Genomic DNA, 144179 nt, shown 5'->3' on the forward strand with positions numbered 1-144179 from the left:
ACACCTCCAGGAATCTATATATACAAACTAAGAAGACAGGTTGGCATTAGCAGGAGGTGCTCAAACCCACATGCAGTTGTGCATATATATAGGGGAGCAAATCCTGCACTTGTGGCCCGTTGCGAATGACGATCCCCAGCAAAAATGCATACAGTGGAGGATGCCGGCAGCGAACCACAAGTACCACAATAGACATCCTACACAAGATAGCAATTATGTGGATGTGGTAATCAATATAGCAATATAACAAAATAATAGCAAAGACAGGTGCACTCTGCGGTCTTACTAAACCCTCAAATTGATGTTAAAATTGAGAGATTAGCCAACATATCCTACGGTGTAGGAAATGTCTGAGCCCGAGCACCGCGCCAAGGTTTCTCAAGTAGCTCAGGGACCTAACACTCGCCTACCTGCGCCGTATGGGCACTACCAGGAGCCAGTGGGCAAATTACAGGAGCATGAGGCCGGAAACCTTGGCGCGGTGCTCGGGCTCAGACATGTCCTACACCGTAGGATATGTTGGCTAATCTCTCAATTTTAACATCAGTTTGAGGGTTTAGTAAGACCGCAGAGTGCACCTGTCTTTGCTATTATTTGGTCTGTGTGGCACCTGGACGGGCACTTCCTTTCCTCTATTCGCCAATATCAACATCCGTTGACATTGGAGGGACACACGTGACCTGTGATTGGCTGCAGCGGTGATCTGCTCCCATTGTGTTACGTGTGATGTCACATAAGGGGAGCAGAAGTGCCGGGGAGGGAGCCACACAGACCAGGTGAGTATCATCACTACCGTGGGTCGACTTCTTCAGAAGGTCTGATTTGGTTTCGGATAACACCTAGGAAAGTTCATGGATGATAGTGCTAAAGCAACCGATAGATTATTATAAGTGGATCCCAGCAACAGGCTGATGTGTGTAGGGGCATCACAACTCTTCTGATGCATCCAACGGGTAGGATTGGCAGGGGCAGATTAACCATAGACCAGGCAGGGACATTTACTGGTGGGCCGATGCCCCCAGGCGGCTGCTGAAGCCCTCTGATCTGGTGCTGGCTGGGTACATAATGAGCTCTAAACAGTAATTAACGCTGTGAGAATCAGATACTCATGGATCTGGCCAGCGAACGCACATTCCCTCCTGCATTCAACTGCTGTGGCCCGCACCTCACCTCCTAACACCACTGCTCCATATCTTAATCAAAGGCAACTGGAGGACAGAAGGTGGTAGCTATTGATGGCCACCACAGAGGGGTAGCTTTTGGGGCAGTATATTGTGGTGTTTGGTTCTGCTGGGATGGTATTTTGCACTATAGTATTGTTGCCCCACCGTCTGTTAATTTGGACCTGCCTACAACATGTGGCCACTTTAGTTTTTATTTTTTCTTTCCTGGGCCACTTTAAGTTCCCAGACAGCCCTTGAGGATTGGGATTAGACATATTGGATTTTTATATCCTGTTTTGTTCTGCTGGGAGATAAAGCCGCTGTCAGCAACTTCATTTCCTCACACCTACTGAATAGGCTGGGCCAAGCATGCATGTCTATGGGGAGGGTGGACGAGATAGTTGAAGCTAAGTACTACCAGTAGACACCAATAAGCAACTATCAATATTAATAATGGGTTCTAGAGCAGGATGTATAATAGTGTGACTGTATATCTCTCTTAAACAAAGTATGGAAAATAATGGGGGTCATTTCCATCATTAACGCTGGTCTTTGATTCCCCTCTGCTCTGCTGTAGGATTCGGCTAATTGATGAAGAGGCGGGGATCCCAGTCATAAATTAGGCGCACCTCTGGAAGTCTTTGCGCCAGCTGTAACCACTACTCCAGCCCCTGCCTGGAGTAGTATTCCTCCAACACTTACATAAATGTTAGTAAATTTGCTAGGGCAGATGTTCTGGCCCCCACCGCTCCCAAGTGTTAAATGAAGCATAAAAGTAACTATGCAACAAAATTTTGCGGCACAGATTTGAAAAAAAAGTTTTAAAACAGGCCTTGTGACTATTTTTACACCAAAAACTAGGGTAATGATAAAAAATGATAGTAAATCACCCCCAAAGAGTTTTTGCCTTCACACAGAGGTGGAGAACCAAAGAATGCAGTTACAGAATAACAGTTTTAATTATGTATTAGTGTGTGCTTCACTCTGCAGCCGAACACTTAACATTTCCCATAAGTTCTCATATCCCGTGTTCAAATTCTTCATTTCAACTGTACATAGCCTCCTTTCCGGCCCACATCAACATTGCGGCCATGCACAATGCCCACCTCACCGGTTTGGTACTGTCCCTTATTTTCCAGTGTCATGTATGACCCTCCTATTTTAAAGGGGTATTCCTGAGAGGCCGGTCGGGCATGCCTGTGGCCGCTCTATTCATTTCTATCGGTATTCCTGAGATGGCCACAGCGCTCGTCTATCTCTGTAACTCCCATAGAAATGAATGGCGTGGCCACACGTATGTGCGGCCGGCTGCTCCGTTTGTTGCAGGGGGTAGAGTGCCCCTGTTCTCCCAGCGGTAGGATCCCCACTCATTTAATGGTTGTGTGCTCCCATTTTTTGGCACTGAATGTATAAACTAAGGGGTTGAAAATACTTCCATGGCACCGTATCCTGGGCAGAGTGACTGTTCCACAAAAAGTTTAATATCTCACTATGATGATTGGGTAGTCACAGTGTGGCTCCTGATTCAGCAGCCCCATGCCAAACAAGTGACCGGGATTCCCTGCATGGTTTCTGAATGGCTTTCATATGCCTGCCAGGGGATTTCTCCAGTGTTGAGACTGGCATCTCTGTGAGCTTGTGCTATGTACCGCTCAGCAGGACAGGTGCAGTGATGTCACTATATGGTGCCCGTCTGCTGGGAGAGTGCAGGTCGGTGAATGGTAGAGCAGGGCGCTGCCTGCTTCACCATTGTAGTCAACTGTGTATACATCCTCAGGGCACAGATACAGTTACAATCAGGACATACCGTACCTCAGCCGCCAAAACCTGGGATGTTTGGGAGGTGTGTGTTCGCTCCTGATGTAAGCAATGAAGACCCACAGTCCAATATAATTCACATAGTACAGTGTACAGGATGAAACAGCTGCGTATGCAGGGATGCTCAACCTGCGGCACTCCAGCTGTTGTAAAACTACAACTTCCATCATGTCCGGGTGTAGGTTGATAGGTGTAGGCTGTCAATTAAAGGAGTTGTGCAGCGTCATAATATTGATGGCGTATCCTGAGGATAGATTATCAATATCAGATTAGTGGGGTCTAACTCCCAGCACCCCCCACGATCAGCTGGTTGAAGGGAGTTGTAGCGCTTGGTCAATCCCTGCGACCCCCTTCAAATAGCAAATTGAGTCAGAATCCCACCGATCTGATATTGGTGGCCTACAAAAAACTGGCTATACTCACTATAACTACAATCAGTAAAAGTCTATATCCCTGATGTGTCCCTATTAGGATTTTTACAATCCTAATAGGGACATATAGAGGATATAGATATTGGTGACTTATTCTCAGGATACAGTCACAGAGCACCTTCACCAGTGTAAAACGTAACCGTTACTGATAATATTTAAAACTAACCCATCATATATATAGTATAGTATCATATACGGTCCCGTGCTCTGTGACTAATATATATATTAAATTAAATTAAATTACACTAGTGACTGACTTGGATTTCTGATGTCCTTATCGATCAGAACTGTGATCTGATCACGGGATACAGTATTATGCCATTGCACAACCCCTATCATCTCCCTGACGCCTACATCTGATTGGCCACAGTCTGCTTTAGGTCTGAAGCCTACAATACGCTGGGTCCCAGCAGAGCGTGCACTGTCCCACTGCAGGTGGTGTGATGAGACCACACAGCACTGCCTGCACCAAGATTCTAACTGGGGGATCCTGGTACGGTGAGTATAACTTGTAATACACTGCTCAAAGAAATAAAGGGAACACAAAAATAACACATCCTAGATCTGAATTAATTAAATATTCTTCTGAAATACTTTGTTCTTTACATAGTTGAATGTGCTGACAACAAAATCACACACAAAAAAAAATAATGGAAATCAAATTTTTTAACCCATGGAGGTCTGGATTTGGAGTCACCCTCAAAATTAAAGTGGAAAAACACACTACAGTCTGATCCAACTTTGATGTAATGTCCTTAAAACAAGTCAAAATGAGGCTCAGTAGTGTGTGTGGCCTCCACGTGCCTGTATGACCTCCCTACAATGCCTGTGCATGCTCCTGATGAGGTGGCAGATGGTCTCCTGAGGGATCTCCTCCCAGACCTGGACTAAAGCATCTGCCAACTCCTGGACAGTCTGTGGTGCAACGTGACGTTGGTGGATAGAGCGAGACATGATGTCCCAGATGTGCTCAATTGGATTCAGGTCTGGGGAACGGGCGGGCCAGTCCATAGCATCAATGCCTTCGTCTTGCAGGAACTGCTGACACACTCCAGCCACATGAGGTCTAGCATTGTCTTGCATTAGGAGGAACCCAGGGCCAACCGCACCAGCATATGGTCTCACAAGGGGTCTGAGGATCTCATCTCGGTACCTAATGGCAGTCAGGCTACCTCTGGCGAGCACATGGAGGGCTGTGCGGCCCTCCAAAGAAATGCCACCCCACACCATTACTAACCCAATGCCAAACCGGTCATGCTGGAGGATGTTGCAGGCAGCAGAACGTTCTCCACGGCGTCTCCAGACTCTGTCACGTCTGTCACATGTGCTCAGTGTGAACCTGCTTTCATCAAATTTGCCAATCTTGGTGTTTTCTGGCAAATGCCAAACGTCCTGCACGGTGTTGGGCTGTAAGCACAACCCCCACCTGTGGACGTCGGACCCTCATATCACCCTCACGGAGTCTGTTTCTGACCGTTTGAGCAGACACATGCACATTTGTGGCCTGCTGGAGGTCATTTTGCAGGGCTCTGGCAGTGCTCCTCCTGTTCCTCCTTGCACAAAGGCGGAGGTAGCGGTCCGGCTGCTGGGCTGTTGCCCTCCTACGGCCTCCTCCACGTCTCCTGATGTACTGGCCTGTCTCCTGGTAGCGCCTCCATGCTCTGGACACTACGCTGACAGACACAGCAAACCTTCTTGCCACAGCTCGCATTGATGTGCCATCCTGGATAAGCTGCACTACCTGAGCCACTTGTGTGGGTTGTAGACTCCGTCTCATGCTACCACTAGAGTGAAAGCACCAGTAGCATTCAAAAGTGACCAAAACATCAGCCAGGAAGCATAGGAACTGAGAAGCGGTCTGTGGTTACCACCTGCAGAACCACTCCTTTATTGGGGGTGTCTTGCTAATTGCCTATAATTTCCACCTGTTGTCTATCCCATTTGCACAGCAGCATGTGAAATTGATTGTCACTCAGTGTTGCTTCCTAAGTGGACAGTTTGATTTCACAGAAGTGTGATTGACTTGGAGTTACATTGTTTTGTTTAAGTGTTCCCTTTATTTTTTTGAGCAGTGTATTTTAGCCATCTGTGGCTAGTACAGTCCTGATCAAAAGTTTAAGACCACTTGAAAAATGGCAAAAAATCATATTTAGCATGGCTGGATCTTAACAAGGTTCCAAGTAGAGCTTCAACATGCAACAAGAAGAAATGGGAGTGAGACAAAACATTTTTTGAGCATTAAATTTAATGAAAACAACAAATAAACTGAAACAGGCTGTTTTTCAGCTGATCAAAAGTTTAGGACCACACCTTCAAAAAAATGTAAAAATAAAGCCCCCCCAAAACAGAAATCCAACTTCCAACATGAACTCAGTAATGAGTAGCTCCGCCGTTATTGTTTATCACTTCCAAAATTCGTTTCGGCATGCTTGATGCAAGCATTTCCATGAGGTGAGTGGGAACATTTCTCCAAGTGGTGAAGACGGCCGCACGAAGGCCATCTACTGTCTGGAACTGTTGTCCATTTTTGTAAACTTCCCTTGCCATCCATCTCCAAAGGTTCTCATTTGGATTTAGATCAGGGGAACACGCAGGATGGGCCAAAAGCGTGATGTTATTCTCCTGGAAGAAGTCCCTTGTCCTGCGGGCATTGTGTACTGTAGCCTTGTCCTGTTAAAAAACCCAGTCGTTACCACACAGACCAGGGCCCTCATCATGAGGAATGCTCTCTGCAACATCTGGACATAGCCAGCGGCCGTTTGACGCCCCTGCACTTCCTGAAGCTCCATTGTTCTACTGAAGGAAAAAGCACCCCAGACCATTATGGCGCCCCCTCCACTGTGGCGCGTAGAAAACATCTCAGGTGAGATCTGCTTGTTATGCCAGTAACGTTGGAAACCATCAGGACCATCAAGGTTACATTTTTTCTCATCAGAGAATAAAACTTTCTTCCACCTTTGAATGTCCCATGTTTGGTGCTCTCTTGCAAAGTCCAAACGAGCAGTTCTGTGGCGTTCAAGGAGACGAGGTCTTTGAAGACGTTTTTTGTTTTTGAAGCCCTTCAGTCTCAGATGCCGTCTGATGGTTATGGGGCTGCAGTCAGCACCAGTAAGGGCCTTAATTTGGGTCGAGGATCGTCCAGTGTCTTGACGGACAGCCAATTGGATCCTCCGGCTCAGTGCTGGTCTTTTTGGGGTCTTCAACTTGAATGCTCAAAAAATGTTTTGTCTCACTCTCATTTCTTCTTGTTGCATGTTGAAGCTCTACTTGGAACCTTGTTAAGATCCAACAATGTAAAATATGATTTTTTGCCATTTTTCAAGTGGTCTTAAATTTTTGATCAGGACTGTATATGGGATACCTGTAGTTATGATTAGTGGCGTCGCTACAGCGGGCAATTGCCCCCCCCTCCATGTTATTCTTTGCCCCCCCAGGTGTCCCCCCACTGATTCTCCCCAAAGCAGGCCGGTGAATACTAATGAGCGCTCATTAGTACCGAAGGACCAGGAAGCGGTAAACGCTCTGTACTTACCACTTCCTGGTCCTCGGCTGTCGGCTGTGCAGGGCTGCGCACAGCGTGAGGGCGCTCTGTGACCTCACGCTGTGCGTGCCAGTTCAGAGCACAGTCGACTCAGGAGAAAGAAAATTGCAGGCAGTGTCCAGGAGCAGGAGAGGTAAGTGTTTTTTTATTTTATAAAAAATGTGGCTGCTGGGGGCATAATAAGGGCTAATCATGAGGCATAATGGGGGCTAATCATGAGGCATATGGGGGCTAATTGGAGCAATAATGTGGGCTAATGAGGCATAATGGCTTATAATGGGGGCTAATGAGGCATAAGGGCTGATATGGGGGCTAATGAGGCATAAGGGCTGATATGGGGGCTATTGAGAGGCATGGGGGCTGATATGGGGGTGATAAGAGGCATAATGGGGGCTAATAAGAGGAATAATGGGGGCTAATGAGGCATAATGGCTTATAATGGGGGCTAATGAGGCATAAGGGCTTATAATGGGGGCTAATGAGGCATAAGAGCTGATATGGGGGCTAATGAGAGTCATGGGGGCTGATATGGGAGTGATGAGAGGCATAATGAGGGCTAATGAGAGGCATAATAAGTGTCATCCACAGATGCCCCCATAACAGTGTGTCTTCCACAGATCCACCATAACACTGCGCCTGCGCACTGACGAGAGACAGAAAGAAGGGGAAAGAATCCGCGGAAACAAGCAGAGGACGGCACAGCAGACGACTGAATAGCTTCTTTTGTAAGTAAATTGTTTTATTATAAATGTATCCCTGCATACCGCAATTCTCTCGTATTTTGTAATCTTATCTATAGATACTTATTTTGTTTTTGCCCCCCTATTTTTGACTGTGGTATCTTTGTGCCCCCCCTATATATTGTTCCTAGAGTCGCCACTGGTTATGATGATGTTTATGATGTACAGTATTTGGTGGCATTGTGCCAGACAGTAAGTACAGTGATAGATGGGGCAGCAACAGGCACAGAAATGTGGGTAATAGTAGGAGGGTAGAACACGCCAACTGTAATCACTTATACAGCCTGCAGAACATCTGTGTACAGCTGCTATTTACTGCTATGGTTACTGTATGGAGGTAATACTGGTCATTGTATAGTGCTCTGCGCAGTAACAGTATGGTAATATTGTGTTTTGGCATTCCCTGGGTTGGGTGCCTGCTCAGCTCTCAGATGTTTGGGGTTAATTCAACAAAGCATGTATCTCCAGCATCTTCCTTTAATTGCTCTTTTACTGCTGCATGTTCTTAGATGCACATTGCCTTGTGCTTTGAACATTCGGAATAAGCTGTAACTTTACATCCACTCCACTAGGGGGCCCCCATTTTATTCACTTACAAAAAGACAAACTTTTCAGTAGTATGTTCCTTTAAGAGTACAAGATTGAGTGATTGCTTTAATATCCAATAAGAAGCGAAAGAGCGAACTGTCATAGCCAATCAGCATCGTAGTCTCGTATTTCTAGCTTGCTGGTTGGTGGACACCGTGTAATATAAAAGCGGTGGGCCCGGCTAACCCTTCCTTTTACCTCCCGGAGCCCTCGTGTGAGGTATGTGTGGCCTACCAGCACCGCGGCTGTAGGGTGTTCTGTGGCCCCCGTTTACGTCTCTGTACACGGCTCGTTGTAAAGGGAAGGCACGTGTCTAATGTCTTGGCGCTGTGTCCTGCCGCAGGCTTCTATTAATGTGTTCCATGTGAATGGCGGCCTACAGTTATCAGCGCTCGGTCTATGGGACTTCCTCTGAATTACCATGTGTTCTGTGGGCATTGCCTCGTAGCTGCTTCCATGTAACAGTCTAGGTGCAGGGTCATATGATAGAAAGTACAACAACCTTCAGAAGTCTGTTACCGTGTCCTTGTGTGTAGGCCACTGCCTCATCTGGACCTGGCTTCCTAATGCTTTGATCCCACTGGTGATGTAAATTATAAAGGAATCCTTTATCCCTTCATGTGTACATGGATAGGATCTGCCTTACAGGTATGGGGCGCCACTGAATGTTGGGGGATTTCAAAAATGTCCCCTTTATGATAAATTGAGTGATCACTTAGTGAATTAGTGTTCACTTTATTAGGATTGTCTATAGCAGAGAACCCCTTAAGGCTACTTTTACACTAGCGTCTTAGTTTTCCGGTATTGAGATCCGTCATAGGGGCTCAATACCAGGAAAAAAGGCTTCAGTTTTGTCCCCATTCACTGTTAATAGGGACAAAACTGAACGGAATGGAACGCTCCAAAATGCATTCCGTTTCGTTTAGTTGCGTTCCCATACCAGAGCTCAAACTGCAACATGTTCTAGTTTGCTTTCTGTCCTGGGATGCGGAGCAAGACGGATCCGGCATGACCCCTAATGCAAGTCAATGGGGACGGATCCGTTTTCTCTGACTCAATAGAAAACGGATCCGTCCCCCATTGACTTTCAGTGGAGTTCATGACAGATCCGTCTTGGCAATGTCAAAGATAATACAACCGGATCCGTTCATAACGGATGCAGATGGTTGCATTATCTGTAACAGAAGTGTTTTTGCTGAACCCTGCCGGATCAAAAACGCTAGTGTGAAAGGAGCCTTAAAAGCCAAATTACACAGATCCTTTAATTCCGCTGGTCATTAAAGGGAACCTGTCACTGGGATTTTCTGTATATAGCTGAGGACATGGGCTGCTAGATAGCTGCTAGCACATCCGCAATACCTAGTCCCCATAGCTCTGTGTGCTTTTATTGTGTAAAAAACAGATTTGATACATATGCAAATTAACCTTAGAGGAGTCCTGTCCCTGACTTGCTCTGTATAGCGCAGTACTGGTTTACAGTGGGTTCTAGTAGTCCGTGCAGATAACTGGTATGTAATGTGCTTCTTCTCCAGCTGATGTAAGTATCTTTTTCACAGGATCATCAGGTCTTTAAACCCTTTTTGTGGCAATCCTTGGAAGCACTGACAAGATGCCCAGGGAAGACAGGTCTACGTGGAAGTCCAACTATTTTCTGAAAATCATTGTAAGTATTTTTTTTTTTTGTTGCTTCACTTGATTCTGTAAATGTGTAACTCTTATAGATATGTTAAAGGGGTTGTTTTAGGAGCTGACCTGCTTCCTGAAGAGGGTTGTCTGCCATGAGACAACCCCTTTAAGTGATGTTCTTGACCATTCTGGTACACATTTACAGATGGGCTACTAAGCCTGTAGTTTTACAGAATTTATACAAACGTTCTTGGTTTTTCTTTCAGCAACTGCTGGATGACTATCCAAAATGCTTTATCGTGGGGGCGGACAACGTTGGCTCAAAGCAGATGCAACAGATCCGTATGTCCCTGCGAGGGAAAGCCGTGGTGCTGATGGGAAAGAACACCATGATGCGCAAGGCTATCCGTGGCCACTTGGAAAATAACTCTGCCCTGGAAAAGTGAGTCTTGACTTTGCTTTTCATGAGCGATGTATTTTCGTCTTCTTCAAGCAATTAATTTCACATTTTTTTTTTTTTTTTTTTTTTTTTTTTTTTGCAGGCTTCTGCCTCACATCAAGGGAAATGTGGGATTTGTTTTCACCAAGGAAGATCTTACAGAAGTGCGAGATATGCTACTTGCCAACAAGGTAATCACACCTCCATAAGGTAGTATGTAACCTGTAGCTATTGGCAAGGGACCTATTGGCCTCTTGGCTGTAGGAAATAGACTAAGGATCTCAGGGATGGACTGGGAGCTTAACCACCTCAGCCCCCAGTGCTTAAACACCCTGAAAGACCAGGCCACTTTTTACACTTCTGACCTACACTACTTTCACCATTTATTGCTCGGTCATGCAACTTACCACCCAAATGAATTTTACCTCCTTTTCTTCTCACTAATGGAGCTTTCATTTGGTGGTATTTCATTGCTGCTGACATTTTTACTTTTTTTGTTATTAATCAAAATTTAACGATTTTTTTGCAAAAAAAGACATTTTTCACTTTCAGTTGTAAAATTTTGCAAAAAAAACGTGTTTTGGGGTGTCATTTTATATATACCCATGCTGGGTGAGATAAATATCTTGGTCAAATGCCAACTTTGTATAAACTTTGTATAAAAAAATGGGAAAAGTTGTCTTTTGCCAAGATATTTCTCTCACCCAGCATGGGTATATGTAAAATGACACCCCAAAACACATTCCCCAACTTCTCCTGAGTACGGAGATACCAGATGTGTGACACTTTTTTGCAGCCTAGGTGGGCAAAGGGGCCCATATTCCAAAGAGCACCTTTCGGATTTCACAGGTCATTTTTTACAGAATTTGATTTCAAACTCCTTACCACACATTTGGGCCCCTAGAATGCCAGGGCAGTATAACTACCCCACAAGTGACCCCATTTTGGAAAGAAGAGACCCCAAGGTATTCGCTGATGGGCATAGTGAGTTCATGGAAGTTTTTATTTTTTGTCACAAGTTAGTGGAATATGACACTTTGTATGAAAAAGAAAAAAAAAAATCAGCATTTTCCACTAACTTGTGACAAAAAATAAAAAATTCTAGGAACTCGCCATGCCCCTCACGGAATACCTTGGGGTGTCTTCTTTCCAAAATGGGGTCACTTGTGGGGTAGTTATACTGCCCTGGCATTTTCCAGGGGCCCTAATGTGTGGTAAGTAGGTAAATGACCTGTGAAATCCGAAAGGTGCTCTTTGGAATATGGGCCCCTTTGCCCACCTAGGCTGCAAAAAAGTGTCACACATGTGGTATCGCCGTATTCAGGAGAAGTTGGGGAATGTGTTTTGGGGTGTCATTTTACATATACCCTTGCTGGGTGAGAGAAATATCTTGACAAAAGACAACTTTTCCCTTTTTTTTTATACAAAGTTGGCATTTGACCAAGATATTTCTCTCACCCAGCATGGGTATATGTAAAATGACACCCCAAAACACATTCCCCAACTTCTCCTGAGTACGGCGATACCAGATGTGACACTTTTTTGCAGCCTAGATACGCAAAGGTGCCCAAATTCCTTTTAGGAGGGCATTTTTAGACATTTGGATACCAGACTTCTTCTCACGCTTTGGGGCCCCTAGAATGCCAGGGCAGTATAAATACCCCACATGTGACCCCATTTTGGAAAGAAGACACCCCAAGGTATTCAATGAGGGGCATGGCGAGTTCATCGAATTTTTTTTTTTTCTGGCACAAGTTAGCGGAAATTGATATTTTTAATTTTTTTCTCACAAAGTCTCCCGTTCCGCTAACTTGGGACAAAAATTTCAATCTTTCATGGACTCAATATGCCCCTCACGGAATACCTGGGGGTGTCTTCTTTCCGAAATGGGGTCACATGTGGGGTATTTATACTGCCCTGGCATTCTAGGGGCCCTAAAGCGTGAGAAGAAGTCTGGAATATAAATGTCTAAAAATTTTTACGCATTTGGATTCCGTGAGGGGTATGGGGAGTTCATGTGAGATTTTATTTTTTGACACAAGTTAGTGGAATATGAGACTTTGTAAGAAAAAAAAATAATTCTGCTAACTTGGGCCAAAAAAATGTCTGAATGGAGCATGACAGGGGGGTGATCAATGACAGGGGGGTGATCAATGACAGGGGGGTGATCAATGACAGGGGGGTGATCAATGACAGGGGGGTGATCAATGACAGGGGGGTGATCAATGACAGGGGGGTGATCAATGACAGGGGGGTGATCAATGACAGGGGGGTGATCAATGACAGGGGGGTGATCAATGACAGGGGGGTGATCAATGACAGGGGGGTGATCAATGACAGGGGGGTGATCAATGACAGGGGGGTGATCAGGGAGTCTATATGGGGTGATCACCACAGTCATTGATCACGCCCCTGTAAGGCTTCATTCAGACGTCCGGATGCGTTTTGCGGATCCGATCCATCTATCAGTGGATCCGTAAAAATCATGCGGACGTCTGAATGGAGCTTTACAGGGGGGTGATCAATGACAGGGGGGTGATCAGGGAGTCTATATGGGGTGATCAGGGGCTAATAAGGGGTTAATAAGTGACGGGGGGGGGGGGTGTAGTGTAGTGGTGCTTGGTGCTACTTTACTGAGCTACCTGTGTCCTCTGGTGGTCGATCCAAACAAAGGGGACCACCAGAGGACCAGGTAGCAGGTATATTAGACGCTGTTATCAAAACAGCGTCTAATATACCTGTTAGGGGTTAAAAAAAACACATCTCCAGTCTGCCAGCGAACGATCGCCGCTGGCAGGCTGGAGATCAACTCTCTTACCTTCCGTTCCTGTGTGCGCGCGTTCACAGGAAATCTCGCGTCTCGCGAGATGACGCGTATATGCGTCCAGGTGGAATGAATCAACCACCTCCAGGACGCGTCTGTGCGTACAGCGGTCCGGAGGTGGTTAAAGTGGCCCTGCAAAAAACCTATAAGTGGCCCCATGTTGTAGGCGGATCCCAATGGAAAGAAGTTGGGGCAACAGAAGTAGGTGGGGCTAGCAGTACCGTAGTGCAGCACACAATACTGACACCCCCGTTACAGTACTCAACTGTATTACCATTCTAAAAACAGCAGTACAGTTGAATTCAGGAGAGCGCCACCGGCCAGGAACAGAAGTACCTGATGGGCATACGATCATTTTGTACCTTGCCAGTGAGCATGGGGAGCGCTTAGGTGGCCCTCTGGGAAACTTCCTTGTAGAGTTTATGGCCAGTCAGCCCCTGAAGGTTCTACATAGTGGTTAATGTCAGGCTAAAATGATATCCTGCTGTAAAGTACATTTGGCTACCTTCACACGTATAACATGGTGTGTTGTTTGCCTTTGGAATTGGTTAGACTGCATGGTAATTGCACATGGCTCATTTTTACTTCCAAGTAGCAGTTCTCACCATTGGCGATAAAAACTGAGGGATAAAGAACATTGTCCACACTGCAAAGACTGTACGTACATACCTGAAGTCTGATGCGGTCACCTTTACTACGCCGAATTAGGAAAGATGTGTATTAGCCGTATAGAAGGAATGCCAAAGTTAGTTTATGTTCATCAAAACTTTACACAGTGCCCTAATTTTTTTTAAAAACTGTCTTGTTAGGTGCCAGCTTCTGCTCGTGCTGGAGCCATTGCACCTTGTCATGTCACAGTGCCTGCCCAGAATACTGGTTTGGGTCCTGAGAAGACATCCTTCTTCCAGGCTTTGGGAATCACTACTAAAATCTCCAGAGGAACTATTGAAATTCTGGTAAGCAAACTTAAAATGCATTTCTTTATAAATAAAAGTTTCAAATGAATTTGGTTGCGTAGTCTGAGTTTCTCTAGTTCATATGGGAGTAGGTGCAGCCTAATGGCAAAAACTTCTTCTGCAGAGTGATGTACAGCTGATTAAGACTGGAGACAAAGTAGGTGCCAGCGAAGCCACCTTGCTGAACATGTTGAACATTTCTCCATTCTCCTTTGGTTTGATCATCCAACAAGTCTATGACAATGGAAGCATCTACAGCCCAGAGGTCTTGGATATCACAGAGGATGCCCTGAGAACTCGCTTTTTGGAGGTATGTTACCTATGCAAATTATGAGGTTCAAATATAGTTGCTAGCTCGTGTGACCTTGAATCTACAATTGTTTTTTTATTTTTTATATAGGGTGTGCGCAATGTGGCCAGTGTTTGCCTGCAGATTGGTTATCCCACTGTCGCCTCTATACCTCATTCCATCATCAATGGATACAAGCGGGTTCTTGCTGTTGCAGTGGAGACAGACTACAGCTTCCCATTGGCAGACAAGGTAAGGCTACTTTAGTTTTTTACGGATCTGTCATGGATCTGCAAAAAACACTTCAATTACAATAAAACAACTGCATGCATCCGTCATGAACACCATTGAAAGTCAATGGGGGACGGATCCGTTTTCTGTTGTCAGAGAAAACAGATCGGTCCCCGTTGACTTACATTGTGTGTCGGGACGGATCCGTCTTGCTCCGCACCACATCGTGGACAGAAACGCTGCTTGCAGCATTATTCTGTCCGCGATGTGAGTGCAACCAAACGGAATGCATTTTAATGCGTTTCGTTCAGTTTTGTCCCCGTTGACGATGAATAGGGACAAAACTGAATAGTTTTCTTCCGCTATTGAGATCCTATGATGGATCTCAATAGCGGAATTGAAAACCCGAATGTGAAAGCAGCCTAAAACGAATGTTGTATTTAGGCAGGTTTCAGCAGGGAGCAATAGGATGTGCATGAAGAGGATTCTAGATAGGATTTCTTTGGATGCAGACCTATCACTGCTTTAACTTTAAAACTTGCTTTGGAAGAATAGTCAGTCTGACTGATGCCTAAATAAACTGCTCCAACATAGTCTCCTGCTGCCACCCCGCTCCAATGCACTGGTAGTATTAAAGGGGTTGTGCCGGGTTTTAAACTTCTCCCTGCCCCATTCCTCTCAATGTGACTGCTATAGAGAAGCAGGCTGCAGCACTCGGTTATCTTCAGCAGTCCGATAGAGATGGAGAGACTGCAAAATGTGGTCTGCGCATAGGCCCTAACCTTCACTTTTTATTGGTGAAAGTGAATAAAAACTTTAATTTTTTTTGTACAAAATTAGATTTCCGTGAAATAGTCAACTTTTCTATGCTAGAAAAGGCATAGAAGTCTTCTGAAGTTTCCCCTTACATGTTTAAGGCTTTTACCACTTGGGTTTTTGGACCTTATTGATCAGCTGGTTGTGTGGATGGGGACAACACGTTTAAAAGGGTTGTCTTGGAATAATACATTTATAGCAAGGGCCTGCAACCTGCCTCTAGACAGAGGATTCATACTTTTCTGCCCCCCGCTGCTGATTCTTCACACTGTGTCCATGTTCTGGTCCTGCAGTGTTGACATCCGGCACAGCATGGTAACATGCTCCGTTGCAGCCAATGACTGGTTTCCACAGTAACATAGCCACAGGCGGCACCTCACTGCTGCTTGTCGTTTACTGCAGTGTAGCATGTGTCCGTGCTGCATCGGGTGTCACCACGGTGGGGACTGGAACATGGACATAGTAGAAGTTATTGTGGAGGGCCAGAGCTGCAGAGAGCAGGTGAGTATGCATCTTCAGTTTAGAGAGGCAGGCTGGGGGCACTTGCTTAAAACATTATTCCCAGAGAACCTCTTTAAAGGGGTTATCCAATACTATAAACTGCCCCCCCCCCTACCCATATGCTGGGCCCCTCACAGGGAATATACTTAACCCGCTCCCGGTCCCCGCACCAACGCTGCTGCTTCTCACCGTGTGGGGATGAAAACATCCAGTGTCGGGGGGGGAGGGGTGTCAGCCAATGGCAGGCGGGGACGAGGCTCATCCCCGCATGCCATTGGCTGCTCCCACCGACACCGGATGTTTTCATTGGCGCACGGTGAGAAGCGGCGGTGCGGGGACCGGGAGAGGTGTAAGTATATTACCAGTGAGGGGCCTGGCATATGGAGAGGGGGGGGGGGGGCAGTTTATAGTATTGAATAACCCCTTTAAGGGATAATTGACTTTGTGAATATAGTAACTTAGATGCGATGTGGTAAGAGATCTTCTCTCTGTCAAATGGAAATAGGTGCTCATTTACAAGCTAGAAGTAATCCGGCTCATTGTCCTGAGCATGATAGATTCTTGGAGTCTGTATTTGCCTGTTGTGCTTTAGTTCGCATAGTCTGTCTTGGTCTGCTTTATATGATTGTGTTGGTATTTACTGGGCCTTCTGTTTTGCAGGTCAAGGCTTTCCTGGCAGATCCATCTGCGTTTGCTGTTGCTGCTCCTGTTGTAGAGGCTGCTTCTGCTCCCGCTGCTGCACCTGCTCAGGAGGAGAAGAAAGAAGAGTCTGAGGAGTCTGATGACGATATGGGATTTGGACTCTTTGATTAAGATGTTTCATCGGTCAAACTACATCAATAAAATTTCATACAACTAACGCCTGGTGCTTTGTGATTAATATGAAGGTGACACACTGAGCTATTAGTTACTGACTGAACACAGTAGATCAGATGGAGCCCTACCAACTCCACAGCAGGGTAGGTGTGAAAATGAGCTCTTACCAAGCTCTGCCTCGAATGCCACCAGATATAAGGCAGATACCTTTATAAGTAAATATTTGACCTTTTTAAAGGCAGACAGGTCTTCGATAATCAAGCCAGCATCTCATCTGCAGACAGCTGTAAAAGGTGGAACACTGACACTTATAGGATACCTGCCTTACCTCTAGTGGCATTAGAGGCAGAGCTTAACCACCTCCCGACCGCCTAACTCAGGGATGCGTCCTGCGGGCGGCCGGGTTATTCCTCCTGGACGCATCTACGCGTGATCTCGCGAGATTTCCTGTGAACGCGCGTTCAAAGGATCGCGAGGTAAACAAGTTGATCTACAGCCTGCCAGCTGCGATCATTCGCTGGCAGGCTGTAGATGCGTTTTTTTTTTTGTTTGTTTTTTATCAGAAAGGTATATTAGACGCGGTTTTGTTAACAGTGTCTGATATACCTGCTATCTGGTGGTCCCTTTTGCTTGGATTGACCACCAGAGGACACAGGCAGCTCTGTAAGTAGCACTACCCCCCCCCCCCCCGTCACTTATTAACCCCTGATCACCCCATATAAACTCCATCATTGATCACCCCCCCTGTAAGGATCCATTCAGACGTCCGTATGTGTTTTGCGGATCCGCAAAACACTGATACCGGCAATGTGCTTTCCGCATTTTGCGGATCCGCACATTGCCAGAACTATATAGAAAATTCCTTTTCTTAGGACATGTTCTATATTTTTGCGGACCCGGAAGTGCAGATCTGCAATTCCGGATCCGAGCGGGACAAAGTCTGTCCCCATAGAAATGAATGGGTCTGCAATTCCGTTCCGCAAAATGCGGAACAGAATTGCGGACATGTGAATGGGGCCTAAGGGTCCCTTATCACTGCCAGTTAGCCACTTGTTAGGTAGTTAGCGCCCACCGCAGTCACTGATTAGCGTCATTGCTAATCAGCACTAGTACTATATAGTATCTGTAAGTGATCAAGACTGATTGCAATCAGATCTATATCAGTACATTAGGGTCACCTTAGGCTCTCTTCAAAAAACGCAGTGTTCGCCCGATCTTGTGCGCACACTTGCGTTCAGTCCGCCACACCGTAGTGACAAATGTTTTTTTTCTGATCACTGCAAAAACACCGTAAAATCGCTGCGCGCTATGAAGATCACTTTTGAGCGTTTTGGATCTTTATTAGCGATCGCAGCTTTTTTTTTTTTGCACATTTTTTGGCAGAGATTTTTTCATCCACATTGATCGATGCGAATGAAGAAATCTGTGCCGTTCATTTTCTTTCAGCCCAGAGGCTGAACGGAAAAAAAAAAATCATTACCCGTATGCTCAATATAAGGCCTCATGCACACGACCGTGCCGTTTTTGGCGCGTTCATGTAAAATTTAATTTTTTGTGACAAGTTAGTGAATGAGACTTTGTAAGGGAAAAAAAATCCTTTTCCGCTAACTTGTGCCAAAAAAATATATTCTAGGAACTCTCCATTCCCCTCATGGAATACCTTGGGGTGTCTTCTTTCCAAAATGGGGTCACTTGTGGGGTATTTATACTGCCCTGGTATTTTAGGGGCCCTAAAGCGTGAGAAGTAGTTTGGAATCCAAATGCGTAAAAAATGCCCTGTGAAATCCTAAAGGTACTCATTGGAATTTGGGCCCCTTTGTGCACCTAGGCTGCAAAAAAGTGTCACACGTGGTATCGCCGTACTCAGGAGAAGTAGGGCAATGTGTTTTGGGGTGTATTTTTACATATACCCATACTGGGTGTGAGAAAAATCTCTGTAAATGACAACTTTTTAATTTTTTTTTTATACAAAGTTGTCAATTTACAGAGATATTTCTCTCACCCAGCATGGGTATATGTAAAAATACACCCCAAAACACATTTCCCTACTTCTCCTGAGTATGGCAATACCACATGTGTGACACTTTTTTGCAGCCTAGGTGCGTAAAGGGGCCGAAAGTCCAACGAGTACCTTTAGGCTTTACAGGATTGCTAACAATTTAGCCCCGCCCAAAATGCCAGAACAGTAAACACACCCCACAAATGACCCCATTTCGGAAAGTAGACACCCCAAAGTATTCACTGAGGGGCATAGTGAGTCCGTGGGAGATTTATTTATTTTTTTGCCAGAAGTTAGCCGAAATGGAAACTTTATTTTTTTTTCTCAGTGTCATTTTCCACTAACTTCTGAAAAAAAATTAAATCATACATGAACTCACCATGCCCCTCTGCGAATACTTTGGGGTGTCTTCTTTCTAAAATGGGGTCATTTGGGGGGTATTTATACTATCCTGGCATTCTAGCACCTCAAGAAACATGACCGGTGCTCAGAAAGTCAGAGCTGCTTCAAAATGCGGAAATTCACATTTTTGTACCATAGTTTGTAAATGCTATAACTTTTGTGCAAACCAATAAATATACACTTATTGGATTTTTTATTTTTCAAAGACATGTAGCACAATAAATTCTGACACGAGCTTGTATAGAAATGTAATTATAGTTGAACAATTTAACCAGAGAAAGTTAAAAATACACTTTTTTTGAGAAAATTGCGGCCTATTTTGATATCGGAAAAATGAAAAATCTTAGCAGCAATCAAATACCACCAAAAGAAAGCTGTATTTGTGAGAAGAAAAGGAGGTAAAGATCATTTGGGTGGTAAGTTGTATGACCGAGCAATAAACGGTGAAAGTAGTGTAGTGCAGAATTGTAGAAAGTGGTCTGGTCATTAAGGGGGTTTAAGCTAGGGGGGCTGAGGTGGTTAAGAGCTAATTTGCATCCCTTTCTTTCCAGAATTCGAGAGGAGCATGTATGGCCTAGAAGTGTCCTCATGCGGTACATTCACACGACCGTATAATTTTATCCGCATCTGTTCTGCATTTTGCAGAATAGATGCAGATCCATTCATTTCTATGGGTGAATAAAACGTGCGGACAACGTTCAGTATGTTGTCCGCACAGATTGGTCCGCAGCCCCATTCAAGTCAATGGATCTGCAAATTGCGGATGACATACGGAATCGTTTCTGTATGTCATCTGTTTTTTGCAGATCCGTTTCCGTATTTTTGAAGGCCTTAATTTTTTTTTCTTTTTCCTTCCGTTTTTTGCAGACTGTAAAAAAACTGAAGACAGACGAAACACAAATGGAAGTAATTTGTCCCCAAAATGCGGGGACACAGTTCCGTTATTTGAGGACTGCAAAACAGAAAGGATTACACACGGTCGTGTTAATGTACCCTAAGGGTGGTAGAGGCAGATGAAACTACCCTGTCCATGTGAGCTTAGAATCTGATGTACAGGGAATAGATACTAGAGGTCAGGGAGGGGAGTACATTAGATGGTAAGATGCCTGACCGGATCATTGATGAACCCTATCGGACATTACAGGCGAAACTCGAAAAATGAGAATATCGTGCAAAGTTCATTTATTTCAGTAATGCAACTTAAAAGGTGAAACTAACATATGAGATAGAAACATAGAATGTGTCGGCAGATAAGAACCATTTGGCCCATCTAGTCTGCCCAATATACTGAGTACTATGGATAGCCCCTGGCCCTATCTTATATGAAGGATGGCCGTATGCCTATCCCATGCATGCTTAAACTCCTTCACTGTATTTGCAGCTACCACTTCTGCAGGAAGGCTATTCCATGCATCCACTACTCTCTCAGTAAAGTAATACTTCCTGATATTACTTTTAAACCTTTGCCCCTCTAATTTAAACCTATGTCCTCTTGTAGCAGTTTTTCTTCTTTTAAATATTCTCTCCTTTTACCTTGTTGATTCCCTTTATGTATATAAAAAGTTCTATCATATCCCCTCTGTCTCGTCTTTCTTCTAAGCTATACATGTTAAGGTCCTTTAATCTTTCCTGGTAAGTTTTATCCTGCAATCCATGTACCAGTTTAGTAGCTCTTCTCTGAACTCTCTCCAAAGTATCAATATCCTTCTGGAGATATGGTCTCCAGTACTGCGCACAATACTCCAAATGAGGTCTCACTAGTGCTCTGTAGAGCGGCATGAGCACCTCCCTCTTTCTACTGGTAATGCCTCTCCCTATACACCCAAGCATTCTGCTAGCATTTCCTGCTGCTCTATGACATTGTCTGCCTACCTTTAAGTCTTCTGAAATAATGACCCCTAAATCCCTTTCCTCAGATACTGAGGTTAGGACTGTATCACTGATTTTATATTCTGCTCTTGGGTTTTTATGCCCCAGGTGCATTATTTTGCACTTATCCACATTAAATTTTAGTTGCCAGATTTTTGACCATTCCTCTAGTTTTCCTAAATCCTTTTCCATTTGGTGGATCCCTCCAGGAACATCAACCCTGTTACAAATCTTTGTGTCATCAGCAAAAAGACACACCTTACCATCGAGGCCTTCTGCAATTTCGCTGATAAAGATATTAAACAATATGGGTCCCAGAACAGATCCCTGAGGTACCCCACTGGTAACAAGACCATGGGCTGAATATACTCCATTGACTACAACCCTCTGTTGTCTGTACCTCAGCCACTGCCTAATCCATTAAACAATATGGGAGTCCAAGCACAAAGACTGCAATTTATTGATCAGCCTTCTGTGTGGGACAGTATCGAAAGCCTTACTGAAGTCTAGATAAGTGATGTCTACTGCACCTCTGCCATCTATTGTTTTAGTCACCCAATCAAAAAAATCAATAAGATTAGTTTGTCATGATCTCCCCGAAGTAAACCCATGCTGTTTTTCATCTTTCAATCCATGGGATTTTAGATGTTCCACAATCCTCTCCTTAAGTATGGTTTCCATTAATTTCCCCACTATTGATGCCAGGCTTACTGGCCTATAGTTGCCCGATTCTTCCCTACTACCTTTCTTGTGAATCGGCACAACATTTGCTAATTTCCAATCTTCTGGGACGACTCCTGTTGCCAGTGATTGGTTAAATAAATCTGTTAATGGTTTTGCTAGTTCACCGCTGAGCTCTTTTAATAGCTTTGGGTGTATCCCATCAGGCCCCTGTGACTTATTTGTATTAATTTTAGACAGCTGACTTAGAACCTCTTCCTCTGTAAAGACACATGCATCAAAAGATTCATTAGTCTTCTTTCCTAACTGAGGTCCTTTTCCTTCATTTTCCTTTGTAAAAACTGAACAGAAGTATTCATTGAGGCAGTCAGCTAGTTCTTTATCTTCTTCCATATACCTTCCTTCTTTTGTTTTTAATTTTGTAATTCCTTGTTTTAGTTTCCTTTTTTCATTTATGTATCTGAAGAATGAAGGGGCCCCCCCCAGAGCGTATAGCTTGGGGGACACATGGTGGCAGAGGCACTGGTTTTATTTGAGTCAATTTTATGGTTTTGGTTATGGTTCTGGTTTTGTATGTTTTCTCTCCTCCTCCCCCCATTTTTTCCCTTTTAATCCAATATAGGTTTTCCTGACAGGAATCCAGCTGTCTGGTTCCCCTAGTGATCTGCCTGGTAACGGGACGCTTTGAACAGCTGTCAGGATTGGCCAGCTGTTTTCAGAAGCGGGAAATGCTGGACAGCTGATTGGCAGCTGTCATTTTGAGCGGGAACCCATGTAAATAAAGGTGACAGCTCACAGGTGCCCAGCTGTCAGTTCCAGTGGAGCACCCTTCAAGGAGCAGCGCCCCGCCCTCCCTCCCTATTTTAATGCCGTGTTGCATATTTTGGGGGTGATCGGTCACCCAGCTCTTGCTGGGTGGACTTAATGGTCCATAAGTTAATGAGATTTAAGTATTTATTCAATTATTTATATTTTATGGTTGGATTATTTTATTGATATTTATTAAGTATTTGGTTAAATTGGTATGTTATCTTGGTAAACCCCAAATAAAGCAATACGGCCTATTTATTCCACACTGAATTGTCTCGTGTTTTAATTATTTATTAGGTAAGGTTATACGGTTTTTTAGGAAATGTGTCCTCTGCCACCCATGCCTTATCGCCTTTTTTCCCTGACTGAGCTAATTTCTCTTCTGCCTGTGCTTTAGAAGCTCTTATAACTTGTTTGGCCTCTCTCTGCCTAATCTTGTAAATTAGTCTGTCATCCTCGTTTTTTTTTTTTATAATTCCTAAATGCTATCTTTTTGTTTTTAATGATTTTGGCCACTTCTGCTGAGTACCACAGTGGTCTTTTCCTTTTTTTGCTTTTACTGACAAGCCCAATGCAATTTTCTGTTGAATTCAATAGTGCCTCTTTTAAGTAGTCCCATTTCTCCTGGACTCCAATGAAACTGTTCCAATCTGATAAGGACTCGTAAACCCCTAATCTAATTTTAGAAAAGTCTGTTTTTCTAAAATCTAAGACTTTTGTTTTTGTGTGGTGTGACTCAGTCACTGTACTTATAGTAAACCACACTGACTGGTGATCACTAGATCCCAAGCTTTCCCCTACAGTAATATCATATACCAAATTCCCATTTGTGATTACTAAATCTAAAATGGCCTCCTTCCGGGTTGGCTCCTCAACTACTTGCTGTAGAGATAATCCCAGTAGAGAATTTAGAATATCTGTACTCCTGGCAGAACTAGCTATTTTGGTTTTCCAGTTTACATCAGGAAGATTGAAGTCTCCCATAATGATAACTTCCCCCTTCAATGTCATTTTAGCTATTTCCTCAACTAGTAGATCATCTAATTCTTTGACTTGGCTAGGTGGTCTATATATCACACCTACACGAGTTACCTTATGATTATCAAGCTGCAAGGTAACCCAAACTGACTCTAAATTGTTCTCGCTAACTTATATCAAATTAGATTTTATGCTGTCTTTCATATACAGGGCCACCCCTCCCCCTTCTTGCCTTCTCTGTCTTTCCTGTATAGAGAGAACCCTGGTATTGATATATCCCAGTCATTACTCCCCTTGAACCATGTCTCAGTAACAGCCACTACATCTATATTCTCAGATGCCATTATAGCCTCACACTTTAAAAGAAATAGACTCATTACATGCAAAGCGAGATATTTCAAGCCTTTATTTGGTATTATTTGGATGATTATGGTTTACAGCTTATGAAACCCCAAAGTCACAATTTTGAGGCACCCTTTGCTCAGGGGGTATGGATTAATTAGCTGACTAGAGTGTGACACTTTGAGCCTAGAATATTGAACCTTTTCACAAAATTCCAAATTTTAAGCTGCATTAATGCAATTCCTTTTAATTTGCATCACTGAAATAAATGGACTTTTGCACGATATTCTAATTTTTCCAGTTTCACCTGTATTAGATATCTGGTCTGAACCTTTCTAGATTTATACAGAATGCAGTATATTTAATCTCAATATTCCATCATGCTGGATCTTATGGTTGCAGCCTTGTTTGCCTAATCTGCATTTACTGCAGTGAAAGTGATGGTAAGGGTACACAGTAGGGCAGGAGTCCACAACTCCCAGCAGGTGCACTTGCTCAACTGTACTCAAAATCCACATAACTGAACAGGGTATACTGGGAGTTGTAGTTTCAAAAACGTGTCAGATTGCTGACCCCGGGAGCACAGGATCTGTAGTGACATTCATGATAAGTGGCAGGTTCTGCCAATATTGGTGCGAATTATCATCTAATGTCTACGGCGGTGGCAGACACTGGACAACATAATGTCGGGGGCAGGGCCAGAGTGGGTTTTGCCCCTCATGGTGTCATTGAAAACAGTGTGTTTTTGTGGTATTCCCCCCCCCAATCGTCTCTTAAATTTCTCCTCAGGTTTTCAGTAAGCTGGTGACAAGTCAGACAGCTTCTGGATTGGTCAATTTGGTTGCTGGGAAAGCTTGCCCAGCGTTGCTATTGGTTAAATCGGTTGCTGCCTGGTTGCTGGGCATATTTTCTATTTTTAAATAGAACATTGATTGGTTATGGGCCCTTTGTGGCGGGAATTTCAGCTATTTATGGAGCACCACTTACATTGAGGATTCAGTCAGCGTGTCAAGATTCAAGCTGGAAGTTCGTCCCGCCCGAAGATTTGCCGCAGTCTTTGAATTTTTTTTTTTGGGGGGGGGGGGGGGGGGGGGGGGGGGGGGGTTAGTTGGGTGTACAAATGATAAGTGGTAACTATGTGTTTGTGGATAGCTCACCCCCTTTCTCAGTATGGTCAAGGTGCTCTAGTCAAAGACTGATCGCCCAATCAGTCAGAGTAAAGGAAAAATTTGGATAGTAGGGACTGGCACTCAATGTGTGGGTCACAACATCAGCTTTTAATATATAAAATATTTAAAAAATGTGACATATGTCTAAAAGTGAATACATGGTACATAATAAATACTGCAGTAAAAAAAGTAGTAAATGAGGCGCACAGGAACACACAAAGACCAAGCAGAGGTGCACTCAGTAAAGTGGACTCACCCAGTCCACTAAAAATAACGTGCAACTTGTGATAAATGAACTGGGCACTCTCAGGATACAGGGATCACACAGATATTATTATATATAAGGCAAAAAACGACAATAAAAGAGAGAATATGGCCCTCCTGTAGGAAAGCTATGTATAAAACAACACTTGCTCACTATAACCGGCACTCTGACTCTAGATGGATATTATAAACTACACATGGCATATTCTAACATTAAAACGACAATAAAAAGGTACATCATAGATTATTCACACAATAAAAGAATCGCACAATTAAAACGCATCGCAAATGCTGAATTTTTACTGGGAAAACTACAATTGCGAGTTGTTCCCCGACTCACTGGCGAAGTTCTGAAGCTCCAAGGTAACAGTTAGAGGCACCGTGACGTGATAGTCCCACAACAAAACAGGTATAGCGGCGTCCCGCTCTATATTCAACCAGTAGCGTCCCACTGGGCTAATAGCATTTGAGTCTTGTTAGATCTCTTGTCAGCAAATATTTGATGAAAAAGATAGTCTTACCGAAAGGTTCTCCTCACCACTTCGCTGCACACCGTCGCTCTGCTGGGTCGTGTTTTTAATTACCTCCAGGCTTTTTTGAGCGGTCAGGTTGTTAAAATCCCATGTAGGTAAAAGTTTGGCATGTGCAGCCCGGTCTCTGCTGTAGGCTGTCACGGATTCTTTATACTTGAACCTTATCGTGGTGTTTAGCAGTATGGTGCGAGGTTCCGGCACTATCTATTGGTCCTCACTCCTTAAAAATTCGGGGTCCTGTTAGAGCTAGACGCGTTTCGGGGCTTAAGATTGCCCCTTCCTCAGTAGCTACCAGTCCCCCTGAAAATGCTTCCTTTTATAGTCCTAGACTACTTCTTCAAAACCCGGCATGGATCCTGACCGGAATCTGGACCCACAGTTTACTGGAGCTGATGTTTGCTCCTAGAACACATGGAGCTTTGTTTCTTTTATGCTTCCAGCATATTGAGTTTATAAATAATAGTGTTCAATAACCTACATCATGTTTATACAAAAACTATTAAAAACACATCAAAGCAATATCAGTTTAAAAAATATTCATACCAGTAACTTATCTCTCTCTGCTGGTTGTATTGCACCAAAAAACGCATCTACACCCATGCGGTTCTGGTGCGTTTTTCATGCGTTTTTTTTTTTTTTTTTTCTCTTTCCCTTTTATAAAATAAAATATAACAAAACATCTGTTCATGCTCCCTACTGTCTGTTGGGTAGTGGACAATACATAACAATTAAGTCTATAACTTCAAAGTGATAAAAAACAGTCGCTTAAGAACATACTTCTAAAAAATACAAAAATTCATCAATCAATACCCCTAATAAGACGTTTCAATATAACTATTTTGGTCTTGTCATTCGATACTTCCAATATTTTCAATATTCCGTAAAGTTGTAGGAGTGGGGGGGATATGTGAGGAAGGGAGTGGGGGATATGTGAGGAAGGGACTGCTCCCACTCCCTTCCTCACATATCCCCCCACTCCTACAACTTTACGGAATATTGAAAATATTGAAGTATCGAATGACAAGACCAAAATAGTTATATTGAAACGTCTTATTAGGGTATTGATGATGAATTTTGTATTTTTTAGAAGTATGTTCTTAAGCGACTGTTTTTTATCACTTTGAAGTTATAGACTTAATTGTTATGTATTTCCACTACCCAACAGACAGTAGGGAGCATGAACAGATGTTTTGTTATATTTTATTTTATAAAAGGGAAAGAGAAAAAAAAAAAAAAAAAACGCATGAAAAACGCACCAGAACCGCATGGGTGTAGATGCGTTTTTTGGTGCAACAACCAGCAGAGAGAGATAAGTTACTTGTATGAATATTTTTTAAAACTGATATTGCTTTGATGTGTTTTTAATAGTTTTTGTATAAACATGATGTAGGTTATTGAACACTATTATTTATAAACTCAATATGCTGGAAGCATAAAAGAAACAAAGCTCCATGTGTTCTAGGAGCAAACATCAGCTCCAGTAAACTGTGGGTCCAGATTCCGGTCAGGATCCATGCCGGGTTTTGAAGAAGTAGTCTAGGACTATAAAAGGAAGCATTTTCAGGGGGACTGGTAGCTACTGAGGAAGGGGCAATCTTAAGCCCCGAAACGCGTCTAGCTCTAACAGGACCCCGAATTTTTAAGGAGTGAGGACCAATAGATAGTGCCGGAACCTCGCACCATACTGCTAAACACCACGATAAGGTTCAAGTATAAAGAATCCGTGACAGCCTACAGCAGAGACCGGGCTGCACATGCCAAACTTTTACCTACGTGGGATTTTAACAACCTGACCGCTCAAAAAAGCCTGGAGGTAATTAAAAACACGACCCAGCAGAGCGACGGTGTGCAGCGAAGTGGTGAGGAGAACCTTTCCGGTAAGACTATCTTTTTCATCAAATATTTGCTGACAAGAGATCTAACAAGACTCAAATGCTATTAGCCCAGTGGGACGCTACTGGTTGAATATAGAGCGGGACGCCGCTATACCTGTTTTGTTGTGGGACTATCACGTCACGGTGCCTCTAACTGTTACCTTGGAGCTTCAGAACTTCGCCAGTGAGTCGGGGAACAACTCGCAATTGTAGTTTTCCCAGTAAAAATTCAGCATTTGCGATGCGTTTTAATTGTGCGATTCTTTTATTGTGTGAATAATCTATGATGTACCTTTTTATTGTCGTTTTAATGTTAGAATATGCCATGTGTAGTTTATAATATCCATCTAGAGTCAGAGTGCCGGTTATAGTGAGCAAGTGTTGTTTTATACATAGCTTTCCTACAGGAGGGCCATATTCTCTCTTTTATTGTCGTTTTTTGCCTTATATATTAATAAATATCTGTGTGATCCCTGTATCCTGAGAGTGCCCAGTTCATTTATCACAAGTTGCACGTTATTTTTAGTGGACTGGGTGAGTCCACTTTACTGAGTGCACCTCTGCTTGGTCTTTGTGTGTTCCTGTGCGCCTCATTTACTACTTTTTTTACTGCACAATTTAATCACCTGTGTGGCTGCACGGAACCACCATGACCATGGATATATGGGACCACATAGAGTCTAAAAGACAGAAAGTGGAAAATTTTCATTTTAAGGAGGATGATAATGATTTGATTAATGATGAGTATTATATGGGACATACTTTCAGAGAACTAGAAACACTCCTAATCCGCCAATTACGACAGAGATGGGAAGTGAAAACTCTGAAAAGATGTATTGAAATTAAACAGATACCAAAGGGTTTAACACTAAATAAAACTGCAGCTCAGGATCTCTACAATACGGAGTTTGAAAAAGAATGGAATGGATTGTTATATGAACAATCAATTGCATTAACCCAGTTAGTGATTAAAAGACGCTTGGAGATCCTGGAGGAGATTACAAAGAAAATAGCAGACATGAAAATAGTGGTGGATAGATTCCCCAATAATGAGGAATTGAAGGTTTACCACTCCCAACTATGTAACAACTTGGACAAAGCAGAGAGGGAAATAATTGAAAAAAAGGTGAAGAAACTCAAATTTAATAGAAGGAGGGATCACATTATAGAAGAAGGGATTATAGAGGGAAGAGGGGTAAATACGCAGAATCAGGTCACCATTAGTTTAAGGGATCACCACATTGAGGAGGCTGACACATCTAGTTATCACAGTATAAGTGTACCAACTCACAATAGATTTGAAATTCTGGAGGAGAGGGAACATTTTTTAGATCACACCCCACCTCACCACAGGACACGAACGAGATACAGGTCACCAGGGAGAAGATTACCACCCACACAGTTGAACACACCCATAGATCACCCCTACAACTTAAGGAACAAAGCACAAACGACCAGGCAGGAACACAGGACACAACCACGACATCACAACCAATATCACAATCAATACACTCAGAGGTATTCACCCAGGGGAAGGCATCACAAGGAAGAAAGGGGAAAACAAGGAGGGGAAGAAAGAAAAGACAGACACTACTAGAGGAGATAGATTTACAGGTCACCAATGACTCCATCATAAATTTGAGTTCCGTCACTTTATCTGAAACCGAAAATAGGCTTCTGAACAAGGGCCTGAAATTTTCCCCAATGGTAAAACTCAACAAATTCGAGACATTTATTGGTGTGGAAAAATTCATGCGACGCTTATGTTTAAAAAAATATTTTCTAAAAAACCCTATATGTAGAGAAAATAATCCTACGGTAGTACAAGAACAATACATCCATACAGATTTAAAAAATCCATCAAAAAAATACCCAAGAAATGAAATGAGCGAAGAAATGACCACTTTTAAAAAATGCGTAGAAACAGATTTGCGCAAAATAAAAGATAAAACGAGGTATTCACGTCAAAACCTAACGAGAGAGGAGATAATAGCATTGAAAAATTTACAAAAAAATAACAACGTGGTGATCCGCCCAGCTGATAAGGGTGGATCAATTATAATACAAGATACAGATAAATATAACAAAGAATGTCTGAGACAATTGTCCGACGCAGGGACTTATAGAAAATTATCAGGAGACCCAACTCAACAGTTCTATCAAGAACTTGTGAGCTTTGGGGAAGAAGGGATGGCCAAGGGGATCCTAAAACAAGAAGAATTCAATTTTATACTCAATAGATTTCCGAGAGTACCGGTATTTTATACAATACCTAAGATACATAAGGATGCGATCAATCCACCAGGGCGCCCTATTGTCTCAGGGATTGATTCTCTGACATGCAACTTGTCCCACTACATTGATGTACTGCTACAACCCAGAGTGAAAAAAATGCCCTCCTATACGAAAGATACCACTCAAATGATCAAGACCATTGAAAATATGGCTTTTGAGGAACACTGGTTGATGGGTACATTAGACGTACAATCTTTGTACACAGTCATCAACCATAGACAGGGCATAGAAGCAGGTTTCAACTGGAACTAGAAGACAGATTGGTCCATGACCAAATAGAATTTTTAACCGATGGCATTGATTTTATACTGTCCCATAATTATTTTAATTTTAATGGGGACTTTTATTTACAAACACAGGGCACTGCAATGGGCACCAGGTTCGCCCCCAGTTATGCCAATTTGTTTATGGCCAATTGGGAGGAGCACACCATCGCCCCCCGACTGGGGACGGACCTGGTGCTCTGGCAAAGGTACATCGATGATGTATTTTTTATATGGAAGTCTGGAAGGGAGAAGTTGGACATTTTTTTAGCAGCAATTAATTTTAATGAATATAATCTTAAATTTTCTGGAACCATTAGTACTGAAAAAGTGGAATTTTTAGATCTAAGCATTTATGTGGAAGAAAGTAGGGTGAAATGTTGTACCTATACGAAACCTTCCTCCAGGAACAGCTATATTTTATATAGCAGTTGCCACCTCCCGAGTTGGCTAACAAATATACCTCAGGGCCAATTCCGGAGGTTAAAGCGCAACTGCACTGTAAAGGAGCGTTTCGAAACCGAAGCAAAAGAAATGAAGGATGCATTCCTGGAGAAAAATTACCCTGTGGGTCTCGTGGAAGGAGCCCTTAACAAGGTTAGGGATATGGAGAGGGAAGATTTTTTTAAGGAAAGAGAAGATAGAGAAAAAGATAAAAAACGGAAGGAAGGAGAAATACGGATGGTTTTACCTTTTAGTAGTGATTATAAAAGGGTACAAAAAATAATACGGAGACACTGGCACCTAATACAAAAGGATAAAACCGTAGGCCCTGCCATTCCTGTGAATCCCTTAATTACATTTACGAAAGCCCCCAGCTTAAGTAATAAAGTAGCCCCAACGATCAAATGGCAAAGCAAGCAGGGGTGCTCAGTCCAAGGGTGGGCAAACATTAATGGTTTTTTTAAATGTGGGCAGTGCAGTAACTGCAAAAATACAGATTTTCCACGGAAAACCAGTGAAATTATCTCCACTACCAACAAGTATAAACACCCAATTAAAGAATTTCTATCATGTAATTCCACTGATGTAATTTACATCATAGAATGTCCTTGTAGAAAACAATATGTGGGGAGGACGAAAAGGACATTGAAAAAACGAATTTCTGAACATATGGCCAACATCAGAAAAGGATTGGAGACACATTCCTTATCCAATCATTTTAAAATAGTACATAATAAAAATCCAAAGGGTCTGAAATTTGCGGCCATAGATAAGGTGAATAGAGATTGGAGGGGGGGTAACCATATCAACAAAATGTCAAGGTTGGAGACACAGCGTATTTTCGAACTCAACACTCTACTCCCAGGAGGGCTAAATGCAGAATTTGAGTTGTTTGGTTTTCTCTAAAGTAGGGGTGGGTGCCCCCTGCTGAAGGCCAACCCAACCTTCTTTGTCTATTAGGTGGGATGGTCCTTGGCAGTGGGCTCCCACTCCCTTCCTCACATATCCCCCCACTCCTACAACTTTACGGAATATTGAAAATATTGGAAGTATCGAATGACAAGACCAAAATAGTTATATTGAAACGTCTTATTAGGGGTATTGATTGATGAATTTTTGTATTTTTTAGAAGTATGTTCTTAAGCGACTGTTTTTTATCACTTTGAAGTTATAGACTTAATTGTTATGTATTGTCCACTACCCAACAGACAGTAGGGAGCATGAACAGATGTTTTGTTATATTTTATTTTATAAAAGGGAAAGAAAAAAAAAAAAAAAAAAAACGCATGAAAAACGCACCAGAACCGCATGGGTGTAGATGCGTTTTTTGGTGCAATACAACCAGCAGAGAGAGATAAGTTACTGGTATGAATATTTTTTAAAACTGATATTGCTTTGATGTGTTTTTAATAGTTTTTGTATAAACATGATGTAGGTTATTGAACACTATTATTTATAAACTCAATATGCTGGAAGCATAAAAGAAACAAAGCTCCATGTGTTCTAGGAGCAAACATCAGCTCCAGTAAACTGTGGGTCCAGATTCCGGTCAGGATCCATGCCGGGTTTTGAAGAAGTAGTCTAGGACTATAAAAGGAAGCATTTTCAGGGGGACTGGTAGCTACTGAGGAAGGGGCAATCTTAAGCCCCGAAACGCGTCTAGCTCTAACAGGACCCCGAATTTTTAAGGAGTGAGGACCAATAGATAGTGCCGGAACCTCGCACCATACTGCTAAACACCACGATAAGGTTCAAGTATAAAGAATCCGTGACAGCCTACAGCAGAGACCGGGCTGCACATGCCAAACTTTTACCTACGTGGGATTTTAACAACCTGACCGCTCAAAAAAGCCTGGAGGTAATTAAAAACACGACCCAGCAGAGCGACGGTGTGCAGCGAAGTGGTGAGGAGAACCTTTCCGGTAAGACTATCTTTTTCATCAAATATTTGCTGACAAGAGATCTAACAAGACTCAAATGCTATTAGCCCAGTGGGACGCTACTGGTTGAATATAGAGCGGGACGCCGCTATACCTGTTTTGTTGTGGGACTATCACGTCACGGTGCCTCTAACTGTTACCTTGGAGCTTCAGAACTTCGCCAGTGAGTCGGGGAACAACTCGCAATTGTAGTTTTCCCAGTAAAAATTCAGCATTTGCGATGCGTTTTAATTGTGCGATTCTTTTATTGTGTGAATAATCTATGATGTACCTTTTTATTGTCGTTTTAATGTTAGAATATGCCATGTGTAGTTTATAATATCCATCTAGAGTCAGAGTGCCGGTTATAGTGAGCAAGTGTTGTTTTATACATAGCTTTCCTACAGGAGGGCCATATTCTCTCTTTTATTGTCGTTTTTTGCCTTATATATTAATAAATATCTGTGTGATCCCTGTATCCTGAGAGTGCCCAGTTCATTTATCACAAGTTGCACATAATAAATACTGCATAAAATATCCCCCTAAAAACTCAATACAACTTTGGCGTGGAAATTTGGCGTGGAAATCCCTGCTGCAAGTGTTAATCCGGACATGAGAAAGATCATTTGATTGACTTTTCAAATTTGGAGCGCTCCATTTTTTCCCATCTTGCTATGAGCATTAGCACATCAGATACCGGAATAGAGTAACGAAGTCCCGCGATATCTCTGCAGGAACACGTGACCTAGAACAGAGTGCGAGGACGCCGGAAGTAAGTACAGCAGCGCGGTGTGGGAAGCAGGTGAACGGGAGGGCCGGCTATCTGCAGACACCGGTAAGCAACATCTCTCCACAGCCTGTGACCACCGCACACAACCCACTATGGTGAGGAAAGACTGAACGCCACAATTGGCGGATTGTATGTTATCGAGATCTGAAAAACAGACTCGAAAGAAGTCAGTACTGTCCGGACGTTGATTGCTGGTATTTAAAGGAACATTGTCCCAGATTGAAATTTTGTATCATGGACTTTCCAATTTGAACTAGTTGCACATGTCATCCATCTAGGACCGTTAGACAAGTGGCAATTGTATTGAGTTTTTAGGGGGATATTTTATGCAGTATTTATTATGTACCATGTATTCACTTTTAGACATATGTCACATTTTTTAAATATTTTATATATTAAAAGCTGATGTTGTGACCCACACATTGAGTGCCAGTCCCTACTATCCAAATAAGTGGTAACTGACTTTATTATTATGGGTATTTTAAATTCATAATGGTTTATGCTACCCCCAAAATTTAATAAAGACGGCGGCCATTTCATCCACAATGAATTTTGTCATTATTTTTAGGTTATTAATGATATGGTTTGTTTATTGTTGAATATGACACCATGGGGAGCTCATGGATGCTGCTGGAGGTTCCTGGCAATCGGTGGCTTTCTCCCCAAATCAGCTGAGCATGCATGTATGTCTTTTGATCTGAGGATGCATGTGTTTGAGGGAGAATTACGAAAAAAGGCCTGAAACCTTAGAAGGAAACTACAGCTGTGTGTTATTGCTGTGCTGAGACGTCATGCTGGGCCTCTGACCTGCTTCAAGCCAAGAAGTTAGTGGAAACTACAGCTTGGGCCAGCCTTATCCACAAGCAGCCGTTATCTCCCTGATATTTTCCACCATGTATCAGGAAGAGAGTGCATGGCCTGACCGTACAGAATGTACTGAACAGACGTGTACAGATCACTGAAAACTGACAGAACCGCCGCGGCGGAGAGAAACCCGGCCAGCTGTACCGGAAGTGACGTCCCGGGCAGGCGACTCATCCTGGAACTACATGGCGGAAGCGCACTGGTAGTGCTTCCTGGGTCAGCAGGGCCGGTAAGATGGCGGCGGACACGCAGGTTGGTGTGGCATGGATGGGATGATTGATGTGTGATTTGATGTGCCTCTCTGGTAGATGCCCGCTGTGTGATCGCTCCTGTAATGGCTGTAGTGTGCAGGTCTCTGAAGACGTGCATGAGAATGACGCCCCGTGTGAGCTCTGCCCTACCATACGGGTCGCGCCTGCGGTTTTTCTAGAGCTGCCAGTGATGGGCGCAGTTCTGAAGCTGCTGACGAATCAGGAGCCCCCCCCCCCCCCATTCTGTTATTGATCACCTATCCTGTGGTATTGCGTTTGTTAAAAGTTACTGCCTCTGCATAGGACCCCCACTGGTCAGAGAACTGGTACCCCATACCTTTCTGCAGAGCTCTTCTTTCCAAAGAATTGACATGTTACAGCAGCGTGTGCAGCCTTACACAATCTGGTGGCTTTCTAAGGCCATCCACACACATTAAAGGGGTTCTCCCATTATAAGAACCTGTCCACAGGAGAGGGGGTAGAAGTGATCAGCAGGGGCCCCTGCAGATCATGAGAGGGGGTTTTGTCTCCCCCGCCTGAAAATGGGGACACTTGTGTTTGCCGCTCCATTGAACTCTATGGGACTGCTGGGGTTCCTGTGGATCAGGGAATAAGTTCTTATAATGGGAAAGCCCCTTTAAATGAATGTGGGCCCAATCTGCTGACTATCTAATGTTCATATAGGTGCGTATTGGATTCCAGATGAATACTGTGCCGCACACCGAGAATAGGAGCAGGTTTTTCCATTATACGGTATCTCTGTGTAACCTACACTCCTGGTTTTGGACCACACTGATTGAAATCACTGACGTGTGAATAAAGGACCCTTTAGGCTAAATGCACACGATCAGGATTGCATGCGGATTTTGTGTGCGGAAAATCCGCACCGTAGGTCATGTACGTTGTATTCTAAGCGACTTAGAAATTCTCAATGCACACGATGCAGTTTTTTTCCGCGCAGATTTTGAACTGCGGTGCAGATTTTAAAATCCGCAGCATGTCAATTTATTAGATTTATTCCTGACCAGATTTTCATCATTCACTTAGTAAAATCCGCACTAATTGATGCGGATTGACCGCACAGATTTGCCTGCGAACACCTGTGGATTTCAGTCCGGATTCTCCGCACATGAATCCTGAACGTGTGCATGTACCCTAAGGCTACATTCACACGACCATATTATGTTTTCGCGTCCATTCAGTTTTTTATTTGCGGATAGGATGCAGACCCATACATTTCAATGAGTCCGCAAAAAATGTGTTATCCGCATCCGTATATCCGTAGCCCCCCAAAAAATAGAACATGTCCTATTCTTGTCTGTTTTGCGGACAAGGGTAGGCATTGTTACCGCAAAACACAGTCATGTGAATGTAGCCTTACACCGATATACACTGCTCAAAAAAATAAAGGGAACACTTAAACAACACAATGTAACTCCAAGTCAATCACACTTCTGTGAAATCAAACTGTCCACTTAGGAAGCAACACTGAGTGACAATCAATTTCACACGCTGTTGTGCAAATGGGATAGACAACAGGTGGAAATTAAAGCCAATTAGCAAGACACCCCCAATAAAGGAGTGGTTCTGCAGGTGGTGACCACAGACCACTTCTCAGTTGCTATGCTTCCTGGCTGATGTTTTGGTCACTTTTGAATGCTGGCGGTGCTTTCACTCTAGTGGTAGCATGAGACTGAGTCTACAACCCACACAAGTGGCTCAGGTAGTGCAGCTTATCCAGAATGGCACATCAATGCGAGCTGTGGCAAGAAGGTTTGCTGTGTCTGTCAGCGTAGTGTCCAGAGCATGGAGGCGCTACCAGGAGACAGGCCAGTACATCAGGAGACGTGGAGGAGGCCGTAGGAGGGCAACAACCCAGCAGGACCGCTACCTCCGCCTTTGTGCAAGGAGGAACAGGAGGAGCACTGCCAGAGCCCTGCAAAATGACCTCCAGCAGGCCACAAATGTGCATGTGTCTGCTCAAACGGTCAAAAAACAGACTCCATGAGGGTGATATGAGGGCCCGACGTCCCCAGGTGGGGGTTGTGCTTACAGCCCAACACCGTGCAGGACGTTTGGCATTTTCCAGAGAACACCAATATTGGCAAATTCGCCAATGGCGCCCTGTGCTCTTCACAGATGAAAGCAGGTTCACACTGAGCACATGTGACAGAGTCTGGAGACGCCGTGGAGAACGTTCTGCTGCCTGCAACATCCTCCAGCATGACCGGTTTGGCATTGGGCCAGTAATGGTGTAGGGTGGCATTTCTTTGGAGGGCCGCACAGCCCTCCATGTGCTCGCCAGAGGTAGCCTGACTGCCATTAGGTACCGAGATGAGATCCTCAGACCCCTTGTGAGACCATATGCTGGTGTGGTTGGCCCTGGGTTCCTCCTAATGCAAGACAATGCTAGACCTCATCTGGCTGGAGTGTGTCAGCAGTTCCTGCAAGACGAAGGCATTGATGCTATGGACTGGCCGGCCCGTTCCCCAGACCTGAATCCAATTGAGCTTATCTGGGACATCATGTCTCGCTCTATCCACCAACGTCACGTTGCACCACAGACTGTCCAGGAGTTGGCAGATGCTTTAGTCCAGGTCTGGGAGGAGATCCCTCAGGAGACCGTCCGCCACCTCATCAGGAGCATGCACAGGCGTTGTAGGGAGGTCATACAGGCACGTGGAGGCCACACACACTACTGAGCCTCATTTTGACTTGTTTTAAGGACATTACATCAAAGTTGGATCAGCCTGTAGTGTGTTTTTCCACTTTAATTTTGAGTGTGACTTCAAATCCAGACCTCCATGGGTTAAAAAATTTGATTTCCATTTTTTTAATTTTTGTGTGATTTTGTTGTCAGCACGTTCAACTATGTAAAGAACAAAGTATTTCAGAAAAATATTTAATTAATTCAGATCTAGGATGTGTTATTTTTGTGTTCCCTTTATTTTTTTGAGCAGTGTAGATTGCAGCCGATTGTCGGGAAGGAAGTGTTCCTTCCTGCAAATCACCTGCTCGTCAGCTACTGTTACATGCAGAGATCTCCTCACTATGCCATCGCTCGTCCGCATACATAATCATTGCTTGCCGGCAGCAGAACATGTTTAGACAGCAGGATCTGCTGCTGGCAGACAACAATTTTGGTGTCCGCATGAAAGGTGCGATTAGCGGAAGAACGAGCGAAGCGCTCATTTATTGGGTAATCGGCGACCCCTTTACACCGTCAGATAATCGATAAGAAGCATTCCTATAAACACTTGTTAATGATTATCTGGCTGATGCTCGGCCTGTGAAAAGAGGCCTTGAGGCCTACTCCTTAAAGGGGTATTCCGGTTGTTAAGTTATCCCCTATCCAAAGGAAAGGGGATAACTTATCAGATCATGGGGGTCCTACCTCTGGGACCCCCACCGATCATGAGAACGGGGGGCCCCTACCCCCTGTAGCCCCCCTGATGTCACTCCATTCATTTCTATGGGAGTTCTGGAGATAGCCAAGCATTGTACTCTATCTCTGGAACTCCCATAGAAATGAATGGAACACCACCTCACTATTACAGCACTGTATAGAAGCCAGGTAATGTATATAATGGTAGAATAGGAATCTTTTTAGTCTATAGCACATAGAGTTGTTCCACTTTTATTTTTTGTTTGGGGGGGAATTTTTCACATTGCTATAAAGTGGCCCCTTAGCAGCATATAGATGCTGACACACACACAGCCATATGATAGCGGACTGAATAAGCCTGATTCTATTAGGATTGTTTCAGCTTTTTTTTTTCCTGAATTCTGTTTCCCTCCATTTTTACCTGTAATTTCCTCTATTTTGAAGATTCATAATATCAATGTAACAGGTTTGTGTTATTTCCATTGATTTCTATGGGAAGATTAAACCTTCATATGGCATATTAGAAGATACAAAAGGTTCCTAGTAATACAGTCTAAAAGAAATAGGGGGGGATTTTTCAAACTGGTGTACAGGAAAACTGACACAGTTGTCCATAGCAGCCAATCAGATTCCACCATTCTTTTTCCAAAGGAGCTGTGAAAAATGAAAGGTGGAATCTGATTGGTTGCTATGGGCAACTAAGACAGTTTCCCTTTACACCAGTTTTGATAAATCTCCCCCATTGAATATTCCAGTCGTGCTACAAAAGTCTTACTTGTAGTCCGAGTGTGACTTTGAGATGCCCTTAAAGTGTCAGTTGGCAAGCACTGCCATTAAACGGAAGGGTGTTCTTGCTGCACCTGTTCCCTTATTGCAGGAGGTTGTGTCTATATTAGACTGTATTTTCCCTTCTATCTTGCATTAATCTGCACGCCCTCATGTACCTGGTGGCACATTGGATCCACTGTTCTTCTGAAGAAAGCTTTATAGACCTGTATGGAGCCATGAACCTTCATCTGTCACCTGTTGGAGCACCATGCAACAGCTAAGGCTACTTTCACACTGGCGTTTTGGCTTTCCGTTTCCGAGATCCGTTCAGGGCTCTCACAAGCGGTCCAAAACTGATCCGTTTTGCCCTAATGCATTCTGAATGGAAAAAGATCCGTTCAGAATGCATCAGTTTGCCTCCGATCCGTCTCCATTTCGCTCTGGAGGCGGACACCGAAACGTTGCTTGCAGCATTTTAGTGTCCGTCTGAGGAAACTGAGCCAAACAGAATCCGTCCTGGCACACACTAAGTCAGTGGGGACGGATCCGTTTTCTCTGGCACAATAGAAAACGGATCCGTCTCTCATTGACTTTCAATGGAGTTCATGACGGATCCGTCTTGGCTATGTTACAGATAATACAAACGGATCCGTTCATGACTGATGCCTGCGGTTGTATTATTGTAACGGATCCGTTTTTGCAGATCCATGACGGATCCGCACTAAATGCGAGTGTGAAAGTAGCCTTACCAGAAAGTGTCCTCCCCTAGAAGCAATGCACCTAGATGAGAGTAACTCTGCATCCACGTGATGCATGCCACTATTATTTGTCAGGTTCATCTAGAAACTGACCAAGAAAAAACAATGTCAGAGCGTTTGATGAAAGTCTGTAAATGTTATTTTATACCAGTAATACACTCGTATGCATTGCAATTAAAGGGTTAATAATATATACGGTACCGTAATTATTTTCTTTGTACATTTATCTTGCTGATCTATAATTGCTGTCTCCTCTCCTGCCATGTCTGTTTTAGCCACTACTTGCCTTCCCCATGCAATTCTGGAACATCTTTTCTCATGACATTGGCGCAGCCTTCCTCTATTACTCCTTCTAGAAGTTATGAATGAATTACTAGCCGCCTACAATCAGGCTAGGGCTATACTGGTTGCGGCCAGGGTCACACAGTATCTATCATCCCATAGAAAAGAATGGGATCGCAGTGCAAGTGACCTGTGCTGCGAACCCATTCATTTCTATGGGATCATCGCTATTCTGTGATCCTAGCTGTGACTAAAGGTCTAACTGGGTGTTACCAGTTTGGGGGTGGCGGTCCCTGTATACTGTGGCACTAGTCCAGTCTGTGCTGCCAGTGCGAGATAATTCATAAACGTCTAGAAGGAATAACAGAGGAATGGCACAACATAGAGTTGTATGAAAAAAATGCTCCAAAAGTTGTTATTGCATGGGAAATGGAAGTAGTTAATAAGAGACACGTCAGGAGAGGAGACGGGTCCCCTTTAATGTCTCTTCGCCCCTCTGCTTGGCTGAGAATGTGCTGCTTGTTCCAGGTACAGGACACCCTGAAGAAATTTGCATCAAAGGTCACAACCTCAAGTGTGAAGGAACGGAAAGAGATTTTGAATGAATTGAAACTATGTATTTCTTCTAAAGGTGGGTATCATCCAAGTAGCAGCTCTGCCTTCTAATGCCGCCAAAATGTTACCCTCCCCTTATTTCTATGCCGTAGCGTCCATGTGTGACACTGTATGGACGGGGATGAAATCCAGTGGTCCGGTGTCGTGGGATAAGATATTGGATCTAGTTGTCTGATCAGCCAAGTCTTCCACATTTGACCATATAAATAAATCCCACGGCCGGGCCTGATCATGAAGAGATGCAGATTATACCCAGTTAAGGGCTCTTTCACACTTGCGTTCTTTTCTTCCGGCATAGAGTTCCGTCGTCGGGGCTCTATGCAGGAAGAATCCTGATCAGGATTATCCTAATGCATTCGGAATAGAGAGAAATCCGTTCAGGATGCATCAGGATGTCTTCAGTTCCGGAACGGAACGTTTTTTTGGCCGGAGAAAATACTGCAGCATGCTGCGCTTTTTGCTCCGGCCAAAAATCCTGAAAGGCATTAATCCCATTGAAAGGCATTAATCCGGATCCGGCCTTAAGCTAAACGTCGTTTCGGCGCATTACCGCATCCGACATTTAGCTTTTTCTGAATGGTTACCATGGCTGCCAAGACGCTAAAGTCCTGGCAGCCATGGTAAAGTGTAGTGGGGAGCGGGGGAGCAGTATACTTACCGTCCGTGCGGCTCCCCGGGCGCTCCAGAGTGACGTCAGGGCGCCCCACGCGCATGAATGACGTGTCGCATGGACACGTCATCCATGCGCATGGGGCGCCCTGACGTCATTCTGGAGCGCCCGGGGAGCCGCACAGACGGTAAGTATACTGCTCCCCCGCTCCCCACTACTACTATGGCAACCAGGACTTTAATAGCGTCCTGGCTGCCATAGTAACACTGAACGCATTTTGAAGACTGATCCGTCTTCAAATGCTTTCAGTTCACTTGCATTTTTCCGGATATGGCGTGTAATTCCGGCAAATGGAGTGCACGACGGATCCGGACAACGCAAGTGTGAAAGGGCCCTAAAGGGAATCTGTCACCAGCGACCACCCTATCAAACTGTTTCCATAGACAACGATCATTGGTTCACCTGATTAACCCTTTCAAAACCAGGAGATTTAAATTTAATTTTTTTTGCTTTCACGTTTTTACTCCCAGCTCTCCCAAAGCCATAACTTTTTTTATTTTTCATTCACATGGCCATATAAGGACTTGTTTTTGTGGGACAAGATGTGCTTTCTACTGGCATCATTTACATTTGCATACAATGTGGTGGGAAGCGGGGGGGAAAATTGCAAATGGAGTGGAATAAAAAAAAAAGTAGGTGGAACTGACTGGTTACTTTTATTCTCCGGTTCATTATGATTACAATGATACCACATATGTATAGTTTTTCTTACATTTTAATACTAAAAAAATAATTCGGAAAAACCAATTGCCATATTGTGACCCCATTTTTACTTTTATGTGTACTGAGATTGTGTACTGAGCGGTGTGAGGGTTCCGATCTGTACTTTTCATTGATACCACTGGGGTGTGCATGACTTTTTGATCACTTCTTATTACATTTTTTTTGTGGGAGGTGAAGCGACCAAAAAACGGTGAATTGACAGTTATGACTCCCCCCCCCCCCCCCCCCCCCCCATTTCACTGTTTGCCGTGTGAACGCAATCCACGCTCTTCTAACTTCCCAGCACAGCTCCTGATTAGATAAAAGAATATACGAGCTCAGGAGAAACGCACAAGACCTACTATGGTCTCAAGCAATTTCCCAACTTTATTATCAAAACATACAGTCTTATAGGTTAGCAGGACAAAAGAGGCACACCGCCAAGGGAGTGGAAATCGAAATTAGTAATTAGATTAGTTATTCATATAAGGCAATACTTCCTGACCATACTAACGGCATCTTAGTAGTTAAGCTTCTGCATTATCTTATCTCAAGTTTAGCATTCTTTAGCAACATCATATGAAAGACAGAAAGATCTATCTGGTCTTAAGGTACGGCCTCTTGCACACGACCGTCCGCAAAAAATACGGATGACATCCGTGTGCATTCAGTTTTTTGCGGAACGGAACAGCTGGCCCCTGATAGAACAGTACTATCCTTGTCCGTTATGCGGACAATATTAGGACATGTTCTATCTTTGAACGGAAATACGGAAACGGAAGGCATACGGCGTACCTTCTGTTTTTTTTTGCGGATCCATTGAAATCAATGGTTCTGTATACGATCCGTATAGGGAACGCAAAAAATGGAACGTAAATGGGGAAAAAAAATGTTCGTGTGCAAGAGGCCTAACTGTGGGGGTACACAGCTTGGCCACAGTTCAGACTAGGGCTGCAGCTAACGATTATTTGAATAATCGATTAGTTGTCAATAATTTCATCGATTAATCGGGAAAAAACACCAAAATGACAAAAAAAAGGGGTTTATATGATTTTACTTGAAAAATTATGTTCAAAGGCCATATTAAAACAAATTTAGGAGTTACATAATTATAAAAATTTTGCATTACAATGTAAAAAAAGACAAGTTATAGGGTATCTGTGGGTGGCACTGTTATGGGGAGGGGGATCTGTGGGTGGCACTGTTATGGGGAGGGGGATCTGTGGGTGGCACTGTTATGGGGAGGGGGATCTGTGGGTGGCACTGTTATGGGGAGGGGGATCTGTGGGTGGCACTGTTATGGGGAGGGGGATCTGTGGGTGGCACTGTTATGGGGAGGGGGATCTGTGGGTGGCACTGTTATGGGGAGGGGGATCTGTGGGTGGCACTGTTATGGGGAGGGGGATCTGTGGGTGGCACTGTTATGGGGAGGGGATCTGTGGGTGGCACTGTTATGGGGAGGGGGATCTGTGGGTGGCACTGTTATGGGGAGGGGGATCTGTGGGTGGCACTGTTATGGGGAGGGGGATCTGTGGGTGGCACTGTTATGGGGAGGGGGATCTGTGGGTGGCACTGTTATGGGGAGGGGGATCTGTGGGTGGCACTGTTATGGGGAGGGGGATCTGTGGGTGGCACTGTTATGGGGAGGGGGATCTGTGGGTGGCACTGTTATGGGGAGGGGGATCTGTGGGTGGCACTGTTATGGGGAGGGGGATCTGTGGGTGGCACTGTTATGGGGAGGGGGATCTGTGGGTGGCACTGTTATGGGGAGGGGGATCTGTGGGTGGCACTGTTATGGGGAGGGGGATCTGTGGGTGGCACTGTTATGGGGAGGGGGATCTGTGGGTGGCACTGTTATGGGGACCCTGACCGCCCCATAACAGTGCCATCCACAGATCTCCCAATACACCGGCCACATCAGTATTCAGACTATTCCTTAACTGGCAGTAACTTTTACTTGAACTTTAAATCAGCTCTATGATCTTTATTACCTTACAAATACAATGAAGCTCCAGTAACAGGCAGAGCAGGTGGCGGCGTAACGTCACTCACTCACGTGACGTGCCTGCTCCGCCCACTTTATGAATGAAACAGGCGGAGCAGGCGCGTCACGTGAGTAAGTGACGTAACGCCGCCGCTCGCTTTGCCTGTTACCGGAGCTTCATTGTAAGTTAGTAAAGATGCGCTGATTTAAAATTGAAGTAAAAGTTACTGCTGGTTAAGGACCCTGACCGCCCGCTCCCGCCCCGCATAGCAAGGAAACGGCCGATTATTCGATAACTGGATTCGTTGACAACGAATCCCGTTATCGAATATTATCGATAACTTTGATTAATCGTTGCAGCCCTAGTTCAGACCATTTCCATCACAGCCGCATGGGATAAATATTTTTATGTTTTAATAGTACGAGAGTTTTCACACTTAGCATTTCTCATGATGTTAATTTTTTTAATTATTTATGTATTTAATTTTACTTTTGGGTAAAAGGGGGTGATTAGAATTTTTGTATTTTTTTTTTATATATATATAATTTATATATATATATATATTTTTTTTTTACTTTTCTTTTCTTTTAAACATATTTTAATAGTTCCCCTAGGGGACTATAGCATTAGCTTTGGAGTCTATTAGAATCACTCTATGCTCCTATAGAGCCCTGCCACAGACAGGTTCTCCAAAGCACTGTACCACTCCTGAGTACAGAGGCTTCTGCACACTGCATCCAGCTCCCCCGATCCTCGCCGGGGGCAGCCAGAGCAGTGAAGGGGGGGCTGGCAAAAGAAAGGAGTGGAGCTTGGGTGCAACAGGAGCAATGGTGACATCCTCATTGCACCAAAGACCTCATTTACTTATTGAGGAAAAGTATCATAACTTGGGAACTGAGCCTCGAATGAATAAAAGAAAACCGCGTTTTAATCCCGTGTAACGTTACATTACCCTACTTCGTGAGATTTCCCTACCTCCTAACTTCCGGTCGCACCGCTAATGACGTAAGAAGGCGTTCCTGAGTTTTGACGATCTGCGCATGCGCAAACGGACAGTTTAGGGAAAATCTCACAGCGGAGTTCAGCTGCACACCGGGACACTGCGCTTGAGCCGGAGAGCCTCAGTAGGGAAATATTACGGCCCAGTGCGCAAGCGCGGCTAACTCCAGAAGATCCATCCAGAAGATCGTCAAAACTCAGGAACGCCTTCTTACGTCATTAGCGGTGCGACCGGAAGTTAGGAGGTAGGGAAATCTCACGAAGTAGGGTAATGTAACGTTACACGGGTGAACCGCAGCTATGTTGTCGGGAATATAAAGCAAATGGCTTTATATAAAAGAAATGTTCAAAAAAGTTTTTTTTTTTAAAGGATATTGATCCTCGAGGTGGACATATAAACACCTCAAAAAGAGTTCGATCGGTTACTATAGACTTTTGCCTTAAATATAAGACTGATAGGTACCAGATGTGCATAGAGAATCATCTTATCTCAACCATAAACTTATAAGGAGGTAAGAATTTCTCCTCTCACACGAACACATCTGCAAGAATAAACACTAATGAGTAGTAACCTCCCCATTAACTTATATTCCACTCTACATGAAGGTTCACACAAGATGTATATGAATATAATCCGACATGGCTATTATAGGCCATTAATATCCACTATAACTAGAATAATTATATAAATGTTTTATACACTTATGAAAAAGCACAACAATGTGTCTATGCAACCAGCTGGATAGAGGTCACTGGTGATAGATTCCTTTTAATGGCAGTGTTTTATCTTGAGACACTGTAATCTATTTGGCAGAACTGTAGGATGCACTTTGCTTCATGCAGTATGTTTTAAGTGTGTTTTTTCCTTCCAGATCTGCCAGAGGCTGCCGTTAAAGGTCTCTCCAAGTTATTCTGCCTAACGCTGCACCGATACAGGTGAGAGTTTCGTGGCTGCCGTAGTGGAGTTCTCTCCAAGTCTCTGGCATTGAGTGATACCACGCTTGTTATTTCACAGAGATGCAGGGTCTCGTCGAGCTCTTCAGTCTGTTATCCAACAGCTGGTGGAATCCCAGCCAGATTCTACTGCCAAGAACATCCTGCAGTCTCTTCAGACGTCTGGAGTAGGAAACAAGAATGTAGAACCCAGGTAATGTCTGCGCTGTGCGACTTTACTGTTAGTCGAATGGCATTCAGGGTTATTCATTTATTGTCTCTTATCTTGCAGCAAAAGCAGCAGCTCAGCAGCAGCCTTGGCCTTGTCATGGACCTCCGTCATTGCCAGGGTCGTATTTTCCATCCCTGACAAGCAAGAAGGGGAGACATGGAAAAAATTGGTGTGTATTCATCTTATGCGTCAGATATATGATGATGGAAATTTGCGTGCGATTTTTGTGTTAAATAGTTTGTGGATTTCAATGTCAATTTGAATCCAGAAATGGCATTAAAGGAGATGTCTCCTTTTACGGCATTAATCCTATGCGGTAAAATGGTCAGTGTGATTACGGCGATATTACATATGTATAATGTGTTAATACTGAAAAATAAAAACTTCATCGCCATATTCTGACACCTTACTTTTTTGTAGTTATGTGTATCTGCTGTGCAACCTCCTAGATGTTTCTCTTTAAATTGGCTCAGGGCTACTTTCACGGTTTAGCTGACAGAATGGGCTTTCCAGCAGTATGGATCATGTGACTGCCCACTGCCCTTCTGAAAATTGTATTTTTTAGGTGCACCCCACCGGTTGTGCATCCTTGTATATATCAGTAGGCGGTCCCCATTTATTTTCTTCATGGGCACCAGCATGAATATTACATGATCCCTATTATAAAAGTCTCTTTGGGGGTTCCAGTGGCCAGTCTTATGTACACACTCGGCTTGTTCAATCATTTTTGCCTGGATGATAAACTTATTATAATTTTTTAACTTTTTGGTCTTTTGTCCCGCTTGTTAGGTTGAGTGCCAGTCATTCCTATTGATGGATGTACTAGGAGGCTCACACAGGCATGCCGTGCTAGGTTCTTCAAAGAAGATGAACACATTATGGAAGGAGGTAACCATCTTTGATTTTCCTGTACCATTGTGTTCCAAAGCTCTTTCTAATCAATCTGTAATGCGTAACGATGCATTTACATATTCAGCTCATAGACAAATATACTTGAGTCTTAACATGTATTTTTCCCTCTCCTCAGAATCCCGGCCTTGTGTCTAAATATCTGGATGCACTTTTCAGCCTTGAACCCAACCAGAAATACGCTGGCATGCTTGGCCTTGCTGTCCAGTTTTGTGTGAAGCACAACGAGGTGGCCACTCTGAATAAGTACAGGGTAAGTGCGAGGAGCTTTAAAGGGTCCTTCAGGAATGATTTAAAATGGCCGCCAGCCACCTCTACCTGAATGTGAGCAAGACTGGTTAGTGGGGAGAGGAGGCCTCATTACACTTTACACTCTTGCACTTGCATATACCACATATTAGTGAGTTGACCTGTCAGGCTGCTCAGCCATAATTACATATCGTAGGCAGGATCGCATCATTACCATCTATTGTAGAGCAGTGCCCCTCTAGGCAACTCTGCAATTGGAGGCAACCAGTCCTGCTCTCATTCTAGGACAGGTTGCTGACAGTCATTTCAAATTATTCCAGGAGAACCCCTTTAAAGTGTCTGCCATTGAAGTAGCTCAGGTGTAGGTAAAACAATGCTCTATTACAACTAGCCATTCTGTTTCTTACCCCTGCAGAGTAATCTTCTAGATTTCTACGTCAAAACGGTTCTGATGAGTAAGGTGAAACCGCCAAACTACATACAGGTGAGGCACTTTCTTACTGGTTGCTTTCTCATAGTGTCAGTCACTGGCAGGTACTCATTGGAATGTGTTCTGCTTGTAGGAGAGTTGCACCCCCCTTCTGCAACGTCTGTCACACGACGAATTTAAAGAACAAGTCTTACCCGTGCTACAAAAGTCTCTCCTACGTAGTCCTGAAAATGTGATTGAAAGTAAGTCTACCAGGAATTATTTTTTAAGAGATTAAATCCATTTGGAAGTTGAATAAGTGAATTTTAATCCTGTTTTTATTTTTTTATTTCAGCTATTTCCTCCCTTTGTGCTTCTGTGACTCTTGATCTGAGCCAGTATGCCCTTGACATTGGTAAAGGCTTGGCTGGTATGTATCGTTTAAAAGAGTTTTCCGAGATTTTTTCTTAATTTTTAATTATTATTATTTTTTTTCATACTGCTGATTCAGTATCTGATCGGTGGGGTTTGGACACCCGGGACCCCCACCGATCAGCTGTTTGGGAAGCGCTGCGGCCTTCTCTAGATTTGCCTAGGCCATATTACGTCTCATTCATCGGTCATGTGGCCTAGATGAAACACGGCCCCATTGGAGTGAATAGGGCTGAGTAGTTATACCAAGCACAGCTGCTATACAGTGTACGGCGCTACTGCGAGCTTCTGTGCCTTCTTAAAGAGCTGATGGACCCCCACCAATCAGATATTGATGACCTCTTCACATGCAATATGGAAAACGTCTTGTGTCTGTCTAGAATGCATATATAGTCCTGAATTAAGTTTATCTGAACCCCCTTTGACCCAGGGAATAACCATTTATTTCTCTATTTGTTACATGCTAAGCTGCCTTCACACTCCCTGGAGTTAGGTGTCCCTCTCTTGGGCTCTCATAGATGATACGCTGTGCTCTTATACTATTTGGGACTGTAAAGGTAGCCACACACCTTTGACTAAAGTTGGCCGGACCAGCCGACCATCTAATTTGTAATTGATGGTTTGGCCTATATTGGAACAGGATTGAGCATGTTGAAGTTCAGCATGTCCGTGCCTTAGTTCTTAAAGGAGATAAGCCTATGTCAGACATGTCTGACAGCGGATTATTCCCTTTGCCCATTCAGAACACATGCATGCTCAGTTGAACCAAGCGTTCAACTGTCAGCTGAAAGGGCGTTGACCTACTGGCTATTGAATGTGTATGACCACCTTTATCCTCTAGATCTCCTACTTCATTATGTAACCAGTATGCTGTGACTAGTGAGGGGACAAAATAATGAAGCGTATTGCAAAAACACATTAGTTGGCCAGTGTTCCCCAAAATTTACTATTATAGATTGCCTCCAATCACAAATAAAATTGGTAAAATTTGTTAGTATTGATAACGTTCCAGCTGCCTTACTGAAGATGCAATTATGATTGAGTTCCATTAAATGGCCGTTGCATGTAGCCATAGATTTATCTTTTAAATGGATTGGCCATTTGCTAATGTAATTTGTCTACATTACATTAGAAATTGCCCAACCCTCTTTATTGCCCTGACTCTGCCGTTTACAGAAACACCCAATATGTGGCCGTAAACTACTGTACGGCCACACAGCGGGGCGTAGAGGGAAAGGTGCGCCGTATGGTTTTTGGAGGGCTGATTTTGCTGGACTGTTTTTTTAGCACCATGTCCCATTTGAAGCCCCCCTGATGCACCCCTAGATTATAAACTCCATAAAAGTGACCCCATCTAAGAAACTACACCCCTCAAGGTATTCAAAACTGATTTTACAAACTTTGTTAACCCTTTAGGTGTTGCACAAGATTTAATGGAAAATAGAGATACAATTTCAAAATTTCACTTTTTTGGCAGATTTTCCATTTTAATATTTTTTTTCCAGTTACAAAGCAAGGGTTAACAGCCAAACAAAACTCATTATTTATGGCCCTAATTCTGTAGTTTACAGAAACACCCCATATGTGGTCGTAAACCGCTGTACGGGCACACGGCAGGGCGCAGAAGGAAAGGAACACCATATGGTTTTTGGAAGGCAGATTTTGCTGGACTGTTTTTTTTTTACACCATGTCCCATTTGAAGCCCCCCTGATGCACCCCTAGAGTAGAAACTCCAAAAAAGTGACCCCATTTTAGAAACTACGGGATAGGGTGGCAGTTTTGTTGGTACTAGTTTAGGGTACATATGATTTTTGGTTGCTCTCTATTACACTTTTTGTGAGGCAAGGTAACAAGAAATAGCTTTTTTTGCACCGTTTTTTTTTTTTTGTTATTTACAACATTCATCTGACAGGTTAGATCATGTGGTAATTTTATAGAGCAGGTTGTCACGGACGCGGCGATACCTAATATGTATACAATTTTTTTTATTTATGTAAGTTTTACACAATGATTTCATTTTTAAAACCAAAAAAATGTTTTAGTGTCTCCATAGTCTAAGAGCCATAGTTTTTGCAGTTTTTGGGCGATTATCTTAAGTAGGGTCTCATTTTTTGCGGGATGAGATGACGGTTTGATTGGCATCTATTTTGGGGTGCATATGACTTTTTGATTGCTTGCTATTGCACTTTTTGTGACGTAAGATGACAAAAAATGGCTTTTTTTACACCGTTTTTATTTTTATTTTTTTACGGTGGTCATCTGAGGGGTTAGATCATGTGATATTTTTATAGAGCCGGGCGATACGGACGCGGCGATACCTAATATGTATACTTTTTTTTTATTTATGTAAGTTTTACACAATGATTTCATTTTTGAAACAAAAAAAATCATGTTTTAGTGTCTCCATAGTCTAAGAGCCATAGTTTTTTCAGTTTTTGGGCGATTATCTTGGGTAGGGTATGATTTTTGCGGGATGAGATGACTGTTTGATTGTTACAATTTTGGCGTACATGCGACTTTTTTGATCACTTTTACTACCTTTTTTGGGAAGTAAGGTGGGCAAAATTTCAATTTCATCATAGTTTTTTATTTTTTATTTTTATGGTGTTCACCGTTCGGGTAAAGTAACATGACCGTTTTATAGATCAGGTCGTTACGGACGCGGCGATACCAAACGTGTAGGGAATTTTATTTTTTTCATTTTTTATCAGTGATAAATGTGTTTTTTTGATTTTTACTTTTTTTTCACTTTTATTCACTTTTTTTGGACCCAGACCCACTTGGTTCTTGAAGATCCAGTGGGTCTGATGTCTGTATAATACAGTACAGAACAATATATATTGTACTGTACTGTATTTTACTTACACTGAACAGATCTATGCCTTTCAGCACAGATCTGTTCAGCACCATGGACAGCAGGACGCCTAAGAGGCGTCCTGTTGCCATGGGAACCTTCCCCGTCTGCTCAGAACTTCGCAGACGGGGAAGGGTAAGGAGGGGATCTCTCAGGGGGCTGTCTGGGGGCTCTCTCCATCGGGGGGCTGCAAAGGCACAGCAGCCCCCCGATGGGAGAGGGAGGGAGCTCCCTGCGCTGTTAACCTTTTCCATACAGCGGTCCGTACGGACCGCTGTATGGAAAGGGTTAAACGGCTGACATCGCTTAGCAGATGTCAGCCGTTTATACCAGGGTGCCAGCAATGTGCACCCTGGTATACCCACTGAACACCAATGAATTTTCAAGGGGAGGCGGGCGGGGGATCGGGATCCCGCCTGCCGCACTGCCCGCCTCCCGCACCGCCCGCAACCCTCCCCCTGCACCTCCCGCCAACATAAAAATCATTCGGGGGTGCAGGGGGGGGTGAATAAAACTTTTTTTAGGCATATAAAGTTTCTGATCCCCGCGGTCAGGGACCGCGGGGACCAGAAACTGCAGAAATCGCAGCAAACCGCAGGTCTGAATTGACCTGCGGTTTGCCGCGATCGTCGACATCGGGGGGGGTCCCGTGACCCCCCCCGCGCATTTAGCCTAGGTGCCTGCTCAATGATTTGAGCAGGCACCGGGTTCCGATCACTGCCGGCCGGGCGGCAGTGATCGGAACAACACATGACGTACCGGTACGTCATGTGTCCTTAAGTACCAGGACATTAAAAGATAAATCTCTGGCTACACGCAACAGCCACTCAATGGAAATCAAGGCATATCTGACTATATACAGTCCCCCAGCTGACCCAATGGAGGTGTCTAGCTGCCCCCGTGTTAGTTAGCTGAACAGATAGACCTTTCAACCTCCACGTGGAAGGCCTGAAAGATGGTGGTGACAGCTTCCTCTGGCTGCCCCTGGGTCTTCACTGCTCTTTTGTAGTCGCCGAATAGCAAATGGATGCATCTGGTGCCTGCACACAAACAGGCAGCATAATCCCCTGTATCTGCGCAATCGCCAGATGAGACCATGCCCTTCTACAGAATACAGGGTCGCCAGGAGCAGCCATAGAAAGCGGTTGCTACCATCTTGTAGGCCATGGACGTGGCAGGTGACAGTTAAGGGCGCTTTCCCATTAGCGCTATTATTTCTGTGCTTCTCCATTATAGAAGCAGAAGAACGAAAATAATGGAAGTGCCGGATTCGTCACCTAACTGACAGGAGCGGAGCCTTAACAGATCCCATTAACTATATTAGGATCTGTTAAGTTTCTGTTTGGGAGAACTTTTTTTGTGGATGAGAAAAAAGTTCTTAAGGCACTGAATGGAACTTCTGACGCAGATGTGAACGGAGCCTAAGTATTTTTACTTCACTGACAACTTGGGGCCCTCAATCGGTCAGTTGGGGGACTGAATACAGTAATTTATGTGGCATTTTGACAAATTACATTAGCAACTGCTTTCAATGTGAGGGACACATGAATATGGAGCTTTGTATACAATAAAATGGTTTCTTTGAGTAAAGAAATGTTATAAGTTTAGTTAAAAAAAATTAAAATTAAACAGGTGCGACTGAAGTAAGGGTCTGCTCCAGGAAAACTGCTGAGTTTTGTGCTAATGACACGTGATGACAGTGCTCCTCTTCTGGTAGATGAAAAGATCAGGTGGTTGAAATCTAAAACGCCTGATGCCTTGTACCCTCAACAGCAGGCTTCAGGGTATAGTTGGGAGACCTACACTCTTTTTAGATGTCAACAAGAAAGTTTCGGTTCTAAATGTATACTCGTTCCAAAATGTTCTTTCCTTATCTTTTAAGGGCAATTGAAATCTAACAACCCACAACTTATGGATGGAGCTGTGGTGGCTTTGCAGAACCTGGCCCACCAGTGCAGTGACCCAGCTGCTGTTGAAGCCTTGGAAAGGCATTTGTTTGCGATCCTAGGAGGTGAGATACATACGTGTAATGTACAATGTGTGATGTTGGTATACGCACAAAGCCTCTGTGCATAATATAATATTGTTCTAACATTATATTTCAGGTTCAGAAGGAAAGCTTTCAGCTGTGGCTCAGAAGATGAGCGTTCTTTCAGGTGAATATTTTTAGCTTTAAAGGCACATGATGTAGGGAAGCACACAAAGGTTCGTTCAATACAAACTGGGTCTGCCATTTAGACCCTTGTTGTACCTTAAAGGGTTATTCCCATCACAGACAATGGATGGAGGACCTGGGTTTCCCGGGGTCTGGCCCACCACCAAGCGCTGCTCCCATACAAGTGAATGGGAGCTCACCGCGCATGCGCTGCCCCCGCTCCCATTCATTTCTATAGGGCTGATGGAAATAGCGCGACTATTTTCGGCGGCCCCATAGTAATGGAGGGCGCATGCGCAGTGGGCCCTCCACTACTTTCCCCACTCCATTGTCCGTGTAGGTGCGGGTCCCAGAGGTGGGACCCGCACCTATCAGGCAATCGTAGCGATATGCCTCCATTGTCTGTGATGGCAAAACCCCTTTAGTACTGTGATACTGCATGTGGTTTAGCATGCTACAATTTTTCCCATAGATTTTATAAGTAGAAACCTCAGTGACTTTGTGAAGAATCCTAGAGAATATAATGGTCGGGTTCCTAGAGCATGGACCCCAAATATGTGTGTGTAAATGAGCCCTAATTCTCATACATTTTAGAAATTTGTGAAACCGGAAAACCCCTTTAAGCCTATCCTCTGTTGCCTTGTGTCTACAATAAAGAAAGTCGCCCAGCTCAGGGAATAAAAGGCAGCCCATATTTTATGTCAATCCAAATTCAAAAAAATCAAGTGCTTATTTGTATTTTTGCTGGATCCGGCAGGGTTCAGCAAAAATGCTTCCATTAGGATAGTACAACTGGCTGCATCCGTTATGAACGGATCCGGTTGTATTATCTCTAAAATGGCCAAGACTGATCCGGCACTAATGGCCAAGATGGATCCGGCATGAAACACAATGTAAAGCAATGGTGCCAGGTCAGTTTTCGCGGACACAAAAGAAAACTGATCCGGCGCCCAATGACTTACAATGGTTTTAGTGCCGGATCAGTTTTCTTTTGTGTCTGCGAAAACTGACCTGGCACCATTGCTTTACATTGTGTTTCATGCCGGATCCATCTTGCTTCGCAACCAAATGGAACGGAATGCATTCTGGTGCACTCAGTTCAGTTTTGTCCCCATTGGCAATGAATGGGGACAAAACTGAAGCGTTTTCCTTTGGTGTGGAGATCCTATGATGGATCTCAATACTGGAAAGGAAAACGTAGATGTGAAAGTAGCCTTAGGGTCCATTCACCGCAAAACACGGACACCGGCCTTGTGCATTCCGTATTTTGCGGACCGCACGTGGCCGGCACTATAAAAGTGGATGCGGACAAGAATAGGACATGTTCCATTTTCTGCGGGTCCACGGAACGGAAGTGTGCTGTCCGCATCTTTTGCGGCTCAATTAAAAAAGAATGGGTCCGCACCCGTTCCGCAAAATAGCGGACCTTTTTTGCGGACGTGTGAATGGACCCTTAGAAATTCTTATGAAATCTATATTTGGAGATAGGCGAGCACAGTGCTCAACTATCTACAGCGGACCTATAGAGAATGAATAGTGTGACAGTACACATGCTTGGCTGCCGATCCATTCATTTGAGGGACTTTGGACCCCGATTCTTTTGATTGGTGGGGGGTCCCATCTGTTCTGCTCCAGACCTGATTAGATACTTGTTGACTACCCTGTGGATAGAAGCTAAGTTTATAATACAAATCCGTATATATAACCCTTATTATATAATGCACATGCTTTTCTGGAGTTTGTTGTGTATGCAGGTTGCGCTGCTTCTGTGGTTAATTGGTGACTATATACTGAAATTATCTGCTGAATAATTTTTTTCAGGCATTAATTGTTACAAGTTCTTTTTTTAAGGGATTGGTGCTCTAAGTCGCCATGTTGTTTCCGGCACCTCAAGTCAGGAGCTGAGCGGGACAATTTCAGAATTATTTATTCCTTTTCTTCAGCAGGAAGGTAAGAACGTGTACCTTGACCAACATGATTTTGTTTAGTTTGAGGGTTTGCTAATTTGCACCAGTGTTATATAACATACAGCACGTGATGGCACAGGTGCTTGCGGATGATAGGTGTGTTGTGCAGCTGGCACCCTTATCTCCCTGCTGGGATTGTAGATCCTGGCAGTTTAAACCCTCAGATTCCACAGTCCATAGGAAGACATAACAAAAACTATCTAAAGGAAACGTGTCGGCAGAAAATGACCTATTGTTTAAATCACGTTTTTTATGTTTAACATTTTTAAAAGACTTTTGATGATGTTATTTTTACTTTTCCATGTCAATATCTATATTTAAAGAAAAGCTATAACATCCTGCAGTTTTCCCACTATCCACTAAGCCTAATAATATACATCACATTACTGCAGTCACCTGCTTATCTGTCATCCTGATTCCTGCCTGTATTGAGATCACCTCTGTGTACAGATAGGACAGGATCCTCCATTCACAATAGGTGATTGTGAGAGCTTATCCACTCCTTCCTTGTACAATGACCTCTGCACAGGTCACAGAGCGTGCCCAGAAGACTACCATAGAAGTCAATAGTGTCCCCTTCTGACCATTGTGTCTATGGACCATGGAGCTGCCGTAAAGCAATTTGCTTAATGGTTTCTAAATGCTGTTAAGAACAGCTCAGGCAAGATGGCCGCTGGTCTTAAAAACCCATATATCTGGTTGTGGATTCGCTAGTTATGAAAAGACGCAGACCATTTTCTACGCCTAAAACAGGCATAGAAAATGATGAATAAGTCGGACCTGCCGGCCCATCCCCTATGGTTAGTAAATGACCCCCTTGGTATTTATACTTTTTGGTCTTTATTATTTAAACCCTGAATTGAAGAATTAATTTAGCTATGGTAGTAGCAAATCCAAGTACAAATCTATTGGACTAGATTAGGAGTAAGTGTGCAATCTTCATATCCTGTATAGGATGGAAAGCGTCTGTTTGTAATACTAGATTTCTTTTTCTGCAGTTCATGAAGGAACTCTTATTCATGCGGTTTCGGAGCTTGCTCTGTGGTGCCAGAAGTTCACTACTGAAGTTCCTAAGAAGCTCATAGAATGGTTTCAGAAAGCTGCTTCTCTCAAGACCAGCACCTCTGGAGTGAGGCATGCATATTGCCAGTGCATGCTGGTATCGTTCAAGGGTACGCTCAGCTGTGTTCTTCATTCATACATGACTACACGTTAAAGGGGATTTCCACGACTTACAGTTAGTTTTGGTGCCCAGTAACGGACGGCGCTGGAGCATGTGAAAATAGCTGATCGTTGGGAGGGGGCTGTTGGACCATCTTGATGTTAATTCTAAGGATAAGTTTCATCAATAAGGACCTCCTGGAAAACCCCTTTAAACTATAGCATCATGTATATTTGTAAAAAATTGTATATAAAATTACAGAAAAAAAGTGATGGCTACTATTCTGTTTTTTGTAGGGGATACACTGGGGCAAGCTCTGGGACTTTTACCCCTTTTGATTCAAACTGTGGAGAAGGCGGCAGCACAAAGTGCACAAGTATCCATATTAACAGAAGCCCTGGCTGCGGCTGTGCTTGTTTGTCGGATTTCTGTCACTGAAAGTCAAGTTGGTAAGATTTTATGTGTTACCTTCTGTCCTCGTTTTAGGGATTTCACTGATAAAATTGACTTTAAAAGGAAATTGTTATCTTTTTGGATGTAAAATCCACCACTTGCCTGTTGGGCTTTTGCACAAACCAGATTCATTCAATGTGATGCGATTTATCATTTTATACACCAACGGCTGCTGACCGACCCTTGTATTATAGTGCAGAGCTGCATTCAAAATCCTGCAGTCTTTAGAGCTGAACTCTCCCCCAAGTTCCAGTAACAACCAGCAGAACTGGGAAGGCATCTATGTACTAGAATATATACCAATGTACTTGTGCAGCTATTATTGCAAATATATTTATACTGAATAAAATAAAGTTTATCCAGTTTCATGATATCGATAACCTATCCTCAGGATAAGTCCTCAGTATCGGATCAGTAGGGCTCTGACTCCTGGCATCCCCAGATAAACATAGAAGGGGATGCAGCGCTGGAAGAGCCCCGTCAAACAGCTCATGAGTTGGATCCCCATCAATCTGATATTGTTGAACTAAAACCAATAAACTTGCTAGATAGGGCCCTATTCACTAGAGATGAGCGAATTTCCGCTTATGAAATTAGTTTGCGATTCGTTTACTGTTAAAAGCAGAATTGCTTTATCAATTCTATTACCACGGACCATAACGCAATTTAGAGGCATTCCGTTATTCATTCCGTCATAATAAAAGTCTATGGGCTGCATAACGGATCCGTCCTGTTTCCGTTATGCAGCCCATAGACTTCTATTATGACGGAATGCCTCTAAAAGCATTCCATCATGGAATTGCGTTATGCTCCGTGGTAACGGAATCCATAACTCAATTCACCTTTTACCACCAAAATATGAAATTCGCTCATCTCTAATCACAAGACTATTGTACTGTACTGACATCATAATGACTTGAGTACAGTATAATAGACCCCCTATCAGATAAGAATTGACTATCATAAATCATTATGATGCCGTCTGTTAGGGTAAGGTGAGCCGTGGTCGGTCCGGGAGATGTGGCCGACACGCAATCAGTGTTTCCTGGACTGAGCACGGTCATGTGAATCAAGCCTTATACTGTATATTCTCCTGTGCCACGGTGCAAAAACAAAAATACATATTTGGAGATTGAATCCATTTTACATATCTGCAATCTTAGAAATGACACCAGCATTTAATGATTTGAAGGTTACCTGTCATTATATAAAAGCACTGTGTTCAATGGGGGTCGACGTGTTGAATCTCCCTCCTGTCACCCTATTGTTCTTTCTATAATCCACACTCCGCTATATTTTAGATTGCATACATTGACCATTTCCTTTTTTATGTTTGATATTCCTTTCTTTACAGAAAACAAGCTGAACAACTTTTGGCAATTGCTGTCTGATGACAAGAGACAGATCTTCACTTCTGATAAGTTTATTTCCGCAGCAACTGAGGAGTGTAAGTAAAATGAATCTTCACTTGAATAGCCTGCTAATATGTTACACTGCCTTTGAATGAATGCTGCTTGCTTTAATCAGCGTGTCCTTAGTTTCTAGTGTCTCATTTTACCCAGATCTGCCCTTCAATTAAAATGCCTTTTGTTTTTTTTTTGGGGGGGGGGGGGGGGGGTGCGTATTTTGGTAATGATCAACCTATAAAGTGAATGCCTTTTTTTTCTATTAGTTTTTTTATTAGTTCAGTAGTGTTCTTATATATTCTTTTATGGTATATGCCATAAATGTCTGATAGGTGCAGGTTCCATCTTGGCATATGTGTAACGTCCTCTCCATTTACTGCTATGGGGCTTCTGAAAGTAGCAGAACCATAGCAGTGAATGGAGAAAGCAGCACACGAGTGTCTGTGTCTCTCTATCTCTATAATCTCTATCTCTATCTCTATCATCTCTATCTCTATCATCTCTATCTCTATCATCTCTATCTCTACAATACTTAGTTATTTTTCAAGTAAATGGCAAAAGCCACCTATAGGACATTAATGTCCTATCCTATCAATATGCCATATATGTCCACATTGGACAACCCCTTTACATCTCAGTACTTAATGAAATGATCATTGTATCTTAATGTTGTCTTTCTTTAGGTCTTTGCACACTTTTGCAGTTATGTGAGAGGCTTCTTCTAGACCACATCCACAGGTTACCTGACAACCGCGCTCAGTAAGTTCACAATTTATGGTGGCTTTATACATTTGTTTCCTGTAATGAATGGAAGGTTAATTGTCCCTTTGTTTTTCCTTTTAGACCATACTACCATGCTTTGATTCTTGTCCTGCTGTCTCGCTCATGGAAAGTACGGAAGCAGTGTCAACAAACCATCAAGAAGCTGCTGGCCTCTCTTGGGGGTACCAAACTGTTGCATGGCCTCTTGCCTGAGCTGAAGGTTGTCCTAAATTCAAACAAGGTAGGGGATTATATCTGCTTCCCCTGGGACAGGAGTTTAAAAATTATTTTGCTAGATTTACAAGCAACATTTCTCCTTTTCACAGCTGGTACCAGTTGATAATTCAGTCACAGATTCTGAGGAAGTAGCAGAGCCTGGAAAATGTAACATCTCACCAAGGGTCCTCCAGGAAGCCATTCATGCTCTTACATGTGTCCCAGGGTTAGAGGCTGACTCTGTAGAAGCAGAAAATCTGGCACAGGAGCTTCTGGTGCTGGCTAATCACCAATTTCTTGGTAAGAAGAAGACAAATTTGAAGAAAAATAAGGTGGTCTCACTCCTTGTCCCTTCTAATGTTTCTTTTATATTCAGCCTCCTCATACAGGGACCTGTGGGTGGACCTTATGTACAAACTGAAGATTGACCCTGCTGAGTTCATAAACAAGAGATTTGATGATTTTCTACCTGTAATCACGTCTAATACTACTAGTGACCAGGTAAGTGTACATTACATTTAGATGGTGACGTATATGTCTAAAACAAATTACAGCTCATATTAAAGCCATAGCAGCAGCCATTATAGCCCAAAATCCTTGGTAGCGTTAGAATTCCCATTTCATTTTAGTTTTCATCTGCAAAACCTGCCTGCTCATTCTCTACATTGGAACTACTGGTCTTGGGTTGACAGTATCAGTCTGACCTTGAAAAACCCATCACAAAACTATGGATGAGATTTACTAAGGCTGGCGTTTCTTATAATCTATGCCAGTAAAGCTTGAAATGTATTCATTTAAACATTCTGGGCATAGTGAGTGGTCTGTATGCACAGTCATAGAGGGAAGGCTGTCAATCACTGATAGGACCGACCACATGACTCCTAAGCCCAGAAAGCACAGAAGTTTAAATAAAAAGAATACATGTTATACTGACTTTTCCAATAAAAATACCAGTCTGCTTAGATCCTCAGACTCTTTCCGTTATAACAGAAAATAACAGAATCCCTAGGATGTAATGCAAAACTGAAGCCTTTAAGAGGCATTCCGTTTTGCTCTCGGTCCTTATAGAAGTCTATAGGGAAAACATAACGGATCCGTCTGGGTCCCGTTATGCAAGACTGAAAACAGGACTTTGTTTTCCATCTTGCATAACGGGAACCAGACGGATCCGTTTTGATTCCCTCAGACTTCTATTAGGACCGAGAGTAAACGGAATGCCTTTTAAAGGCGTCCGTTTTGCATTCCGTCATAATGCAAGTCTATGGGCAGCAAAACAGATCCGTCCTTCCGACTTATGGATTCCGTTATAACGGAAAGCCATAACGGACTCCATAACGGTAGTGTGAACCCACCCTTAGTTTTATAAAATGACAAACATCACTGTTAAAGCACACACATCTTTAACATCACTTTACAATAATTTGCACAACATGTGCGAATACAAATACCAACAGAATAAGTATGCCGCATTTGTAGACATCTCATTCCTCAATTTAAGTTTGATAAGGGTAAATGGCGACAATGTGCAGTGTGACATATTTGTAACACTTGGTATGCAAACAGTGTCGGACTGGGGTGCCTAGGGCCCACCAGTGGAATTGATTTTGGGGGCCCACCCTAGAGCTGGAGATATTACTTGTTCATTTTTCAGTCTCGCACACATGAATGTATGCATTATTCAACACAATACAGTAACAGTATGCTAAACAGAACAGTATGGTGCACTGCACTATATCAAATAGTTTCTCTTTAAAGGGAGTCTGTCATCACAGTTTGACCTTTTTAACCTTTTTAGCTGTGAGGAGGCCGGGCACTACTGCGATCACTTCAATAAACTTATCCTTTTGAATATGCAGGAAACATTTCCTTCACTTTGGATATTGTTTAGGCTGGGGGACTGGGTGGTTCATCTAGGACATGGAATGTCCATGTGTGACTGCTGTCCAAACTGCTGACTGTAAATAACAGATACAGTTATCAACTAAATGAGTTGCTTAAAGGGAGTCTGTCATCACAGTTTCACCTTTTTAACCCTTCCCATAGCTTTCTAGCAGCATTACAGTTGATAAAAACGTTACCTTTAAAAGCAATCGTGGACTTCTTATAAAACTGGCAAAAATCATCTTAGTAGGATATGCAAATGAGGGCTCGCGAGTGCCCAGGGGCGGCGTCAACCTCGTAGGTGCCCAGGCAGCTCTGCCTTATCATCGCTTCCCCCCGCCCATCCTTTCCCTCTGCCCGCCCATCTTCTTACTTCTTCTTTCACCGAGATCCCGCGCCTGCGCACTGAGTTCGTTAGCCGGCGCATGCGCATTAATTACTGTGATTCCGTACCAGGAATGGACATCGCAGTGCGCATGCGCCGGCCGATGGACTCAGTGCACAGGCGCGGGATCTCGGCACCTACGAGGTTGACGCCGCCCCTGGGCACTCGCGAGCCCTCATTTGCATATCCTACTAAGATGATTTTTGCCAGTTTTATAAGTCCACGATTGCTTATAAAGGTAACGTTTTTATCAACTGTAATGCTGCTAGAAAGCTATGGGAAGGGTTAAAAAGGTGAAACTGTGATGACAGACTCCCTTTAAGCAACTCATTTAGTTGATAACTGTATCTGTTATTTACAGTCAGTAGTTTGGACAGCAGTCACACGTGGACCTTCCATGTCCTAGATCAGGGATCAGCAACCTTCGGCACTCCAGCTGTTGTGAAACTACAATTCCCAGCATGCTCCATTCATTTCGATGTGAGTTCTAAGAAGAGCAGAACAGGTATGCATGCTGGGAGTTGTAGTTTCTCAACAGCTGCAGTGCCGGAGGTTGCCTACCCCTGTCCTAGATGAACCACCCAGTCCCCCAGCCTAAACAATATCCAAAGTGAAGGAAATGTTTCCTGCATATTCAAAAGGATAAGTTTATTGAAGTGCTGGCAGTAGTGCCCCAGCCTCCTCACAGCTCACCAAGCTAAGCGCCGTACATTCTATAGCGGCTGTGCTTGGTATCATGTTCAGCCCCTATCTCTTCTATGCGGCTGAGCTGCTCCTAGGCCACTTGATCAATGAACACATGGCCCAGAAAATTCACAGAGAAGGGCACAGGGCTCACAGGAGCCCCGGTGCCTTCTCAAACAGCTGATCGGCAGTGGTCCCAGGTAGGGATCGACCGATTATCGGATTTACCGATATTATCGGCCAATATTCAGGATTTTCAAAGTTATCGGTATCAGCATCTAACCTTGCCGATATGCCGATAACGAATCGCGAACATGGATCGCGCTGCTATCAACGCGATCAATGTTCCCTCAGCAGCACAGGGGAGAAGGAAGCAGTCCCTCCCCCCTGTGCCGCTGCTGCCGCTGCCACCAGTGAGAGGCAAGAGGGGAGGAGGAGGGGAGGGGCTGTGGCCATTGCGCCACCAATGATGTTAACTCAGTTATTAATTCAAATATAGGAGGCGGGTGAATCATATAGCTGCACCTGAGGGGTTAACTGTCGCGATCGCAGCTACCTCTCATAGAGGTCAGGTGTCGCTATATTTGAATTAATGGGCAAGTTATCTTCATTGGTGGCAGTGGCAGCTTCTGATCAGAGCCCCAGCAGTGTAATTGCGGGGCTCCGATCGGTTACCATGGCAGCCAGGACGCTACTGAAGCCCTGGCTGCCATAGTCAGCTCCATGCTGCTGTGTGTACTATGCATAGGGCAGCAGGGAGAGTGTGAAGTCCTATTCACCCTGATAGAGCTCTATTAGGGTGAATAGGACAAGGGATGCAGGTTCTAGCCCCTAAGGGCTCTTTCACACTTGCGTTGTCCGGATCCGACATGTACTCCACTTGCCGGAATTACACTCCGGATCCGGAAAAACGCAAGTGTACTGAAAGCATTTGAAGACGGAACAGTCTTCCAAATGCGTTCAGTGTTACTATGGCACCCAGGACGCTATTAAAGTCCTGGTTGCCATAGTAGGAGCGGGGGAGCGGTATACTTACAGTCCGTGCGGCTCCCGGGGCGCTCCAGAATGACGTCAGAGCGCCCCATGCGCATGGATGACGTGATCCATGCGCTCACGTGATCCATGCGCTTGGGGCGCCCTGACGTCACTCTGGAGCGCCCGGGGAGCCGCACGGACGGTAAGTACACTGCTCCCCCGCTCCCCGCTACACTTACCATGGCTGTCAGGACTTTAGCGTCCCGGCAGCCATGGTAACCACTCTGAAAAAGCTAAATGTCGGCTCCGGCAATGCGCCGAAACGACGTTTAGCTTAAGGCCGGATCCGGATCAATGCCTTTCAATGGGCATTAATTCCGGATCCGGCCTTGCGGCAAGTGTTCCGGATTTTTGGCCGGAGCAAAAAGCGCAGCATGCTGCGGTATTTTCTCCGGCCAACAAACGTTCCGTATCGGAACTGAAGACATCCTGATGCATCCTGAACGGATTACTCTCCATTCAGAATGCATTAGATAATCCTGATCAGGATTCTTCCGGCATAGAGCCCCGACGACGGAACTCTATGCCGGAAGACAATAACGCAGGTGTGAAAGAGCCCTTAGGGGGAAATAGTTATTAAATTTAAAAAAAACACCAAAATATTGTATAAATATTTAATCTTGGATATATAATGGCATCTCTTCGTTTAACAACAGATTTGTGTAGGAATTTTTATTTTTTTTTCAAAAATGAAAATGCACAAAATATTGGTATAAATTATCTGCTATCGACCTGAAAGTTCACAGGTTATTGGCTCTAAAAAAATCAATATCGGTCGATCCCTAGTTCCGGGTGTCAGACCCCCACCAATCAGATACTGATGACCTATCCACAGTCATATGTGACTGATATCAGCCGCTCCTCTTATTACGCTCCAGCACTGATATAACCTCCAGAGACATTACATCACATGTGACTGATATCAGCCGCTCGTCTTATAACGCTCTAGAACTGATATACCGTATTTTTCACCCTATAAGACGCACCTAGGTTTTTGGGGAGGAAAATAAGAAAAAAAATATTTTTAACCAAAAGGTGTGCTTTTGGTGGGTTTGGAACTAATGGTGGTCTGTGGATGGCACTATTACTGGGGATCTGTGAAGGACACTGTTATGGGGGGGATCTGGGGATGGCACTGTTATGGGGGATCTGTGGATGACGCACTGTTAGGCCTCATGCACACGACCGTTGTTCCGTTTTTCGTGATTTTCTGCGGACCCTTTGACTTTGTTTTAATCACTTTTAATTGAATGAGACATTTTATATTTGAATATTGCAGCACTGGAGCGCCGGGGCCGGAGTACAGTGACTGCACCGGCCCCACCGCAATTGCCGGCCCCCAGCTCCTCCTCCCAGTCCCTCCCCGCTCTCGCATACATCGCAACCTGCGATGTAAAAATGTCAGCATTCGCCCCATAAGACGCAGGGGCATTTCCCCCCCATTTATTTGGGGGAAAAAGTGCGTCTTATGGGGCAAAAAATACGGTAACCTCCAGAGACATTACATTATATGTGACTGATATCAGCCGCTCCTCTTATATCGATCCAGTACTGATATAACCTCCAGAGCAGGGGCGTACATACAGGGGTCGCAGTATGGGGCCCGGCCGCCTGTGGACCCATGGCTCCGCTGTGCAGTAGTGCTGTACCTGCCTGTATATGGGCTGTTTCACACGAGCGAGTCGATTGTGGGAATCACGCTCAGTGTGTGAGTGTGATCCTCCGCTCTGGACTTGCAGGAGCGCAAGGCATTATCATGATTTATAATGCTATGTGTCATAAAGCTGTCAGTATGATTCTGTAGAAATAAGGTCAAGCAGAGACACATAGCATTATAAATCATGATAATGCCGTGCGCTCCTGCAAGTCCAGAGCGGAGGATCACACTCGCACACGGAGCGTGATTCCCGCAATGGACTCGCTTGTGTTAAACAGCCTTAATCCGGGCGGCCCACCCGGGGCCCGCCGCCCAGTGTTGCGTTTCTGCGCTGCAGTGCCAGGCCAAGCCAGCCCTACCCTCCTTGAGTGAGAGTCTCCTCCCCGTGCGGGTGCGGCGTGCCTAGTCATTTCCTGTTGGGCGGCCGCACCGGACATGACGTTTCCCTAGGCTGCGCAGGCGCACAACAACGCCGAGACGCAGCAGGGAGAAGGCGCCGGAAAAGCTTTCGGGAGAGCGTGAAGAAGCCGGTGCCGGTTCGGAAGTGAAGATAAGATTTGTAAAAAAAAAGTCTTCAGAATTGCTTACCACATTTATGGTCAGTGAGTTCAGAGTAGACTCAGAGTAGGGTCTGATGGGGGCTGGCTTTATAACTAGCTCTGCTATATTTCTGTAGCCTGCAACCTCTGACTGCCCAGTATTATAGTATTGTATTATATAGACTAGTAGCTCAGAATTGCACCAATATCCATTTACTATTACTGCCAGAACATGTTGGGTGTAGTAGTTTCAGCCCAACTGGGCAGTCAGAGGTTGCAGGCTACAGAAATATAGCAGAGTTAGGCTACTTTCACACCTGCGTTTCTGGGTCCGCTTGTGAGATCTGTTTCAGGGCTCTCACAAGCGGCCCAAAACGGATCAGTTCAGCCCCAATGCATTCTGAATGGATAAGGATCCGCTCAGAATGCATCAGTTTGCCTCCGTTCAGCCTCCATTCCGCTCTGGAGGCGGACACCAAAACGCTGCTTGCAGCCAAACGGATCTGTTCTGGATGGATACAAGCATTTGCATTATAGGTGCGGATCCGTCTGTGCAGATTCGTTTTGGTGTCCGCCTGGCGATACAGAGCCAAACGGATCCGTCCTGACTTACAATGTAAGTCAATGAGGACGGATCCGTTTTCACTGACACAATATGGTGCAATTGAAAACGGATCCGTCCCCCATTGACTTTTAGTGTAAGTCAAAACGGATCCGTTTGCATTATCTTTTTTTTTTTTTTTTGTTCGTGGTAATGCAAATGGATCCGTTCTGAACAGATACAAGTGTTTGCATTATAGGAGCGGATCCGTCTGTGCAGATACCAGACGGATCTGCACCTAACGCAGGTGTGAAAGTAGCCTAAGGCTACTTTCACACTTGCGTTCAGAGCGGATCCGTCTGGTGTCTGCACAGACGGATCCGCTCCTATAATGCAAACACTTTTATCTGTTCAGAACGGATCCGTCTGCATTATAGTTCAGAAAAAAGTGTGAAAGTTATTCAGACGGCTCCGTCCAGACTTTACATTGAAAGTCAATGGGGGGGGGGGGGGGGGGGGAGGGGGGCCCCATGGTTCAGATTTGCACCGGGGCCCCATGGATTGTGTGTACGCCACTGCTCCAGAGTAGAGATGAGCGAACTTCTGTTTTAAGTTCGGCGTCTAAAGTTCGGCTTCCGGTTAGCGGAGGATCCCGATGTGGATTCCGAATTCCGTTGTGGTCCGTGGTAGCGGAATCAATAATGGCCATTATTGATTCCGCTACCACGGACCACAACGGAATTCGGAATCCACATCGGGATCCTCCGCTAACCGGAAGCCGAACTTTAGACGCCGAACTTAAAACAGAAGTTCGCTCATCTCTACTCCAGAGACATTACATATTATGTGGGGTTGAGGGGCTGGGAAAGTGTGAAATGCCACTGATGAGAGGGAAGAGGGGGACACTGGGAGACATAACTTCTTGCCCTGTATAAAGTATAGGTGAGATAATTGGTGGGCAAAGGTCTGTGAGGCGCTGGAACAACAGGGGGACACAAGATGTGCAGGGGCAGCAGCTTCAGGACTCTCCTAACTTCCCAGTTCCCTCCCACAGTAACTTACCCCAGTTCTGCTGTGTGGAGTAGTGGGACCAGAGAAGAGAACTGCACTTTACACTGGAGGCACAGTGACTCAGACAGAGAGCAGCGTCTCCATTATCTCCTGCTGCTGTCTCCTCGGCTCCTCTGGCTCCGCCCCCTCCTCACACATGATGGAATCTCACACTGCAGAGAGGAGGGGGGGAGCTGTCTGCTCATGTCGGGTCGGTGAAGTTTACTTTGGAGAAAGGAACAAGCGCTGCAAAGTATTGTGCTGTTCCTTTCACCAAAGTAAAATGATATGTGTGCCAGTGCTGCAGTCCAGCACCTGATAACAGCCAGGTGCCTGAAAGTATAGTAACTGCCCTGCTGGTGGCTCTGGCTGCAGTATAAGCAGACAGGCAAGGGGCCCACCGGGCATTTCACCGGCTTCCCGGTGAGCCAGTCCGACCCTGTATGCAAATAAAATATAAACTGGATGGGGTAAAAACAGGGAAGGGAAGAGTATAGGAAAAGAGGGGGAGGGATTGATGAGGGATCTTACAATCAGCGTCACAGGACCCATCGATTTGAAGGGATGTTATACTCTCATTCGGTGGTCAGTGCACACATGGTTTAAAGTGATTACTATATATTAAGGACTCAAAAAACCTCGGGAATCCTTCCAGGGTTGCCAAATTGTTGCAAATTTGTGGGGTGTTCGCATTTCCTAATGTGCTATTTTCTCTAGCCGATACAATTGGTCACCTCTGTTGATCCAGTGTTGAGCAGAAGGACGCTCTGCTTGTCTCCAGTATGTGGCAATTAGCAGTCTAGCAGTTTCTAATAAGACCTGGCAAAGGGTGTGTGTGTTTTTTGACCTTTTCTAGCCAGTAAAAACACCAAATAAACATATTTTAGGAGTTACCGGTATTTTTGTCTTGCGAATGTTAGATAGCCTTGTACAAGTTTCCTGCCAATATACTATGACTTTAGAGCAATACCACCAGATATGACCATAAGATCCTATATCGTTGCTGCACCTTCAGCATACCGGGCTAACCTCTGCAAACATCTGATGTAGGCGTTGGGGTGTGTAGTACCATTGGGTCAATATTTTGTAGCTATTTTCTTGCAGCTTAACACATCTGGACACCCTGGTGAACCCGGACAACACAGAACTGAGCTCCCGCTCTGAGAAATTAAACTTCAGTTCTTTTTCCCAAGTAGAGATAAAGGAGTATTTTTTTTAGGGCTAACCATACTTAGGAAGCTATATAGTTCTATATAATTTGAATTTTTTAATTTATTTTTTTTGGTTCTCTTCTATGCAGTGCCATTGTTTCAAAGACAGAGAGTTCTGTCGATGTCGGATAAACTATTTGTTGCTGTTTAATAAATTGAAATACATGTGCGACTTGAAAGGCTGATAAACACTCCAATAAACTGAGGTGTCTCACTCGTGATTAGCTCTGGTGTGGTGCTACAAGCCCAAAAAGGGGAACACCCAACCCTCTAGTAGTAAATATTTGGATATATAGAAAAATGAGCGAGCACTCATGCATTCGGCATCAGATTGAAGTATGCAGAAAATGTATTCAATAATAAGTGCACATATAAGCATAAAATCTTTAAAAATAGCATATAATACAATACAGACCAAATTTTAACTGTGCAGATGACTATATTTAAGCAACCTGTATTTGGTCTGCCACCATTTCACGTTTGCTATTGTTAAACCACTTTGAGCAATTTCTTCTGTGGCTATATCCACAAATATTTCTCCTATGTTAGACTCGCTGGTAGAATGTCACTTTTTGGGTGCGCACATTGCACCTATTGTAAAGTCACAGAAAAAACACCTTTGTGTATTTCCCGATTAATCGTGTGGTACTGCGCATAGAGTCTTTCCTTATATTTCTTAGACTCCCATTTTGCCGATATACAGGAACAATCTTTAAAGGTGTTTGGCTTCCCAACGTATCGAATGTCTTCCGATCACTTGGCGAGGAGCGCAAATTGTTGCCGGCGTGTCTTGTCGCACTCCTCGAGCCAAGAAGATTCGGATCTCGCAGGAGTAGCACTAATATCGCGGGAGTTCACGCGCTCTTCCACCGCGAATATATTCAAGTCCTGGGATCGGAGGAAGTGTATTTGTTCCTTATTCTTTACTTTGTTTCTTCAAGATTCTTTCTGTATGGCCATACAGTTTTTAGGAGGACTTTTTTGCGGGTACGTCCACTTGTTGCACCAGACGCGTTTCGGGATGGTACGCTATCCCTTACTCAGTGATAAACACTCCAACTGCAGGTTCTCTCTGAGACTTTTATAAGAGGGAGTGTCGTCTTCAGGACAGACTGACATAAGGGGGATAGTCACATTTTTTTGCTGTGTTACAAAGAGTTGCCGAAGAATTCGGTGAGGAAAGACACAGGGCATCTCTTATTTGCATAAGGGTCAGATGATGTGGCGCTAAGTTAGATAAAAAAGTTTGAGTCGTTCCATGTTTTTATCGTGTATTTGGTTAATGTGCTTGAGGTACACAGCATTGTGTTAGCTTTTTTATGGTCTAAGAATACCAGGGATCTTAAGGGAATGTTCGACAGGGCCTCCTCTAATGTAATGTCTAGACGCCCTGTAGGAGAGCGGAGCCTGTCCAAGCACCTTGCGCCAATTATTGTTCTATGATCGGAAAATAGGTCGGGGAGACCCAGAACCCCTCTGTTAGGGTGTTGGGTTAAATACTTTTGGGGTAGCCTAGATTTCTTCCCACCCCATAAAAAAGATGTAAATATGCTCTGTAGACGTTTAAAAAAATGTTTTGGGTATTGGTATTGGTAAGGTAAATACAGGGTGGGCCATTTATATGGATACACCTTAATAAAATAGGAATGGTTGGTGATATTAACTTCCTGTTTGTGGCACATTAGTATATGTGAGGGGGGAAACTTTTCAACATGGGTGGTGACCATGGCGGCCATTTTGAAGTCGGCCATTTTGAATCCCACTTTTGTTTTTTCAATAGTAAGAGGGTCATGTGACACATCAAACTTATTGGGAATTTCACACGAAAAACAATGGTGTGCTTGGTTTTAACGTAACTTTATTCTTTCATGAGTTATTTACAAGTTTCTGACCACTTATAAAATGTGTTCAATGTGCTGCCCATTGTGTTGGATTGTCAATGCAACCCTCTTCTCCCACTCTTCACACACTGATAGCAACACCGCAGGAGAAATGCTAGCACAGGCTTCCAGTATCCGTAGTTTCAGGTGCTGCACATCTCGTATCTTCACAGCATAGACAATTGCCTTCAGATGACCCCAAAGATAAAAGTCTAAGAGGGTCAGATCGGGAGACCTTGGGGGCCATTCAACTGGCCCACGACGACCAATCCACTTTCCAGGAAACTGTTCATCTAGGAATGCTCGGACCTGACACCCATAATGTGGTGGTGCACCATCTTGCTGGAAAAACTTAGGGAACGTGCCAGCTTCAGTGCATAAAGAGGGAAACACATCATCATGTAGCAATTTCGCATATCCAGTGGCCTTGAGGTTTCCATTGATGAAGAATGGCCCCACTATCTTTCTACCCCATATACCACACCATACCATCAATTTTTTTGTTCCAACAGTCTTGGAGGGATCTATCCAATGTGGGTTAGTGTCAGACCAATAGCGGTGGTTTTGTTAACTTCACCATTCACATAAAAGTTTGCCTCATCACTGAACAAAATCTTTTGCGTAAACTGAGGGTCCTGTTCCAATTTTTGTTTTGCCCATTCTGCAAATTCAGTGTGCCGATCTGGGTCATCCTCGTTGAGATGCTGCAGTAGCTGGAGTTTGTAAGGGTGCCATTTGTGAGTAGCTAATATCCGCCGAAGGGATGTTTGACTAATGCCACTCTCCAGTGACATGCGGCGAGTGCTACGCTGTGGGCTCTTGCTGAATGAAGCTAGGACAGCCACTGATGTTTCTTCATTAGAGACAGATTTCATGCGTCCACATTTTGGCAAATCCAACACTGAACCAGTTTTACGAAACTTAGCAAGCAGTTTGCTAACTGTAGCATGGGAGATGGGTGGTCTCGTAGGGTGTCTTGCATTGAAATCTTCTGCAATGACCCGGTTACTGCGTTCACCAGACATCAACACAATTTCTATCCACTCCTCACGTGTTAACCTCGGCGACATGTCAATGGCTGTAAACAAAGAGAAACTTGTAAATAACTCATGAAAGAATAAAGTTACGTTAAAACCAAGCACACCATTGTTTTTCGTGTGAAATTCCCAATAAGTTTGATGTGTCACATGACCCTCTTCCTATTGAAAAAACAAAAGTGGGATTCAAAATGGCCGACTTCAAAATGGCCGCCATGGTCACCACCCATCTTGAAAAGTTTCCCCCCTCACATATACTAATGTGCCACAAACAGGAAGTTAATATCACCAACCATTCCTATTTTATTAAGGTGTATCCATATAAATGGCCCACCCTGTATAGTCTACTATAATATTCGCAGAATTGCATCGCAATTAGATCTGTTTAGCGATATTCCTGCAAATTAGAGGATCTAATAAGGGAGATAAAGGAGGCAGCCTCTTTTTTTTAATTTGAGATAGTAATATTTTCGACGCTTTATTACCATGGGCGTAATATTTATATTGCGTGGATAAGAACAATTTCGCAGTTTGAGTGTTTAAAATGTTCCTTAGTTCTGATCTCAAGGTGTGCAGACGTGCCAGGGTATCTGTAGCTACGTTTATTTTAAGTTGCGATTCTAAGGTTGAGATTTGCCATAAGAGGTCTTGAATTTTTGCCTGTCTTTGTTTTCTAATATGTGAACCTAATGCTATAAAGTGCCTTTTGAGATGTTTTGAGATTCATTTAATTGGAAATATTCTTACATAAGACCAGCTAAGTTAGAGATATGAGGGCCAGTGATCAGGGTTTCATTTAGTCTCCACCTTAATTCTGTCTTCTGCATGTTTGGTATTACAATACTGAAGAAAACTGGAGCATGATCGGATAATAGAATATTTCCAATTTGTGCAGAAGGGAATGAGTTGGAAAGAAGATATAATCCACTCTTTGGTAAGAGTGATGCGCTACAGAGAAATAGGTGTAATCTTTCTCATTGGAGTGCATTGCTCTCCATGCATCCACTAAACCTTGAGTATCCAATGCATTTTTTATCTTGCGTAGGGATGACAAAGACATCGCTGAAGACCCGGTCGAGCAATCAAGACTCTGGACCAAAGCCACATTAAAGTCACCACCTAACATGACCATGCCTTCTGCAAAATCTCCAAACTTGGCGACAACATCACCAAGCCAGTTCGCTTTGGCAGTGTTGGGAGCCTAGACATTTCCAAAAGTGAGCAGCTGAGGGCCTATAGTGCCCTTGATATAGATAAATCTACCTTCTCCGTCAACCATATGAACAATGAACAAATGGGGTCCTTTTATGTATAGCTATACTCGCCCCTCTTGATGCAGAGTGAGGTGATGGGCTATGATACCATTGATTGTATAGCAAATGTGACCGTTTAGGTATATGGTTGACTCGGAAGTGAGACTCCTGTATCAAAGCTACATCTACTTTCTTTTTGTGTGGAAAGTGCCAGATTGGGCTCCTTTTCGGCAGAGCGTTAAGTCCTCTAACATTGAAGGTACATACCTGAAAATTAGCCATAACAAAAAACATAAAAGCACATTATTTGCTCGTTTGACCTGTTTCTGTTGCTGAGACGCAGTCCCTTGGGGTGTGGGAAGGCTAGGAAAGAGGTAGGGAAAAATCCTAACCAAAAAATACAACATTCAACAATAGAAGAGAACCTTGTAGGTCGCAGCAATTCTGGCTCCAGTATCGGTAAAGCCTGGGAGGGGGTCTATACACTGTAGACCAATATCCAGCGCGAGCGTTAATTTCTGGGCTGAGTACATAAATGTTAGTACACAGGGTGAAAATGAAGATAAAGATAGAAGGGGTTATAAGGAGAAAGAAAATGAGAAGAGGTAGAGTAGCAGTGATGGAGTATCAGCGAAGCTTGACCGGTCAGGCAGGTAAGGCAATGGTGCTATTCAGTGTCCCTCTTATCTCGTTTGGTGGCTTGATGTCCCGAAATCTTCTTGGATCTCTGTGGTTTGGGTGAGGCTACTTGTCAGGAATCCAGCATTGGCATCATAGATCTTCTGTAAATCTGCGTGTGCTCGGACAACGTGTTTACAATTTGGGGTGTTGATCAAGGGATTGAAGGGATGAAGCCATCGATAGGTAATCTGGCGTTTTTGCAGAACATGTAGTAGGGGTTTCATGAGATGCCTCTTCTTTAAAGGGCTTCTGTCACCCCACTAAACATTATTATTTTTTTTTGTTAGTTTTAATCCCTATACTGCGATTTTTGCATACATACTGTAATTAATCATTTCGGTTCAGCAGATTATGTTAAAAACGTACTTTTAAAATATGCAAATTACCTTGCTACCAGCAAGTAGGGCGGCTACTTGCTGGTAGCAGCCGCATCCTCCTATCCTAAAGACGCCCCCTCCGCATGTTGATTGACAGGGCCAACGGACGGGATCGTCCTCTGGCTGGTCCTGTCTGCTATCAAGATGTCGCGCCTGCGCCGTAACGGTATTCAGTCGGCGCAGGCGCACTGAGAGGCCGCTCCATCCTCAATGCGCCTGCGCCGATGACGTTATCAAGTACACCCGGAAGAGAAGACGCCGGCATCGCTGGAAGGAGGCGGAGAGTCTGGTGACGTCGCTGGATGCTCGAATCAGGTAAGTATGTACGTAATAAGCATGCTGCCACAAAAAACACCAACGAAATGGGAATAAATAATTTTATAAAAATGACAGTTATTAACACTATACCACCAACGATTATTAATAATAAATCTCTTCCGGGTGTACTTGATGACGTCATCGGCGCAGACGCATTGAGGATGGAGCGCCGAGCGAGGGTCCGCCTCTCAGTGCGCCTGCGCGACTTTTTTAAAAGTACGTTTTTAACATAATCTGCTGAACCGAAATGATTAATTACAGTATGTATGCAAAAATCGCAGTATAGGGATTAAAACTAACCAAAAAAATCTAAAAATGTTTAGTAGGGTGACAGAAGCCTTTTAAAGGCATAGGTGATAAATCTTGGAAGATAGCGACCACTGAGCCTTCAATCTCTAAGGCCCCCTGCACACGATCAGGATTGCGTGCAGATTTGCTTGCGGAAAATCCGCACCGTAGGTCATGTCCATTGTATTCTATGAGAATTTGAAATTCTCAATGCACACGATGCAGATTTTTTCCGCGCGGATTTTGACCTGCGGTGCGGATTTTAAAATCCGCGACATGTCAATTAATTTTTTTTTTTCCTGACCGGATTTTCTTCATTCACTTAGTAAAATCCGCATGTGAAAAATCCGCATGCAAATCTGCACCAATTGATGCGGATTGACCGCACAGATTTGCCTGCGAACACCTGCGGATTTCAGTGCGGATGCTCCGCACATGAATCTTGAACGTGTGCATGTACCCTAATGCTTTGGTGGAGCGGGCTGCAGCTAGAATTTGTTCCTTTACTAAAAAGCTGGTTAGGCGACAAATTCACGTCTCTGGGAGGTTCCTGAGGCTTTGGCAGTGGTCTAAGTGCTTTGTGTATTCTGTCCATTTCAAACACCTCAGGGGATTCTGTTGTAACCAGGTGTGCAAAACACTGCGCAATAGCCGGATAGACGGATTCTGGGGTTCCCTTAAAGGATAACTGTCATATATTTTTTTTTATTTTGCTAGTTTTTTCGAGCTAGGCATGTATACCTGAGTTAGTCTGTCAACGATTGTCAGAAGATCTGTAATTACATTATAATAACAGCTTTCATTAATGTCTCCTGTCCCTTTCCACTGCTCCCTTAAAAGACCGTTTCTATGGCTTGTCTGTCTTCCTTTTAGTATAAACAGAAGACGGAGGGGCGGTCCTTCACACTGCATGCCTGCATTAGGCTTCAGAGTGAGGAGGCATGTCTCAGAAATCCAATCTCATTGGCTGACAGGAAGCTGCTGGCTACAGCAAGTTTGTATGTGACCTGAGGGAATGCAGTTTTGGCCTCAGAGAACTGGCAGAGGAGCCATCTTGAGAAGATCCTCATAATGTAGGATTCAAAACAGCCGTAACTAAGAGGAAAACTCAAGGAAAACTGTGGTATATAAAGAAACTAATCATTGCTTTATGCATAATGCTGCTGCAGCAGTAACATGCTAAAATTGATTTTTTTGAAATAAAAATATGACCGTTATCCTTTAAGCCGAATATTATTTCTTCTCCCTCCTATTATCCTGGTCTTCGACTAGGGAGTATAGATAGTTAGGGTGAGCTTGGGCGCTATCTAAATTATGGGAAGCATGCTCACCAAATTCAGTAGTGGCGTTTTGGGCGGCTTCCAGCGTCTCCACTCTGGCGCCTAGTTGCCTCATGTCCTGCTTTGTCTTTGAGGTCTTGACGTATAGGTTCCAAAGCTACATTAAGCAGTTCCTTCATAAATGCTCTAGATATTGGTAAATCAACAGGAGAGGCTGCGTCATCTTGGTCGCGGTCTCTGTCGGAGTCTGACTCTCCTCCCGCCGTGAGGGCTGTGCGTCGAGCCGTCGCCATCTTGGTTTCACTTCTCACCTCCGGTTTCTTAACAGATCTATCCATGTCGCTTTGGCTGGATGACATTTTTGTCTGCCCAGAGTTTCTTTACCCTTTTCTCTTGTAAGCTTGCCCATTTTATTATTTTTTTTTTAATCCAATCTCTTTTTTTATTTGACAAAGACATCAATACATGACATATGCATAATAAATCATGACATGATTCAAAACAAATCAAGCTTGCCCATTTTTGGTTTGATAATAGCTTTATCACGCTCGCTCTAGCTTGGTCTGCACCGGAGATCTTTATGCTGCGTGCATCCTGCTCGGCTGCCAGACTCCGCCCTTAACATCAACAGTTTTGATTGACAATACTTTGACTATTGATCATATAATCTTTTAGAAAATGCTGGTAGCAAATACTTCTTGGTGTACAGAGGCTAGTGATTTACTTACTCTGGGAATTGATTTCTGATCTTTTTTCTTGTAATAACAAAGTGGCATTACTTTTTATTTCAGGCTGTCCTCAACGCAGCCGGTGCACTGTCTCGCATTTCTCCAGACCGAGTACTTCCCAGACTTATAGGTATTATAACGGAATCCCTGCAAAATCCTACTCTGTGTCAAGTTACCCGAGAAGAGTATGCTATAATGCGGACCCCTGAGGGAGAGCTGTATGACAAATCTATTTTACATAGGTAATTATTGCTATGAATTCTTGCATTTGGGACTTCAAATTTTGACAACAAATGTTTTTAACATTATTTTTCTATTAGTGCTCAACAGGAAAGTTTAAAAAAGGGAAATATGAAGAGAGAGAATAAAGCTTACTCATTCAAGGAACAAATAATTGAGCTGGAGCTAAAAGAGGTATTTTCTTATTACTTATAGATTCATGTCATTCCATATTTTGTTTGTATGTAAGAACCATATTCTAGACATTCAGGAAATGCTTTGTACGCAGAGGCATCCAGGTGGCGTTCTTCCGGAACTCCATCGTGCCCCACCCTCTGCAGAACTAAATGCGTCCTATTTAATCGGGTTATCCCATGATTGATGTAAAAAATGAAAATCCGATATCGTATGGTACATGACAATTTCTTTCTAACAAAGCTAGACCCAGCCCTGTACCTCACATGGATCCAGAGATCTCCCCATTTATTGCTCCAGTTGTTCTGCTAGATTTAGTTCAAGCTGACAGCTCGGCAATTGCAAGAGTATTCAGATCTAGTTGCTGGTATTTTTTTTTATATATTTTTTTTGGACTATCCTTTTAGGCCTCTTTTACACGGGCGAGTTTTCCGCGCTGGTGCAATGCATGAGGTGAACGCATTGCATCCGCACTGAATCCGGACCCATTCACTTCTATGGGGCTGTGCACATGAGCTGTGATTTTCACGCATCACTTGTGCGTTGCGTGAAAATCGCAGCATATTCTATATTGTGCGTTTTTCACGCAATGTATGCCCCATAGAAGTTAATGGGGCTGCGTGAAAATCGCAAGCATCCGCAAGCAAGTGCGGATGCAGTGCGATTTTCACGCATGGTTTCTACGAGACGATCGGGATAGGGACCCGATCTTTATTATTTTCCCTTATAACATGGTTATAAGGGAAAATAGCATTCTTAATACAGAATGCTTAGTAAAATAGGGATGGAGGGGTTAAAAAAAAATACAAAAAATTGGTGATGGATCATGTGACGGACCATGTGATGAGCGCAGTGACGTCACCACAGGTCCTTTTCCTCAAAGAAGAAGAAAGAAGAGAAGCCGGGCTGCGCGAACAAGTGAATTAAGGTGAGTTTAATTTTTTCTTTTTTTTTAACCCCTCCATCCCTATTTTACTAAGCATTCTGTATGAAGAATGCTATTATTTTCCCTTATAACCATGTTATAAGGGAAAATAATAAAATCTACAGAACACCTAACCCAAACATTTCGCGTCTGGGTACCAAACATGGCGATTTTTCCCACACGTGTGCAAAACGCATTAAAACACTTTGCACTCGTGGGGAAAAATCGCACATGTTCCCGCAACACACCCGCAACGCAACGAAACCAGCCTTAATGCAGACAGAATCAGAAATGTGAATTATTAAGTAAATTTTCATAGTCTTAAAGGGGTTGTCCGGGTTCAGAGCTAAACCCGGACATGTCTCCATCTTCACCCTGGGCTGGGGCTTTTTTGTTTATATTATTACACTGCTAGGTGGAGGCTTCCGCCTAGCAGTGTTCCCGGTGACGTCACCGCCTCTGATGGGCGGGCTTTAGCGCTGCCCTAGCCATTTTACAGGCTAGTGCAGCGCTAAAGCCCGCCCATTAGCTCTGAACCCGGACAACCCCTTTAACTGTCTTTATGGTAGAGTTTGCAACTTTCTGTGTGAAAATGTATTTATATACTAACTATTGTGATGCTTTGCAGGAGATAAAAAAGAAGAAAGGCATAAAGGAAGAACTTCAGCTAACAAGTAAACAGAAGGAAATGCTTCAGGCTCAGATGGAAAGAGAGAGTCAAATCCGGAAGAGACTAAAGGAGGTGAGGAAACCAAAATATGAACTTCTAGTCTACCACAAAGCAGATGAAAGTTATGAAGGTGACACTAAAAACACCAGTTATGAGTTAGTTGCAAATTCCATATCGGTGACCTAGTGAAGCCTTAGCAGATAGGTTTTGGATATAGCACACTATTACTACAGTAGGTTGGCTCAGTACTATATAAGGTCTACCTTAGGCTCTGTTCACATCACTGCGTTTTATTTCTTTTTTTAGTCCATTATAGAAAACCGTGGAAGCTCTGGTTCCATCAAATGACTGAAAGGAATAGATGCAGTGGACCACATTGACTGTATTGTGGTCTGTTGGGTTTCTGTCATGCTGCACCATTTTGTCTGCGTTGGAAGCTGGAACGGGTTGTGACGCAGATGTGAACACAGCCTAACCTATATATATTGCATTAAAAAGACAGGGAATGTGTCAAAAACGATAGGAAACTTTTAGCTAACTTTGTTTGTAAGAGGCCCACTAGATGTTTTTAATTGTACAGTTTATGAATGCACCTTTTAACTTGAAAACTGGACAAATGCATACAGAGTAACCCTTTAAAACTGTTTGGAAATCTTTTAAAGTTTTTTTTTTTGGTCCATTTATATTGATGGCCATCGCCAGGATAGGCCATCAATATCAGATCAGCAGTACCCGAACCCTCACTGATCAGCTGTTCAAGGGTAGCTCTGGCACTGGAACAACACAGCTCTGTCCACTGTAGCGCTGTTCCCATTCACTCGAACGGGAACAATGCTGCAGTAACCAGTTACAGACACTACCTTTTGAAAGACATTGTGTAGTTCTGTGGCCGGTGCTACCACCTAACAGCTGATTGACGGGTTGTCGGACCCTGCCAATCTGATAGTGATGCCCTAAGCGGAGGATAGTTCATCAGTATGAAAACAGCAGAAAGTCCCTTTAAGTCTCTAATATTAGAATTAAATTTTTTTTTTTTTTTTTTTTTTTTAGTTGGATGTGGAGCTTGAAAACGCGATTAGGCTCCTGGACTGTATCATTCAGCAGAACTCCTCTGGGCTTTCTCAGCACATCCCGACACTGACCAGCAGCTTATTGCCTTTACTCAAGTCTCCACTGGCTGCCTTCCGGATACATGTACTCTTTGTGCAGTTAGCTGGCTGTGTCATGCCAGCCCATTTAAAAACATTTGGTAAACATCTTTATTTTTTCCCCTTCTCGTGCTTCTTTTAATAATGTCTGGAACAGGATTTGTCCTGTAATGAGGCTTTCCTTTGCATCTCTGAGAACTGGCAGTGATATCTGGCTTCTTTCTGCATAGGAAAATTGCTTGCCCACATTACTCTACGCTTGTTGAAACCAGAATGTAATCTGGATCCTGCCTGGTGCCAGGAAGAATTGCCAGTAGCTGTGAAGAGAGCAGTAAACCTTCTATACGCTTATACAGTCCCCAAGCGGAAGGATGACCCAGGTGACAAAAGCATGGTTTTTATTTTTGTAGCTAAAAGGGGTTGTCGTCATTCTTTATATTGATGGTCTAGTCTCAAGTTAGACGAGGTGGGTAGGTTGGGGTCCAGCACCCTGATCCCCCGCTGATCAGTTGCTCAGAAGTAGCTCCGGTGTTGGAAGTAGGTGCCGAGACTACACCGCTCTGTCCATTGTGTAGTATGTGTAGCTGGTTACTGTAGTGCTGCTCCCATTCACTTCAATGAGATCAGGGGTGCAGTAACCAACTTCTAGCACATTACTAGAGTTGTGCTGACATAGAGTGTGGGGCTCCCTTTCTATGTTGGAACGAAACCGGAAGAGCAGTGGGGATCGGTGCTGGAAGTGGGCCTTTGGGGCAGCCGTGATACTAAAATCATATTAGTGCAAATGCATTGAAAGCATATTTGTCTGGTTGGGCAGTGCTTTTAAAGATGGTGCTAACATTATAACATAAGTAGGTGCTGGTGTATAGTTTATCTAACCAGTATTTAGTATCTTGCATTTGGATTGTGTGATGATTGTATGCTATGCTTTACTACAGGGACAAATCCTCTGTCTGCACCAGCATTTTCCATCGTTTTCCCTCTCCTGAAAATGGTTCTAATGGAGACCACCAATAACAGTGAAGATAATGAAGAACTTCTAGTAGAAACATTGCATATTATCACTGTTCATTGCCAACTTCGGTCTTCCCAGAATAAGGCTAAACTTATTGATGAGGCAAGTCAATTCACCACGACCTGTGTAATTGTTATGATTTTCGGTAGATTTTTATATCTATTTGTGTCATTTTTGTTATCTTTTTAGAATGGTCCGGAGTTGCTGCCTCGCACAGATATGTTACTGTTATTAACTAGAGTGATAGGAACTGCCACCCCAAGGTTGCAAGTAAGTGTGAACAGTACTTTGTTCAATTGTTTTCTCCATTTTTGAGGATCCAGTTTTTTTCTTTTTTGCTAAAGAATGCAGAAGTACCCCCCCCCCCCCCCAATGCTAACAGAGTATTGGCAAATACCCTATGAGGATCTCATTTTAAAGTTTCTGCCAAGATACCGTCGGCTGATTGTTATAGCCAGCATGCACTTTTTTCGTGCTTTTTAGTTTGCATACCAATCAGTAGCTCAGCTATTAAACATTGTAGTACAAACTGTTTAGTTCCCCTGGGAGCCATATTGAAATGGAAAAAGGAATCCTGGGTGAGGGGAGTTGAGTCCTTATTATGTAACGGTATTGTAAAAGGCTTTTATTGCCTGTTGTAAGGTTTGCTTTCTCGTAGCCCATATTAAATTAAACTTCTCATAGGTCCTGGCTTCCAATGCCCTGACATCACTGTGCTCAAGCAGCGGCGGAGGAGGAGGATGTACATATGCAGAGCAGGACGAAATTGATGTTTTACTTGCAGCTTTGCAGTCTTCCTGCTCAAACGTGCGAGATGCTGCTCTGCGGGTAAGTACCGGTCACATATATACATATATACATATATGCAGTTTTCTGTTACATTTCTCTATTGTTGTTAGATCAGTGTCTATACTTTATGTTTGCGTTCAGTTTATTGTAAGTGACACATTCCTATTCAGCTTTACTCTGTGAAATTCTTATTGTACTTTAGGGGTTAATGGAACTTGAAATGGTGTTACCAATGCCAGACACAGATGAGGTGAATGGACTGGCCTTGTTGCACAGGCTCTTGGTGATGAAGTTTGATGTTGAGGCAGAAATAAAAGCACAAGCTGAAAGGTGAGGCGATGTCTAAGGTGAACACTATATGTCTGATTTGTTAGGCTACTTTCACACTTGCGGTATTGAGATCCGGCAGAGGCTTTCCATACTGGAATTAAACGGATCCGTTTTGATTTTGCACATCAGGGTGCATCCGTTCTGTTAGGATGTGGTTGTGTGAAATCAAAACGGATCTGTCATTGAATACATTGAAAGTCAATGGGTGACGGATCCTGTTTTTTAGGCACCTACACCATTTATCCGTAATCATTGTCTTACATTGTTTTCAGTGCCGGATCGGTTTTTATGACCAGACACAAAACCACAGCTTGCAGCAGTTTTGTGTCCAGTGGATATCTTTCCATTCAGAATGCATGAGGACTAAAGTGTGAAAACTAGATTTCTCGCTCATATCATTGAGGAACACAAGAACATGGGTATAGCTGCTGCTGCAACTAGGAGGCGACACTAGGCTGAAAACTGTTCTCCTCCTCCGCCAGCTATACCTCCTCCGGCCAGGAGAGAGCGCTCAGTTTTTAGCTTAGTGTCGTAGGAGGCAGACCCCCTGCTTGCAGGGTGGCTGTTATGTTCTTTTTTATTTTTCTCTTTCTTTTCAGGACATGGGGGTCCAGAGCCACAGCGGGGCTCTGCCTCCCACAAGAAGAAAAAGTGGACCAAGTCAGCTTGTCTCTCCTGCTCCCCTCAGCCATAGGGCCACCTGTTCCTGCCCTTTACTCCAGTCCCTGTCACTTGTGCCAGGGACTGAAGAGGTGGCCCTGCTGGTCTGTGTTAGGCCTCATGCACACGGCCGAGAGCGGTCCGTGGTAACCCGGCCGGGATTCCTGCTGACAGCAGGAGAGCACGGCGTCATTGGTTGCTATGACGCCGTGCGCTTTATGCCGCCGCTGCTGTACAGTGATACACTCGTATGATCTATACGAGTGTATTACTGTAGTACAGTGGCGGCATGAAGCGCACGGCGTCATAGCAACCAATGTGCATGAGGCCTTAGAGGCCTCTTCCTCTCCCTCATCCAGCTCTGCCCCACCTTTTGCTCCAGCTCTCCCTCCGACCACTGCGCACGACTCATGGACCCCAAGTCCCATGTAGTGCGACCCACTATGCATGTACTGCATGTAAGGTGAAGTTTTCTCGTGGACAGGCGAACCCCCTGTGTTCATCCTGCCAGCCAGCCCAGAGTCTGCAGCTCCAGGCACAGCCCGCTGACATGCCCATTCCCCCGGGTAGTGCGGAGCCTGAATGGGCGCGGTCCCTATCCCGGGCGGTAGCGGACCTCTCAAAGATCTCCCAATACACCCTTTCCTTGATGGGTCGCTTGGTTGAGACATCGTCCCCTGGCACGGTCACATCTCCTCCTCGGACGCGTCGCCACCCCCTCCTCCCCCCAGTTCGCTGTCCAAAGCGTCCTCGCTGAGGAGGAATCCCTCGTCGGATGGGGACATCGTGGAGTCGGATCCGGACCGTTCTTCCCAGATGGCGGTATTGGTGGATAGTCTAGTGTCGGCGGTCCGGGACACTTTCCAACTGCAGGATGAGAGCTCCTCCTCCTCTCACTAAGGGGTATCCTTCCTGCGAACCAAGCAGGCCCCGAAGTCATTTCCGGTCCGGGACAACTTTTCCCTACTGACGACCAAAGCTTGGGAACACCCGGGCTCGCGCTTTCTAGTTCCGAAGCGTTTGGATCTTCTCTATCCGTTTCCCCCTGATTCTGTGAGTAAATGGTCTTCCTCGCCAAAAGTACACCCACCCGTGGCTCGCTTGGCTAAGCACAATACCATTCCGGTAGCAGATGGTTCCCCCTTGCAGGACCCGATGGATAGGCGGATTGGATCCCTCGCTAAATCTATCTTCGCCCCATTTTCACCTCGGCGTGGGTGGCTAAGGCGGTCTCCGAATGGGCCTTGTGCTTGCACCAAGACCTAGACTCTGACCTTTCCAGGGCGGAACTTCAAGCCCTGGCGGTCCAGATCTCTCACGCAGGGAAATATCTTTGCGAGGTGGCCCTCGACGCTGGTTCGATGGTCGCGCGGTGCTCCGCTTTTGCCGTCTCCAATTGCCGGGAACTTTGGCTTAAGGCCTGGCAGGCGGATTCTTCATCGAAACGGTCTCTTCTGTCCCTTCCCTTCGCGGGTTCTCGTCTCTTTGGGCCTAAGCTGGACGAAATCATCTCAGAAGCCACGGGCGGCAAAAGCACCCACCTTCCGCAGCCTAAGCCCAAGCGCACTTCTCGTCCTCGCCCCTCTGCGGCCCGATCTCACTCCTTTCGCCGGTTCACTGGCACCCGTCCAGCGGCCCCGAGGCAGCCCGCCCAGGACCAGCGGCGGAAGCCTTCCTTCAAGCCCCAACCCGACTGGCGTCCTCGAGTTCAACCACAGCAGTCTTCCTCTGGGAAGCAATCCCCAGCAATAGGTGCGCCCCCACCTGTCTGGGTGGGGGGTCGGCTCTTTCATTTTCAGGAGGTTTGGCGGGCCCACATCACGGATGCCTGGGCACTGGAGGTGGTCACCTCGGGCTACAAACTGGAGTTCAAATCACTTCCCCCAAACCGTAGCTTCCCTTCCCAACCTCCCAAGGATCCTGCTCGGGCGGCGGCCTTCTTTCAGGCCGTTCACTCCCTCCTGGAAAGGGGAGTGATCTCCCCGGTTCCCTCGGAGGAGCGGTTCTCAGGTTTCTATTCAAACCCATTCATTGTGCCAAAGAAGGAGGGCGCGGTTCGGTCTCCCACGAGCGGTTCCTACGTTTCGCGATCAACTCGAGTCATTTCCAGTTCATCACCCTCCCATTTGGTTTGGCGACAGTTCCACGGGTGTTTGCCAAGGTGCTCGCCCCGCTCATGGGCCTTCTGCGCTCCAGGGGGATTGCCTTACTCCGATACCTGGACGACATCCTGATCAAGGTGCCGTCTGCCCGGCAGTGCGAGGAGAGTCTTTGCATCGCGTTGGATTCTCTCGCCCGTTTCAGGTGGATAGTCAACAGGAAGAAGTCTTCCCTGATTCCGACCACCTGTATTCGATTCCTCGGGATGACTCTGGACTCCGCAGCGGCCCTGGTACACCTTCCTCCGGACAAGATAAGGGCTATTCGCAGCTCGGTTCTCCGCTTGCTTCAGCATCGCTCAGTCTCGATTTGAGCTTGCATGAGGGTGTTGGGTTTGAGGCGGTGCCGTTCGCCCAGTTCCACACCAGGCCCTTTCAGCGAGCCATCCTGTCCTCCTGGGACAAGCCCCGGGAGTCGTTGGACCGAAGGTTTTGCCTCTCTCCACAGGTTGGGTCGGCCATCCGTTTGTGGCTCTCTCCATCGCTCCTGGAGACGGGTAGATCCTTTCTCCCGATCAGGTGGATGGTCATTACGACCGACGCCAGTCTACAAGGTTGGGGAGGGGTCCTGGACACTTGGACAATGCAGGGAGATTCGGACGATCTACCTCTCCCTCCGCCATTGGACTCCCGTTTTGCGGGGATTTCCGGTCACGGTGCAGTCGGACAATGCCACAGCTGGCAACCATCAGGGGGGGACCCGCAGCTCGGTCGTCATGTCGGAAGCTGCAAAGATCCTCAGGTGGGCGGAAGCCCACATTCCAGCGGTTCACATTCCGGGAGTTGCCAACTGGACAGCAGACTTCCTCAGCCGGACGACGAAGGTCCGGGGGAGTGGTCTCTCCATCCGGAGGTGTTCGACCTCTGTCGCTGGTGGGGGCGTCGGGACTTGGATCTGATGGCCTCCAACCTCAATCGCAACCTTCCGCTCTACTTCGCCCGCGCAAAGGAACCTGCAGCGTGCGGGTTAGACGCTCTGGTGGCGCCATGGGACGGCTTCACGTTCCTCTATGCCTTCCCGCCGTTGTCCCTCCTGCCCTGGATCCTCCGCAGGATCAAGTGGGAGGCCATTCCGGCCCTCTGGATAGCTCCGGATTGGCTGCGCAGAGCGTGCTACTCGGATCTAGCCCTCCTTCTAGGGGACGTTCCATACCCGCTACCGCTCAGACCCGACCTTCTGTCTCGAGGGCCCGTCTTCCACCAGAGTTTAGCTACTCTACGTTTGACGGCGTGGCTCTTGAAACCTTCCTCCTGAAGCGACCACGAAGCCCACCTCGTCCAGAATCTACTATATGACTTTGAGATCCTTCCTGCGGTTCTGCGAGGAGCGTGACCTGTCTCCCAGGTCCTTCTCTCTGCCGATGGTCCTGGTTTTCCTTCAGTCTGGCCTGGAACTCAGCATGGCGCTCAGCTCATTGAAGGGTCAGGTGTCTGCCCTTTCCATTTTCTTCCAGCCTTCACTGGTGGGATTGGGTCCGGTCAAGACTTTTCTTTAAGGCGTTGCGCACTCCGTTCAGCCTTACCGCCCCCCCTTGCATCTGTGGGACCTCAACCTGGTCTTGGGAGTTCTTCAGAATTCACTCTTCGAACCCCTGAGAGAGGTTTCCCTTCGCTTGTTGTCATGGAAGGTAGCCTTCTTGGTGGCCATCACGTCTATTAGGCGTGTATCCTTCATCAGGATAAGGTGGTGCTTCGCACGGTTCCTGCCTTTTTGCCTAAGGTCATTTCAGCTTTCCACGTCAATGAGGACATTCTATTGCCTTCCTTTTGTCCTCGGCCCTCCCACCCGAGGGAGGTGTTGTTGCACCGTTTGGATGTGGTGCGGGCTCTGCGGATTTCCCTGTCGGCCGTGGCCCCCTTTCGGTGTACGGACGCTTTATTCGTCATTCCGGAGAGTTCTCAGAAGGGGTTGGCAGCCTTGAAGGTGACGAACGCGCGGTGGATCCGTTCTGCTATTTTGGAATGTTACTGCGTCTGGGACAAGGATCCTTCCCCGGGGATTACGGCCCACTCTACCAGGGCGCTTGGGTCCTCCTGGGCTCACTTCCACCAAGCGTCGGCGGCTCAGTTGTGTAAAGCCGCGACTTGGTCGTCACTTCACACTTTTGCAAAGTTTTACCGGGTTCCCACTCTTGCTTCTGCGGACGCAGCTCTGGGCCGCCTGGTCTTGCAGGCCGCGGTGTGATGCCTGTCACGAGGCGCTCGTGTTTTCTTCACATTGTTTGATTTCCCTCCCAGGGACTGCTTTAGGACGTCCCATGGTCCTGTGTCCCCCAATGATATGAGCGAGAAAACGAGATTTTGTGAAACTCACCTGTAAAATCTCTGTTTCTCGCTTGATTCATTGGGGGACACAGCACCCACACCGTGTTCTAAGTACGGCAGGTGGGGCGCCAGGTTCCTGGGGCCTCGTTCCGTTCTGGTCCGTTGACCGTGTGCGGTTGTTTGTATTCCGTTTTTTGTTCTGCTTCTCCTACTGCTTTTGCACAAACTGAGAGCTCTCTCCTGGCCGGAGGGGGTATAGCTGGAGGAGGAGCTAACAGTTTTCAGCCTAGTGTTGCCTCCTAGTGGCAGCAGCAGCTATACCCATGGTCCTGTGTCCCCTAATGAATCAAGCGAGAAACAGATTTTACAGGTGAGTTTCACAAAATCTTGTTTTTTGTTCTTACCGCTTATACTAATAACTATATTGATTTGTCGCTGCGGTATTAAATAGTGCAAGGTGCATTAAGTGGTAAAGTGGGATGGGAGGAGGAGCCTATATAAGGAACAGCAGGAGAGTCAGTGTACATCCCTGCTGAAGGATATCGTAGTATCCGAAACGCGTTGGAGTTTTTGACATTCTCAGGCATCCGTACTCAGTAAGTGACGTCACTAGGCGCTCTGTTTTGAGCGTGAGTAAGCAGATAGGATCTAGAGTGGTGCCACCGGCCGGGGCACACTCTATCTTACACTGGTTGATAGGACCTCTTAGTCCACCCCGATAAGAAGCACCAGTATACAAGAGAGGAGCAACACAGGCAGCGAGTGACAGCGGAGCAACACAGGCAGCGAGTGACAGCGGAGCTCAGTAAGTTACATACTTGGTTTGGTGATGTGTACGCACGTATACCTCTATCCAAGGTGTCTTAATAGGTGTGGGCATAGAGTTGCGCAGGACCTATATGTACAAACCCAACCCAGAACCACATAGGCCATAAGAGGCCCGTAAAATAGAGAACGGGTGGGAGCTGTGTCCCCCAATGAACAGAAGAGAAACTTTACGGTAAGTACAAAAATCTAGTTTTCTCATCTGTATTATTGGGGGACACAGGCTTGACCATGGGATGTTACAGAGCAGTCCCAAGGGTGGGCATAACAAGATACCCTCCTGCCAATCAGTGAACCACCGCCTGCAAAACTCGCAGCCCCCAGAATGTTGATTGGGAGGGAGCGCTCCTCGAGTGACCACACGCCTTGAATGGACAGATTTTCCAACCCCTTCCACTCCCGACAGGAGATGACACATGTAGGGGACAAGGCGTTGGTGGGAGTCATTAACTAAAGGTAACCTGAGAAGGGGAGGAAGGAGGAAGAATGGGGGTTTTGGGCCAAAATACTTAACCGTCTGGTGTGTTCTGCACCACTGGTTCCAGCCGGGTTACCACCTTAGGTGTGCAGCCCCTTGGGGAGGGCCGCTACACCTGAAACAGAGGGGACTTATCGTGGTCTGCCATGGTGACCCGAAGGCTGGCTGGATGCAGAGGCTTTGGAAACCTCTGGTCCTCCTTGTCTTCTGGAGACAGGGAAGGAGCAGCGGGCTTGAGGACCCCCTGGTCTCCCGTCTCCTGGGTGGGGATGCAAGCAGCTAGGACTGCCTGTAATCCAGCTGGAAGAAAAGAAAAACGGAAAAATCAGGGAGGTCTGCCTCCTACAGACACTAAGCTAAAAACTGATTTAGCTTAGTCCCTGTAGGAAGGGTATAGCTGAAGGGAGGAGGTCACACTTTTGTGCTTAGTGTCGCCTCCTAGTGGCAGCAGCTATACCCACGGTCAAGCCTGTGTCCCCCAATGATACGGATAAGAACGTAGCCTTTCATTGCTTACTAGAATCACAGCCGTGGTGAAACACCTCCATTTTTTTGTTTTGTTATGGTGATCACTGTGTCTGTCCGATTTTAAGAAGACCGGTCCTCTCTGGTCATGTCAGTTTTTGTAAATACTTGAATACATGGTAATACCCAGTTGTCAGTCTATTTGTAAATTTCCAGGGGAAACGTGTAATTTAGAGAAACTAAGAAAAGATTCTCCAGAATTATATCACAGGAATATAAGTATTAACTAAGCCAGACCTGTCAGAAGAGCGGACAGCTCCTAGTTAAAGCGGTTGTCTCACTTCAACAAATGGCATTTATCATGTAGAGGAAGTTAATACCAGGCAATTCCTAATGTATTGTTATTACCCATATTGCTGCCTTTCCTGGCTGGATTCATTTTGTCATCAAATTATACACTGCTCGCTACCATGGTTACAGACCACCCTGCAATCCATCAGTGGTGGTCGTGCTTGCACACTATAGGAAAAAGCATCAGCCTATCTGGTGGCCGGGACCATGGGAGCGCACATAGTCTAGTCCTTTTTCCTATATTGTGCAAGCACGACCACCGACCACTGCTGGATTGCAGGGTGGTCTGTAACCATGGAAACGAGCAGTATAAAATGTGATAGAAAAATGAATCCAGCCAGCAAAGGAAGCAATATGGATAATGACAATACATTAGTGAGTGGCTTGTAATAACTTCCTCTACTTGATAAATGCCACTTGCTGAAGTGAGACAGCAACTTTAACATTGCTACGAGCTGAGTGTGGGTTGGACTGCTCCGTGAGTACTAGACCTGTTATGTAATAAGTGTAACCATCTCATTGATTATATAAGGAGATTTTTTTTCTTATTTTATTTAGATTTTGGGAAGAACTGGACTTGAAATTACAAGCAGGCCTCTGTTCCTTACTAATTAAAGATGTAATTCATCATGAAGAAGCAGTACGACAGGCCGGCGCTGAGGCGCTTTCTCATGCTGTGGCTGCGTATCGTAATCAGGCCTCAGAGGCTATGAATAAGCTGATTCAGCTGTATCATGAGAAGCTTTATGTAAGTGTGTGTCAGTAAAACATAAGGCGGGCAAGTCATCACGAGGGGAATATTTCATGCTAGTCTGTGTTGATGATTGAAATTGAATATGTTTAATAAATCTAAACCTGACACTTGTCTAGAAATGCTACTCCAGTTTTTCTACATACCTACGTTACTGGAGTAACTTTTTTTTTTTTTAAAGTCTCATTAGTAAATCTAGAGTGAAACATAGCTAACCTCGCCCACCTTCCCATCTCTATTTCAAAACTGGAACTAATGGTGTAACAAAGCAAAAATGTTTACGCATCAAGGCCAAAAAGTTGCAAAAGCCCTATTTTGGAACCTTTTTGATTCCAGTGAGTGATAAATTCGACCAGTGTCTTATTGTGGAAAAAAAACAACAGTATTAATTGTAAGCAACCAACTCCACCATAAACATGTCTGCTCGGATTTTACATTTTTATGCATTTTTATATGGACGGCACAGTGGCTCAGTGGTTAGCGCTGGAGTTCTAGGTTAAAATCCAACCAAGGACAAAATCTGCATGGAATTATGTTCACCTCATGTTTGCATGGGTTTCCTTCCACACTCCAAAGACATACTGATGGGGAATTTAGGTTGCGAGCTCCATTGTCGAGAGCAATTGATGAGTGTCTGTAAAGCGCTGCAGAATACTATATAGCTAATAAATAAACCTTTGCCATACCCTTAGGCCCCTTTCGCACGGGCGAACATTCAGTCCGGGTGCAGTGCGTGAGGCGAACTTCAATGGGGCTGTGCAGATGAGCGGCGATTTTCACTCATCACTTGTGCCTTGCGTTAAAATCGCAGCATGTTCTATATTCTGTGTTTTTCACGCAATCCAGGAGTCGTAGAAATGAATGGGGCTGCGTGAAAATTGCAAGCATCCGCAAGCAAGTGCGGATGCAATGCGATTTTTCACGCATACTTGCTAGGAGATAATAGTAAATTGATAAAAGTCAATTTACTGTATTATAAAGGAAAATAATAACCTTCTTAATGCAGCATGCTTAGTAAAATGTGGCTTTAGGGGTTAAAAAAATAAAATAAAATTCACTCAGCTCATCCACTTGTTCGCGCAGCCGGCATCGTCTTCTTTCTTCTTCTTTCAGGACCCGCAAAAGGACCTTTGATCGCGGTGACGGCTGAATGAAGATAGGACCTGCACTGACGTCACCTGAGCGCGATTACGTCATCAAATGTCCTTTTGCGGGTCCTGAAAGAAGAAGAAAGAAGACTATGCCGGCTGCACGAACAACAGGATGAGGTGAGTTAATAATTTTATTTTATTTATATTTTTTTTAACCCCTCAAGCAACATTTTACTAAGCATTCTGTATTAAGAATGCTATTATTTTCCTTTATAACCATGTTATGAGGGAAAATAATAAAATGAATAGAACATCTAACTCAAACCCGAACTTCAGTGAAGAAGTTCGGGTCTGGGTACCACATTCAGTTTTTTTTCTCACGTACGTGCAAAACGCATTGCACTCTCGCGTAAAAAACTGAACATCCGAACGCAATCGCAGACAAAACTGACTGCAATTGCGTGCCTACTCGTGCGGTTTTCCTGCAATTCACACGCCTTATAGTGGTAAACACATCTGCTTTTGGGTGAGAGTAGATGGCCTCTGAGGACTTTTTTTTTTTCTCCCGTGTGGTCAGCTTACCCCTATGGAAGTTGCAGAGCGATTTATGATTAACTCTATATATTCTTTGATTCAGAGACCACCTCCTGTGCTTGATGCTTTGGGAAGAGTCATTTCGGAGTCTCCTCCTGACCAATTTGAAGCAAGGTACCAAACCTGATAGAATTTTTTATATATCTGGAACTATCTATCTATCTACAGTACCTATCTAATCTATCTAATCTCAATATGTGTGTGTTTGTGCTTTTTAAGAATACAGTGTATCATGCATTTTTCTTCTATTTGTTATCATTTTTCCGCAGCTAAAAACTTTTGTTTTGAATTTTCTTTTCTTTTAGGTGTGGAGTAGCTCTAGCAACGAACCAGCTGGCTCAGTATCTAGACAGTTCCCAAATTAAGCCACTCTTCCAGTTCTTTGTTCCTGATGCTCTTAATGATCGACACCCTGATGTGAGAAAATGTATGCTGGACGCTGCGTTGTCTGCACTAAACACACATGGAAAGGTGCGGCAGACATCGTGGACTGGTGCTTCTCGTGCACCTCTACAGTTGCTGATAGTATTTTAGTCAAGTCTCTGATAGTCCCATTCCTGAATTAGCTGTTAAATGATACCATCTTTGTTTTTCAGGATAGCGTTGGCTCTTTATTGCCTGTGTTTGAGGAGTTTTTGAAAAACGCTCCAAATGATGCCTGCTATGATGCTGTCAGACAAAGCGTTGTCATTCTTATGGGTTCACTGGCAAAGCACTTGGACAAAAATGATCCTAAAGTTAAGCCAATTGTGGCCAAACTAATAGCTGCACTCTCTACTCCTTCACAACAGGTATGTGTGTGTGTGTGTCTATATATATATATATATATATATATATATATATATATATAATTATTATTTTTTAACCAATTTTAGTATCATGTGGTTTTTGGTCTGTTATAGTCTTGACCTGGTCATGTCCTCTCACAGGTTCAGGAATCTGTAGCCAGCTGTCTGCCACCTCTAGTACCAGCTATCAAGGAGGACGCTGGTAGTATGATCCAGAACCTTATGACCCTTCTTCTAGAGTCTGATAAATATGCAGAACGTAAAGGTGCGGCTTATGGTCTTGCGGGGCTAGTAAAGGGATTAGGTATTCTTTCCCTGAAGCAGCAGGAAATGATGACCACCCTAACAGAGGCTATTCAAGATAAAAAGAATTTCCGGCGTCGGGAGGGTAGGAAATGATGTCCAATTTTTTTTTTTTTTTTTACAAGACTAAATGGAAATGCAAAAGTTTTAAATATTGGCAATTTCTTTCCCAGGGGCGTTGTTTGCCTTTGAGATGCTCTGCAATATGCTTGGTAAACTATTTGAGCCATACGTGGTTCATGTGTTGCCTCATCTCCTGCTGTGCTTTGGTGATGGAAACCAGTATGTGCGAGAGGTAAGTGTTTTATGACACATGAATATGTGAAATATTGTGTTTGGTATCATTATTAAACCCTGAAGTACCGGGCCAATTTTTTATTTCGCATTTTTGCTTTTATTATGTCTACCATGCAAAAGCCAAATGTTTAAAATTTGGGCAAGTTGTATATTATAATTTTTTTTAATGGCACCATTTCATTTACCATATCATGTCCTGGAAAATGGAAAAAAATTGTTTGTGAGGTGAAAAAAAAATACCTATAGTTCCACCTGTTTTTAGGGTTTTTGTTATTACAGCGTTTACTATTCACTAAAAGTCACAATGACATGACTTCCTCATTCTGTGGGTCAGTGCGATTACGACAGCCAAATTTGTATAGTTTTTATGTTTTACTTTTACATTTCTTTGCATCATCATAACGTTTTTTTCCCATTGACGGAGCTTTGTCAGGGTTTTTTTTCTGCAGGGCGAACTGTAGTTTTTATTGGTACATTTTGGAACATGTACGTCCGTTGGATCACTTTGTATTCCATTTTTTTGTGGGGGGGGGAAAGATGACAAAAAATTTTGATTTTCTTCCCCCCACCCCCCTTTACGACATTCACTGCACAGGAAAAATCTTTTGATATTTTAATAGTTTGGACATTTTTTAAGATACGCCAATACCAATTATTATGTTTATTTTTTGTTTGTTTTTATATGTAAAAATGAGAGGCGATTTAAATTTTGTCTTTTATATTTATAAAAACTTTTTTTTTTAATTATATTTATTAGAACAGTAACTTTTAGTCCCTTTAGGGAACTTGTACGTACAATTCTCTGATTGTGTTTCCCATACCCTGCAATAGAATACTACTGCAGTCTGTGACAGGCTGCCTGTCAGGCCTCGGGCACAGTTTTTTAGGCAGCTCGCTATTACAAAGCTGGAAACCTTCACAAGGCCCAGGCTGTCATTGCAAATTATCAGAGCCCTTTTTAAGGCTAGGTATACACGACGACATTTGTCGCACCAAAATTGCGAAATTTTTTATTATGGTAGTCCATGGTGTCGCACTGCACGATGGATTTTTCTGCGACTCACGGTGCGACACCATAGACTTCCATTATAAAAATTGTTGCGCGACAAATGTTGCAGTGTAGTTGTGCCCTATCACGTGACAAATGTCGTCGTGTAGACCTAGCCTAATACAGCAGGCACCCGCCAGCATTGATCTGCATCAGAGATTAACGTCGGTCCTGGTCATGGAACCCCTCAGATGCCAGTGTCGGTAGCAACCATGGCCTGTATTTACTACATTTAGCAGTGAATTTCATTGTGACAGATTCCCTTTAAATTTGATTATTTTATTTTATTTTAGGCTGCTGATGAATGTGCTAAGGCAGTGATGAGTAATCTCAGTGCCCACGGTGTAAAGCTTGTATTACCGTCACTCCTGGTGGCTCTTGAGGAAGAATCCTGGAGAACCAAAGCTGGTAATTTTATACTTGTCATTTTAGGTAGTTATGACTGAGCCAAAATCTGTGGGATTTCCATGACCATCTGCCACTTTTGATCACTGTGTTATTTTTGTACGTCAAATGCATGAATCATTGAGAGCTGAACTGTTTAGTCCTGATGGTGCTCTTTTCTCTTGTTTGCTTTAAGGATCAATTGAGTTATTAGGAGCAATGGCATACTGTGCTCCAAAGCAGTTGTCATCTTGTCTTCCAAATATTGTGCCCAAACTTACTGAAGTACTCACAGATTCTCATGTAAAGGTGCAGAAAGCGGGTCAACAAGCCTTGCGCCAGATTGGCTCAGTAGTTCGTAACCCAGAAATTCTAGGTGAGAGGAGTGATTTATTTTTTTTATTTTTTTTTAATGAAGAAAATTTTATTAATTCAAGGGAAGTTGTTTTTTTTGTCATATTTTTAACAACTGTGATCTTTTCGGTTTCAGCAATCTGTCCAGTATTGTTGGATGCACTTACAGATCCCTCAAGAATGACACAGAAGTGCCTGCAAACCTTGCTTGATACAAAATTTGTACATTTTATTGATGCTCCTTCTTTAGCCTTGATTATGCCCATAGTCCAGCGGGCATTCCAGGATCGCTCTACAGATACTAGGAAAATGGCTGCCCAGATTATTGGAAACATGTACTCGCTTACTGATCAGAAGGTAGTATTGTATTTCATGTTATCAGAAATGGTGGCCTAAAATGGAATACATTTCTTTTTCTTTTTTCTTTTTAATTTGTATGAAATATACTCACCAGCTTTATCTTATGTATTGCACACTAGTATGGGCAAAGCTCTATCTCCTAACATGTCTAGTTTCCATAGTATTTGACTTTTCTGGTTACATCATGACCTGTGTGTACTATAAATCTATTACCTATAAGTGTTCAACAATGCGCAGAAAATGGAGGTGTTTGATCTGTAAAAAGCTTGTTTATATTTGTTATAGTCATGATAATTTATGTCATGCACAATAGACATTGATGTAATTTCTTACATTCAGGATCTGGCTCCTTACCTCCCAAGTGTCGTACCTGGACTTAAGGCTTCTTTGATCGACCCTGTTCCTGAAGTAAGTCCCATGGTCCTCTTGATTTCTCTTTATAGAATGATTTGGTAGATTCATAAACACTTTACTGATACTGTTTTACTGTGGATTCTGGGATACGGGAATGCGTAGGCTTGAACAGGGGCTAAGTGAATAAATGATTTGCTGAATAATAGCAGTTATAAAAGGCATATACAGCAGTTATATTATATAAAGCTCTATAAAGTATAGAAACAGTCGCTTAGCTCGGCTCAAGTTTACCTTCTCTTATAATCAAAGAGTATTTATTAACCCTTAGTAATGGTCACAGAATATTCCAGAATATTGCTTAACAGGTGTGTGTGCGTTGAAGCTTCTGTCTAAGCTAGAAGTTTAGAAGTGGTAGAAACAAAAAGGGCAAAAATGAATTCTTCCATTCAGATACTAAATGTGTTCCCACTGTTTAGGTTCGAACTGTGGCTGCTAAGGCATTGGGTGCAATGGTGAAGGGAACAGGGGAATCCTGCTTCCAGGATTTGTTGCCTTGGCTGATGGACACTTTAGCATCTGACTACAGCTCGGTGGATCGTTCTGGTGCAGCTCAAGGTAAGAATTGTGGTATACCATAAAGTGTATAATATAAAAGGCTATGAAAAGCACTCTAATAGTGAAATGATTGTGATCAGTTTAAAGGGTAACTAAAGCAAATGACGGCACGCAACGTTTATGTTAGTGAATAAAGCATTAGTGAGTGTAGTATCTTAATATTGTAGATGATCATTGTGATTTCATTTCAAGTTGAGCTCATTATTTAAAAAAAGCTAAATGTTAAAAAGAGTGCTATCTCTGTATTTCAGGTCTTTCAGAAGTGATGGCCGGTTTAGGTGTTGAGAAACTTGACAAACTGATGCCTGAAATTGTATCGACAGCCAGCAAAGTAGACATTGCTCCCCATGTCCGAGATGGTTATATTATGATGTTTATTTATCTGCCTATTACTTTTGGTGACAAATTCACACCATACGTTGGGCCCATCATACCCTGTATTCTAAAGGTAAGATGTCTCCTGTGTTGTAAGCATGCCGTCATAATGAGCATGTGTGTGCCTATGTACACAATGTTGGGACACTTTGTCTCTTCTAAGCTAAAAATTCTCATTGCAGGCCCTGGCTGATGAAAATGAGTTTGTACGTGACACAGCTCTGCGCGCGGGTCAAAGAGTAATCAGCATGTATGCAGAGACAGCTATCGCTCTCTTCCTGCCGCAGTTGGAGCAGGGCCTGTTTGATGATCTGTGGAGAATAAGGTAAATGATCAGACAATGCAGTTGTATCTTATATGGTCTCATATAGGGATTGGAATATCTTGTGTTCTTTTCCATCATCAGGTTTAGCTCTGTTCAACTTCTCGGTGACCTTCTATTTCATATATCTGGTGTGACTGGAAAAATGACTACAGAAACTGCCTCTGAAGATGACAACTTTGGGACAGCTCACTCCACAAAGGTAAATTTAGGTAGTTTTATGCCATGGCACTTCCGTGTCCTAAGTGATAAGTTTTTATATTACATTTTCAGTCCCCTTCCTAATTAAAGCCTTTTTTTTTTTTTTAAGCTAATCATTTCGGCCCTTGGAGGCGAAAGGAGAAACCGCGTCCTTGCCGGATTGTACATGGGACGCTCAGATACACAGCTAGTTGTTCGTCAGGCTTCTTTGCACGTTTGGAAGATTGTTGTTTCAAACACACCACGCACACTCAGAGAAATTCTGCCTACTCTCTTCACATTACTGCTAGGATTTCTAGCCAGCACTTGTGCAGACAAGAGAACGGTGAGCACCTTTAAGGATCTCTGTCCTTAAAAAGGTTTTCGGAGATTTTTGAACTTATGACCTATACTAGGTCATCAGTATCTGATCGGTGGGAGTCTGACAGCAGGCACCCCCACCAACCAGTTGTTTGAGAAGGCAGTGGTGCTTGCAGTAGCACCGCAGCCTTCTCACAGCTTTGCCTAGGCCACGTGACATCACGTTTATTGGTCACATGTCCTAGGCACAGCTCAGCCCCATAGAAGTGAATGGGGCAATACCAAGCAGAGCCGCTATCAAATGGGTGGCACTGTGCTTGGTGAGCAGAGAGAAGGCCGTGGCGCCACTGTCATTGGTGGTGCCTTCTAAAGCAGCTGATCGGCAGTTCCTGGTTGTTGGACCCCACGGCTCAGATACTGAGGATGAATCCAGAGGATAGGTCATGAATTCAAAAATCTCGAAAACCCCTTTAACAATAGAATCTGCATAATGTATATGATGTGCTGAATTAAGAATTTTTTTTCTGTCTTAGATTGCAGCCAGAACACTTGGAGACCTTGCCCGAAAACTTGGGGAGAAAATACTTCCAGAGATAATTCCAATTTTGGAAAATGGTCTTAAATCTGACAAGAGTGATGAAAGGCAGGGTGTATGTATAGGCTTAAGCGAGATAATGAAATCAACAAGCAGGGATGCGGTGAGTTACAGAACAAAGATTTTCTGCGATTTATTGTTACTATTAGTGTATTATGGAGGCTGTGAGTTTCTTAGGCTTTCCTTGCACCCTTAGTGTTTTACTCTCCCACTTCTTACAGGTGCTCTTTTTCTCGGAGTCCCTTTTCCCAACTGTGAGAAAAGCATTATGTGATCCCCTTGAAGAAGTCAGAGAGGCTGCAGCCAAAACTTTTGAGCAGTTACACTCTACCATTGGTCACCAAGCCCTGGAGGACATTCTGCCATATTTACTGGATCAATTGGTAAACCAAATGAAAATAAGTTAGCCAATGTAGCCCAGCCCCATACAACCTCCCCCCCCCCCCCCCCCATGTTTTTACATTATTGCATTTTCTCCAATTTAGGAAAATGAAGAAATGTCAGACTTTGCCTTGGATGGACTTAAGCAGGTTATGGCAGTGAAGAGTCGTGTTGTACTTCCCTACCTTGTTCCTAAGGTGGGTTGCTTAAACCATTTGGTATAAGTGACAGATAACATGCTTATGTTGCCTCGGTGGCTCCTATTACAGTTTTTTCTTTTTCTTTTCGTAGCTAACAAGTCCCCCAGTGAACACTCGTGTGCTTGCGTTCCTTTCAGCAGTGGCAGGTGATGCTTTGACCAGGCATCTGAATGTCATTCTTCCTGCTGTCATGTCAGCATTGAAAGCGCAACTAGGAAAAGAGAACCAGCAAGTGGTAAGTAGGGTGATCAGCTATGCTGTCATAGGTGGATAGTACTGTCCTTGGCTTTGCCCCAGGGAGCCTTGTTACTGGCATTGTCAAGGTGTCCATATACCTTAGATAGCTGTCCTCCCAGCCCTGAGGATGCATATCTTCTCAGTGGGGAGAGGATTATAAGCTGCTGCCAAACACCTCAGTTGTCAGCTTATCTTCCATGGAAATGATGGATCCAGACATTGGGTGCACTACCCTACAAATAAGTCAACTCTTATGTCTGAGCACCTTTACTTCTACATTGCTTTTTTGAGTGTTTTTTTTTTTTTTTAAATACTTTCGGACATTTATACCTTTTTTGTTTTAGGATTAGTAATTTTGTTAGATTTGTAATTCTTTTCAATCTTTATTGCTTATTGTTTATAACTATATTGTGAAATAGGAACTGGCAAACTGTCAAGCTGTCATCCTGTCTGTGGAAGATGATGTGGGTCAGAGGATCGTAATTGATGATTTACTGGAAGCCACTCGCAGCTCTGATGTTGGAATGCGTCAAGCAGCTGTTATTATACTCAATATCTACTGCGCAAAAACCAAAGCGGACTACTCGGCACATCTCAGGAGCTTGATTTCTGGACTCATGCGGTTGTTTAATGACACTAACAGTGTAGTTCTGAATGAAAGCTGGGATGCGCTAAATGCTATAACTAAAGTGAGTAGAAGAACCTCTTTATGCGTATGAGTAGCAAAGCAGACTGTTATTTTTACTGTTACTCCTTTTCTCTGTAGAAATTAGATGCTGGAAGCCAGTTGTCACTGATCGATGACCTCTATAGAGATATTCGCATGGTGGGAAACGATGCTAAAGGAGAGAATGTGCCTGGATTCTGTATCCCAAAAAAGGTACAAGAATAGCCATCTGGTTGTAACAAAAGCCAATACCAACGTGTTCTGAAATGAGATCTCAAACTTCTTTGTGTTGTTTTAGGGTGTAACATCAATTCTGCCAGTGCTAAGAGAAGGAGTTCTTACTGGGAACCCAGATCAGAAAGAAGAGGCCACCAAGGCATTGGGCTTGGTTATTAAATTGACATCTGCACAAGCTTTGCAGCCTTCTGTGATTGGAATCACTGGACCTTTAATCCGTATTTTGGGAGATCGTTTCACCTGGAGCGTAAAAGTGGCTCTTTTGGAAACCCTGAGTCTTCTTCTAGCTAAAGTAATATTTACCATAAGAAATACCAATTGTTAACAATCGTTTGAGTGTGTGTGTGTATATGCGTGTGTATGCATGTGTGACGTCCTACAGCAGCACAAATACATATGGGTTTTATTCCCCTAGGTACAACCAAAAGAGACAGGTTAACAAGCTTAATTAAAAAAACTAAATTAATCAACCAATCACTTGCCAGGTCCACCCATAAAACCCCGACACCAGTGAAGCCTCCTTGTATTTTTTCTTTCTCTTAGGTTCAGAAGAGACAGATGTCGTATCCTGGAGGGATATAGAACTTGCCAAGCTGTATACAGGGAGAGTTCTCTGTCCCTCAGCTTAAAGGTGTACTAAGATGGCGCCTTTCCCTGGGTGGTAATCCACCGCACATCTTTTACACAGGGCATGTCCCTTGCCGCACTGCGCTATCACTAACCTCCTCCTCGGAGTATGAGGCGCCTTAGTTTGTGCACATGCCAGACTGAGAGCGGGCATTACCCGGCAAGCGCAGGGATACTGGTTCATGTGCTGTTTGGCTGTGGGGAGCCAGGACTAATAGAGCATGCATGGAAGCCCGGCATGAAGGCCCGGCATGGAAGCCCAGCGGCCATGTGACAGGAAGTGTACAGTAAATCTTCCCGGGAGATTCAAACTGTAGGTGTGCTCTGCCAGACCACTCAACCCTCTGCCTGTCAGAGTAAGTATGGCTTGCCGGCCTGTGATGGCTTATCTGAAGTCTTATTGCCCTGCGGTCCTGACTGTCTGCTGGAGCTTTCAGGTACTTCACAGAGGTTAACCCTTTGCAAGGTGCTGTTATCTGCCTCCTTACCGAGTCTATCTGCTGGAATTGAAGGATCTGTCCTGTCAATATTATACGGCTGCATAATGTTCTCAGGCTCCAGTATGGTCTCCAGAGGTGACACTTACCTGTCTCTGAAGGTTTAAATTCCTGTCAGTATTAGACTTCTGTCTAAAATGCTCAAGAACCATGGCTGTTTGCATAGTTAACCCTTTCTGGTCTGAAGGCTTAAACTCCTTCCTGGCAGCATTTCTGTTTGCAGAGTTATACCTGAAGCATTAACTCCTTAGCCTACATGCACACGAACGTTGTTTGCTCGGGTACGGACCCATTCACTTCAATGGGGCCGCAAAAGATGCAGACAGCACTCCGTGTGCTATCTGCATCCGTTGCTCCGTTCCATAGCCCCACAAAAAAAAATATTCTTGTCCATTTTGCGGACAAGGATAGGCATTGTTACAATGGATCCGCAAAAAAACAGATGCCATATGGACGTCATCCGTTTTTTTTTGCGGACCGCAAAACGCATACGGTCGTGTGCAGTGGTGTATCTTGGTTTTGTGCTGCCCTAGGCGAAACTAAACTCGGGCACCCCCCTAATATAAATTTGACCCACCCCTTCCTGTCAAGGCCAAACCCCTTTCTCTCTAAACCCCACCCCTTCCTATGTGCCATCCACAGATCCCCCCCCCCCCCAAACAGTGCCATCCACAGATCCCCCTCCCCTAAACAATGCCATCCACAGATCCCCCTCCCCTAAACAGTGCCATCCACAGATCCCCCTCCCCTAAACAGTGCCATCCACAGATCCCCCTCCCCTAAACAGTGCCATCCACAGATCCCCCTCCCTAAACAGTGCCATCCACAGATCCCACCTCCCCTAAACAGTGCCATCCACAGATCCCACCTCCCCTAAACAGTGCCATCCACAGATCCCCCCTCCCCTAAACAGTGCCATCCACAGATCCCCCCTCCCCTAAACAGTGCCATCCACAGATCCCCCCTCCCCTAAACAGTGCCATCCACAGATCCCCCCTCCCCTAAACAGTGCCATCCACAGATCCCCCCTCCCCTAAACAGTGCCATCCACAGATCCCCCTCCCCTAAACAGTGCCATCCACAGATCCCCCCTCCCCTAAACAGTGCCATCCACAGATCCCCCCTCCCCTAAACAGTGCCATCCACAGATCCCCCCTCCCCTAAACAGTGCCATCCACAGATCCCCCCTCCCCTAAACAGTGCCATCCACAGATCCCCCCTCCCCTAAACAGTGCCATCCACAGATCCCCCCTCCCCCAAACAGTGCCATCCACAGATCCCCCCTCCCCCAAACAGTGCCATCCACAGATCCCCCCTCCCCCAAACAGTGCCATCCACAGATCCCCCCTCCCCCAAACAGTGCCATCCACAGATCCCCCCTCCCCCAAACAGTGCCATCCACAGATCCCCCCTCCCCTAAACAGTGCCATCCACAGATCCCCCCTCCCCTAAACAGTGCCATCCACAGATCCCCCCCTCCCCTAAACAGTGCCATCCACAGATCCCCCCTCCCCTAAACCATGCCATCCACAGATCCCCCCTCCCCTAAACAGTGCCATCCACAGATCCCCCCCTCCCCTAAACAGTGCCATCCACAGATCCCCCCCTCCCCTAAACAGTGCCATCCACAGATCCCCCCCTCCCCTAAACAGTGCCATCCACAGATCCCCCCCCCTCCCCTAAACAGTGCCATCCACAGATCCCCCCCTCCCCTAAACAGTGCCATCCACAGATCCCCCCCTCCCCTAAACAGTGCCATCCACAGATCCCCCCCTCCCCTAAACAGTGCCATCCACAGATCCCCCCTCCCCTAAACAGTGCCATCCACAGATCCCCCCTCCCCTAAACAGTGCCATCCACAGATCCCCCCTCCCCTAAACAGTGCCATCCACTGATCCCCCCTCCCCTAAACAGTGCCATCCACTGATCCCCCCTCCCCTAAACAGTGCCATCCACAGATCCCCCCTCCCCTAAACAGTGCCATCCACAGATCCCCCCCCTCCCCTTAACAGTGCCATCCACAGATCCCCCCCTCCCCTTAACAGTGCCACCCACAGATCCCCCTTCCCGACGCTCACAGGAGTAAATTTATAAACTAATCAGTAACTTTAATCATTGCTGATCTCTTTACTTGGATACCTTACTCTGTCTTAGCTCCGGTAACAGCAGGCAGTGCGGGCGGGCGGCGCTCATTTACTGACGTCACGCGCCTGCGCTGCCTAGTGGGAGGAGCAGGCGCGTGACGTCAGTGAGTGAGCGCCGCCCGCCCGCACTGCCTGCTGTTATCGGAGCTAAGACAGAGTAAGGTATCCAAGTAAAGAGATCAGCAATGATTAAAGTAAAAGTTACTGATTAGTTTATAAATGTACTCCTGTGAGCGGCCACACACAGGCCACACGATGTCCATCAGAAAAGCAATGAGAGTGCTACGGCTCCTTATATCAATCGATGCAGTCCCATGAGCCAAAGCTCACATGAGATAACCTCCAGAGCAACATCTTGGCATCATGAAATGGTGCTCACAAAGACCTGGACAAGATGGTGTCCATTCATTCCTCGACCTATTAAGACCTTCAGTGGTGGTTGATTCCGTCTCATCTCCAGAGAGGCCATTGTCTGTTTCCTCAGCCCTGGTCTCTCCTCACCAAGGACATGGGGTTAGGGTGCCCATGTTGACAATCATTGGGTAAAGAGCATCGCAAACAAGCCCTTATCCTCAAAGATGAAGTTAAGAGCAGTAACTTTAGCTGCAAAGCATTTTCAGCATCACTTGCAGCGAAATCATGATCAAGTTCAGTCAGGCACCCTTACGACTGTCTTCAATATAAACAAACAGGAGGGTACTGGGAGTCCCCTACTGTCATTGTAATGCAAATAGCCCCCAGGGAAGGTAGTCTGAACTCAGAGGTCTTTAATCAATCTGTCCAGAAGATGGAAATGCCAGACTTAGATGCCTTGGCATCAACGGAGTATGCAAAGCTACAACAGTTCTGTTCTCCATCGGGAGAAGAAGGCATTGGCTGTAGATGGTCTATCTATCGGCTGAATGGGAAAACTGATATGTTTCCTTTCTCTAATCCCCAAGTCCTGAGGAAAATATTGAAAGAAAAGACAGAAACAATAACAGTACTCCCATTCTGGCCATGCAGAGCGTGGTTTTCTCTAACATTGATGATGTGAAGAGGGATCTTCTGGAAACTCCCACTGCGGCCCAATTTTCTACACCCCAAAGAGGAATCCTTTATCTTAATCTGAAGATATGCTCCATCTAACGGCCTGGAGGCTCAGCGGCAAACCTTATTGGTTAGGTCTCTCTTCTGAAGTTATCAGCACAATTCTAGCCTCCAGAAGACTAGAAGATCTGGAAGATCTTCAAGTCATGGTGTACCAGGTAGATCTTGGGATCCTAAAGCTATAACCACCATTCTTCAGTTCTTGCAAGAGGGTGTCAGTAAGGGCCTCAAATTCAACATTCTGAAGTTACAGTTTACAGCCATAAACACTCAGCTGCAGGGATTATTCTCCAATAACTGCCTGGTAAAGTCATTTTTTTAGAGCCCTAAAGATTGCTAATCCAGCGGTTCATCCTCTGCTTCCTTCCTAGGAACTTTCTCTTGTTTTGTTGATGCTCTCCAACTCGCCATTTAAGCCTTTACAGCAAGCATCTCTGCACTTGATGACTTTAAAGACATTCTTTCTTGTGGCCGTAACATCAGGCAGAAGAATAAGTGAGCTCCAAGCTCTGTCTATCCGGGACCCATATCTCAGAGACATGGGTAACTGTCTGGTTCTTTGAACAATTCCTGGATCCCTTCCAAAGGTAGCTTTCCAGTAATAATATTGTAAATCAAGAAATCACCTTACTGGTGCGATGTCCAGATCCTGTTGGAGATTAACAGGCATCACTTCATCTGTTAGATGTAAGACGAGCTATCTTGTGTTATCTAGAGAGGACGGAACAGTTTAGATCAGCGGAGAATCTGTTCGTACAGCATCATAGTCCAAATAAGAGTAACAGAGCGAGCAAGGCCACTCTTGCCAGATGGATACACAGTACTGTAGAAAGATGGAAGGAAGTTCAGTGTCGCCTTAACATCAAGGTGCACTCAAGCAGATCAACTGCAACTTCATGGGCAGAGCTAGTGCAGCTGTTCCTTCACCAGATCTGCTTGGCGGCAACCTGTTCCTCGAATTCCACCTTCATGAAACATTATTAACTGGTTCTGATGCAGGTAGCGGGCTCTACTTTTGGCTAAACAGTGCTGGAGTTAGCATCTTCTATATCCCCCCAATACATTTTTTTGCTTTTCAAATCCCATATGTATTTGTGCTGCCGTAGGACGTCCAGGAAAGTGAAAATTTTCCCACCTGAAATTTTCATTTCCTGTAGTCCTTAGGCAGCACATTTCATTGTAATACAAGGAGTTATCACTGTGGTCAGGGTTTTATAGGTTGACCTAGCAAGTGATTGGTTGATTTAATTTAGTTTTTTTTTTACGCTTGTTAACCTGTCTCTTCTGGTTGTACCTAGGGGAATAAAACCCATATGTATTTGTGCTGCCTAAGGACTACAGGAAACAAAATTTTCAGATGGGTACATTTTCACTATATATATATATATATATATATATATATATATATATATATATATATATATACTCACCTAAAGAATTATTAGGAACACCTGTTCTATTTCTCATTAATGCAATTATCTAGTCAACCAATCACATGGCAGTTGCTTCAATGCATTTAGGGGGGTGGTCCTGGTCAAGACAATCTCCTGAACTCCAAACTGAATGTCAGAATGGGAAAGAAAGGTGATTTAAGCAATTTTGAGCGTGGCATGGTTGTTGGTGCCAGACGGGCCGGTCTGAGTATTTCACAATCTGCTCAGTTACTGGGATTTTCACGCACAACCATTTCTAGAGTTTACAAAGAATGGTGTGAAAAGGGAAAAACATCCAGTATGCGGCAGTCCTGTGGGCAAAAATGTCTTGTGGATGCTAGAGGTCAGAGGAGAATGGGCCGACTGATTCAAGCTGATAGAAGAGCAACGTTGACTGAAATAACCACTCGTTACAACCGAGGTATGCAGCAAAGCATTTGTGAAGCCACAACACGCACAACCTTGAGGCGGATGGGCTACAACAGCAGGGTACCACTGATCTCCACTACAAATAGGAAAAAGAGGCTACAATTTGCACAAGCTCACCAAAATTGGACTGTTGAAGACTGGAAAAATGTTGCCTGGTCTGATGAGTCTCGATTTTGATGAGTCCGAATTTGGCGTAAACAGAATGAGAACATGTATCCATCCTCTGATGGCTACTTCCAGCAGGATAATGCACCATGTCACAAAGCTCGAATCATTTCAAATTGGTTTCTTAAACATGACAATGAGTTCACTGTACTAAAATGGCCCCCACAGTCACCAGATCTCAACCCAATAGAGCATCTTTGGGATGTGGTGGAACGGGAGCTTCGTGCCCTCGATGTGCATCCCTCAAATCTCCATCAACTGCAAGATGCTATCCTATCAATATGGGCCAACATTTCTAAAGAATGCTATCAGCACCTTGTTGAATCAATGCCACGTAGAATTAAAGGGGTTATCCCATCATAATGATCACTGTTAAATCTGTTAATGATTTGACAGTGATCATTTTTGTAAATATACTTTATTAACAAATTCCTACCGATTAGGAGAAAATTCATCCCCACTTACCTCATTGTTGTGACTCGGTCTCCCCTGGTTACGACCACCGCTCTTCCGCAAAATCCCGATGGTCGCGCTTGCCCAGAAGACTTCTTCTTTTCTCCCGGCCGGGCCACTCGCTGTCCTGAACGCGCACGCTGCCGCGCACGCTGCCGCGCATGCGCGACGGTGACTTCTTCCCGGCCAGAATAGTACAGAGCTGCGAACGCGCACGCCGGCTCTGTACTATACTGGCCAGAAATAAGTCACATTGCGCATGCGCGGCAGCGTGCGCGTTCAGTCCAGCGCGCGTCCCGGCCGGGAGAAGACTTCAATCAAGATGAAGCCCGCCCCCAGCCAGAATCCAGGAAGTGAACGCGCGGTGGCAGCAGGTAAGTATGAAACTGCTAAGTGGGATAACCCCTTTAAGGCAGTTCTGAAGGCAAAAGGGGGTCCAAAACCGTATTACTATGGTGTTCCTAATAATTCTTTAGGTGAGTGTATATTATAATATATTCCAAGAAAACTGGAGTGCTGCCCGTTTTCTTGGACTCTCTATGGGGTTGGTTCATCCCCAATTGAGCTTTTTGCACCCATCTGTTAATTTTTGGACGGTGCCGCCACTCTTTTTTATTTATATATATATATATATATATATATATTATATTATAATATAATATATAATTTTTTTTCTTTTTTCTTTTTCCTTTTCTTAGGTTGGCATTGCATTAAAACCTTTCTTGCCACAACTGCAAACCACTTTTACCAAAGCTCTACAAGACTCAAATCGTGCTGTACGGCTCAAGGCAGCAGACGCCCTGGGCAAACTTATTGTTATCCATACAAAGGTTGACCCTCTCTTCACAGAACTGCTGAACATCATTCGTTTATGTGAAGATTCTGGTGTAAGGTAACTATTTGACAGTTGGTGTCCACCTGATGCATGTAAATGCCCTTTTACATGGGCAGTGATTATTCCTATGAACGTTCGTTCCCAATCATTGTCCACTCATTAGCTGCATTTACACGCAGCAACTAGGATTTTATGTGCGGCATAGGAGATGTATTTGTCAGGTGATCAGCAGTACTCGATTCTTGAAGCATGCTTAAAAGGGCCTTTAGGTTTTTGTATTTAGATCCTGGTGTCTTTACAGTAGTGTACATGAAAAAATGGGGTCATAGCTTTGTATATGTATTAAACTAGATGTGTTGTTTTCAGAGAGACCATGCTTCAAGCTGTACGTTTCATTATCCAAGGAGCTGGAGCAAAAATGGATGCAGCAATACGGAAAAACTATGTGACTATGTTAATCGGAATGTTGGGACATGATGAGGTAGAGTAGTTATTTTAAATGTATGCATAGTTGTGGTATTATTATAGAATTTAGGGACTACAAAGTTATCTATTGTCATTTTTTCTTTGTCAGGATGCTACACGCATGGCATCTGCTGGCTGCCTTGGAGAAATTAGTGCGTATCTTCCAGAAGAAGAACTTTCTGCACTTCTGCAGCAGCACCTTCTGGGTTTGTAGACCTTTCCATCATAATTGTAATGTTCACATGTAGTACCGTAGCAGTATAATCTAAACTGAGCTTTAAATCTGTGTACAATTTTTCCCTGCTTGTTGTTAAAGTGGTTGTCACATCAACAAATGGCATTTATCATGTAAAGAAAGTTAATGCAAAGCGCTTAGCAACGTATTGTGATTGTCCATATTGCTTCCTTTGCTGGCTTGATTTATTTTTTCCATCACATTATACACTAGGGATCGACCGATATTGATTTTTTTAGGGCCGATACAGATAATTTGTGAACTTTCAGGCCGATAGCCGATAATTTATACCGATATTCTGGGAATTTTCATTTTTGAGAAAAAAAAAAATTCCTACACAAATCTGCTGAAAATTAATATGTTTATTGTTAATGTGTATTTTTTTGTTTATTGTTAATGTGTATTTTTTTTTATAAATCTTTTTCATTTATACTTAATATTTTTGTGTTTTTTTTTTTTACTAACTTTTAGCCCCCTTAGGGACTAGAACCCTTGTCTTATTCCCCCTGATAGATCTCTATCAGGGTGAATAGGAGCTCACACTGTCCCTGCTGCTCTGTGCTCTGTGCGCACAGCAGCGTGGAGCTTACCATGGCAGCCAGGGCTTCAGTAGCGTCCTGGCTGCCATGGTAACCGATCGGAGCCCCAGGATTACACTGCTGGGGCTCCGATCGGAGGAGGAGAGGAGAGGGGATCCTGTGGCCACTGCCACCAATGAGTAATACTGGGTGGGGGTGGGGGGGGGGCGCACTGCGCCACCAATGTTTTTACTATTGGCCGGGATTGGGGTGGGGGGCGCACTGCGCCACCAATGATTAATACTGGGGGGCTTGGGGGGGCGCACTGCGCCACCAATGAAGATAAGTCTCTCAATCATTCATATACAGGAGGCGGGAGCTGGCTGCAGAATCACATAGCCGGCTCCCGACCTCTATAAGCGGTGGCTGCGATCCGCGGCACCTGAGGAGTTAACTACCGCGGATCGCAGCTACCGCTCATAGAGGTCGGGAGCCGGCTATGTGATTCTGCAGCCAGCTCCCGCCTCCTGTATATGAATTAATGAGAGACTCCTCTTCATTGGTGGCGCAGCGGCCACAGCCCCTCCCCTCCTCTTCTCTTCTCTCCTGTCATTGGCGGCAGCAGCATCACAGGGGGAGGAGACACTGCTTCCTTCTCCCCTGTGCTGCTGAGGGAACACAGAGAGCGCTGAGAGCAGCGCGTTCTGTGTTCCCAAAACGTTATCGGTATATCGGCAAAATAGATGCCGATACCGATAACGTTCAAAATCCTCAATATCGGCCGATAATATCGGCCAAACTGATAATCGGTCGATCCCTATTATACACTGCTCATTTCTAGGGGTTATGAATCGGTGGCCATGCTTGAACACTATAGGAAAAATCTCCAGTCTCTCCTGTCCCTGGGACCGTGGGAGTGCATATAGGCACGCACGTGCAGCAGCTCCTGTCCCAGCCACCTCGTATCCGCACTGCAGCGGTGGTCGTAACCCCAGGATATGAGCAGTGTATAATGCGATGGAAAAATGAATCAGGCCAACAAAGGAGGCAATATGGGCAATCACAATTAGCTGACTTGAGACAACCCCTTTTAAGATCATTTCTCTAATAGCGACTACATCAGTTTTGTGCTCCCTCCCTCAATATACAGACTGCTGTGGAGAGCAGTAGCTAAATGCTGTATATCACATCAGGGGTTAAATGGATAAAACAATTATGTATGGAACTCTTCACTTGTCTGCGGTTTGTAGCTACAATGAAATTCTGTAGTAAAGACGAGGTTCTCTTTCTATATACAGCTGATTTTACTGGAATTGACTGGATGGTTAGGCATGGGCGAAGCATGGCTCTTTCTGTGGCCATAAACGTTGCAGCAAGAAAATTATGCACACCAAAATTCAGCAGTAACGTTGAGTCTACGGTCCACAGCAACGCAACAGCCGATAGGGTAAGAAAAATATTTCTAATATTTGATTGTAGTCTGTGCTGCTAGAAACATAGAAGCAAGTGCACATCTCAAAGATATGATGATCATTTTTGTTTCTTGTAGATTCCTATTGCTGTAAGTGGAATACGAGGAATTGGTTATCTTATAAAATATTACATTGAGGCTGAAAATGGAAACCTTCCCGCTAAACTGGTAACCTTGTTAGTAAAGGTACGTATAAGAAGAAACTGTCCATATAAATACTTATCACACTTAAAGGGGATACCCACCTTAATCGCATATAACACCCCATGTAGGAGAAAGTTTGTAATATACTTACTGTTCCAAAGTTGCATGGATCAGCCTTTCCGAAACCTGGTCAAGTGGCGCTCCTCTTCTGAAAACCCAGCTTCGACTGGCATCATGTTCTTTACCAGGTTTCCAGCTGGGCTATCAATGGGACATTATTTCTGCTTCTGGGCTAGAAATATTCCTTTCTTCAGCGCATGCAAATGGAAGCTGTATTTTTATAAGAAGCGCATAACATGACCAGGTCCCGGACCTGGTCCCCAAATCAACATATTTTCAGAACAGTAAGTGTATTACAAATTTTTTCCTACAGTGGTGTTGAAGGGGTTTTTCAAGACTTTTATACTGGTGACTTATCCTTTGGATCGGTGGGGGTCCGACATGCCAGCCAGCTGTTCGAGAGGGCACCGGCAGTTGCGTTGCAGCCTTCTCGCAGCATGATCTAGGCCATGTAACTGATGAAGTGAATGGGGCTGAGCTGCGATACCAAGCACAGCTGCTGTACAATATACGGCGCTGTGCTTGATAAGCAGAGAGATGGCCGCTGCACTACTGCAGGCGCTGGTGCCTTCTCAAGCAACTGATCAGCGGGATCCTGGGTTTGGGAGCCCCACCAATCAGCTAATCCAGAGGATTGCTAATCATTATAGTCTCTCAGAAAAAAAAACTTTAATTTTAATTCAAGTGGGTTTTGCTGGACCTGCTGGCTCCCGGGAAATCATTTAATATTTTCTTATTGTCTTCAATTGTGTAAAGCTTTTACTGTATGCAAGATATTCAACATTTTTTAAAAGGGGATTTTTAAGGGAATGATTAAATTTGTTATAGTAAAAGGTCTGGACTAGAGATGAGCAAATAATTTCATCTCATCAGTAGGGCTTCTTCACCTGTCGCCAAGTAGAGCGCTCGGCTATATCCAGAACTCCCATAGAAATGAATGGAGCGACTGACCGCTCTGGTTATTTTATGGGAGCTACAAGGGGCCTTCAGGGGGTACGGGGGCCCCATTCTCATAATTGGTGGTGGTCCCAGTGGTATGCTCCCCCACCGATCTGATAGATTCACTCACCTCTAGTCTGGACATTTAGAAGTTACTTCAGTTTTCCAGATTTTGAGTATATATTTGTCTCTGAAAATGCTCATCTGAAAGATGTCCATAAAGGGTTAAAGTAGTGGTCTTCAAGGATGTACACCTTCTTTTCTTAAACTGACACCTGAGCAATATTGTATGAGAGAATCACCGATTGCTTGCTGTCAGACCGTGCTACTCTTTGTTGCATAGCCCAGTAAGCAATGGTCTGTTCCTCCGTTTCACCTCAGAATCTGAGGACTTCATAGCAACCAAACAGAATCCACTTTCTAGAATTCCTTTCTCTATTACTGGAAGTCATGATTCAGACAGGTGTATTTTCTGTCCATGTGCACAACAGACGGCACTCAGACCCCCTACAAGTCATTAGTGCAGTTTACAAGGGTGCGGTCCGTGCACAGCTATTCAGGGCATGCATTGTTCTGCTCCATTTGGAGAAACTCGGGGCATGCGCTAATCTAGTCCGTGTCGTCTCACTGGACATGGACCAGAGACCATCAGAGACAATTGTCTTCAGTGGGCTCCAATTTCATGTCCTACACGGACATATGGACCTCACTTTGTTTTACAAATGGTCAATGTGTTACTGCTGCAGCATGGACAATAATACATCTGAATCCGGCCTTAGAAATCTAATATGTTCCTGGATAGCCCAGAGGACCACTGCTGTCAGTTTACTGCATAACAGGAGTAATGAAAGGAAGTTTTTGGTTTCGTTGTTTCATATATTTATTACAGACCCTATTCCTCAATTTGCATAATTTTGGAGCACTAAGCCCATTTCTTATTTGATACTTAACTGACTGAATTACTGTCGGTTTTATATTTTTCCCTACAGTGTCTCCAGAATCCGTCAAGCGATATTAAGTTGATAGCAGAAAAGATGATCTGGTGGGCAAACAAAGACCACTTGCCTCCACTAGACCCTCAAACTATTAAGCCAATTCTCAAAGTGCTACTAGACAACACAAAAGACAAAAACACAAGTGTGCGGGCATACAGTGACCAGGCCATAGTCAACCTTTTGAAGATGAGACTAGGCAACAACATCTTTCAGGTATGTATCCACTCGAAGGGTTACTTGGATTCTGCTGTTTAAAGGTTTACCTGACCTCAGTATTTTCTTCCACAGCTGTAATATAATGTATAATATAACCAGATGTAACCAAATAGATATTCTGTCTGGTGATGTTTTTGAAGTTTTTATTTTTTGTTTTGTTTTTTATTTTTATATATATATATATATATATAATATTTTTAGGGATTTCTTCCAGAAACCTATTTACAATTACAAATGATCTTATATATGATTCTATGACCATCTGATAATCTAGAAAATGTTTAAGAGTTGTCCAGCCTTTTCTAAGTGATGGTCTATGCTTAGGATGGGCCTATCACTAGCTGATCAGTCGGGGTCCGGCACCCTGCACACACCGATCAGCTGTTCTGTGTGGCGCTGGAACTGCACAGCACCATCAACATTATAGTGGACCTCACTTGTCACTGCTGTGCTACCCACACTGAAGTCAGTGGCACCAGTACACCACACCAGTACTGGAGTGCCGTCCACTACAATGTTTACGATGTTCTGTAGCTCCGGTGACAGGGCTACACAGCACAGCTGATCAGCAGAGGGGCAGGGTGTTGGACCCTGCCAATTGGCTAGAGATGTCCTATCCTGAGGATATTCCATCACTTCAAAAAGTTTTAGACAATCCCTTTAAGCGTTTAAAGTTGTCAATACATTCTATAACTATGTTGTAAGTTTTGAAAGCCAAGAAACAAACCGTATCCGTGTATAAGCACACACAGTTATCCTCCTGAAGTTTTCTAAATTTGAATTTCTTTGCTTTTAAAGAGCATCTGTCAGCTGATTTGTACCTATGAAACCGTCTAACCTGTTGTATGTGCGCTTGGCAGCTGAAGGCATTTTTGTTGGTCTCATGTTTATATGTGTGTCCATTGCTAAAAAGAAAAATATATATATGCAAATGAGCCTCTAGGAGCAACGGGGGCATTGCCATTACACCTAGAGGCTCCTCTTTCTCTGCAGCTGCCTCACCATCTCCACTTTGATAGGGCCAGGCATAGTGTCGTTTTCACAAGCTCCTGGGCCTGCCCGATCAATGTGCTCCAATAGTACAACACCAGTTGTTATCTCCCTTCCTCCTGTGCCGTGATACATGTTGAATATTAGAAAAGGGTTAAAGGGGATTTCTGAGATAAATAAAAATCTCAAAGAAGTTCTCCAATAGTCTAAAAAAGTTGATGTTATACTCGCTCCTTTCTCCAGCGCTGTTCTCTGTGGTGTTGGTCCGGTCCTCCTGCTGCCTATTTACAAATTGCAGAGGTGATGTGCCGGTATTCAGCACATGACTGCTGCAACCAATCACTGTCCTCAGCAGTCGGAGGGCATTGATTGGCTGCCACGGTAACGTACAACACCTGCTCATCACTGAGCATGCCATTGATGCTGCTTGGTTGTGATTGCTGCTGAACGCCCTGAGGCAGCAATAGCACATTCAACATCTATTCAAGATGATTATGCGGTATAAATCTGGCCAGGAGTAAGTTAGGAAATCAATTTAGGGAATGTATTAAAGGGGTATTCCCATCTTAGACAATTGGGCATATTGCTGGCACCCGCACCTATATTGAGAACGGAGCGGGGAGCGATGTGGCTGGAGGACCCCAGATTTCCCAGGGTCCATCCACCACCAAGCGCTAATCCCGCTCGGCTTTTTTCGGCGGCACCATATAAATGAATGGAGGGTGGCAGTGCGCTCTCCTTCACTTTCGGGGCTCTGTTCTCGATATAGGTGCAGGTCCCAGCGGTAGGACCTGCACCTATAAGACAATGGGGGCATATCCTAGCGATATGCCCCTATTGTCTGAGATGAGAAAACCCCTTTAATTGTCTTAAAAAGTTCCATTAAACTATATACAACATTTAATTTCAGCATATAATGAGAGGTACAGTTTAGGCTGCTTTCCGTTTGGGAGATCCGTTCAGGGCTCTCACAAGCGGTCCAAAACGGATCAGTTTTGTCCTAATGCTTTCTGAATGGAAAAGGATCCGCTCAGAATGCATCAGTTTGCCTCCGTTCCGTCTCCATTGTGCTTTGGAGGTCGACACCAAAACGCAGCTTGCAGCGTTTCGGTGTCCGTCTGACAAAACTGAGCCAAACGGATCTGTTCTGACACACAATGTAAGTCAATAGGGACGGATCCATTTTCTATGACACAATCTGGCACAATAGAAAACTGATCCGTCCTCCATTGACTTTCAATAGTGTTCAAGACTGATCCGTCTTGGCTATGTTACAGATAATACAAACAGATCCGTTCTGAACAGATGCAGACGGTTGTATTATCTGAATGGATCCATCCATGACGGATCCGCACAAAACGCGAGTGTGAAAGTAGCCTTAAAGAGGACTGGTCAGCAGGTCCAACCCAATTAGTTCCGGCAGACTGCTTGGTGGGTTTGATCCTGCTGATTAAACAGATATCTTTCTTGCTAAAATCTGTCTGCTGTTAATGAGATGTTAGTTTGCATCAATATGCCAAATAGCGCATCAGTGCCCTGAGGGGCAGGCACTAGCACCAGCACCTCGGTGTGCCTCAGCTCTTCTGCTTTCCCAACTTTAGCACGTCCCCTTCCATTGACTGACTAGACCAGGCATCGTAATTGAGCTCCTGTAATCCTGCGCATGCTCTAGATTTCATAGTCGGCACATGTGCAGTACATCTTCTTTTGGTTTCCCTGCTGCTGAAATGATCACATTCTATTGAATGGAAGCAGTGATGCAGCAACCAGCCCTGGCCACTACACTGTAGTTCTGCCTGTTTACTGTATCAGAGCTACAACAAAGCCGCTTCCACCAGCACCACCACCGATCTGATATTGATGACCTGTCCTAAGTTCAGTGCCGGAGGACACCTTTAATAAATTCTAAATGTAAGGCATCTTAAACCTAGATCAGAGAGCCAGAAGAAGTGCCAAATTCCTCACTGAGGGACATTTATCAAGACTGGCTTTCCCATACACCAGTCTTGATCCCTGTGCTTCAGATTAAGATGCTCCTGGCAGTTTGTATGCCAGAAACTGAAGTCTGCATCCGCTATGGGATGACGTAGACGTCGGCTATAACTTACGCCAATTTCTGGCATAAGTTGTAGTAAACCCCCTCCTGCCAAGCACTGCTTCTAGAAAAGTGGACTGCAAAATATGTACAGTCGTGTAAATGTACCCTTAAACTGAGCTCTGTATGTACACAACAGATATATTTATTGATGTGTTTTTTCCCCCCAGGATATAACAAAGATACTGGACACTGCTAGCTTAGAGATGCTGAATGAAAGCAACCGGAGATCTCTGAAGAAGCTTGCAGCGCAGCCTGACTCCACTGAACAGATAGATGAAACAATCCTAACGTGAATATTGGCTGCATCAGCACTTCAGCTCTGAACATCTACTTGATATTAAATGCACTGATTATGTAGTGCACAGAAACTATTGGCTCCCCAATGAACTAAATGAAGTTTAAATTGCTGTTATCTTGTAATCCCTTCAAAGAGTTGTTAAAATACACTTAAAATCTGTCATGAAACATAATGTGTTCTAAGAAAATTGGTATTGGCCATGGCAAAATATAGCAATGGACTTTTGTGAGTGAGATGGAGATTGTCATGAACGCTGGACCACATGCCCTGGCAGGGAGACCCTAATTGTCCATATCTAGATAGATTCAGAGACCGGGGGGGAATTTATCATTTTATTTGCACCAGAATGCCGGTAGGAAATGTCCCAAACACAAATTGTTAAAAAAAAAAGTGCAGATTTATCCCAATAGGGCAGTTGCATATATTCTCTGTTTAAAGGGATTCTGTCACCTCTTTTTACTCTAGAGATGCGGACATGCACGGCTAGATCGCTGCTAGCATGTCCACAATATACCTGTCCCATATCTCTGAGTGGTTTTATATATATGTAAATCAGCCTAGTAAGGAGCCCCAGGGGCTGCTCTAACCGTTCTGGAGCCCAGCCACGCCCCTGTGAAGGAGCCCAAGGGGCTGTACTAACTTTTCTGGAGCCCAGCCACGCCCCCTGTGAAGGAGCCCAAGGGGCTGTACTAACTGTTCTGGAGTCCAGCCACGGCCCCCTGTGAAGGAGCCCAGCACCGCCTGTATCCAGGAATCTCCTCCTTGCTCACAAAGTCAGATCGCCGTAATCTCGCTCTCCTTACCAGGCTGATTTACATATATATAAAATACATTTTTACACTCAATAAAACCACTCCGATATGGGACAGGTATATTGCGGACATGCTAGCGGCGATCTAGCCGTGCATGTCCGCATCTCTATAGGGTAAAAAGTGGTGACAGAATCCCTTTAAAGATGTGCCAAATGTATCGATCAGTGTGCCATGTTTGCTTAATTTTTTGCAAATTATGGGAACACTGAAAAACTAACCTCAAAAATTTAACTCATGATAAATTCCCTCCTATGAATTTGATCTGGAAACAGCGAAAATATGGTCATGTTTTTAGTGCCCCACAGTCCTTTTGAACTGAACTCTTGGGGGCATAACATGAACAATAAAATGTGGCCCCATTGTGTTCCTTCAGGTTTTGAGATCCGGCACAGGATCTCAAAACCTTAATAAAACCCTTCCATTTCATTTGATACATTCGGATGCATCAGTTTTGTCCGGATCCGGTTGTATTAAATAAAACTGAACAAACCGGATCCGACATGAAAATCATTGTAAGGCCTCATGCACACAAACGTATGTATTTTGCGGTCCACAAAAAATACGGATGACATATGTGTGCATTCCGTATTTTGCGGAATGGAACAGCTGGCCCCTTAATAGAACAGTCCTATCCTTGTAGGTAATGTGGACAATAATAGGACATGTTCTATTTTTTTGCGAAACGGAATGCACACAGAGTAACTTTTTTTTTTGTAGACTCATTGAAATGAATAGTTCCGTATACGGTCCACACAAAAAAACGGAACGGACACAAAAAGAAAATGCATTTGTGTCCATGTTTTTTTCATTACCGAAAAGACCAGATCCTGTACCATTGACTTACACTAATACAAAAGAAAAACTGAAACACACAAAGATGGTCTGTTTTTCCCTATGGTTGCTAGGAGCTGTTGTGGATTCCTCAGTTTTTTGTTCACTTGTGTAAAACAAATACATCAAAAACTGATGACCGCCACACGGAAAAGACATAAGAACTTAAAGGGGTTATCCGAGTCTCTTAAACAGATTACCAATCCTCTTAAAGTTAATGGGGCTGGACTGCGCCTAGGCTACATGTCCCATGGTTGTGGTGTCACTGGCCTAGGGTAAGCAGCAAGAAGGCCACAGAGCTTACAGGTGCGCCGGGGCCTTCTCAAACAGCTGATTGGCGTGGGTACTGGGTGTAGACCCCCACTGATCAGATGTTGATGACCTATCCAGAGGATAGGTCGTCAGTTCCAAATAGTCAGATAACCCCTTTAAGGGTGCATTCACACAACCGTGCCGTGTGCGTTCCGAATTTTACAGAAAGCACAGGGCCAGCGATATATAGAAAATGCCTATTCTTGTCTGCGATTGCGGACAAGAATAGGACATGCTTTATATTTTTTGTGGGGCCGCGGAACAGAACAACGGATGCGAACAGCACACGGTGTGCTATCTGCATCTTTTGCGACCCAATTGAAATGAATGGATCAGCAGGATGGGGATGTGGACCCAGTCATACAGTCGTGTGAATGAGCACTTACAGAAAACACTGAAGCAAAATGGAGCCAGAACTGTCTTTTTTTTTTCCCACTGGCAAAACTGAGACGCGTTTAAAATTGTTTGTGTGCAGGAACCCTTAAAGGGGTTGTCTGAGAATACTGAAGATTTAAGTGATGCCTGCAGCCGGACTCCACTGTGGAAAGAATCCTGCTTACCTGCTCCCTGCCTTTCTGGTCCTGTGTACTGGATCTCATGTGTCCATCTTCCAGTCTGCAGCTTGTTTACTTCCTCCGCAGCATGGGCATGGTCACCTGCTCTGCTGCAGCTTCTGTCAAGCTTTGTGGTGATGTGCCCGCAAGAGACACATCACTGCTAAAGCTAGTTTTTGGCTACAGCGGACCACGCCGGTGAGGAAGTCAACAAACGGTGGACTGTGGAAGATGTGGACACATGGGAGCCAGTGTGCAGGACCGGAGCAGGTAAGTATTCTTTCCACAGCGGAGGCAGGCTGCAGGCATCAGTTAAAACTTCAGTATTCTCAGATAACCCATTTAATTATGACTTCAACACAAACTAAACACTAGTTTATGATGAGTGCAGACTATAAGTGAGTAGGTGGTATGACAAAGATTGGCAGAATATCCAATACCCCAGGGCAATGCATCGGGCATCACGTTTACTTGTAGCGTTCTGTTAATCTCCAACCTTTGGCTCTACATCTGTTGCAGAATTACAACTCCTAACGTGTGGCTGTCATGAAATGCAAGGAGTTGTAGTCTTGCCACAGGTTGGAGCTGTAAATCTAGAATTGCAGAGCAGATCACAATATTTCAAAATCGTTGATGTTTTTTATGTTCAAGCAAATATGTTTAAATGATTACATTCAGAATAAAAAAAATATCCATACCGTCTACTAATTTAGCATGCTTATGGCAAATAGTGTGCTAGTCTACGTATTTTATTCACTTCACTTAAATATGACTTTGGATTTTTATGTTCTGTTAGGTGGTCTCTAAAATGCTCTAACTCCTTCACACACAGTTCTTTTAGCATTTTTAACTGTTTGAAAAACAAAACATGAATTTCAAGAGTTTTTTTTGGTGTTTTTATTTTGTAACATTTTACATATGCATTTTATTTCCTTTAGAGAATGCTATGGTTAAAAACGATGCAGGAAAAAAACAATATAATAATCCAAAAAAAGCAATAAGACAAAATTAAATGTATGTAGACTTTAAATAATTTTCGATATATAGCCTTTAGAGGGGTTGGCCACCTTTTGCATTTTTGGCAAATCCCCCTCCTGGCCAGACTTGAAAAAGGCAAGCATACTTGCCTGCTCCCCACCTCTTGGCTGCCTTGCTCAGGTCCCAATCACTGGCCTCAATGGTGTCCTGTTTCCCTTGCATCAGGTCAATTGGTCACGTGATACAAGGGGGGCAGGTCAAAGCAGATGTGGACAGCGGGGAACCTGAGCAAATAAGGTGGGAGCATGTAAGTATGTTTCCCCATTGCAGTTCTGGCCAGGAGGGTGGATTAGCCAACCACCCCCCAAAATGTGACCATTACCTTTTAAAGGTTATATAGCAAAAGGTCTGCATACACTTTTATTTTGTCTTATTGCAAGCCCTTTAAAGGCTATGGACACCTTTGTGGGCATTCTTTTATCACTGAATTCTACCCATTTTGGGCTAACAAATATAAATCTTTTTTTTTACACCTTTTACTTTCAGTATATATGCAGATTTTTGCTTTCTGCTTCACAGTGAATCTTTGCCAGAATCCTGTTTGACAGCTTAATCTGTAGCCCTTATCTTAACGGCTCATGTACACAAGCTTATTTTTTTTTCGTCTCCGTTCCATATATTTATTGCGGACTGTATGCGGAATCATTTATTTGAATGGGTCCGCAAAAAAAACACCAGAAGTTACTCCGTGTCCGTTCCGCAATGTCCTATTATTGTCCACATTACGGACAAGGATAGTACTGTTCTATTAGGGACCAGTTGTTCCGTTTCACAAAATAAGGAATGCACATGGACATCATCCATATTTTTTGTGGATCAGTTTTTAATTTCAAAGTCGCGGGAAAAGATGCGGACAGCACACCATGTGCTTGTTTGCACATCCGTTCAGCGGCCCCGCAAAAAAGATAGATCATGTCGCAGCCACGGACAAGAATAGGCATTTCTATCATAGTGCTGGCCATGTGCAGTCCGCAAAATGCGGATCCGCAAAACACGGGGTGCTGTCCGCATCTTTTGCGGCTCCATTGAAGTGAATGGGTCCGCATCCAAGCCGCAAAAACTGCAGCTCGGATGCGGACCAAAACAACCGCCGTGTGCATGAGGCCTAACCCTGTTTTTCCTGGTCTGGCTTCAGGTGGTTTTTGTGCCTTTATGGCTAATATGCTCTGTTTTGCTTTGTTTTAGATGTCTGTCTCCAATGATGATTGCCTGAAAAGAAAGTCTAGGCACTGCTTGTGTAAAAAAATAAAAAATTCCAGCAGCCTCTGCCAGAGGATTTACTTTGTGACTTCTGCATAGACTGTGTAATACTGCTCCAGCAGAACCAAATACCACAGCACAAAATACTGCCCCAGCAGAACCAAATACCATAGTACAACACAATATACTGCCCCAGCAGAACCAAATACCATAGTACAACACAATATACTGCCCCAGCAGAACCAAATACCATAGTACAACACAATACAGCCCCAGCAGAACCAAATACCATAGTACAACACAATATACTGCCCCAGCAGAACCAAATACCATAGTACAACACAATATACTGCCCCAGCAGAACCAAATACCATAGTACAACACAATATACTGCCACACAAATTAATTACCCTAGCAGAACCAAATACCATACTGCAACACAATATACTTCCCCAGCAGAACTTTTAGTTGCACTGTGGTGTTTGATTCTTCTTAAGGCTCATGTACACAACCGTATGTATTTTGCGATCCGCAAAAGAAACGGATGATATCGGTGTGACGTCCGTGTTGCATACGTTTTTTTTTGCAGATCTATTGTAACAATCCCTGTCCTTGTCTGCAAAACGGACAAAAATAGGACATGTTCTATTTTTTTGCTGAATGGACTTGCGGACATACAGAAACGGAATGTACACGGAGTCATTTCCATTTTTTTAAGTAAATGGTTCCGCATAACAGGCTGCAAAAACCGACCTCTACGTAACTTCAGCCGATCCACTGCCCCTTCTAAATCTACACCTCTCCTTGCTGTAGATTTAGACAAGGAGGCTCAACCTGTGGCCCTCCAACTGTTGTAAAACTACAACTCCCACCATGCCCTGCTGATAGCTGTAGGCTGTCTGGGCATGCTGGGAGTTGTAGTTTTGCAACAGATGGAGGGCCGCAGGTTGGGCATTCCTGATTTAGACCATTTTCTACACTTAAAACAGATGAGATGGGCCTGCCATCTAGCCCGCCCTCTTCCCCACCCACGCCCACTTTTGTCAACCTGGGTTGAGCGGGGAAAAGTTTCAGGTTGCGGTGCAAACAAACTTTGCAAAGAAATCTGTGGCAGAAATACATCGAATATAGATGTATTTCTGTTAGTAAATAACCACCCAAACGTTGCAAACAAGCTTCTACTTAGTGTTGTGTCTAGATAGCACAACTGTTTAAAGTGAGCCTCCAATTGGCATCATTTTATGTTTAGATGCCTGAATATACTTACCCTATGGCCGTGATGGCTAACCTCCGGCACTCCAGCTGTGGTTAAACTACGACTCCCAAGAGGTACACTTGCTTGGCTGTTCTCAGAACTCCACAGAACTATCCTATAGTGTGCCATTTTTTCTTTCTTTAGTCACATCTCCAGCCCATTGTTTGCATACCATGGGCAAGGGCTCACTTCAGATGTCTACAGGAAAACATTTCTTGTTGGCTTGGTACAGTAGTTATCAGTCTCTAGCCAAAACCCTTTAAATCCCGACATCTACTCGCCAGAAACTCAAATGGTGAAGCCCATATTCAGAGCGGCAGAGACTTGAAACCCCAGACCCATTGCGAGTTCTTCAACCAGAGACTCAAAATCAAGAACATGTCATGTGCTGGATGTCAGAACAGTAATCGTATCTACAGGCAACTACCCGGCAACAAATATGCCAAGGAATGGCCGGACAAATACATGCAGCAGTTTTTGTCCGCCTGCTTCTTTGCATTTTTGCCGGATAGTGGCCAAATCTCCACCGTTCCCCATTATAGTAAAGGGGACGGACAGTATCTTGGCAGCGCACGGTTGCCCTGGTATTCACAGATCTGGCCAGGTGTTCTAGGACGGAACAACCTGCTGGATCTGTTTACCGCAAATGTGAAACAGGCCTAAAGCTGCAACCTGGTTTTCTTCCTCTAGTTTCATGAGGCATTACAGACTTGAAATCCGTTCTGCAGCAGGGTCTGTTTTTGGCGAGTGAGTACTTGAGTAGGCGGCTGACGCTCCCTCTCTATTGAGTACTGCTTATTAGATCCTATTTCTGTGTTCTGACGAGGACAAGCAGGAAAATGAAAATTTACTTAATGAAATTTTTGTTTCCTGGAGTCCGTAGGCAGCACAGTATTCCCACTCTTAATAAGATTTATTGCTACATACAATATATGGCTGTGTGTGCTCTGTCTGGTCTTGTAGCCTGCTGCCCATTAAGCTAATCAACCCTTATTGCTTACTAATATGTCTCTCTCTTCCTTGTACCTAAGGGAAATTAACCCATTTGTGTGTGCTGCCTACAGACCCCAGGATACAAAAATTTGGTTAAGTGCATTTTTATTATATCATAGGTAGGATTGCATCATTACCATCTATTGTAGAGCTGTGTAGGGAGTCCCCAGTCCACTTGTATAGGTACGAGTCGTCCCATTGAAGTGAATAGGACGGCCTCTTGTAATTATACCTGCTCACCGCTGCGATGTTGACGGCGAGCAGGTAAACAATGAAGGGAAGGCTGTGCTGGTACACGGCCTTCTGTTCATCCAACTGATCGGCAGGGGTGTTGGGTGTTAGACCCCAGCCAATCTGATATTGAAGACCTATCCTGAGGATAGGTCATCAATAAAAATATCCCAGAAAATCTAAACTGATGGCAATAACGTGATGAAGTGTTGAAGCTAAAATGAGAACTGGATGTTGAAGTGGAGGAAGAGAAGTTTAAATCTTTCTATTATATTCCCATGTGTTTTTTTTGTTTTTTGTTTTTTTTTATACTGAAAATGCTTTATAATAATCAATCGTCATCATCATAATACATACAGAGTACTGCGACGCAGCACAGGCCACAGTTGCCACCCAGAATTTTCTTTTTTCTGGACAACTTATCCCAAAATCACAGACAGCCAACAATTTTTACAGACAAATTGGAAATAATACATGTTTATAGCTCAATATAATGATAAGAACTCATTATCAGCATTTCCTGTGAGTGTAAAATGATGATAATTACCACCAAAATAATCTAGTCAGGTACTACCAGCCTCAAACTAAAATCACGGACAGATCAATTTATTTTCACAGACAGAGGGGAAAAAAAGTCATCTATCTATACGGTTGGCAACCCTGATGACCTATACCGAGTGGCATTCTTGACCACCATGCGAACCATGTAATTGTGTGGGGCCCCTGCCCATCTGGCAATTCAGGCAGTGCCAGTTGACAGTGGTGCACAGGAGCCTATGGCTCTCGTCCCACCATTCAATCTCCTAGACCTGAAGCCTATGAGGAAGTATACCGGCATTTCACTCTGTCCTGCACTGGGTCTTAGGCTGCACAAAGGCGTCACAACAGCGCAGGTGGATGTGATGATGTAATCTCGCAGCCTGTTCATGCCCGCAGAATAGGTGGCATGTAGCACTAGTGACAGTTCCCCCCCCCCCCCCCCAAGTGCCACTACTAGAGGCCGTCCCGCAGTCCCAGAATGGGTGAGGTATGTCCCGCTCTCAGGCAGCTGTCTCTGCATCCATAGGACGCAGAGACAGTTGCCTGTAATGAAGCAGGGAGATCCCCGCTTCATCATTCCTCCCCCCTGATGGCGCTCCACACTGCTGGTCTGTGCGGGGGGCGTGGCTGACAGTAAGCCTCTGCTCCTCCACACAGACCAGCAGCACCATGTGTATCCTGTCTGCTGCTGCTGGGTAGCGCAGATCATCGAGACCCAAGTGAGTATTTAGTGTTTGTTTTTTGTTACTTCCTGTGAGGGGGCACATATAGGGGCATAGCTACTGTGAGGGGGCACATCTGGGCATAACTACTGTGAGGGGGCACATATCAGGCATAACTACTATGAGGGGGCACATATCTGGCCATAACTACTGTAAAAGGGGCACATATCAGGAAAAAACTACTGTGAGAGGGCACACATCAGGGCAAAACTACTGTGAGGGACACACATCAGGGCAAAACTACTGTGAGGGGGCACACATCAGGGCAAAACTACTGTGAGGGGGCACATATCAGGGCAAAACTACTGTGAGGGGGCGCATATCAGGGCATAACTACTATGAGGGGACACATATCAGGGCATAACTACTGTGAGGGGACACATTTGGGCATGACTACTGTGAGGGGGCACATATCTGGGCATGACTACTGTGAGGAAGCACAATGTGGACATAACTACTGTGTGGTGGCATAAAGGGGAATATAATTACTATGTGGTGGCATTTAGGGGACTGGGTGGAATTAGGTAAATAGTTATGTTTTGGGCAGGGTTAGTGGTGTGGCCTTTTATGAAAATAATTTGCCACGGCGCGTAAATATTGTTCCTCCTTTTGAATAGTTGGAAGGTATGCATTGGGGCACTGCTTGGAGACATTATGCTAAATGCAAGGGGCACTACTGGGGGCATTATACTAATGCAGGGGGCACTGTTGGGGGACATAATACAGAGGGAATTACTGTGCCATTTTAATAATACAGGGGGAATGTAGGGGGACACAGCAGGCAGCAGGATAACACTGTTAGGGCACAAGGAGGAGGAGGATAAAAAGTGAGGAATCTAAAATGTCTGTGTGTTAAACCTCGCAGAGTTGCAGCTGAAATATTTCGTCATGGCGGTCTGGTCTGAATGGAGAAGATGAGAAAAGAGATTGTATACATCAGAGGAGACGTCACTGGATGGGGCCCAAGAAATGCCAAGCTCACTCCTGCCTACTCCCAGGCTAAGTCTTCAATATCAGATCGGCAGGGGTCCGACTCCTGACACCTCGGTTGATCAGCTGAAGAGAAAACAACTCTTGTTCAACATTGCGGTGTAATTACAGCTCCTTGTCCCATTCAAGCTGTAATTACACCGCGCTGCTACAGAGGAAACGACACACAGATAAACACTGAAACAGACACAGTGCACACACAAGAGCTGCTAACTCTTTAACCCCTTAGTTACCAGCCTGTTTTGGGCCTTACCGACCAAGCGTTTTTCTTCCTTTTTTCATCGTCGCGTTCCAAGAGCTATAACTTTTTTATTTTTCTGTCTATATAGCTATATGAGGGCTTGTTATTTGCGGGACAAGTTGCAGTTTTTAATGGCGCCATTTTGGGGTACACTTAACTTTCTGATTAACTTTTATTAACTCTTTCTGGGAGGGAGATGGGAAAAACATCAGTACTGCCAATGTGTTTTTACATTATAAATTTTATGACGTTCATTTTTTGGTATAAATAACAATGTCTTTATTCTCTGGCTCAGTACGATTACAGTGATACCAAATACGTATATTTTGTTTTACGTATTACTACTTTTTTGCAATAAAACCCCTTTTTTTTTAAAAGAAACATTTTTTTTGCATTGCCGCTTCCCAAGACCCATAACTTTTTTTTTTTTTCTATGGAGTTGTGTGAGGGCTTGATTTTTGCGGGACAACTTGTATTTTTCATTGGTATCCTTTTGGAGTAAATGGTGCTTTTTGATCGCTTATTATTAAGTTTTTTCTGTGGCAACTAAGAATAAATTAGCAATTCTGTCTTTTCTTTCTTTTTTTTTTTTTATGGCGTTCACCGTAGGGGATAATTTATGTGATATTTATGTAGTCCAGGTCGTTATGGATGCGGCAATACTAAACATATGGTGGATTTTTTTTGCAATTTTTTTTTAATAGAAAAGCGTATTTTCAATGGAAAAAAAAGCGTAATGTTTTTTTATGGAATTTTTTATTTAATAAAAGTTTTCCCCCCCCCTTTTTTTACCACTTAATAGTCCCACAAGGGGACTAACAGACAGTAATTGAATTGCTTTTAAAATGCAATGCACTATCTCTATTGACCATAGAGGCTCAGCCTGCTGGAAATTACTGAGGGCTGGTCTGGGGCCTATATCAGACCCCTGCCAGCCTTCCCACACATCGGCAACCCGCCGGGTGCCGATGGGAGACAGAGGGAGTCCGCTCCCTCTGTCAGCACTTTACATGCGGCGGGGGCGCCATTGCCTGCGGCATGTAAAGTGTTAAACAGCCCGGCTCGGCACTGCTGCCGGTCCGGGCTGTGAGAGCAGGGTCGCAGCTCTCTTGTGAGAGCTGGGTCCCCGCTCTCCACTGCACGGGTCCCTAGCCTAAGGCCCCTTAGTGACCGCCGTAAAAAGGCGTATGGGTGGTCACTTAGGGGTTAAACAGTTGATTGTCTGGAGTGCAGAGAGTCAGAGCCCTCACCTGAGGATAGGTATTATTCCATTGCACAACCCCTTCAAGACATTGTCAGTCAATACCCTAAATTTCCAGATCTGAATTATCTTCAAGTGCAGTGATGAAAATCATCAACCGCGATGATGAAACCGGCTCTCATGATGACCACCCCAGCAGTGGCGTGCTAAGGGGTAGTGGGGGGTCGGGCGGTCTGCCTCGGGTGGTACCAGAGCCCAAAAGCAATGAGTGCTTGAATCAATACAGATGGAAATGCTCACTGTCACTCAGCACCCCATGCTGCTTCTCTCTCACACTGAATAGTTAAGCACGGAGCCTTCTGCTTCCTGCTCCACCATTCAGCCTGCAGGCACAGATCGTGCTGCCACCCTGTGTGGGAGGAGCCTGTAGCCTGGGAATTTGCCTAAGCTCCTCCCACACAGCGATCTGTGTCTGCAGGGGGATGAGCTTAATCTAAGCATCAGGAATGGGACAACAGGGTCGGCTCCAAGTTCATGTGGGCCCTTGGGCGATAAATCTCAGTGGGCCCCCTTGTGGCATTTGTCAAATGTCACCGCGGCATCTGAGAGTGTTAAAAAATGGAAGCGCGGGCTTCCTGCTCAGACGTGCCTTCCCCCAGCGGAGATCGGGGAAAGCACCCTGTTCTAAAAATGAACCGCAGCCTGTACTAGGCTTCCAGGCTCATTATTAGTATGTCCCAGTTCAGGCCACTAGGTGGCAGCACTATACTGTGATATAGTGATTTCTATACAGAATAATGGAGCAATTTCCATTATTCTGTATAAATTGCAATTGATGGAAAGTAATTAAAAAAAGTTTAAAAAAAAAAGGTTTTGAAAATATAAAAAAAAAAATTAAAAAGTAAAATCACCCCACTTTCCCCAAAATAAAAATAAACAAAAAAAGAATAACATTATGGGCATCGTCGCATGTGAAAACACCCATACTATAAAAATATTTAAAAAAAGTTAGCCCATATGGTGAAGGATGTAGCAGGAAAAAAAAAGGGTGAATTGATGTTTTTTCATCACTTTATCTCCCAAGAAAATTGAATAAAAAGTGATCATACACACCCCAAAATGGTATTGTCATGAGCCCCACAGATCTCGGTAGACATAACTATAAAAAAAAAGTTATGGGGGCCATCGGGGAGCAGGGGTGTAACAGCGTCCTCTGTGCGACACTGTTCCCCTGCTTACCGCCGCGGCTCCGGGCACCGTCCTCATCTGTGATTGTGGTCTGTGCTTCCCCGTCTCTGCTGCAGCTTTGGGTTCTGCCTGTGTGGTTACTATTACCTTTGTAGATTCCGCTCCACAACTGCCATTCAACCTGAACACTGCTTCGGTTCTGGCAGTACGCATCACTCCCTGGGTGGGGCTGAGTTGTGTCAGGTGACCTCGTTAACCTATTCTGGCTCTCCCTTTAGTAGCTCAGCCCTCTAGCCAGACGCCTCAGTGTCAAGGTCCTAATCTTGTGCTAAAGACCTTGTGTACCACTCGGGTTCCTGACTTCGTCCTTCGTTCCTGGACTTCGTTTTTCTCCTATCCCAGCCTGCTTGCATCGCCCCTCCTGTTGCCGACCCAGATTGTCTGACCTGTGCCGCCTGCCTTGACCCTTTGCCAGTGGCGAACTACCGGGGAAGCAGCTGCTTTGGGGCCCGGGCTGCCAAGGGTGTGTGACAGTTTATTTTCAAGTTAGTTATCTCCCGGTGCCCCGGGAGCGTGTGTGACAGTTTATTTTCAAGTTAGTTAAATATCGATTCTTGAGTTAATGTTCAGGGCCCCTTCACAGCAGCAGCAGCTGACCAGGCCCCCTCGCTAATGTGATCTAATCTTACTGTCTCCTAAAGTCTCCTGATGTGTCTGGGATTCGAACCCACAACCTCCAATGTATCAGTGGCAAAGCATTTACCCACACAGCCATAAAGGCTGCATTGCAACTGATTGAAAAAATATGAGACTTCTACTGTTATAGCTGGCTAAGTGTGCATCTATACACATGACAGCTGCCCCAACACACCCAGCACTACTATATCTCTATATGACAGCTGTCCCAGCACACTCAGCTCTGCTATATCTCTATATATGAGCAGCTGTCATGTGTATAGATGTACACTTAGCCAGCTATAACAGTAGAAGTCTCATATTTTTTCAGTCAGCCGCAAGGCAGTTCTTATGGTCTTGTGGTTAAGTGCTTTGCCTTTGATACAGAAGGTCGTGGGTTCGAATCCCAGCAGAAACTTTTCTGAAATACAAGCACTGACTCAATATATGGGCATACAGGGCGGGACACAGGAAGAGGCTGCATCGCATCGCTGACATGGAGGTAAGTAGAAGTGTTTATTATTTTTTTTTCATACCCGACTGTTACTGCCATGGGGGGAGCGGGAGGCACTTGATACTGGCACATGGGGGGAGGGGGGTTGGCACCTAATACTGGCACATGGAGGGGGGAGAGAGGCACCTGATACTGGCACATGGGGGGGAGGGGTTGGCACCTGATACTGGCACCTGTGGGCGGGGAGGGGGGGTTGGCACCTGATACTGGCACATGGGGGGGGAGAGACGCACCTGATACTGGCACATGGGGGGGGGAGAGGCACCTGATACTGGCACATGGGGGGGAAGAGGGGTTGGCACCTGATACTGGCACCTGTGGGCGGGGAGGGGGGGTGTTGGCACCTGATACTGGCACATGGGGGGGAGAGAGAGGCACCTGATACTGGCACATGGGGGGGGGGAGGGAGAGAGGCACTTGATACTGGCACTTTTTTTGGGGGGGGGGGGTGGCACTATGATACTGGGACATGGGGCGGAGGAGAGAGGCACTTGATACTGGCATGTGGGGGGGGGGTTGGCACTTGATACTGGCACATGGGTGGGTTTGGCACTATGATACTGGCACATGGGGGGAGAGAAGCACTTGATACTGGCACTTTTTTGGGGGGGGGGGGGGGAGATGGCACTATGATACTGGCACATGGGGGGGAAGAGAGAGGCACTTGATACTGGCACATGGGGGTTGGCACTATGATACTGGCACATGGGGGTGGGAAGGAGAGAGGCACTTGGTACTGGCACATGGGGGGGGGGGAGATGGCACTATGATATTGGGACATGGGGGATAGGAGAGAGGCACTTGATACTGGCATGTGGGGGGGGGGTTGGCACTTGATACTGGCACATGGGTGAGTTTGGCACTATGATACTGGCACATGGGGGGGAGAGGCACTTGATACTGCCACTTTTTTTTGGGGGGGGGGGAGATGGCACTATGATACTGGGACATGGGGGGAAGAGAGAGGCACTTGATACTGGCACATGGGGGGGGTTTGGCACTATGATACTGGCACATGGGGGGTGGGAAGGAGAGAGGCACTTGATACTGGCACATTGGGGGGGGAGATGGCACTATGATACTGGGACATGTGGGGGGGAGGAGAGAGGCACTTGATACTGGCACATGATGGGGGGGAATCTATGGGGACACTTACTGGCACATTATTGGGGGGCATTATGGGGGACACTAGGCCGGCAGCCTATCAGAGGCCGGACACTGAGGGGCATCTACTGGGACACTATATATGGGGCATTTTATACTGGTACATTATAGGGGGCACTAGCAGGAAGGGGGGAGAGGAGCACTATGGGGGAATTTACTGGGGGCACTATATAGGGGTATTTTATACTGGGACATTATAGGGACACTATGGGGACATTAGCTCAACTGGGGGCATTACAAGGGGGTATTTTTGCACTGTCACATTATAAGGAGAATTATTACTACTAGGGGGGGGGCATTATGGTGGGCTTTATTACTCCCCCATTGTATGACCCCCTAGTAGCAGCACCAGCCTCTCCCTGCTCTGCTATCCCTCTGCCCCTTCTCCAAATCCTTATTATGAAATCTTTCTCATTAGGATAAAGCACAACATCAGCTCCGCCGAGCCCCCGGCCAAGTGGTGAAGTGGTGTCCGAGACCCCCAAGGGTCAAGTAACTGTAAGTTTTCATATAAAATATGTTTATGTTATACACATATAGCATCCACTGTGCCACACAATATACAGTATACCGCTACACTGTGCCAAAGGAGTGGGGTTTACACAGGAGGAGGGAGGTGCAAAGCGCGCTGGGGGGGGCCCAGTCACTTCTAGTTACGCCCCTGCCCTTTGCTTGTCCTGACTACGTCTCTGCATCATCCTCCGGTTTCTGTCTTGTTGCTCCTGGTCACGACCCTGCCTGGTTTACTACGTCTGTACTGTTGGTACCTTCGCAGGTACCTCCTGGTCTGCCTGGACCAGCTGTCACTGACTGTTTTACGCTCCAGAGTAGCCCCTGGCAACTACCGATGGTCAAGCCTATCCTCACCATCTGAGGTTCTAGTGAAATCCGGGTAGTTGCTTAGTCACGCCCCTCTGGAGTATTGCAAGTCAGTGGCACAGTGGGTTCACATCCGCTGTTCCGTGATAAGGGGTTCGGTTAGGGTTGCCACCTTTCCCAACTAAAAATAATAGTTACACAAATTAAAAAGGTTGGTGTGTCTATTTAAGTTCTATTTAGCCTCTATTTTTTAAAGGATTCTGCTGGCATTCAAAATCACAGCCATCTACATTAAAGTCAAGAACCTTAAAGAGGACCTTTCGCCAGTTTTTACTTTATAAAAGCGATACCTCACACTGTAGCCCATGTTCCCTAGATGTCATATCGCTAATTTTTTCATGATATGCTCCTCCATTGCACCGTTGTGCCCCTTGTTCTGTTTAAGCGCCCTGTATGCTAATTAATAGCATCGAAACAGGGAGAAGGAGTCATCAGCTTTTCTAATTGGGTGTCTCTTGTATCTGGCTGTGGCGCTGTCCAACCACAGCGGAGCGCGTCACAGCCATTGAGAAAAAAACTGCTCACCTTCTCCCTGGCTGTGACGCGCTCCGCTGTGGTACTAGCTAATTCCTCAGGCCGATGTTAAAAGCTGAGAACTTTGCCAATATCTTCCAGTCAGGAACATATCGGAGCCCCTCATGCACCACGTCACGGTGTCTCAGCACGCATGGGGTCCTACCACTCAACTGCCCGTGGTGTGTGAACAGGGTCTGAATCAGTGCTAGAAACCAACTCACAGCCAGGCTCTCACATGCCTGCATAGTGGTATCACCAATGCACTATGAGGTAGGATAAAGCTGTGAGCCGCACCCACAACAGACTGTGTGACACAGAAGCTACCAGGTGCAAAAGAACGTTAATAACAAAATATATCTAGCAACTATAAAAAGGGGAAACGCTACGTCTAGACTCGGAAGGAAGATTTTACTATGAGCAGAAAGATTTATTGTCTGGAAGAGAAGTATGACTATGTAACTCTCTGCCAATTGATGTTCTGATGTTAATGCATTCAAAGAACGTCTGGATACCTTTTTTGAAAGATAGAATAATGCATGTTATGGGTACTAGACTGCTGTACAGAGGTCAATAGTCCAGGGATTTATTCTAATTTGAGGCAATAGGTCATAGTTTGCCTGTATCTGGATCAACGCTGTAGGTCCTACTTAATGGACATCTACATGTTATGCACATCGAGTACAGATACTGTTTTCCAGTGTTAGCCACACCTTTGAACTCTTTAGTTGCTACTTGTCATACCTTAAAGAAAATACCCATAGTACCAACCTGACAGTAATCCGTAGACTTGCTGCCTGTTTGTAGTTCCACCAATGATATATTCCTTGTAGTGGCAAGTGTGCTAACCTTATACAAAAGGCAAACATACTACTTCCTTCTCCACTGTCTTTACCCACAGTGTAGTCAGGGAATCCAGAGGAACTTCAGTACCAAAAATCCATCATACCCAGGATCCACACTTTTCATAAATATTGCACAATTTTCAATATTTTGAAGTTTATTATAACATGAAGGGGGAAGAATCGCATGTAAAGTAGCTGTTAAGTGGATAATGAAGGGGGAAGGGGGTCCTGTTACTATTACCCTTTATTGTGTTACTCTCTTTAATGGCTGTCACGCTTGGTGGGCCTCCTCCAGTCCTGTGATCTCATACGTGTGTGGTAGGACTAGTTGTACATGTAACGGGAGCCACATTTCAGGTATATCATATTTAATTTCAGGAAAGCTGGGTGACAACCAGCTCCAGGTGTATGTGGCATAGTCACCTACCTCCCATCATCAGTGGTGCACGCAACATGGTATTCGTATTTACGCTATGCCATACACTTGTTATGCCATATCTCCCCACTTAGTTCCCCAACACAGTAGCACTGTCTCCTTTGTTCCCTCATTATTGTAGTGAGGGAACTATCCCCACACAATAGTGATGCCCGATATTGCCCTCCCAGATTAGTGCCTCCTGACAATAATGATGATATTATGCCCCCTTAGTGCACCCCCAGAGTAGTAGGCCCCTTATTTCCCACTCACAACAGCTATGCCCCTTTCAAAATAATGATGCCTACCTATTGTCCACTCACAATAGCGATGCCCCCTTATTGCCCACTCACAATAGTGATGTCCCCATTAGTGCACTCCCAAAGTAGTGATACCCCTTATTGCCCACTCACAATAGTGATGTCCCTTATTGCTCCCTCAAAATAATAATGCCCACTTAGTGCTCCCTTACAATAGTGATTTTGTTAATGCCCCTTCACAATAGTGATGCCCCCTTAGTGCCTCCTCACAATAGTGATGTCACTTAGTGCACTCTCACATTAGTGATGTCCTCTTAGTGCCCACTCACTATAGCAATTCCCCTTAGTAATCCCTCAAAATAATGATGCTCCCTCACAATAGTGATTTCATTAGTGCCCCTTCACAATAGCGATGCTATTTTTTGGTCCCTCACAATAGTGAAGCCCCTTAGTGCTCCTTCACAATAGTGATGTCCCCTTACTATCCTCTCCAAATATCGATACCCCTTACTATCCCCTCACAATAATGACGTCCTATTAGTACCCCTCAACATAGTAATGACCCCTTAGTCTCAGTAGTCATTGAAGTTCAGAGGGTGGTGCAAGTCCCCGGTGTCCACTTTGATGCAGGAGTCCTCCTCTGCTAAGAGAAATTCTAGTCTCTTACCCCTTCAAAATTACACAATTCTGCAGTCACCACTAGGGGGAGCTTGGAAAATTACTGCTTACTGTTCATACTGCATATGATATGTAGTGAGCTCCCTCTAGTGGTGACTGAAGGCAAACAGAATGATCATTTCACTTTTAGGACTATGCATTGTATATGGAGCAATGTGTTTAAAAAACAAATTGTGTCTGTAAATGAAAGTGATAAGCACAGAATTTTGGACCTAGATTTACCTGATATTAAAGGTTAAAGGGGTTTTGTCACTTCAGCAAGTGGCATTTATCATGAAGACAAAGTTAATACCAGCCACTTACTAATGTATTGTCATTACCCATATTGCTTCCTTAGCTAGCTTGATCCATTTTTCTATCAAATTATACACTGCTCATTTCCATGGTTATGACCGCCCTGCAATCTATCAGCGATGGTCTTGCTTGCACATTATAGGAAAAGGCTCTGGCCTCTCTGGTCACAAGGACCGTGGGAGCTCACATAGGTAGGTGCTTTTTTCTATAGTGTGCAAGCACGGCCACCACTGCTGGATTGCGGGGTGGTCGTAACCATGGAAACGAGCAATGTATAATGTAATGGAAAGATGAATCCATCCTGCAAAGGAGGCAATATGGAAAATCACAATACATTAGCAAGTGCCTTGTATTAATTTTCCCTAAATAATAAACTAACAATTTGAAATTCAGATCAGAATGGGAAACTAGTAAAGGCAGCGCTCCACACTGCGGCGGCCCTGACTAGAATCTTCAATATGTTCTACACATAGGACCAGTTCCAAGTAACAGAACATTCTTTAGATACATTGTAACCCTTTCCCTTTCAGAGAGACACGGAAATCTAAAGTGATACATTGATCTTTACAGAGCTGTAATTGGTGTAACCAACCGAGCGCCAAGCAATCAAGCAATCGCTCAAGCGGCAATCCCTCAGAACCCCACCATTGTCAGTGAAACGAGTCCCATGGTGACAATGTATTATGGAATTGCTCTTTAGGCCTCTTGCACACGAACGTATGTATTTTGCGGTCCGTTTTTTTTGTGTGGACCCATTGAAATGAATGGTTCCACATACTGTCCGCAAAAAAAAACGGAAAGAAAATACGTTCGTGTGCAAGAGGCCTTAGGCCATCTTTTTTCTCTTCAAAATTATTTTCTAAATGTTGCTCTCACCCAGCTTTCCGCACACCCTGAATGACACTGATAGATCTATGGCCAAGCATACCGGATCCGCCTGGTTTCCGTTATGCAGGACTTTGTTTTCAGTCCTGCATAACGGAAACAAGAAGGGTCCATTATGCCATATACTTTTATTATGACGATAAGCCTTTTAAAGGCTTCCGTTTTGAATTTCGTTATATTCCGTTATAATCCATAACAGAATTCCTGCACAACCTGCACCCGAACCTGTAAAGTTCGGGTTTGCGAATCCCTACTTATCTTTTTTCATTTATTTTTTTGCAGGCCGCAGCAGTCATACACAACGTGTAAGTTCAAGGTCATGTAAGGCTGAAGCTGATGACATCATAAAGAGCTTGGCAGCTGATGATGTCACAATGGTGCTGTAAAAACCCTGCCCTCGCCAGACTGGCTCAGACTTGGTACTGGTTGCCGGATGGTAACTAGCTCTTCTATTTGCTGATTTGCAACTGGAGATAATAAGCATGTGAGGATCCTCACAATTCAGAGGTAAGTTACCACGCCATATCTCGCACAAGGAGACCTCACCAGGGGCGGCTATAGCAGTACAAGGTGGTGCAGCTTTAGCCAAGGACTTTATGGGTGCCATGCTTTACCTTGCATCATCACCATCACTATTATGACCACCATCATCCTCATTCTCACAATGTCCTTTCATAACTGCACATCTAGTGTTAGGTTCACATTTGCATCTTCATTTCTGTTCCATCATAGGAACAGAAACACAAAAGTTATTGGCAGTGATGGATTCATCATATGAAGGACACTGAACGCCCTTTCCTACAGACCCTAGTGTCTGTCGTGCGCTTTGTGAGGCTTTCAACGCGGTGTCTGTCACTTTATCATAAAAATATTGCATATGCTATACTATTTGTTTTGACAAATTTGCCAGAATCAGCTATGGAGGCTCCTAAGAGAACCTTCGTGAACCTTCCATAATTCTACAGCTGATGAAATCATAATGACACCATGGTTTCCAGGGTGTGTGCAGCTGATGACATCATAAAGAGCCTGGCAGCTGTTGATGTCTCAATGGTGCTGTAAGACCCCTGCCATTGCCTCTCTGGGTAAGACTTGGTACTGGTTGTCGTCTGGTAACTAGCTCTTTAATTTGGGCATTTGCATTTGGAGATATTACTCATGTGAGGATCCTCACAATTCAGAGGTAAGATACAATATCTCATTGTATATGCTATATGTCATGCAAGGAGAAATCACCAAAGGAGGGAGCGAAGGAGCAGAATTGAGGCTTCACCATTGCTGGGTTACCAGTTCCATATGAGCTGCTCTCCCCTCTTGCATTCCACAACATATGGACAAGTGTAGTGCTGTTTCTGGAAGAAAGCAACCATATTTTTTGAATCCTGGACAACCCCTTTAAAATCGGTAGAAAAACAAGGTTGCTTTTCTTAAACACGGCGCCTCACTAGCCCACAGGTTGTGCATGGTATTGCTGCTTAGTTCAAAGAAGCTGAGGTACTGTTCGGTACAATCTACAGTATGCACAGGCATGGTGCTGTTTCTGGATGAATGCAGCAATATTTTCCTTTGGTAATTAATCATTCCCGGGTCAGTTGGTGGTTACCAAGGCTGGTGATGACCGTTCCAGGCCATGTGAGACATTCCTGCTGCTTCATTCATACAATGCAGAGAACTAACATTCATAAAATAATTGGATTAAGCATTAAAATTCATGATATTTAATGATGTCACATTATCTTTCCATGATAGATGCCTTGTAAAATCTTGAAGGCTTTGAACATGGGTCCATCACCTGGACGCCAATGTAAATACAAGATACTGCTTGACTTTGTGGCAACCTTGGACCTGATGTCGGTGCCACTGTTTGAAAGTAGCATGTCGGCTATTGTGTCATCAATGGAGCCCAGCTACCTGATGAGCAAGATTGGTTTACTGGAAGAGTACCTGAGATTGCTGGAAGAATCAGAGATGATCAATGCCTTCAACTTCTTCTCCACCATATCATCTGCAAGAGAAGATGGTGTTCATTTTCTAACTAATGGTCTCATCGGTAAAATCTGCCAGCAAATGGTACTTGCCGAAAGCCAAAATCGACAGGATGTGACGGGCGCTGCCATGATGCTACTGAGTAACATCTCTTCACTTAATTTCAAGTGTGTCATGAGAAGTTTAAAGCGCCATCTGGACCAACCATACAGAAGCATTCTCCTGACCCTTGATGACATCACATCAAGAAATAACCAAGAATCAGTTCATCATCTGCTTTACATTTTATGTAAGGTAAAATCCATGACTGAGGTCAATTTGGACAGCAGAATCAATAGGATTATCTACAATCTCATGAAGAACTTCAACAGCATCATAGAGAAGCACCTTAACTACTGGGAAGATGGAAAAAGGGAGTGTGCTGCCTCTATCACAGTTGAATGTGAACGTTTAGCCCATGACCTCTGTATGAAAATTGTAGAAGGATTGACAAGGGCCACCAATCAGTCACCTATGAGCACACATGACCTGGAGACCAAAGCATTGAAGACCATTACGATGCATGACCTGATCAGGTGTGGTCAGCGGTCAACTGAAGCTTGCAATAGCTTTGATATGGATCCACCTATGTGCTCTCCGTCATCTGGATCTATTCAGTGTGATACAGATAAAAAATTGTCATTTGACATCAAAGAACGACGTAAAGCAATGTCATTGTTTGTTCAGAACATCTTCCTGGACAATGAAGGGAAAAACGATCTCATTTCTTGCCTGCTCCCAGTCTTAAGATCTCCTATTAGAGAGGCCAACATCACAAGCACCCTGTTCTTCTCTGAGCTCCTACGTCATCCTGGACTCATCGAGGGAAACGTGGTGGAAGAATTAATCAACACCATCATTGGCAAGACCAGAAACTCAGATTTGGTGGAATGCACTGTAGCAGTGGAGGCCATTGGTAATGCCACAAGAGGTGCCCCAAAAGAAGTAACTGCAGTCCGAAATAGCATCTGTGAAGCTCTACTAACAAAAGTAGCGGACCACCGAGAGTCAACAGTCATCATAGAAATCCTAAAGACACTGAGCAAAATTTTAAGACTTTTGAGGCAACACAAACTTGGTGAGAACTTTGACAGAATCACAGAACTTTGTATATGTCTTCTCCACCACAACAAGCCCATGATACAGATGCACGCCGCTTCATTATTTGCCGATTTAGCACAAAGCTACGACACAAAGATATTTGGAAGTTTTGAAATCAGTGTTGAAAACAGCCTGTCCACGTTATTTATCAAACTGCACTCCAAAAAGTCACCTGTTGCAGCAGCTGGTGTGGTGGCCTTATTCCACTCTCTCCCATACATTGGTTGCACAGACATGAAGACTCTCTTGGGAGGCCATTGTACTGGAGAAGCCAAGGAAAAGCTGTTGAGTCTTTATGAAGCATTAGGACGGAAGCAACCAAGACTTCTGAAAATGATGATGCTTGAGTCTACAAGGTTTTTAAGGACCAACAAAGAGAAGAATGCCGTGCTGAAACATCTGGAGATGCTGCGGGAAACAATTCCTCATAAAAACATGTCTCCAGAGGACCTGAATGTAATCTCTATGGACCTCCTCAAAAGTCTTGGCCACAAAAAAACCTTAATTGCAGAGGCAGCCAATTCTGCAGTGGATTTGCTAGGAGCCAAATGGAAATCTCTTGCAACCGTCCGAAGCCTTGTCTAGAGACTCTCAGCTAAGAAAAGTGCTCAGGGTAAGAAACACCTAGACTTTGATTAGGGCTCAAAGAGGAAGTACAGCAGACCAACCCTGGACCTTCAGGCCATAACACCTTGACCATGACAGAGAGCTCTGATCAACCCTACCTCCTTCATTTTGGTGAGTTAAAGCCTTAGTTTATTTAACTATAGATATGGTGAAAAAACTGTAAATAATAATGAATTATTAAAGTCGTCTGTGTTTAGAAAAGAACATGCCTTCGTTTTAAACACATTGTCACACAGGTCCTCAAGCTCTGAGTGATATTGCCGCATTTGATCCAGTGGAGAAAATTGCAATAATTGTTTTCTAAAACCGAATAACCCCTTTTTTAAATTAATCATTTACTGGGACAATTTGGGGTTTTACAGGTAAGTACTAGACTTGACAGCGGCAAATCAATGGATGTCGTGTATCTGGACTTCTCCAAAGCATTTGACACTGTACCTCATAAAAGGTTAGTATATAAAATGAGAATGCTCGGACTCGGAGAAAACGTCTGTAAGTGGGTAAGTAACTGGCTCAATGATAGAAAACAGAGGGTGGTTATTAACGGTACATACTCAGATTGGGTCACTGTCACTAGTGGAGTACCTCAGGGGTCAGTATTGGGCCCTATTCTCTTCAATATATTTATTAATGATCTTGTAGAAGGCTTGCATAGTAAAATATCAATTTTCGCAGATGACACTAAACTGTGTAAAGTAATTAACACTGAAGAGGACAGTATACTACTACAGAGGGATCTGGATAGATTGGAGGCTTGGGCAGATAAGTGGCAGATGAGGTTTAACACTGAGAAATGTAAAGTTATGCACATGGGAAGGAATAATGCAAGTCACCCGTACATACTAAATGGTAAAACACTCGGTAACACTGACATGGAAAAGGATCTAGGAATTTTAATAAACAGCAAACTAAGCTGCAAAAAACAGTGTCAGGCAGCGGCTGCCAAGGCCAATAAGATAATGGGTTGCATCAAAAGGGGCATAGATGCCCGTGATGAGAACATATTCCTACTACTTTACAAATCACTGGTCAGACCACACATGGAGTACTGTGTACAGTTCTGGGCTCCTGTAAACAAGGCAGACATAGCAGAGCTGGAGAGGGTCCAGAGGAGGGCAACTAAAGTAATAACTGGAATGGGGCAACTACAGTACCCTGAAAGATTATCAAAATTAGGGTTATTCACGTTAGAAAAAAGACGACTGAGGGGAGATCTAATTACTATGTATAAATATATCAGGGGGCAGTACAGAGATCTATCCCATCATCTATTTATCCCCAGGACTGTGACTGTGACGAGGGGACATCCTCTGCGTTTGGAGGAAAGAAGGTTTGTACACAAACATAGAAAAGGGTTCTTTACGGTAAGAGCAGTGAGACTATGGAACTCTCTGCCTGAGGAGGTGGTGATGGTGAGTACAATAAAGGAATTCAAGAGGGGCCTGGATGTATTTCTGGAGTGTAATAATATTACAGGCTATAGCTACTAGAGAGGGGTCGTTGATCCAGGGAGTTATTCTGATTGCCTGATTGGAGTCGGGAAGGAATTTTTTATTCCCCTAAAGTGAGGAAAATTGGCTTCTACCTCACAGGGTTTTTTTTTTGCCTTCCTCTGGATCAACTTGTAGGATGACAGGCCGAACTGGATGGACAAATGTCTTTTTTCGGCCTTATGTACTATGTTACTATGTTACTATGTTACAAGGTTGGTGATCACCAATCCAAGCCATGTGAGACATTTCAACAAAGAAATTCATGATATTTAATGCTGCCACATTACTTTTCTATGATAGATCCCTCTGAATAGGAGTACAAGTAGACACTCATGATTTGTATTTTGGGCACTGAGTCATTAATGCAGCCCAGCTACCTGATAATCTAGACTGGATTACTGGAGGAGAACCTGCAACGCGTCTGGAAGACTCTTCGAATGATGCAAAATAAGTAACATCAAAGCCAAAGAAGAAGTGAAGCAGACCACCTCCAGACCACCTTCACAGTCATTGACACTTCTGTTTCACCATCTACAAGGGAACCTGAAAACACTTATTGTTTATATTATATCCATTAATAAAGTCATAAAGACAAAATGCAGCGATTATTATATTTTATTAAATTCCAAGTTAAGAAGGTAGAACTACAGACATAACTGATAACAAGTCTGCAAAAAACAGGGTTGCCTGTTGCCTCCTGTAGTACCCCCAGTATTAAAAATAACTCAATAGTGCTCTTAGTAGCATGCTCCCAAGGGCCAGGGCAAGTAAAAAAATAAATAAAGTAAAAAAAAATACCTGATTGGATAATAGATAGATACTGTGTAGATGGATGGATGGATAGATTGATAGATAGATAGATAGATAGATAGATAGATACTGTGGATTGATGGATGGATGGATAAAAAAACAGACAGACATAGATACTATGGATGGATGGATAGACAGACAGACATAGATATTGTGGATGGATAGATAGATCAAAAAAAATAAATTCCACTGCACTCTCAATGAAGTAAATTAAAAGTAGTGTTCTTTAATCACCAGACAGCGACTTTTCAGTCCTCTTATGGTACTTGCACACTTGCTTTGTTGGATTCCGGCAGGCAGTTCCGTCGCCGGAACTGCCTGCCGGATCCGGAAATCTGTATGCAAACAGATAGCATTAAGGGACTTGAGGGATTGGGATGATTTGTGAGAGGACAAGTCTACTTGCGGGTTCATCGAGGCGTTCATGTCTCCCCCTAGGATCACAATCCCTTCCTTAAAAGAGTCGATGAGTGGGTGGATGTTTGTCAACCTCTGAGATAGGTTAGAATTGGGGGCGTATAGGTTTACAAAGGTATAAGTTTGGGGGCCTATGGTACCTTTAACTAGAATGTACCTTCCATCGGGGTCCTGGGTCAGTTTTGAAGGGGAATGGAAGCCCTTCACATTATACGAGGCTATATAGAGGTCAGCCATTGCAGGAGATGTGTTTAGGGGTACCTTGGAGCCGCTGATGCATCGTCCAGGGAAACGCACTGTCAGAAGAAGGTGCCACCATCGGGGCCGGAGTACCTGAGAGAACACTGTATGTCTCACATTGCAAGCATGAGGATGACATGTACCTTGAACAGGGAAAAGGGTAAGAAACAAATGTAACACATAATAAGACATCAAAACAAAAGTAAACCTGCATACAGATATATGCCAAAGACATATGGGGGAAACTGGTCAGTTGACCAGGTACATGACTGTATAGCACCAAGATGAAGACTAGAGGGGAAAGACAAGAATGGGTCTAGCGATTCTGTAAAGGGCTGGTCAGGGGAACAACTCGCTATACTTATCAGAGCGATGGAGAGTTCAGTGATGGAGAGTTCAGTGAAGTGGGTCGCTAGGGTGAAGCAGTACACCGTTCTCTCGGGTAGAGATGTATAGGATGAGGATGACCTGGTTAAGAGTCCTGGAGTAAGCTGGTGATTCCTCTTTTTGGATCTCATCGACTTCGGTGTGCGCTGAAGTTCAAAGGGTGCAACTTTGGGGAGGTCCGGTAAGTCCCCCACATTACGATAAAGTTCCCAGTTGTCAATCTGCATGGGGGAGACATCCAGGGGTTCATAGACAGCATCCAGATCAGCGTAGGCCGAGATGATGAGACGCTTGCCTGAGTAAGAGAATGAGAGGCCAAACGGATAGGTCCAGTGGTATAGGACTTTGTTAGATCTGAGCCAGTCCGTTAATGATTTTAGAGCCCTGTGATTTTAGAGCCAGATCTTGATAGATTTCCAATCTGGAGTCCTCGTAGGAGAGGTCTGAGTGATTTTGTGCTGCCTCCAGAATAGCCGATTTGACTGGAAAGTTCAGGAATCTGCATATTATATCACGGGGAGGCTCAGTCAGTTTTGGCTTTGGGCGCAGTGCCCTATGGGCGCGTTCAATGACAATTTCTTGGGGGAAGTCGGGACCCAACAGTGAGCCGCAAATGGTGAGGATTGTTGTGGAAATCTCTCCCAGCGGAACCGTTTCCAGGATCCCCCTGAAACGCAAGTTATTGCATCGCCCTCTGTTTCCTGGTCTTCCAGGGCATTGTGTAGCTCATTGAGGTGTGCGGTGCAGCGACGGAGGGAGACCGCTACAGCTGTCTGATGGTTCAGGGTTGCGGCCTGATGGGTTTCCAAAGTGTCCACCCGATCCCCAATTTGTCTCACCTCCTGGCGGAAGGTGGTAAGTTCATATAGAACCGGCTCCATAGCTCTGCAGAGGGCTCGATCCAGGTATCGTCTGGTAAGTGGTAGATCTGCGCCTGCTTGGCGCTCCTCTCTATCGCTGTCTCCCTCGGGTTTGTGCAGGGAAGCGCATTGGGACCTGTTGAGCCGGCGCCATCTTGGGTTCTCGTGGCGCGACCGTAGCGGCAGCTTTCTTGAGGGATTTCTCCATCTCATCGCTCGGTATCTGGCTTTTATTGCTCGTGGGGTGTTCTCCGAGCTTAGGGTTCATGATTTTCACCATCCTCGCTTATGTAAGCTGGTTGTAGCTGGTGCCAGGGACAGTCGTCTTAGCAGAGCAGCAGACTAAGCGTCCATCACAGTCTGGCGCAAGCTCCGCCCCCCCCCCCCCCCCCCCCCAGTGTCAGATTTTATCACTGAGTTTTTACCCAGCTTTCCCAGTGTCATATTTTATCACTGAGTTATCACCCAGCTTTCCCAGTTTTAGATTTTATCACTGAGTTATTGCCCAGCTTTCCCAGTGTCAGATTTTATCACTGAGTTATTACCCAGCTTTCCCAGTGTCATATTTTATCACTGAGTTATTACCCAGCTTTACCAGTGTCACATATAATCCTAGTGTAGATCGCGAATATTCTAATCACAAATTTTTATTGCGAATTTTCCATGCAAAAGGCTACACTAATAAGCTTGTCATAAGACTCAGTCTAATATTCTTGTCAGAAGACTATGAAACCAATAGATGGCGCTATTGAGTTATAAACAGAACCTTCTATTGGTTTCATAGTCTTCTGACAAGAATATTAGTCTTGTCATAAGACTGTGAAACCAATAGAGGGTGCTGTTCATAACTCAATAGTGCCATCTATTGGTTTTTATAGTCTTATGACAGCTGAAAAACAAGGCAGATTTTGCTCATTTGCATGTCTTTCCCATATGCCCATGTTTATGCAAATGAGTTTTTACATGACAAAACTGTATAGAAAGGTTATTGAATATTATGTTTGGACAATCAGAAAACTTTTTGTCGTCCTAATTATATTGATCTAGGTGTGCAGATCCACCCAAGCCATCCAACAGATGCAAAATAACTTTGAGGTTTACTGGTTCTTAGTCAGATGAGAGCTGGTTTGGAATATCTTATTGTGCGCAAGGCTGCCGTTGTAAGGTATGCTGGCTGTTATCTGTCTCATGGATAGATTTATGGCTTGCACATATCTGGCTTTTGTCATATAGCCTTTGTGTGGTTGTATGTTGTACATAACAGGAGTTTAAAACGCATCCAGCTATCCTCTTAATGCTGTTTCCATCAATTTCTAACATCTTTTTATGAACCAGACACCCTCTTCTCTTCCGAGCAGGGGGTGCCTGGTTGTCTCCCATTGACTTCCGCTATACTCGGGTGCTCGGCTGAGCACACGAATATAGCAATGTGTTCGGGCCGAATACTTTGGTGCTCGATCATCACTAGTCATTACCCATATTGCTTCCTTAGCTAGCTTGATCCATTTTTCCATCAAATTATACACTGCTCATTTCTATTGTTATGACCGCCCTGCAATCTATCAGCGATAGTCTTGCTTGCACATTTTAGGAAAAGGCTCTGGCCTCTCTAGTCACCAGGACCGTGGGAGCTCACATAGGTAGGTGCTTTTTTCTATAGTGTGCAAGCACGGCCACCACTGCTGGATTGCAGGGTGGTCGTAACCATGGAAACGAGCAATGTATAATGTGATGGAAAGATGAATCTATCCGGCAAAGAAGGCAATATGGATAATCACAATACATTAGTAAGTAAGTGCCTTGTATTAACTTTCTCTACATAATAAATGCTATTTGCTGAAGTGACAAAACCCCTTTAAACTTTCTGCTATTTTACCTGCTATCAGCCACTATGGAAAATAATTCAGATGAACTTCGAGGAACAATTGTAGGTTACATAACTGGTTCATTTGCAAAACTGGCTCTGTAGACTCTCCCAGGGTGGCAGCAAAAACTTCAACCCTCCCCCAAAAGAAGAGGTGGACAAACTAACAATTTGAAATTCAGATCAGAATGGGAAACTAGTAAAGGCAGCGCTCCACACTGCGGCGGCCCTGACTAGAGTCTTCAATATGTTCTACACATAGGGCCAGTTCCAAGTAACAGAACATTCTTTAGATACATTGTAACCCTTTCCCTTTCAGAGAGACACGGAAATCTAAAGTGATACATTGATCTTTACAGAG

General features: G+C 44.4%; 2 protein-coding genes across 3 annotated transcripts; both read left to right on the forward strand.

The window, feature by feature from the left end:
• Positions 1-8449: 8449 nt before the first annotated feature.
• Positions 8450-16823, forward strand: RPLP0 (ribosomal protein lateral stalk subunit P0). Its single transcript, XM_040416514.1, has 8 exons — positions 8450-8500; positions 9839-9944; positions 10174-10349; positions 10450-10537; positions 13980-14126; positions 14251-14436; positions 14527-14667; positions 16624-16823. The coding sequence occupies exons 2-8, from the start codon at positions 9891-9893 to the stop codon at positions 16774-16776; spliced, it is 945 nt and encodes a 314-aa protein (XP_040272448.1). The 5' UTR covers positions 8450-8500; positions 9839-9890; the 3' UTR covers positions 16777-16823.
• Positions 16824-34477: 17654 nt separating this feature from the next.
• On the forward strand, positions 34478-115135 carry GCN1 (GCN1 activator of EIF2AK4). 2 transcript variants are annotated; one of them, XM_040416515.1, is made up of 58 exons: positions 34478-34527; positions 40248-40350; positions 45563-45626; positions 45706-45837; positions 45916-46024; positions 46645-46743; positions 46883-47017; positions 47429-47497; positions 47577-47685; positions 47778-47852; positions 52592-52720; positions 52815-52865; positions 54716-54814; positions 55830-56003; positions 56290-56442; positions 57801-57893; positions 58536-58611; positions 58696-58855; positions 58941-59130; positions 59207-59331; positions 75719-75897; positions 75976-76069; positions 77623-77736; positions 78715-78913; positions 79043-79192; positions 79751-79929; positions 80017-80097; positions 80512-80655; positions 80819-80946; positions 88708-88897; positions 90629-90699; positions 90891-91056; positions 91182-91376; positions 91515-91761; positions 91850-91971; positions 93315-93429; positions 93602-93781; positions 93896-94116; positions 94459-94527; positions 94950-95088; positions 95340-95536; positions 95646-95788; positions 95870-95987; positions 96096-96311; positions 96820-96984; positions 97103-97264; positions 97367-97459; positions 97554-97697; positions 98119-98388; positions 98466-98579; positions 98665-98895; positions 106139-106332; positions 106642-106756; positions 106850-106946; positions 108792-108940; positions 109043-109150; positions 111157-111375; positions 114634-115135. In XM_040416515.1, the coding sequence occupies exons 1-58, from the start codon at positions 34510-34512 to the stop codon at positions 114757-114759; spliced, it is 8007 nt and encodes a 2668-aa protein (XP_040272449.1). In that variant the 5' UTR covers positions 34478-34509; the 3' UTR covers positions 114760-115135. The 2 variants fall into 2 exon arrangements, with proteins under 2 accessions (XP_040272449.1, XP_040272450.1); XM_040416516.1 differs by lacking the exons at positions 106139-106332; positions 106642-106756; positions 106850-106946; ... (2 more) ...; positions 111157-111375; positions 114634-115135 and having other exon boundaries at positions 98466-98578; positions 98663-98891.
• Positions 115136-144179: the final 29044 nt, after the last annotated feature.

Source organism: Bufo bufo, chromosome 2 (assembly GCF_905171765.1).
Source record: "Bufo bufo chromosome 2, aBufBuf1.1, whole genome shotgun sequence".
NCBI classification, from domain to species: Eukaryota; Metazoa; Chordata; class Amphibia; order Anura; family Bufonidae; genus Bufo; species Bufo bufo.

Excerpts from the sequence above, each read along its gene's own strand:
- RPLP0 (XM_040416514.1), top strand. The coding sequence starts at position 9,891 with ATGCCCAGGGAAGACAGGTCTACGTGGAAGTCCAACTATTTTCTGAAA. Across the intron at positions 9,945-10,173 it reads ACTATTTTCTGAAAATCATT|CAACTGCTGGATGACTATCC; the intron begins GTAAGTATTTTT and ends TTTTTCTTTCAG. Across the intron at positions 14,437-14,526 it reads TGAGAACTCGCTTTTTGGAG|GGTGTGCGCAATGTGGCCAG; the intron begins GTATGTTACCTA and ends TTTTTTATATAG.
- GCN1 (XM_040416515.1), top strand. Across the intron at positions 80,947-88,707 it reads ATAAAAGCACAAGCTGAAAG|ATTTTGGGAAGAACTGGACT; the intron begins GTGAGGCGATGT and ends TATTTTATTTAG. Across the intron at positions 98,896-106,138 it reads TGAGTCTTCTTCTAGCTAAA|GTTGGCATTGCATTAAAACC; the intron begins GTAATATTTACC and ends TCCTTTTCTTAG.